The sequence below is a fragment of the Manacus vitellinus genome, unplaced genomic scaffold, assembly GCF_001715985.3.
Source record: "Manacus vitellinus isolate BGI_N305 unplaced genomic scaffold, ASM171598v3 scaffold_5_pilon, whole genome shotgun sequence".
Taxonomy (NCBI): Eukaryota; Metazoa; Chordata; class Aves; order Passeriformes; family Pipridae; genus Manacus; species Manacus vitellinus.
In genome coordinates, this window is record NW_021940682.1 from 29,775,530 (window position 1) to 29,905,760 (window position 130,231).

At 40.4% G+C, this 130,231-nt stretch overlaps 4 protein-coding genes across 6 annotated transcripts; 3 read left to right on the top strand and 1 right to left on the bottom strand.

Annotated features, from left to right (window-relative positions):
- The first annotated feature begins 40,536 nt into the window (after positions 1-40,536).
- KRR1 (KRR1 small subunit processome component homolog) lies at positions 40,537-46,639 on the top strand. Its single transcript, XM_029963617.1, is given in 11 exon segments — positions 40,537-40,611; positions 40,614-40,626; positions 41,314-41,489; positions 41,981-42,115; positions 42,367-42,492; positions 42,579-42,662; positions 43,247-43,303; positions 43,801-43,971; positions 44,142-44,219; positions 44,344-44,437; positions 45,989-46,639. Coding segments are annotated over 11 exon segments (1,152 nt in total). The 3' UTR covers positions 46,132-46,639.
- Positions 46,640-49,586: 2,947 nt separating this feature from the next.
- LOC103759159 (glioma pathogenesis-related protein 1) lies at positions 49,587-60,909 on the bottom strand. Its single transcript, XM_029963555.1, has 6 exons — positions 60,654-60,909; positions 55,747-55,992; positions 53,623-53,732; positions 51,778-51,860; positions 50,590-50,616; positions 49,587-50,506 (listed from the first exon to the last, which is right to left on the bottom strand). The coding sequence occupies exons 1-6, from the start codon at positions 60,879-60,881 to the stop codon at positions 50,355-50,357; spliced, it is 846 nt and encodes a 281-aa protein (XP_029819415.1). The 5' UTR covers positions 60,882-60,909; the 3' UTR covers positions 49,587-50,354.
- A 10,557-nt stretch (positions 60,910-71,466) lies between these two features.
- CCDC107 (coiled-coil domain containing 107) lies at positions 71,467-79,864 on the top strand. The gene is made up of 6 exons (XM_018080157.2): positions 71,467-71,678; positions 73,697-73,902; positions 75,078-75,144; positions 76,137-76,227; positions 77,348-77,457; positions 78,058-79,864. Exons 1-6 carry the CDS (start codon positions 71,510-71,512, stop codon positions 78,345-78,347), a joined length of 933 nt encoding a protein of 310 aa, XP_017935646.2. The 5' UTR covers positions 71,467-71,509; the 3' UTR covers positions 78,348-79,864.
- A 591-nt stretch (positions 79,865-80,455) lies between these two features.
- On the top strand, positions 80,456-111,824 carry CAPS2 (calcyphosine 2). Of its 3 annotated transcripts, XM_018080210.2 has the most exons (19): positions 80,456-80,649; positions 81,382-81,488; positions 83,826-83,872; positions 84,364-84,409; positions 84,534-84,644; positions 85,576-85,608; positions 88,315-88,470; positions 90,590-90,712; positions 94,290-94,357; positions 96,690-96,809; positions 97,894-97,968; positions 99,500-99,595; positions 99,703-99,796; positions 102,507-102,622; positions 105,411-105,481; positions 107,470-107,624; positions 108,177-108,296; positions 109,218-109,314; positions 110,596-111,824. In XM_018080210.2, exons 2-19 carry the CDS (start codon positions 81,411-81,413, stop codon positions 110,769-110,771), a joined length of 1,782 nt encoding a protein of 593 aa, XP_017935699.1. In that variant the 5' UTR covers positions 80,456-80,649; positions 81,382-81,410; the 3' UTR covers positions 110,772-111,824. The 3 variants fall into 3 exon arrangements, with proteins under 3 accessions (XP_017935699.1, XP_029819400.1, XP_029819401.1); XM_029963540.1 differs by lacking the exons at positions 84,364-84,409; positions 84,534-84,644; positions 85,576-85,608 and having other exon boundaries at positions 110,596-111,822; XM_029963541.1 differs by lacking the exons at positions 80,456-80,649; positions 81,382-81,488; positions 83,826-83,872; positions 85,576-85,608 and having other exon boundaries at positions 84,314-84,644; positions 110,596-111,822.
- The last annotated feature ends 18,407 nt before the right edge of the window (positions 111,825-130,231 follow it).

A 130,231-nucleotide genomic window follows, 5' to 3' on the forward strand; every position in this document is an offset into this window, starting at 1 on the left:
TTCATGACCATGGAATCACAAAAGGCTATAACTCTGGGTTTTCAGTTTCACAGATAGTGCAACTGGGAATTCATACCTGGTAGCAGCTTGGGAGAGTACAGACAGCTACATTTCAAGTCACTACTGAGACAGAATTATTTTAACATGGTAGAAACACAGCTTTAAAGTCCAACAGCAAATATTAATAGCTCCAGAGACAATACATGGATAAAATTAAACAGTGACACTGTGAGTACAGTTGTGCATCTGTTTTATTCCCCAGTTTATGTTTAGCCAAAGTGTGATAAAATATTTGAAAAATCTTGCCTTTGAAAATCAGAGTCCTTACATGATCTTCTCCAAGCCAAGCGGTATGAAATGGTCTTCACCACCCAGGCATGCAGCTTTGGTGGTGTTATTACTGAGTTCACAACACATATGGGCAGTCTCATTATGTAGAACAAGTGGGAATTGTCTTTATCAGAGTATTTAATTGTCCATCTCCAGATAATACAAGTTAGGGCAAGGCATGCTCCTCCATAATAAATATTGATGATGGAGAGTGATTGCCAAGTTTCCCAAGAGCTTCCCTTTTGTTTGATGACTGACTCCTCTTTGTGGAACATGTTCCACTTTCATCCTCTGCCTCTTCAAGGGAAGCATCTTCCCCTCCTCTCTCTTTGCCCTCGCAGGCTTTCATCTGTGTATTGACCACTAATTGTGCACAATGCTGAGTGCAGAAGCTGTCAGAATCGCAAATATGCTATGTGTCAGTACATCAAAGAAGGAAGAGCTTTTACCCAGTATCCCAGAACCCTGTTGTTTTATGACCCTTTCTTTCCTTATTTGCCTGAACTGGCATGAAGGAGCCCCCTGCTTCCAACCTGCCCATTGCTGAGCCCCCAGCACATGTTGTGCTCAGCCCCTGCTGTGTCCTGAGTCCCAGATCACTCCTTCCTTCAAAGGTGACCTGCTTTCACTGAGAGGACAAGAGTGCCCCATGCCTCCTCTGAGGGCAACATGGAGGTCCAGGCAGTCAGTTGGGAAGCAGGAGGAGATTTTGATGCTCCCAAGAGAGAGGAGGGAGTTCAACTCGCACAATTCAGGAGGAGGCTTGCTGCCCTGCATCATCCAAACCTGATGGTTCCCAGCACAGCAGTAGTTCCTTTTTAAAGAAAAAAAGCCAAGTGCTTGGAGGTGCTTGCACTGCCAGCACTAGGCAGCAGCTGAAATTTGGCATCACAAACTCCCTTGTAGCCCTCAGCTGAGTGCCATGACTGGGGTTTTCAGTTGCTTTCATAGAGCTGCACTCTCTGAGCAACTGGGGATTGTCCTTCCAGGTGTACCAGTACTTTGTTCTATGTGTCCTTGGCTGAAAGAGTATGCACAGGCACAAGGGAGGGCCACTGGCTCAGGGAGATACTGCTGCTTATAGCCTGCTACTGCTGAGTACTGGAGTGCAGCCCGGCAGAATTAACCTAAAAGATCACAAATTATGCACATTGCAGATAGAAGTATAATTGCACTGCTATTATGTACCCAATTTCTATAAAATACCATTATTTTACTGTTTAGAAATGTGTCTTTAGCAGCAGCTATAAATACACTTGCATTCCACAGCGGGTTAATTAAGCATCAATTAAAATATTTATTGAATAACTTATTAATTGACTATAACTACCATGTTACATGAAAAAGTTGTTTAGAGATGTGAAATTATTTCTTAGACTCGTGCAGTTGCAGCTGATGAAACTGTCATTTTGTATGGTACACTGAGAAGAAGTATTTGTACACTTTTCTTGAACCCTCTGATTTTTAAGCCCTCCTACTTTACAAAAGATGAAGATTTGTTAAGATAGCATTTTAAAATACAGATGACAAATTAAAATGTTGCACAATAATTTTCCAGGTTACTTTTTGAAGCAGCAGAGGTGAAGCAGGAGGTGCCGTAGCATTCAAGCACTTCATCTGCTTTTGTGTGGGAAGTGTTTGGTATGCACAATGCAGTGAGGGAACAAATTACACAGAGAAATCTCTAGCAGCCGGACTCATAAATTATGTTGCCAAACCCCTCCTCTCAGTGACAGCTTTGCAATCAAGCTGGCCCTGCTTTCATTGTGGAGGTGGGAAGCATCCTCAGGGTTACATGGCCTTTGGCTCCCAGTCTCCCCTTCCTCTCACCTCAGCATTACTCCAACCTGTCCTTCTCTACCCTCATCTCTCCCGATTTTCATCCTCTCTCTTTTTTTCCCTGCCATAGCAATCATAACCAAACTTAAGTCATCAATGGTGATAATAAAAATTTAAGCAGCAGAAAAACATATCACTGCCCCTGCCAAAACAGAGTGCAGAGTGAGGATAAGAGCTCAACAGAAGGAGTCAAGCTACTTCTACTTTTCCCCCTGCTTCGTTTGGCAGGACTGTATTTTCAGGTGTATAACCCATAGGCTATTTGTGAAAAGAAATACAAAGGCAATAAAATCAGTGAAAGCAGTGATCCAACAGCCATGTGAGTAATTACTTCTGGAGGATTAGACCTTTTCCTTTTCATCTTCAAGCACAGAATTGCTCTGCTCTTGGTACCAGTCCAGGTTTCTAGTGTTTCTTTTGAAAGCATTACTGGGACTTATCTTGTGTAAACGTCGCTGTTTATCAGCTGCCACACTTTTAATGGTGAGGGATGTCCACAGGAATTAACACCATTTGCACAGAAGCAGCGTGGGCACCGTGCTTGCAGTTTGCCAAGTTGCACCAGATTGCATGTGAGCAGTGATGTTCTCCAGACACACAAACACACACACAAGCTCTCCCTCCTGTAAAGGATGTCAGTATATCTCTGCAATACTCAAACCAGAGCATTTTGCTTGCCTCTGGCTTGGGATTCCCCTCCTGCCCCTCCCAATACCACCAGACAAACAACAAAATGACCTTTATAATGAGAAAAAAATGACAGGCAATTAGTATCCCAGAATGGAAAATATGATGCTACACTGTTTCTTTCTTGTTACACTTAATAGATTAACTATGTGTGTAATTTAGCAAAAGGCTTTTTGTGGAGGACATATGACAGAGAACAGATGCAGTGAATACTGTTTTTAAATTCTCTTCTTTATTCAGTTACTGAGACTGAGACTCTGAAAGAGATTTTCCCACAGACCTGATTATTGCATTCTGGTATTTTCACATACCTTAGGTTGTAGACATGCTGCTGGGCAGATTTTGGTGAAAATCACCCTTTTTATTAAACTTTTTCCGTTACTTCATGTATAGGTCCCTTTCCTGTAATGCTTTGTCACAAACTCAGGGCAGAGATAGATTTTCTCATGTTTGACTTGTACTACTTTGAGTGTCTCCAGAATATGTAGAAACTGAATACAGATAAGTGAGCATCAAAAAAATGAACTTTTATTGAAAACTTGGCACATTGGAGATCAATGGAAATCCCCTCTTTCAACAGGGCCAAGTCTTCATCCTTAGATCTTTCTGGCTATTGAAAAGTATGAGGCTGGTTGTCAGCAGCTCTGGGTTTTTCAATATTTTTTTGTTGTGTGTGTTATTTTGTGAAGGTTTGTGCCACTCTGATCTCATGGTACCCGTTTCCACTGCAGTAGAGCAACTCTCATCCAAGAAGCTCATCAAGAAGTTTCATCTCCTGCCTGGTTCCATCCAAATTTAAGGGAATGAAGGTATCAGCATGTCCCTGGCTAGATGTGAGAGCCATTCAGTGGGAAAGAAAATTCTGGTATGAAAAGTACTGAGAGTCCCTGATGAGTAACTTGATCTTCACACCAGAGCAGGAGAGGAGGAAGGGAATCGTTAGGACTGTGAATAAGTACTATTGGTTTAAGCAGTTATTACATGCTACTTGAGCCCTGTGAGAAGGAAAGTGTGTCTGCCTTCCATGCACATGTGCAGAATTGCTTGTGAGGGTCACAATGCAGCTGTGACTCTGCTTGAGCAGTGCCGTCATCAGTGAGCAGGAACTGGATATTCCATTGCTGGGATAAGCAGCACCCCTGGGAGCATCTGGGAAACAGAAAACTCATCCAAGTTACTTTCACCTGATCAGCTTTACTATCCATATATATGGTGGACAGTTTTCTGGAGCCTGGCAGCAGCATTGCAGCAGCTGTGACAAGCAATTTAGATAAATAAACAGTAACTCCTTTTCTCTTCAGATACTTTGGCAGACCAGTCCTAGTCTCCAAGGGTCCGTCTGCAATGGTCTCAGAGCACTGGGACCTTGAGGGGTGCCTGGGGGGACATGGAGGTCACAGACTACCCGCTTGCCACAAGCATGGCTACCATCCAGAGCTGGGATGAAGCCTTTGTGCCTATGGCTGGACTGACTTCCCCTGCCTGACCAGGGTACAAAAATCAGGATGTTGTTGAGTCCCTCTGTGTTTTGCAGGAAACAGAGATTTGTCTTTTTTAGCTCTTCCTGGCCATGGAGAGGAAATCAAGGGGCATGAAGAGCCTGAGAAACAAGCCCTTCAGCTGCACTGTAGGAACTGATAGCTTTTGGCATCCTCTTTATCCAAAGGATCAGTGAAACTGGAGACTCTCCGGTGTGGAAGCCAAGCAGCAATGGCACAGTACAACTGCTTCATTCCTGAGGAGTCTGTCCTTGTTGGGGAACTGGAAGGCTGTCTGTTTTCCAGCTCCAGCTTATGTTCCTCCTGGCTGTTGTCAGCTGGGGCTCTGATGGCAGGTGAGGAAGGCCAAGCACCTCACCAAACCAACCAGAATAGAGCTCATGCCTGCAAAAGGGTGAGCTGTAGGCTTCTTCTGTCACCCTTCTCCATTGTCTCCTGTCTTCCAGCACCATGTTTTCAGGCCCCCTTTCAGTAAGACTCACCAACATGGGCACACCTAGGGTGGTCATGGCTCAGCTCAATAATGGGCATATCTGGAGCCCTTCAGGAGTGAGTGCAATACACTGGTCCTTGAAGACCTCTGCCAAGCTATTCTTTTTACAGTACAGCTTTCCTGAGATGGACAACCTACTAACCTGGGATAGCCTACCTCTGGTTTGTGAGATCTATGACACTGTCTCATGGAGCACCGCTGTTCTCCCCTGACCAGAGCTTCTGCACTTGGTGCTTCTTCTGACATTTTCCTGCACTCAGCAGGTACTTGGTTCTCACAGTAAATGAGGAGAAAGGAAAAACAATTGCCTTTGCCTTCTCTTAAAGATGATGATCGACAGGACTGTGGTACAGCTGTCTGTCTCTCTCAAGAACTGGAAGAGGAACAGTCATTTGGGATCTCTTTTGCGCTTAGATCTTGCAGTAACCTCCTATTGTGCTGTGATTTTCTTCTGAAAATGAAGTTGATGGTTTAAGGTGGTGAAATTTACTAGTCTCAGAAAAGATCAGGTTGAGAAGTATCAAGGCTTAATATCAGGCAAAAAGGCAGGAAAGGATCAGAAGTATGTGGCATTTGCAGGGCATCTTATCCCTTTGTTTGCGCTTGATGTGGGACCGAGGGATGCAGTAAATAGCAAAGCTCTGTCTTTCAGTCCTAAATTGTATCACTCGAAGGATCATAAGATCAGGATCTGCAAGTCCCAAGGTGTGCACTTATCAGCAGAGTGCACCCTACACATATAAGTACCTCATTGTCTTGGACTCCGGCACAGAGGCCCCTAGAGAAATTCCAGGTGTAAAAGGAAGAGGCAGTAGGTGAAGTCAGGTTTGGGGAGGGGTAGGCAAGGAATGAGGGGACAGCAGTGGGAGTTTGGTAGTGCCAGGGCAAGGTGGAGAGGAGTAAGGAGGAGCCCAGAAGAACAAGGCTTTCCCTGTGCTTCAGCATGCTGAACTAAGCATGCCACAGTTTATGCTGGTGGGGCAATGCCAGTTCATTTATAAGATCTGCTGACTGGAGGATTCTGCATGTATATATATTTATCTACAGATATATATATATATAGCTTTTGGCTTCTGGGATGTTTTTCTCAAATAGCTGAACAGACAGAAAAGCCCTTAAAACAAAGGGGTATTTACACATTCAGACGTGCCCACTGATGGTTTCCTCATCATAATCTGGCTCTCCACACATTTGTGGGATATTTATGGACAGGAATCGGTTACATTTTGGGAAGAATAAGCACAAAAGGGGAAAACATGACAAGAGGGGGCAGAAATAAAAGGAAAATACTCACTGTATTACCACATGATGGTAAAAAGAGTTTACAATTCAAAGCAGCCCTACTGCCAGGGCAATACACATCCCTGGTTTGTCTTGGACAGGACTGGAATACAAGACTGAAAACAGCAAGAGGCTCTTTTGTTCCAGACCTCTGTCTTGTCCTCATATCAGGTCACGCTGCATCACCCTGCCATATCCTTCCTCCTTGGTTGCCCCTTCTTACACTTTCATCTGCATCACCTTTTTCAATGAGCAGGTAGTACTTGGTCTTACACTACAGGAATTAATTTCATTCTAGCTCAGAAAAAGAAGCATACACCCTTAAGTAAAGAGATAATGCACTTAAATAATATTGGTATGCTTTAAAAGAAAATTCCAGATGCCAGTCTTGCTCCTTCTGTCCATGTCTTATCTACATCCTGCATGAATCACACAGAGCACAAAAGGGTCCCTGTCTGATTTTCCTTGGCTATGTCATTATGGAAGGTTAATGACAGTGAAAAACATAAACCTAAAACTCCTGCTAGCTAATGTCATTTAAGTATTTAGCTCAGAAAAACAGCAATGTACCTTTCCAAGAAAATGCAAATAAGCTTGATTAAAAAATACTGCAAAAGGCTGGCACATTTGCTCAGGCCAATGAAATTTTAAGTATTGCCATAGTACCTGCCTTATAAAAATGCATGTATTTCTTCAGCTGTGTGTATTTAAACCTTTTAGCAGCTCTAATGAGCTTTCAGAATGAAGCTACTACAGCAATCAGCTTCTGTGTAACAAGCAACATTTAAATATTAAAAATGTAAATTAGCGAAGCTGGTTAATTACAATTTTCCAAATACTGCAGAAGTGCAAGTAAGACTATTAACTGCTTTGAAATTCAGATATCAGTTCCTCCCACTCAGGGAACATCTAGTTCAGTAGCAAAAACGAAGTTACAGAACAGTCTCCTGAGCTAGCCAAAACAGTATCTGCTTACCAGAATTAAAAGCCATGCATTTCAGATGCCATTCAGAGATGTTAAAACTACATAAAAGGTTCAGAGAAACCTTTTTTCTTTTTTCCAGATCACAGCATACCACTTTGTGAAAATAAATATGTAGCCAGGAAACATAGTTTCTGATGAAACACAGACTTTTGCCAGAAAACCTGTCTGGTTTCCTCCTTACTCCTTGTGCCCATGCCTGAGAATCCTCTGATGCTGAGCACTGTGGTCGACCATGCTGGAAGCTGGGCAGGCTGGGGCCCATCTACACAGCCTCCCATGCATGTGAGCACCTTTTCCTCACTAAGCACATGGAGAAGCATTTGTGTCAAGTTCATCCACTGCCAAAAAATGTGCAGGCAGTGTCTGAGCTACAGTTCCTTCTGTCCCAACCTCTTCATAAAAATTACCTTAGCAGCAAATGTAATATCAGCAGAGTATTTACAAAAACCAACTGATGAGGACATTATCTTAATTTTCTCTTAGAAAGCACAGGTGATCATACGCTGCACTCAGACCCATCCCATTGTTGCCGTGGGAGTTAGGTGCTGAAAAAATCTCCAGAGCAGTTAATTAGGGGTGAGATAAGAAAGGGTTTATTATGCCAAGGCAAAGATGTTACAAGACACACGCAGGCTGTGCCTGAGATGTTACATTTTATAATACCATCCATCCAATCCCAAATGTGTCCACCCTGTGGCCTTTACTCTGGACCGCCCCGGGTCCACCCCCTGAGAAATGGGTCTGGGGGCTTTTACTTCATCATCTTCACCATCTTCAGAGCACAAAGGGAACATAGTTACCTAATTCTTGACCATATTCTGTGGGTTAGGCCCTGATATGCTGTTCTGCCAAACAATCTGCACCTTGCCTTGACAAAAGACTAAACATTTCTGCTGTATTCAGGGGTAGGAGTGATATAGGGAGCATAGAATGGGGTAAGAGCGTTAAGGAATGTGTAAACTAAGGGTGCTAGAGGGAAAGGGACAAGGGAGGGAGTGAGGGATGCTGCTTTTAGAGTCTACTTCCACTACTTATAAAACTTACAAGTATTAGAAAAATAAAAACCCTTAGGGGCTTAAGGCATCACCATGAACACATTTCCTTTAGGGGGGGAAAAGTAGACAGAATCCTCTTTGAAGTCACCCACTAGGAATGTCCCCAAAGTCCCAGCCTGGCTCTTATATCCCCTCTGGTCTCCATAGCATTCAGCCACTGCACACACCTTCATTTACTGACGGGCGTGCAGGTCTACCAGAAAGATGACAAATGGATCCAAAATTATAAATGTGCATACCTCTTCAGCATATCATCTGCCTGTACAGCTTCATCCTGCAGAACAAAGAAGGGGCACAGAAAATTTCGTCTCTTCAGTCTTCCTTGGAACTGATTGAAAGCACAAGGATGTCATCCCTTTTAAATGAGCTCTGAATGTCTTTATATAAATGTTTTTTATAAAAAAAAAATTACTTTTCATTTTTTGCTTTATACATTGATGCAATTCGAAAGCTTATGAGATAATGTTTTGCAAAAGTGAAGAAAATGTTTGATTACACTTCACAGGTGACTCAACGGGTGGTTTTTGTTGCTTCTCAAGGAAATGGCATTTCATTCCTTTACCACTTGCTCTATAGAGGTTATGTGAGCATTTGTTTCTAAAGGATCTCAAAATTTTGCATGTTTATTTTGTTTCCTTTCAAGTAATCTGCAATTTTTCATCTGTGTCTGCCCCACTCTGCTTTTGCCTAAAATTCTGGCTGGCCTGTTCAGCTCCATCTAAGGTGGAAATGAAGTTCCAAGCTATTTCTGGAAGACATCGTATATTAGAAGCTATCAACACTTGGTGATGTCTTTTCACTTTTAAATCCAATCTTAATTTGGAGTTAACTTTGGGCAAACATCTCTCAAAAGTAAGTGAGAAAATGAAAAGGTTTATTCAACAGACTTTCAACTGCTTACTAAGAATTGAACTGCGTAACACTTGTGTCACTCAAGCATACTGTAGTCTAGGACAATTTAACATCTAAAAAAACCTCATAATACTTCAGACCAGCCAACAGAATAGCTGCCTTATACCAGCCTGAGTAATCTTTTATCTGAATTAATAGCAAATTAGTCATTGCAATTATAATTTCTTATTTATATTAGGTTAGTGTCTGCAGGTTCCCAGTCTTGGAATAACCCCTGGGTTCTTCCCAGGGGTGTAAGAGAGTGTCTTCCCAAAAAAGGTTATAAACTCTTTGGGACTGGGACTCCTATTCACAAATGGGAAAATAACACTTAACAGCAAAAGACTATTTTAAGCAGAAAGCCTGTATCACACCCGGAGGCAGCCCAGTTCTCTTGAATCTTAATGTCCTAGTCATCTCTCATCTCCATATGTCTGCTAGACTTTACCTTGATAATATATGAAAATGAACATACATGTGAAATTCCAAAGAATTTAATTTTATTTTTATTTTACCTTAACAATGCTTTTTTTGTGATTTTTTTTTGTTGTTCTTGGATTCTTGAGAAAAGAACATGCTGGTTGTAAAATACCACTGTTGAGACATCGGATCAGGTTTTATTTCACTGCATTTAGAATAAGGTAGTTCTAGCCAGTGGAAGGGAATTTAGTGTCTCTCAGCTGCATAGAAGTGATTTTTAAAGATTGTGGTTGCTTCAGACTATAAGGCAAGAAGGCCTCTTACAGAAGCACAGTTCAAAATGACTAGGATCAGAATGGAAATTATTGGGCTCAATAAAAGCAAAAGCTGCAACAATCATATTGATTTCTCTGCAGAACAGATTTTATCTAGTCTTCCCAGTCATTTCTCTTTAAAAGGCTAACTTCAAAGCTGTTCTCTGTGATGACATTGCTGCAGTGCCAAACTGCAGCAGCAAGGAGATATCAACAAGTTCTCTCAGTGAAGTCCTCTAAAAAAAGCCTACCACCTTATTTATGCTCAAATGTTAGCACCCTAATGGTGCTCTTTTTGCTGTAATTAGAAGCAGTCATCAAATTGACAGAAACTTACAGAAGCCCATCAGTGAGAGGGAGAAATGCAGAGACGGACACTCGATTCATTCTTTGAGGCATTTCACGAGCAAACTAACCTGCCAACCAGTGCTACTTTAAACTTCCTTTCTCTCAACCAGTTTCTTTTACGACTTGACTATGATTCTTTTTTCTAGGACAGGCAACTGAGTGGATCCAGTTACTTGCCGTACAATTCATGATTCTTGGCCAAGGCTGAAATTGTGGCTGCATCCAAAATATCTCTGGGTTTCTTTACAGATGTTTTAGGTCAGATTCTCTTTCTGATTTTGTGTTTTTGGAGGGATCACTGTGTGTAACTAATAACAGCTTCTTAAACAACAGGCCTGATGACCAGAGCACAAACACCTCAAACCCTATTTGTTTCCATTTCTTTCTCTGGTGGCAATTCCAGGCAGATATCTTCAAGAATCGAACTTAATTTTCCTGAACCTGACTGATGGCCTACTGTCAGTGGGCTAGGAGTGCTTATATTTTGTTTGATCTTTAGGTCTTTTGAGTCACAAAGAAAAGTACAGGCTTGTTCCAAAGCCCATCATCTGATGCTTTACTTAAGCCTATGCTTATGATACTTGTGTTATCTTTCTTCTCTTGGATGAAGGGAGGGTAGGACCAGTGTACAAACCCCTTGCTGCCTTAATAAGATATTTAAATGACTTCAAATGGGATCAAGCACAGTGTGTGTGATTCATCCCCCACACCCCAAGAGGAAGAAACCACCCAGTTCAGAGGCTGGGAAGAGATGTCCCCAGCATAAGGCTGGCAGAGGATGTAGCTTAGGGACCCTCTGAGAAAATTATTTCCTCTCTCTTTTAGCATCTTGGGAAGCCTGGAAGACCGCTGCAAGTCAGCTGCTTTATTCTCTTTGGGAGGAAGCCCAGAGGTTCCTATGTTGAAAGAAGAATGAAGGAGGAGCACTGGGGACATCCATCCTTACTGGCACCGTGGGGACCTCAGTGTCAGTGCCTGTGTGCCCCTTCCAATTCCATGGCAGGGGGTACAGCCACGCTGTACAGCTGAGCCAAAATCCACAGAAGGTGTCCAGTATCATGGTGCAGGTGCTGGCCAGCTCTACAGTGTGCACAAACTCTTGCATCCCTCCACTGGGATTCTGTCATTGTACAAAATGCTATCAGTAAAGGGATTAAATCCTGTCAGCAGTGCCTGACATCGCTTCTCAACCCACAGTAGCCCAGTGCTCTCGAAGCATGGAACAAAGGCAAAAACATCCACCTGAGTATTTAAATCTCTGTTCCATGCTGTTCAGCCAGGTTGGTGAATGCACTATGAAAATGGTGGGAAGAGAAACTTCAGAAAGGAAAAGGAGAGAAGAAGTTATGTTACAATTGTTTTGTTTGGGTTTTTTAGGACTCTACAGAGGAACTGAGATGTGTTATAGCAACTGGAACACTGAGGAAATATATAGGATGCTGTGAAAATATATCACGAGTACAGAGAAGAGGGGAATTGGACTTGTATGTTCTAGATAAATTTGAATAATGGGGTCACATACTGCAAGCTTTGTAGTCCACTTTCATTTCCTTCTCACATCATTCAGTTGTGTAAAACCTATTTATCTAGTTATCTCCTTCTAACTTTAAACTTCCTTGTACTCTGCTTCAGCCACTGATGGCTTTTATCTTGTTACCATATGCTTCTCTTCTTCTTTGTGGGCAAGATTACCCTGGTAACAAAACAAAACAGATGAGAAAGGAGAAAAATGTATCATTCAACATGGCACTGTCAAAGATAATGCTTGCTTTTAATTTTCTTTTTCCTGACAACAATTTTCATTTCTCTTTCTTCAGTGAAGAAAGAGAAGGTAGCTTGCAGTTCGGATTTGTTACATTGTAAAATTTCCAAATAAATATTCGCAGGGGAAAAAAAAGTGGATTTATTTAAGTAAGTTCAGGAAATGAAAGCTTGAGTTTGCTGATGATTTTTCCCTTCTCCCCATGCATCTCAGTATCAAAGGAATAATCAAAATAAAGATACTCCAGCACTAATTCCTGTAACTACATAAAACAGCAGGTTAATGTCACAATCTTTCTTTTCTTTTTTTTTTGGTAGTTCTAGTTTTTTCCACAGAAGACATGAGTTTGTTACTTTACAGTATGAGGAACGTTTATATTGGTTGCAGTTCTCCAGTGAAGGAAAAATACTAGTGCAGTTAGAGATCAGGTAATAAGTGAAATCTGAATATGATCCATGCTTGAATAAACATTAATCCCATAAAAAAAAATACCTTCAAATTTTAACACAGTAAATTTTAAAAATAAAAACAAAGGAACTGTCTTGACAGGGTCCTTTTAAACAGCCTTCAGAACTGGAAACACCATTTCTGAAAGTCTATTTAAATTCCTGTAAGCATCTAAATGACACAAGGAGAGCAGGCAGAGGGACAGATAATAAAAATCAATACAGGTTTTTAGTAAAGGACAGTGGGAAAGGAGAAAGAATGTAAATAATTATAAGAGCAGAAAATTACTGTAGCTCTAGTAATATTTCATTCCCTTTCATCTGGTTCAACCTCCTGTTCAGTTTCCCTTAATTTAGACAGGGGGTTGTTAGAGCTCTTTCTTGCCAAGGAATGGAAGAAAGCAGCCTGCTTTCTTCTGTGTGCTTTTTTAAAAGCTGAGAATAACTACATTAAAACACTTCCTGGCTCTTTCAGGTTTTGAACAGAGGCTTATTGGGAGTGTCTGTGACTCTTTTGCACGTGCAGGCCAGCTGTGCTAAAAACTACTGTGTATGTAGAGCAATGCATTCACCTTGTGAGGGCAAAAAATCACTAGTGGCTCCCTGACACCCTTCACGCTGTCATTAACTGCAGCAACCCTTCTTGTTCAGGACTCCCTGGACACTGATCTCAGAGCTCATGACAAAGAAGGCTTGTAGTATTGCACAGTATCAATTGAATAAGAATGAATATGCTTTATAATGCAGCTTCATGGCTACTTAATTGTTTTAAGCATTCTTAATTCGTGATTCACAGGGATAGCAAAAATTATGAGAAGTAGAACTGCATTAAAGTACATTAACTAGGATTGGCAAAAAGATCAGGAGAGCTTGTGCACTTATTAGCTCGGCTCTGAAGGGAATATGAAGTGTAAGAGGTGATGCTGGAAAGATCCAGATGGGCTTGGCTGACACACTGGTCTCCTCGATCGTCACCAGGGCTGTTCCCAGTAGCGTGTGCTCAAATGCTTTGTTTAGCCACATTTTTGTGTAATGGACTTCAGCCCTACTACACCCCACTCAATTAATTTTTCCTTCTTTTTTTCCCTTTCTTTTTTTTCATGGGATCTGATACATGCAGCTATGAATCCTGTATGGACACAGACCAACCAGGACCAGAAATATGAGAAAGGTGCAGATGTCTTGACTTCTGAAAGCCCCTGCAGGTGAACCTCTGAACCATTGGCTTCTGGAGCTTTACACTCCTGAAGCCCAGCCAAGCCCTGGCAGTGCCCAAGGAAAAGACTGTAAGTTGCATTCATGCTGTTCAGCTTCCTCCTCAACTTGGTATCAATGGAGATGGTCTTAATCTTGGTGCTGCCAGTGAAACAGACTGCCAGGCTGCCCAGATGTGACTGCTACAGAAGTGTGGTGCAATAGAGCTCCCCACAGAGCAGCCCTCCACACTGGGGTGGGACAAGGCCATGGGTAGGCTGTGCTGAGTCACATAGCCTGCCTAAATCTGCCTTCTGGCTTGAGATCAATTTCTGTTCCTTCTTCTCTTGCTGTGTTGGAACAATAGCCCAGCAGTTGCCTCCTGCTCTACTTACCCAGGCTGTGCAGGGGCAGAGCTGCTTCACTGCTGTGGCTGCAGAGCTTTGGGTCCACCTTTGGAGCCTCTTCCTACTCTGCAGCCCAGTCCTGCCCAAGGGGACCAGAACTTCCTATGAGCATCACCTCTGGGCACTGGGCTGGGCTGATTTCCACTGAAACTTGAAACTAAATGTGTTTTTTTCCCCCAAGAATCAGTTGTTTAAAAAACAGTATAAAATGATGGGGACATGGAGGAGCGGAGGGGGTGGAAAGAGGGGAGTAGGGCAGAGCAGGAGGGGTGGCCTCCAGGGATTTTGTCTACATGTGAAAAGAAGAAAAGCCTTTTGCTCCATTAGTCATCCTATAATGAAACGTCTGGCCTCCAGAGGCATCAAGGGTGTTGTGATCTCATCGCAGTTGCAAGGTGGGTTTCTCCAAAGACAGTTAATAGGATCAGTTAATGCTTTTAAACCAGCACCAGCTGGAAAAATCTTGCTGTACAGCAGCTTGCCTGAGTGATGTCAGGGACCGTGCATGTGTGCGCCCAGGGGATAGGAAGGGGAGGGCAAAGGTACCACAGGGATACAACACACCATGGCTGCCTAAATATATGATACAAATTGCCTTTAATATTAAACAGCCTGTCTGCTTACTGTCGGTCAGACAAACAGGAAAAGAAACAATTGAATCTGGGCACAGCTGCTCAGTGGGCTGATGGAGCTGACACTCTGCACTGCTGATGGCTGTGTGGAGTGAGGCTCCCTGGCATTTCTGATGTGGGTATTGGGAGCAACATCCTGCCAGCTTGTCACTCCTGCCCACGCTGCTGTGGGTGCTGTGTCCTACCTGTAAGCACCAGGCAAGTGAGGTGTGCTTTTCTTATCACTATTATTGAGTTACTTTCACTAACTGTACTGGGAGCCACAGTCCACCAGGTTCATCCCACTCCCTAAGACTTCTCTTGCCTCCAGATGGATGGGCAGCAGGCTGCCAGTCTCCAGGCATCCTAGCTTTGGGGAACACAGCAGAGGGCTCAGGTGGCAGCAGCAGAACTGCATGGTGGCACAGAGCGAGCCTGCTCTGGGTCCTGGCCAGAAGAGGCGAAATCCCCCTTTGGGTTTCAGCCATGCCTGTTGCATGGGGTCTGTGGCAGGAGTGCTGGGCAGTGCTGTGGTGGGCAGTATGTTAAGCACAGGCTGATACCAGGTTGACTGGGGGATCTCTAGTGGGATTTAGCAGATTACTGCAGTTTTGTACCAAAGTGGAGATATTTTGTAGGTTGGCAGTGAGCAGGCATACCTAAGCAGAATTACAGCATCTAGAAGCAAATGACAAGTTTTAAACTGCTCTTCGCAGTTTGGAAAGTCACACTTAAAAGCTCATAGAAAAGTGCCAGAGAGAAACAAGTAACCAGAAAAAAGTAATTATTAAAAAAACATATACAGTCTCATGCACTGCATTCAGACTGAAGGAACCGTAACAGTACTTCTCCATGAAATGGCAAGAGGTGGTCAACATCCCTTGAGAAGCAAAGCAGTGTGGTGGTTTTATGTTTTAATTTCCCAGCCAGTGATTGCTAGACACTTCTTTGTGATTAAGCATTCTCATTAACTAGAATTGGTCCTTTGCAGAACTAAACTCAAGCTGTACGTAACCTGATGCATTTGTTTATTGTCATTCGGTGACAGTATACAGTTTGGTGGCAATGGACTTGCAGTTACAGAGAAGAAAAATTGAGAGAGAAGAGATCCCTGAACAAAGAGCCTGTGCTTGTCCCCATAAAAGAAATATGTTCCCTTCATTTGAAAGAACATGAAATAGATCTTAAAGCTTTGTCATCTTCCTGAAGGTTGACACTGATGTACAGATAGAATAAATGAGGCACAGACAGGGCAGTGGCACACAATAGATTGCATGACCTGATAGTCTGGTTGCTGTTAAAAAACACGCACTTACTGCAGTCAAACTCAAATCCAGACACCCAAGGAGATGGGGTGCAGAGCATCCTTCTGGGGAAAAGGCAGTTCTTCCTTCCAGGAAACTATGACAGACTGGAAAAGAGCTGGAGACCATGCTGAATATGAGCTGCTAACCCATCCCTTCTGCCAAGTGATTAAAGACAGGGGAATATTGAGTAGGAGTAAGTAGGATATATTACCTCCATGTTTGGCAGCAGCACACTGGCCAAATGAGTTCATTTCTGGAGTCAGCAATTCAAAAAGGATATTGAAAAATTGGAGGGGATTCAAGTAAGCACTACCAGAATGTAAAAAAAAAATAAAAGGAAAACATGAGGAATTCTCAAGGACAGGAGTCTGTTTATCTTATCAAAAACAGGGCTAGTGCAGCCTCTGAATATCTACAGAGGAAACAAAACTTTATTAGCAGATAACTCTTCAGGCTACCAGATAAATATCCATCAAGAAGAGCCAAAGATAGAAACACTTTAAATTAATGCTAAGCTGTGTCTAATGAAAAGAGTAATTAACAATTAACCTAATTAATAACCACCATAGATTGCATTATTTCCTGTTGAAAGAGATGTTCTGGATCCAACAAGGGTTAACAGGGAAGTCTGAGGTTAATGTTCTGCAAAATCTCAAACCAAACGATCTCAGCCATCTCTTCTAGCTCTGCCTTTGAATCCTGTATTATATTCTGTTCCTAATTCAGTGCCTTCTAGTATTTTCTTTTTCCTGTAATGAGATTTTGGCTGATCTTTAGCTCTTGTGCATAAACATTGCTGGCAGATAATGGCTAAGGACTTGTTTCACAATTGGGCTCCAGTATCCAAAGCTTCATAGGAGCATTCCATAACATAGCATCCAATTATGAAAATAAATTATTAGATTCTGATTCCATTTTGAGGGAGCTTCAGCCAAAATCCCACTCTTTTTAAAAAAAATAACAGTCAGGGCTTTTACCAAGGGCTTACAAAGAGGACACTGAAAAAAACCCTATTTGACTCCCATGTATTTCCTTTAACCATATTTTCTTGTACTTGTGTATTGTAGATGAGTATTCAGGAGTACACAATTAAAAAAATAAGTCTTGCATTGCTAGTTTGTGTGAGGGCCTGCTGACATTTTTTGACATGATGTGACACCTTGTTCAAATGCAGTGCTTGCTGAAATGCATCTCTCTAACCTGGTTTTGCCTAGCTTTGTATGCTGTAAAATCCACACAAGGCGGATGTTAGAAGCTACTGAGCTACAGAATAAATATTTTACATTTGTTTTCTGGTGGGGGGAAAAAGAGTAGGGCAAGTATCTGAGCTCAGTTATTGTACTGTTTGCAACACCGTGTTTGTGCCTTGAGGTACAGATTTTTTGAGGGTTTTCTGGTTTAAATCATTCACTCTTTTAGCATATCATTGTCACAATTTTATTACGATGTATTTTCATAATTTTTATTGTCAGTATTACCCAAAGAGTTTACAAGGCTGTGTTACGTGGACACATCACACATAGCATTTGTATCACCATTCATTTATGAATTTGCTATGTGAAGTATGCATATGCTAAAAATAATAAAAAAGCACCTGTGTTTAAGGAGATAATGTTGCAAAATGCTGCATGTAAAATTTCAGGAAAGGAGATTATTAGGCCTAGTTCAATGTGATCTCTTGGTTTAAGATGTCTGTTTGAATGACTTGTACAACTCACTTTTCTGCTCCTGACACAGAGTAGTACAAAGCTCTTCCAGTTTCATTTTTAACTAGTCTGGCATGTGCAGACGCAGACTGATAACCAGTATCAGGTGGATTGATTGGGGCACTGAACTCAAATGACCACATTTTCTCCATGAATACAGATGGTCAAGCACATTTGTTTGATCAGCTAACTTTGTGGAGATTTTTTACCAAAATGGAGGAAGCAGAGGGGAAAAACCCATGCAAACAGCATGGATTACTGCCTGGACTCTGAGGGCAGCCACAAAGGAATTTGCTATTTACAGGGGTTTAGATTCAGTATTTCAGTGCTATCAATTTCATTGTTAAAGTCAAATTTTGTTTTCAGATTTACCATGGACAAACACGCAGTTAATATAAGCCCTCTGTGTATAAATAAGAATAATTTTAAGCATCAGTAAGCACATACAAATTCAGCTGAGAAACCTTCACACCCTGTTTCCATGCTTGCCTTAGAAATAACCCCAAAGACTTGGCTCATACCTCCATTTCTGTTCCTTTAAGAAGCTTAAAACCTCACATGTTCAAAACACTCATATCCTAAAGTCAGAATTTGAGGCAAATTTAGTCTACAGACATGTGGGGGCTGAGATTGAGTCTTTTGCCAGAAAAAGACACAAAATCAAATTTGTTTTGTTAGGGTAGCAGCCAGTCTGGCTTGGGTTCCTCAGTCCTGTCACAGGCAGGCAGATGTAGTTTCGATGATGCTTCCGTTTCCTTGTTTTTGTTTCTTTTTCTTCTTCCCTTTTCGTAAAAGGTGCCTCATGTCCTTGTTTGTATTTCAAAGCAACACTCCCCACTACAGGTCATCAGTGGGAAAGAGGCAAAAGCCACGGCTGCCCTGTGAGGAAGACAGATAAAGATCTGGAGTTTTTCATCAAATCTTCTTTCCTCTGATAAAAATGACCTACAGGGAACTTAAAATAAATATTGTTATTTTAAAAAATTAAATATAGATAAAAGATAAAAAATATAATTCTGTGCTCTTATCAATTCATAAGCAAGCCAATTTACTTAGTGAACTTTTTCTAGCCTAACCACTTAAATGTTTTTGAAATTTTAGACTAAATTAGTGCTAAGCAAGGGTATACTGTGGAATTAACAAGGCTAAGAGACAAAGTAAACAGCTGCCTGTGTGCATTCTGTAATTTACTAGCTTTTAAATTCTGAGCTCTGTACAAGAAGCTGTTCATATTTCTGAAAATGAAACTTATGGAGGTGTGATTTCATTCTCAGCCTGCCTCCCATCTGGCCTCCTTGCTTCTGGTCCTTTCAGGGTCCCTGTTACACCAACCGGCTTTATGTTGATCACTCATATATCCTTTGTAATGCAACGACAGTACCTGCTTTGAGTTTGAATGTGTATGAGTCATTAGTCCAAAGCAAACACGCATTAGGCCCCTTGTGTTCAGAAGAAGAAAATGCTGGGATGGGCATTTGTATGTTCCAGCCACTGAAATGTGAAAGCAAGAAGAATAGCAAAGGCAAACAAAAACAAAACCACCATCCCAATAAAGTCTATTCTGAGAAGCCCTTAGAGATAAAAAGAGAAGTAATAATGAATGTATTTTTGAGGTATGACTTTGCACAGGACACAGATCTGCACATTTGCAAGTCATTAAAGATTGTTCTCATCAAACTTTCTGCTGGAAATGTTTTCATGTACTGTGAGGGCATTTGCAGGAGATAAATATTTTAACTTCTTTTATTCATCTGTAACTTTCTAAGACTTGCTAATATTTCACTTGGAGTTAGATGCACACATGATGAAGGTGGGATTATTTCATCAGGACTACCATTCAATTAAATGTCCTCTAGGAATCATGGAAAATGCTTTTAATATTCCTTCATGCTTCACAAAAGAGTATAGGAGTGTAAGAAACAAAGTAAAGATGTAATTGAGCATCTGTGTCTGTAAAGACATGGCTAAGCTCTAAGAAGGTTATATTTGTTAAAAACAGAATTCAGAAACACGGCTTTGCTCTGTGTTCATGTTTGTGTTGAAGGAGGCTGAGGTAATTCACAAGGAGGCTTTATTTATCAAGTAATGACTCAAGACAAAAAAAGAGATCTTTTAATTACACCCCAGTGACAGAAAAGTATGAAAGCACTATTCATGGTACCCTGGAGACCACACGATTATCTTGGTGGCAGTTGTTTTGTCCAAACAAAATTGTATGAAAGAAACTATTTACATTTTGCATAAATACGATCCTTTGAGGATTAATATTTATAGGGGATGTGGGAAAAATTGGTTTCAAATCAACACAGATTATTTAAATAAGAAACTGGACATTACGTAAGGGATAAAGGATTCCAGAAGAATATAAGGCCAGTGGTTCTGTTTGCTAGGACAGAGAAATACATGTGCTGGGAATCAGTCTGTAAACCTGGCTCTCAGGAACTGCATTTTAACTGATGCTGGCCCCATTGAGGATGCAGATGTGGCATAAGCAAAGGTGGCTGGACCCCTGGGGAAAAAAGGGACCATGGCTACCAGCTGTAAGGGAGGACAATGTTGGGGTTTATGGAGTTGCCTCATTCCTTTGTTCGAGAGAAACAAAGACATTTTGAATGTATATACTTTAAATCCCACTGCTCAGCATTGCTAGCCTGGCTGGCAGAGAGATGCAGCAGCCCACAGAGATGGGCATTTGTTGTGTCACAGGCAGTTTTGGTAACAGACAAAACTGATTATCATAAGAAAAAGAGGGGGGAAATGATTGGTATTACCTTCTATGTTTCTTATTAGGTTTGCATCCTTCCCTCTGGGGAGTTTGCACCTTTTTTGGGATGGAGCTGGGACTGGTCCCTACTGCAGGCAGGGTGCTGCTCTGCAAGAAATACAGGTGTGAGCCATTTTGGTCATTCTCCATATTTAAAATGTATAGCTTTTCTGATGTGATTTTTTTGTAAAAGGGGGGGAGAGAGAGACAACCACAGCCTTTCAAGGAAGGAGGGAAGGCCAGTGGGGATTTTTGGTGTGCTCCCAAGTCATTAATTAATATTATCTGATGAGTCAGAAAAATGTGGCTGTCTGCTGACTTGTAACATGTCTGAGTAACAAAACAGGTTCTTGTAGTGGCAGTTCACCGTTACTAATTCAGAGACAAGCTCTCTGTCAGCGCCACATCCAAATAAAGGGCTTCCTTTTTCTTTCCATTTGCCTGTTGATCTCTTGGTCCCCACACTGAACACTGCAGGCAGCCTTATGGAAATAGGAATTCTACAAACCTATGTGTAAATATATATATTCAAATTTAATCAGTATGGATATAGATTGTTTAATATTTAATAAAACACTAATCTCCGTTTCTAAGACTGTTGCAACCGCAGGGTTTTTGCAAAGCAGTTTCAGGTCATGCTCATGATGAAGTGCTTGAGGCAGTAGCTCACGGCATGACGTATCCCCCCACCCCCCAGCAGCCTAGTGCTGCTTCTCTCTGCCCAGAGAAGGAAGCAGCAGCACCAGACAGGATACATCAATGCAGGGACCCAGCTGAGTCTGCTGCAAGACAATCTGCTCCTTAGGGTCAGCTGTGATGGAGTAGAACTAGGGAAAGGCAAAGGCAGATGGAAAATGGGCTGCTTCTGCTCTGAGTGGGAAGCAGGGCAACAACCACAACCTGCTGATGTCCCTTCCTGCCTGAGTCACCCTGTGATCCTCTAACCCACACCAGAAGCCCTTGCACTCACTTGCCTGACTCAAATATTTTGCTCTCTGGCCTGTTCACAGCCTTGGCTTTTGGCTACACATTTGTATCTATATTATCATTTTGTGACTTAAAAATCTGGCCCCTGTTCTACGTCTTCAAGATGTGCACAAAAAGAAAAAGGCAGAGCATTTTATGTTAGGGAAATTACGCAATCCTCTGTTTTCTAGTGGATTTTTATGGTTTGAGATGCAGACTATCTGTCTGTTACAAAAGCTGAGAGACTATTTTCCTAAGAAATCTTAGGAACCAGGACAAGAGTCATTCAGGGAGGCTGAGCTAGCACTGCTTGTCCTCTATGGCGTTGTGTGGCACATTTCACCTAAGACACAAACTGTTGTGGCCACCCTTTTCTGACTAGAATAAAGCTGTGGTAATGTTGCTGTGAGAGGTCAGATAAATTTGGGCTCACAGCAGAGCTCCCAGTCAGCCTGGAGTGCCACAGCATTACACCCTTCCCTCTGCAGTGGCTGGGAATCTGTGCTGCCTGTTTTGGCAAGATACACCATCTGTCTGATCCAAGCTCTTGCTGCCTGTCCTGCACAGTTTTGTCACATGCCATCATTCCTCTATAGATGCTAAAAGTAACACATGAAATCAGACAGATAAAACTAGGAGAGATCACACGAACAAGTTGGTGAAGGAACACAGCTCTCACAAAAAGGAAAGGAAAGGGGAGGTTGGCCCCTTCCCTTGCAGGGGTTGGGATCAGGGGAGCACCCAGCAGGACCGCTTCAGGTACAACTCAAATCCATCACTCATTCTCCCATGTTCAAGTAAAAAAAGCCAATGGTCTCTGCTTTGGTACTGCTCTCAGCGGTTAGATGTCAAAATCACATTAGTGTTTGGCTTTACTGCTGCAGGAAGAGTTGGCATTCCCATTCAATGGCTGTGGCACTGGGAGGAGGATCAAAAACTCCAATTTTCTTCTGGAGGTGACTTGTAGATATACCAGCATCAGGCAGTAATGCTGACCTTTAAAACTGTTTTTTGGGACAACCTCTGGAGGGCTCCCCGTGGTGTGGGCAAGCCGTGGATCTGCACTGATCACTGGCTGCTGTGGGAAAGACAAGGGGAAAGAGAACCACCACAGCCCGTGTCCAGAAGGCATCTGAGGCATCCCCTGTTCAGCCCTCATGGCTTAGACACATCCCCATCAGTGACAGGCTGCAGGCAGTTCAGTATCCATCACCCCCACTGTGCCTCCTCCCAGCTATGAGCTCACAGCAGACCAGTGGGTTTGTGTCGAGTGAGGAGGGCTTTGGCCAGTGGCTCATCTCAACCCATATGACCCATCTCCTCATGGAACTGGGCTGCAAAAGGAAACCACCTCGACCACAGCATGATGGGGGGAAAAAGGCATTTCTAAATGTTTGCCCACACAGCAAAAGACCAGCAGTCTACAACATCGGCATTTCCCTCTGTGATTTTGAACTGCAGTGTCCCTGGTCAAACAAAGGTGCTGTAAATCTCTTCACTCTGTCATACAGGGTAGAGACTGCATGTGAATTACCTAAATTAGTTAATAGCTCTGATCAAACATGGTTATCTGATAATATAGTAAATAATTGCTGGGCCATAGCACCATATAAGTGATCACTTAGCAAAGATAGCTGGGTTCCAGGTTCCTGCCAGTCATTGCTCACAGTGTTTTGAGACCTAATTGGCAAATAAATGTGAATTGCCTTTTTTTTCTTTCTTTTGTTTGTCTGATTAGTCTTATTTTCCTCCTGGTGAAGTTCTTGCTAGGTGAAAACCAGCTAAGCTAAAAATCAGCTTATAAGGCTGTTCTGTTTAGCTTCACGCTAACTGCATATTTTTAATCCCTTTGGTGGTAAGGACCTAGCTGCCATTATTCACGTTCAGTGGAAACACAGGCACATCTCAGTTTAATCAGGATCACTGAATCTAGTATTGAGGAAAAATGCTTCTCAGAACATGTACAGCATCATGATGTGTGCACTGTTTCCCATAAATCCGAAGTGAACTAAGGAACAGGGTAGCAGGGGCACAAATATTTTGACACAAATAGACAAAACAAGCATTTTTTCCTAGTAGATAATTTTTGAAATGTAAATGCTGTAAAATTTCAAAATAGAAATAACTTCTACATAATTAAATCTTTTGAGAGGTTCATCTGCATGCTTGTCCCTGCTGCGGGATCAATGTTTGGATTATGGATTGCAGGTCCATAATCAGGAACAGATGGTCCCTCCTGCAGTTTCCCGGCGAATCTGTGGTATGGTCAGCAGCTCCCAATGTGTTCGTGGGGCACGTGGCTGCAGTTCCAAGCCACCACGCACCTGGGAGAGGAAGGGCATTAGAGAGGCCCAGCTAAAGCAATGAGGGAAATTATCATAGCCCCCAAGGAGCCAGATTTTCAAAGATGAGCACACAAGGACTGTTTCCAGCAGCGTCGCACACGTAGCCAGTATTGTCTACCCAGTCTTTGCACTTGGAAATACGTTACCTGAATGTTAAGAAAATTGAAATGATGAGCTATAACAGACATTTATCCTCCCCTCTGCATGAACTCAAGGTGGGAAAAAACCCAGGTCTGCAAACATGAGTAGTACTCTACACTAAAAATAATTGGGTAGTTTTTGAGCAGAGTGCTTTTGCATGTGGGTGTTTCCTCTTCCTTTCTGTTTCTGTCATTAGGATTCACAGATTTCTCCGCACAGCAGAGAACAATGGTCTGTTATCTGTTGGAGTGTGTCCGTGTTTAAGACCTCAGCTGCAGGTATCTTGGGTATAAATTATCCCAAATGCATCATGCCCGAGTGTGCAGGAACAATACAAACACCCGTCAGCCAAGCAGCCAGCAGCATGGTGATGTGGGAAGTCGTTTGTTCCCATGGCGATTGCTGGCAGGCAGCCCTCACACCCCATGCAGGAGGGGGAATGGGAGAGATTCTTCTGAGGGGTGACAGGACCTGAGAAACATGTCCCGTGCACTTGGAGATAGATGAGTGCTCGCAGGGAGGCAAGAAGCAGTCCCCTTGCCCAGCATGCTCTCCTGAACCACCTCAGACTGGGGTGAGCTGCTGTAGTAAAAATAGTGGCTTTACGTACACGAAAATACACAAAGCTCTTTCTAGTGTGCTGGGCGTTGGACCCAGGCAGAGAAATAGAGCCCAGATGCCACCAAGGCACTGACTTTTGCAAGCATCAAACCACCTTCAGAGGTCTTTCCACCACTGCTTTCCGCAACGGGGATGCCTCACAACAGTCCTGGCACCCCAGGTGTCTTTCTCTGGAGTGACACCAGTGAGGCAAAGCGTCACCACTGTCACTACACACTGGCTTTGCCTGCTGCCCTTGAGGGTGGGAAAGAGATGCCTGAGTACCTCGTGTCGAGGAAGGGCTGATTTTCACTGGTGCCTTTTACATGCTCCAGGAACTCAAAGTTAACAGATGGCAGCATTTATTGCATTGCAGTGGCGTCCCCTGCCAGTTTTGCATTGATCCAAGTTTGGCAGTGCAGGACAATCCCTCCCATTCATAAAATCCTGGGACTTTTATTGTTTCCTTTGACGTTTGATTTCTGAATGATACTGATTTATGCTCATGAACAGCGTAGCAATTTGTGACAAATAATGTGGTGGCATGGGGTTAGGGGCAGGGAGGCAAAACCATTTTTCTTTTTCCTCCAGTTCTCTCCCAAGCTGGGTGTGAATTATGGTCAGCAGTTAATGATGAAGTGCTGAGACTGCTGGGACATTCTGCTTACCCAACAAAAGGAACAAAGCCCATCTTTTAGCAAAAAGCAATATTTTTTTGTATTTGAAAGATCAATGGTGCCTAGAAAGCACTGAGGCTTTGAAGCTGGTGTTTAGGGGGAGGTTAAGTGAACGTGGCAGTAAAGATAACCGATAGTTTTAAAAGGAGAGACACCTAAAAAACCTCCTCAGATAGAACACTGATGCATATAAACTGAGCTGGATGGGGCTTTTATCTTTTTATCTATTATTTTACTCTCGCATTTGGATTTGAAGCTTACAAGGAATTTCCATTTCCATTGCTTTTTATCAGAATTAAAGATTACACTAACAATGTGTACAAAATGTGGAGGCTCACTTCAAGAGTTTTCCCAGAGATTGCTTGAAAGAAAAACATCCTCTCCTGTAGTGTATAGGTCTAACTCCTGCTTGTAGCTGTGGTTACAGCTGAGAGTAAATGACTGTCAGAATAAAATGCTGTTACAGCTGCAGCACAGTTATAACCTGAAGTCCAGTGAAAGGGGACTGTAAATGTCAAGACCAAAAGGGTAATACAATATCATATAATTTCTCAGTACTAAAGCTGTGAGTCTATCCTGAATTTCATAAATATATGAATTGCTATCTTCTGGCATGGTGACTCAGAGAAACCCTGGGCCATAAGGCCTCTCAGTGGGTAGTAGTAGCCTTGGATGCAGCTAGCATCCCCTGAAGTGCCCCAGCACCTCACAGGAAGGGGAGATCATTGCCCTGAAATGCCTCACTCCCCCTGCAGAAGTGGGACAACTGGAAAAGCTGCTGCCCCCCATAATGTGATAAATATCCACATCCTACTCATTCAGCATCCTCCACATGGTCCCTACCATTATTATAACTGTGTGTTCAACCCTCTGCTAGCCAATCCCTGTCCTCCTTCATTCCCTGAGCACAGTGAATCATGGATCTCCTTACACAGCTTCAGGCAGATGCAGTGGAGCTACACAGCACTGTAATCCATACTGGGGATGGATAATAAATAAAATTAAATATTATTTATTATTTAAACAAATATAACATATTTCTTATCAAATATTATTAAATATAATTTTCAATGTACATATTGACCAACTCTCATACTATTTTTAACTTTACTTTTTTTTCCCCTTAAAATACGTATATATTCGAAATTTAATTCACGATCATGATGGTCTATTAAAGGTTACTGTAGGGTATTAAAATAACGTGAACTGGTAGATAATATTCAAAAAATATTTGTTTGGTCTCAAACCCTGAGACAGTTGGAACTCTAGAAGAAGGACACTCACAGCTGACCATCTTGAACCAGGGTTTCACCAAGGAGATGTATCAGCTTTCAGCAGCAGCAGTGTCTTCTCCAGATACAGAAGGAATATCCACTTTTTTTTGCTTCAGTTGCTTAAAATCCTTGACTATGAATTAAGTTTTCAGCAACTAAGCCATTAATTGCCAGTACAAAATGTAGTTTGAGAAGAGTAACTGATACATATAAAACCAATTTACCACAGATTTAATTTCTGCACTTTTATTAAATCTCATTTTCCATCCAGAAACAGAAGGATGCAAAAAAAGAGTTGGCTTTTGCAGTTTTCATTTGCTGTTCTCTGTTACATAGAATGAAGAACCTAAGTAGCGTATGTTAAGTTGTGTAATGGCTTAAATACGCTCACCACGTGTGCTCCTGGATAGCAAAACCAATTGCCAAATTCTTTGCAAAGACCATATGCCACTCCAAATCAACACATCTTTGTGGCTAGTAATCAGTAAGGTCTACCTCTCCCTTGCAAAAGGATCAAGGAGAAGAATCACAGAACCAGATTAAAATAAATTATTTAAAGGAAAGTGTCTTGCTGCTAATTTGTATTGTGGTTAAAGCAACTGTTTATAACCATTTTGGTTGAGATGAGTCTATTCATATGCAATACTCTCTGAAGATGCCTCTCACTGTCTCATACAACTAGAAGTCATCGATCTGAGTGGGCAGAAACTCTGAGGAAAAAAGAATTACCCTTTACCCCTCTGATGCAAGTGGAATAAGTATGAAGACCAAATCTGAAGCACAACTCACTGGCCAGGCAGGGCAGCCAAACTGGCTTTCATGAGATGAAATGTTCTTGCTGTAGGAGTGGGCAGGCATAGTCATGCTCTCTTCTCCGTGCTTAAAGAACTGGTATGATAATGTTCCTGAGCCAAGTCTTGTCCCATTGAATTGTATGCCCTGACTTTACTTCTTCAAGGCAGAGATAAGAGCTGTGGTCCCTGTGGAAGGGGTGATTGAAAGGATATGTGAAATGTTCTTGCTCCTCTTGTTTGTGTGCTATAGGAATTATTCATGAGGTGGTATCTGCTCTAAGATTCCTCACTCCCCAAAGAGATGTCACAGACTGCTTGTTACCAAACACAGTCTCATAAATTACAATGAGAGAAGTTTCCTCCTGGGTGAAAAGGAATAAATGATGCATTGCAATATTCAAAACATCTCAGGAGTCATTCTAACCAAGTAGAGCTCTGTCAAATGGGCAGGTGTTGCCTCGCTGAGATTTCATAAAATTCCTTTAGCAACTGGGTTCCCTTTTCTGTGTTACATTGCTGCATGCTAAAACCAGCCCCATCCTGCTTCTTTGTTCAACAAAGGCCAAGAGATCCTGAAGTACTCTGAAGACTTTGAGTGATTGCAGCATGCTGCTAGCTCTCAAGAGCACAATTTCATCTGAGCTGCCACTATTTCCCATGGTGTTTATTCTTCTTGATTTTGCAGTCTCAATGACTCCTGAGTCTCTGTGCATCACCCAGCATCTACTCTGAAACATGATGCTCTCCTGGAGTTTTACCTGGGGCACCAAGATCTTTGCAAACCTGTCTCCACTGTTGAACAGATCACATCTGAAATGAGGAGAATTTTGCCTTCGTTTGGGAAATAGCAGATGCTTGTGAATATTTTGGATAAGGCTGTCTGCAGAAAACCATGTTTCAACCAAGCTACAGAAGGAGAACTTTTAAAACTTAATTTTTCCTTTAGAAATGATGAGCTGAAATAACCATCACTTACAGTTCCTGATGTACTACCCCCCCTGAGGGAGCAGCAAGAGAGAAACTGCTGGTTTTTGTGACTTAATGGGAAATGTTGCTTGTTTACTAGGACTAAATAGGGAGATCCTCAAGATAATAGAGAGCATGAACCCCAAAGCAATACAGTACCTTTCTCTTCACTACTTTTTTCCTCCGTTATTATTCATTCAATTCTAAGGATTGTCTAATCTAAATAAACAGCTCAAACTCTTCCACATCTTTATCTCATTCCCATTTATTCTTTGGTTTAAGACATTTAATACATTTTAAGTATTTTTTATCAGGGATGTAGAGTTACTGCTTAGTCTGTCATCTTTTGACCATCATTCAATTCAATTATAGCGATTATTAGATTCCTGCAGGGTAGATTTAACTAAGTACATTTGACTTTTCTCATTTGAAAAACAATCCTCTTTACAATATTATCTTTTTTCCTCTCTCCCCCCTCCCTTTTTTTTTTTTGGTGATGAAGCAGTCTGTGGTGTCAATACAAACGCTGTGACATTTATAGCAGTTCAGCTGGGAACATGCTGCCCGCTTGTTCCTTTTATTCCTAATTTGCTGATGATTTCCAACAGTGTAAGAGCGCAAGCAAGCACTCTGATATCAGTGTGTGCTGGTGCCCTTTTTTTTGTAACCTTTATCTAATTTTGGCAGGACCATAGTTCCTGCTCTTAAACCTGATAACAGGATCAGCACACAGCCCAAACCGAGAGAACACTTAAGTAGGATGTCTCAGCCCAGCACACGCTGAAATGGGGCCATCTGACCCAAGAGACTGGTATTGTCCTTTGGTCCTGGTGAGCTTGCTGGGTGTCCATGACCCTAATAATCCGAGCACTTACTACTGCTATTGGCATGCCTTGTCTTTCTTACTGACTCCTTTTGTTTCCTTCCTCCTGATTTGAAAAATGTCTCAAATCCTAAATAAAAAGTGCTGCTTAACCACGGTAATTTACAATTTTTTATATCTTCTATTTTATTTGTAGTTTCCATGGTGCAATCCTTAATGTGCAGAGCAATGTGGGGAGAGGACTGGGAGGGTCATTGATCTTAAAGCAAGAAAGAACTATTAGATTTAGCACAATCACCTGCAAGTAATAGATCATTAAATTTTGAGTGTTCATATATTAAGCTAAATAACATGTGTTAGACTAAAGCATAATCACCCAGAAAGGCACCAAATATTCAGCTGGTGCCATCAAGAAGTGGAGAAACAATCATCCTTCTGTGTGAAAAAATGTATTTGTGTAAAAAAATGCATTTCTTATTACTGCTACATAAACCTGGTAATGACTATCTGTTGATAATGTGAATATTATCACTGAATCCTTTATCTGAATTACTGCCTTCTTAATACTAGGCATTTTGAGACCCAATAGAAGCTTTATCTACAGATTTTGACGAGCAAATGACATTTTTTCACAGAGCTTTTGGCAATTTTCCTGTGCTCCAATTCTTTGGTGGGTCTCTTCTGCAAGTTAAATTTATTTCGTAAGAAATGCAGTCACTAACTTGGCACAGGTGTCTAGCATCACCTCACCAGTGTTGCATTTAAGTATTTACATCCCTGCATGACTGTCATGTCATAGCATATTTCCTGGGCACATTCCATACATCAGCTTTGTGGTGTTCTGGAATTGCTTTCAGGTGCTAACTAAAACCACTGCCTGGGTTCCACAGAGAGTCAGAAACATGGTAGTTCATTTCATGACTGTTCCTCGCTGTTAATCACCGAGGGCTTAAGTCACTGGCTCTGACCTGTTTTATGTAGAGTGGAGTTTTTGTTGATATTGATGGAGTTTTTCTGAGATAACACCCAGCTAGCTTGTTACAACGAGTATGGATTAGCAGTCTGTCATGTGTCCACAATTGCCTTTTTTCAGCCAAACTTCTAAACTAGAAGAAATATGTTAAATAAAGCCAGTTTGTTCTTATGAAGAGTGGTGTCAGTGATTAAATGTACATCTTCTTGATCACGGAATTGCACATCAAGCTTCTCTATAGTTTTGCTCAGGATGAAAATCAGCCAGCCAGTCTATAGCTTTCAAACCAGTGATCTCCTACTTCTCCTGTTTAATTAGCATATCACAATCTTGCTTCAAATTTTCTGTAATTCTCCTGGTACTTAAGAAGCTACTGAAAAATCATTCCCTTCTCAGTCAACTCTTTTGCGTCATTTGGGATGCAGAATACATGTTCTGCTCCTGTTACAGGAGCGAGCATCTCACATCTTCCAAAAGTAGAGAAAAAGCACTTTACTGAACATTTCTGCCCTTTTTGTCTCATTTGAAACACACTTCATTATCCAGCTATTAGAAGTCCTCAGTCATTTTCAGGTCTTGTTTTGAATATATTTACATTGAATAATTTTCCTTGAACAAATGGTAGATTCCCACAGTAAGAAGATGCATCTATCTGGCATTGGCCATGAGACAGAGGCACTAGAGCTACCAGGATGCGTTGTCTTTCTCTGAGTTTCTGGAAAATCCTAGCACATAACTCATGCAGCTATGGAGTGATGGGACTAACATTGGGATGGGTGCAGCTGTGATGCTGTGCATGAGAAGTTGCATAATGTCCCCTCTTCCCTATAACCTAGTGATTGTGCTAAAGGAAGACTGGAGCCTGGCACTAGTCCCACGACTGACTGCTCACTCTACTTTTCACTTTTCCTTGGAATCTGCAACAGCAACTTTGTGCTTTATAAGTGTGAGTTCATTTGAGAGAATTCCAAAGCACCCTGCAGCTTTCCCAACCTGCTCAGACTTGGAGTCTCCTTGTATGACAGCCTTTTGAATGGGCCACAAATATGTTTTCTCGTTACCCATTCATGTATTAAATACTCATCTCAATGATGGAATGCTTGCCCGGGTCTCTCTTAATGAACAAGTGTCAGATGTTTAGCACCAGTAGACTTTATTGCTCAAAGGCACAGGCTTCTTGGACCTCCTCTTAGTCACTTTCAGCTCTGTCTGACTCAAAGTAATTGGGAGGAGGAAGAGGGAAAGGAAGAGGCTGTTCCTGTCAATGGGATTCCAGCTGGTTTGTATATAAAATCTTTCCAGGACACCCAAAATGCTTTATTCACTAGTTGGATGTCATATTCTAAATAAAACCAATTATTTGGTTGACATCTACAACCCTGCTGAGGTATGTGATAATGGTGCCCCTTGTCTGTTAAGACAAACACATGCATTCTCCCTGCAGTGAGCAGCCAAGCAGCCCTCGCCAGCCTCGGCTGTGGAAGAATGCGCCCCTATTCCCTGCCGCTTTCTCTCTCTGCCTGCCCGTCCTGGCGAGCCAAGCCTGTGAGAATACCCTGGCATAACTTCCTGGTAAGAGCCATCATTTTTATGTTGCTTTTGGGTAAACGTCAATGACTCATCTTGTATTCATGCTCATCTATAGTTGGCTTTTCAAAAAAATTTTTTCTTCTAATGTTCTGATCTGCCAAGCAGCGAGTAGTTTGCTTAACAATGTGCAATGCTTGGAGAACAGATGGGCTCTTTTCTTTCACCCGGTGGCATGCAAAAATGAAATTTTGTCAATCAAACTTTGGTCTATTACATTTTAATTGAAATGGCTGTTTTAACAGATACTTTGCCACCCACCAGCTCCATTGTATTTCCTTCCACATTGGAAGGACAACTTTATGACAAACTCAGCATTGAGCAGCCAGCAGTCTGTGTTGCAGTCGTACCTCACACAAGATCATCTCAAATTACCCTCCTGTACAAACACTTACTTAGTTTACACCCTCGAAAATTTACAGTGTAGGCAAGGAAAGTGGTTTTCCAAGCTTAGTAGCAACTCTGGAAATGGATACCCAGGTCCTCAAGATCACTGTAGAGCTGAATACACTGCTTGACTCTCTTTTGCCAGGACTGGTGCACACTCACTGTTATTCAACCTACAAACTCTACTTAAACCCAGATAAAGCATTTTTAGGAAGTAGCATTATGCTTTTCCATACACCATTTCATGAACAGCTAAGGAAAAAGATGAGAAGGAATGCTTCACACTCTGCTGCTTCAGTTGTTCAGAGACTGCCTTTCTAGAGGGTTAACTAGTATAATTTTTTTCACTGAAACTTTGCTTGCTACCATCAGGAGTCTAAGGGTACATTGCTCAAATGCACACTGCTCACCTCCATGAAATACTAACGGGAACAGCTAAAATCAGAGCTAGCCTAGGACATCATGACTATTGAGAAATTCAGATCTGGGACTGCTGCATTTCATACACTCAGTTCAAAGTGCTCTGGAAGCCTTTATGGCCACTGCACAAGAAAAAAGAGTTTGCTCCTTGGTTGACTGAAATACATATTTCCCTGTAGATAAAAGAAAATGCATGTAACAGCTTGGACATTCCCATACGTTGCTGGAAGAGCTTATCTTCTTGAAGGTGTTGATAACTGGCACAGTGGTTGCCTAGAGCAAGATCAGCACATGGACTTGATAGGTTTTTGCAAGCTTTAAAGATGGATTAAAGCAGAATATTCACAAAGGCAAATTAAGTGACAGCAGCTGCTCTTCACAGGTCTGTCTGCAGGCAGCGGAGGGAGGGAAGCTCCCCTGGAAGTGACTCAGAGCACATCCCTACATCAAACTCTTCTTCTGAATCACCTCCACAGGAGAGCCTCTGCCTCCCTCGGAGATGCCCGTCTCCACAACTTCACATCACTCGCCTTTCCAGCTGTGTCCCCTGGGCTCCTCTGCTGCCATGGGGGATACAGACCAGGGGAAATCGCTGTGAAGTGCGTTGCAGGTGGAAGGACATGCATGTTGTAAATGGCTTCACAGACTCAAATGGGGTTTGATCTTTCCAATTATGAAACACAGCTTACTGAATGCTGGGTTTTGAAACTCATTGCTAATATTTTAAAGTGAAAAACAATAACCATATGGGATTTAAGCAAAGTCACCTGCCAGGTTATGACGAACTGCTTGGTTTGTCAGTTCCCAGCTGCTACTTTGATAAATCACCAGGGGATTTCCTCACTGGCTGGCCTGCCAGCTATCCTGGGGTGAATAGAGGAAACAAGAAGTTTTGTATTAGATTTTATGGGCTGGAACCTTCAGCATGCCATGATCCCTCTGAGCCACACCAATGTGAACCAAGGACAAACTGATTGTGCTGAATCTCTGTGTTTATGGGGAAAGAGCTCCCTGTGGGCACAGAACTGGTGGAGGCAATGTTCCAGATCCATATTTCAGACAACACCCTGTGGCACAGAGAGGTAGGAGGGTGGGAGATACATGGGAATAGGGTTCCTCTGTGGCTTATCCCTTCTGTCTACTAGTTTCCTTTGAGCCTGAGTTACAGCTTCAGCAGAAGATGCAGGCTTATAGGCTCCTCTTACAGCTTCTAGGGCCAGCTGTCCTCTATCTACAGCTATGCATAAGCACATTTACTGATACATACATCTAACAAGGGCAAGAACTGAGGTCTTACGTGCTCTGTGGCGCAGAAAATGTGAGAGTGTCTCAGGGTGAGCCAGCTGATTGTTATCGTGCCTTTCACCCAAGAGAGCCTTATCAGACTTTGCCCCCTGGAGCATCTGGCACCGTCAGCAGCAGTGAGCTCACCCACACAGCCCAGACGGACTCAGTGCAAGAAGCAGCCGTGTGGCTGGCTGTAGAAAGCTCTGTATCTCAAAATTAATTTGCCTGTGGTTCTGCTGACACCTTCTGATTATGCTGCCCTCACAGTAAAAGAAAGGGTGTGCTGAAATCAATTTCCCACCCCCTACTCCACTGCAGATAGAAGACAAAAGATATATTGCTAATTAAAATGTTCTAATCTGCTGGAAAGCAGTTTTGTAGGATTGATTTGAATAAAACTGATGATGCAGCCCACTCAGATCACTGGGAAACGACCTCTTTATTATGAAGTCCCAGAATAACATAGCCAAGCAATCTTGATTTCCTAAAATCTGTCAAAGGAAGAACTTCTCAGTTAGTTACAGCATATAATATGGTTATTCCTGAAATGTCCTCTGCTTAATGAACAGCTGATATTGGCTAACCTCATAGAAATAAGAGAGAATTAGTACCAGCTGCAAAATGCATTCACTGGATAGTGAAACTGGCAGTTGATATTATGCCTGCTATAAATATTTTTAATTAAAAATTGTCTTCTGTCTCTTCAATTGGTATAATGGCGATAATGCTTACTGAGAGTTACTGAAGATGTAATAGGATTCCCCTTCGTGTATAGCAGAGCTATTTATTCTGCTGTAATATTGCTATAGTGGAAATCTGCATAATAACATCCAGATTCTAGTACAAGAGAAAAACAGACTGCATGAGTGGATTATCTGTGTGTTTCAGAATAAGGCACATGAGCATTGTTGCAAATTCCTAAATAAAAACCATGTTCAAACTCTGTTTGCTCAGGTGTGACTTTAAAATTATTTTAACAACCTTTTCTGGGAAATTTTCACCTTCAATCCAAGCCCCAGGGCATTTTATGTGTTTGAGAAATGGTCTGCTCTTTGCAAGGTTACAGGGAGCTGCACAGCAGATCCTCTTCTGCTCTTCTGGCCAGGCCTTGCCACAGGGCTCTGTCAGGGAGGATGGGGGCTTGGGTTCTTCTCCTGCCCTGATTCAGAGAGAAGCAGCCCCTTTCTGCATGGTTCCCCAGGCACCCACCGTGGCAGGGCTGGGAGAGGCAGTGGCAGAGGAGATTTTGCAGTGCTGCAGTAGACCTGAGCCTCTGGGCCTCTGGTCCCCACGTGGTGCTCTACTGCAACAGCTATCTGCAGGTGATGAGGGACACCTCTTCCTTTGGGGAGCCAAGAGCCATTAGGCCAGCTATGCCCTGGCAGGCACAGCCCATGTCAGGCATTACCCAAATAGGATGGATACTGCGATAGCTGGAGAAATCTCTGTTAGCTGGGCCTTTGGGAATTCGTGATTGCCCTCCACACTACGTGGGAGACTTTCTGATGCTGATGGGACCAATCACTTTCTCATCCCCACTTGACTCTTCTCCCCTCTGAGGCTTTGGACCAATATTGTGATTTAGGCACTTCTTCCCACTGCCTTCCTCAGCCCCCTGCCTTCATCCTCCCCAGCTTCCGATGCATCTACCCCTCAGGAGCACTTGCTTTAACTCTCCCATTTTTATTCTCCTGTATATATCTCAGAGGTCCTGGTGCAGCTTGCCTTGGCATGGTGTTTGTTTTCTAACAACTCCCAGAGGTTCAAGTCAAGACAAAATCCTCATTCTGTCAGTCACTGTATGAACACGTTAGGCACATTTCCTGCTCCAAAGACCTTTTGATCTAAACCTGCTGCTTTGATTTCATAATGATACTTAATTCCTTTCACAGTTTGGCTCTCACCCCTTTCTTGTCCTCACATTGACAGCAATTTTATTCAATCAAGACATTTCCCAGGCAAAGATACCATCTTTTTTACCCATAGATTCTTTCTCCTTACCCTGGGTTCTTCCTTCTGCCTTAAATTATCATTGTTTTGCTTTTCCAGCTAGCCCTTTCAGATGCTTTTATGATTTGCAGTCCTCTCATCTTCCAGCTCCTTATTATTCTTACGGTTCAGCATGTACTCTCCTCTCCCATCTCTTTCAAAGGGAAGCTCTTGCCCTCCCTTAGCTGAGCTGAATTTATGATGAACACTGTTCCCTCTTCTTTATCTTTTCATGCTTAATTTCACAAGGGTCTTTATGGTAATCACCTCTAAAAGTTTTACTATTGCATCGGTGATACTCCTCCCTATTTCTTGCAAAATTTTCTTCCTGTCTTTCCAATCTCAAAAATAAGAAACCTGACTGTGTGTTAGCTTTTTCCCTAGGTTTTAACCCCGCTAACAGTGAAGGTGAGTTGTTATTTGTCCATCATGTCCTTTTGGTAAGGTGCAAATTTGTTATCTGGTTAAAAGGCACCCCAAAGGGATGGGAATTAGCATATATTCCTGTGGCAATACAGTAAGTCTTTCTTTCTTTTGAAATTCATGTTTTTGACTCCCACTTACTTGTTTGTTCTCACCTCCGATGAATTCTGCCTGCTTGGCCATTTCCCCCTCTCCATGGAGAAGGCAGCAGCACCATTGCAGTGTGGTTCCTGCCTGACCAGGTTTGTGAGGGTCACTGATACCATCATCTATCAGCACCTCCACAGATCACTGGATTCGACAGCAAAGACAAGAACAAAACAAAACCAGAGAACTGACTCACACTAGTGCCCAGAAAGAGAAGGGGACAAGGGCAAGAGAAATGAAGACCACAACCCTATCCACCTGAGGGCACAGAGGTCACGTTAGACAGATAGGGAATGAAACAAAAGGGACTTTTCGGGGGGTGGCTGGGCAGGGGGAGCTTCTGTTTGATTATTTTCATTTTGCCAGGCTACCTCCCAGTGCCAGTCACTCAATGACCTAATTTTGTTCCGATAATGAAAGTACTCTATATTAACAGAAAAAGGACAACACGTGATTATTTTTTTCTCCATCCAATCTAATGAACTGGTTTTGGTGGCCAGTTTGAATGATACTTTGATCACTTGAGAGGTTTTATATGAAATAGTTGATAATTTAAGAGCCTGTTACACCAGGAGAAGCTCTTGCTTGCTTGTGTGTCTGTTCCTGCCCTGTCGTAAACTAAAAGAATTAAAAACACTGCAAGCCAAGATAAAGTTGAAATACAATTCTCTAGTTATTTCAATCAAAAGGCAGTATTGATTATTTAATTACATAGAAATGATCCAGATGCTGAGCATTTACTACAGATTGATGACTGTCCCAGAGTAGTTAATGGCCCTTCTTGCTGCCATCAACACAAGTTGCTTATTAATCCCTGGAATACGGCTTGCATAACAATCATAACCTGCTGTTAAAAGTTTATAAATAGATAAAAGTGTCACATGGATTTATGAGTGCTGAGGCTGAATGGGATCTGCGTGGCATTCCTAGTGAATGAATGCCATGTGCATGAGCTCATCTGGTTGCTTGAATTATCACAAAATCCGAAGTTGTTGTTTTGGATTGGAAAATGGCACATAAGAAAGTGCCAAGTGGTTGGAGTCCTATCTACTGACTAGGAAATAATTACTTCGCTGCATAATAAAGAGGTACCTTCATTCTAACAGCAGCGTGCTGCCCTTCTTATCCTATCGCCTGCAATGCATGTAAGGGAGGCTGTGTGGCTGTGCTGTTTCATTCCTTTGCCTTGTTTTCAAGAGGACAAAACTACACACACACAGAGCTGCTCCAGGTCCCCCCAAGCCCAGCAATTGTAGGGGTCTTGCTAGGCTGGGATCTGTATTATGCAGGAGCCCTTTGCACTTGTGTCTCTCCATCTCACACTGGGCTGTTAGAACACTGAACCTGGTATGTGCTGCCAGTGAAAGCTGCTTTTGGAAAACAGTGTCTCTTGTTACTGACACAGCTGGGAGGACATGCAGACCCTGGGGGATAGGGCAGTTGAGGGCAGGGAATCTCAGTGGCGCTGCATCCCAAATGCTGTGTGGTAACTGTGCCCACCACTGCACCAGCACTCACACTGTCCCTTCTGCCTGGGAGCTCAGCTTGCAGAGGACCCAGCATGCAGAGGACCCAGCTCCTGTAGAACTGCAGCATCCTCATCACAGTGCAGCTCAGCTGAAGTCACCTGAGCATCAGCTTCAGTCCCTGTCCTCTCATCAGCCACTGTCCCCCCAGCTAGCTCTATTCAGCTTCCTAACCCTGCCAGATGACCAGTGGCTGGTTATTGCATTTGAGCAGTGACTAATAAAACTTATATAAACATGCTGTTGTCTGGAGATTGAGAAGGCTGCCTGGAGGAGTGGAACAGGTCTGTGGGAGCACCCTGCTCCTAATCAAGAATTTAGGGAAGTGGTTTCCCTGTATCCAACCAGACCACAGATACTGAGGTAAGAGAAAAAGATGAGAAATCGCTCTCTCCTTCAAAGAATTAGAAAGGTGAGGACCTGAGACTCTTCCTGAATCACAACTTCGAGCCTGTTAGCATTACTGCCTCTATTTTCTGTTCTTTTCAGTGGACCTGTCTCAATTATGCAAAGACACACTTCAGTGCAGCGCTGAACCGGAGAGGGTTGTTCATCCTTTGAAAAGGAGAAGTTGGGTTCCACAAGGCCCCAGGCCCTTGTCCCCTTACACCATACACTGTGCACTTCTCCTCTAGCACAGAGGTTTGGGGGGCTCCCCGATCCCCATGTAGCAGCAGCTGGAGCAGGGGCTGGGATACAGGAGAGGAGTGGGTACATCAGTAGGCTGTCGTTGCCACTGCAGAAGTGTGAGATAGAGGGTGAGATATGAGAGGTGTACACGTGGAGCAAGCGTACTACCCAACAGGCTGACAGGTTGGAGGAAAAAAAAGATATATTTCACCAGAGTCCTTTCCTGTGACTTTCAAAACTGCTTGTTCAGAGAGCACACTGCCTCACCCACTGCTTTGGCTGTGCCACCTCCTCCCCTGCGCCTCTCCCTTGGGATCCCTCTTCTCTCTTGCTGCAGCCTGTAATTTTTCTTCACACTCTTGAAATTCCATGGACTGCAGTCTCTCTACCTCTCCCCTCTTGTCCTGTCAGGAGACTGATTCCCACTGCCAAACACTGCTGGTGCACCCCTTCCACAGTCCACTCCTGTGATTTTTAGAAGGAATCAGACACTAAACAAGTGTTGAACTAACCTAATTATCCTTCCTCAAATTCTTCCCAAATCTGCTCTGCTGCGCTTTCACAAAACGTGGCCACTGTTCAGGTGAGAAATGCAGCATGCACTTCATGCCTTTGTTGCATTCCCTCCAAGGAGAAATCCAAGGAGAAATGCCTCCCCAGGACCCCTAGTCCTTCCTTTGCATCGACCGGGTGCCTACACCCAGGCAGGCCCCCCGTCCTGTGCTCACGAGCTCTGCAGCACTGAGGGATACCAGCTAAGCAGGCAGGCCCAGAAGACTTCTGTATCCAAGAGCTGAGAGAAGCAAATTTGCCTCCCTGTGCTCGTCCAGAGGCACTGAATCTTTCTGTCAATAGTGTTCGGCATCCAAAGCTCGGTGTCGGGTGAGGCAGGAGCAGGACTCCACCCAGCGCAGTGCTGCGCGGGAGAGAGGGAGCACGTTCCCATCGCCTCCATCCCTCCCGTCGCCGCCCTCCAGAAGCCACTGGGCGGACGGCAGCTCCGTCTGGGATGCTCCACTTAGCGTGGCGGCCAGTGCCATCTAGCGGGATCGGGAACGAGGAACCAATCTCCCCAGAGGTCCGGAGGGACCCGGCAGCACCCTCTGCCGCGGGGTCCCCTCCCCGCTTTTTTCCCTTCTGTGGGAAAGCTCCCACAGCGGGCTCCCTGTTTGAAGGATACGGACAGACAGAAATTAAAATAAATAGCTAAAAACATGCATCAGCTGGATGCCAAGCGTCCACGCATAAGGGATCCTGGAGTTTTGTTTGCTGTGGGAGATGGGGTGGGCGAAAGGCTGGGAGTTGGAGCACGCTAGGAAAGACAGGTGACAGGTCCAAAGGAAAGTGTGTGGCCGGGTCAAAACTCATTTTTTTAATTAATATTTTCATTATGTATGGATTAGATGATATAAATATCTTTCTCATCATTATTAAACATCGTAGAGAGCAGGTTTTTATGGACAGGTCTGATAAACACCTGCCAAAGATAACACTGTGCTGCCTCACACAGTTCTTGCTCTTAAAGGTCTCCTCCAGTACTTCACTCCATTGGCTTTTTATGGTCTCCATAAAAGAGAAAGAAGGAGGCAACAGTCTTGCTTTTATTAAACAAAATTCTCAGTTACAGGTAGGGAGAGGGAAGAGGATGCAGAGCATTCCCCAGAGAATCTTAAATTACGTTATTCAACTGAAATATTAATCAGGAATTCCTTTTCGTTAAGTACGAGCACTTAAGTACTTCAGCTATTTATGTGTTTGTACTTCAGCATACATTTTGACGAGGCAAGGCGTTTTTCCCACTATGCTGCAGAGTAACGACAGAAAACTCAAAACTGAAAAATGTGGCTGGAAAAGATGTTTCACACGAAAGAAGAGGAAGGAAAGAAGACACCTGGTATATGCCTCTCACCTCAATCACGGCATTAATCTTGGGAGACCGTTCCTGTAATCAGAATAGAGGCACAGAGTCCAAAAGGGGCTGCCAAGCCACCCTGAGGAAGCGAGAGGTCTCCAGCAGGGAAACCACTCACCAAGCCCTGCTGGCGTGAGACAGACCGTGCTGCGATCGGGACAAAGTAACCAGATGGGAATCTGTGGGAACCCCCCGTGCGCACAGGCAGCAAGGCGCGGTTTCGGTCTGCACATTCCCACGCGACAGCTCCGAGGGGGCCCAGCACCCGGCCCCGCCCCGCCCTTCGTCTTGCATCGCTTCGCCCCCGCCTGCCGGCGCCGCCGGGCGGACATGGCGGCTGCCGCTGAGGAGGCGAGCCGAGCCGTTGGGCCGAGGCAGACAGAAAAACAAAAGAAGAAAAGAAAGGAAAAGCGGCGCCAGGTGGTGGAGTGGCGGTCCGGGTCCGTCGGGGCTGGCGGCTGGCAGCGTCGGGAAGCCCTAGGGCTGCAGGTCCTCTCCGTGCGGCACTGGGGAGGGTCGAGGCTGCTGTTGGGTGCTTGGGGCTTGTGGTGGTGCGCCCGCCCTCAAGGTACTCGGCTTCATTGCCTCAGTCTGTGCCTTGTGCTTGTGTAATATACTTGTATAGTAAAGCGTGCCTTGCAGAATATACCATCTAAGGAGTCTTTCTGATGTGCCTTTTGCAACCGGACATGTCTATTTCGTATTGGCCTTTTTAGCCACCAACGCGCCTGCAACAAACGTGGGTAGAGCCCTTCCCAAATCTTCGTTCGCGAAGCCTAGCCATGAACCTTATATATATATGTATATATAAATATATAAAATCTTTTATCAACAGCGCATATCTCAGCGGTGGATTTGTTTGTTTGTTTGTTTTAAGTATAAGTAGCTTAAAGCAGCAACTTCATTACGGCCAGTAGAGATGCAAACCAGATTCTAGAGAGGATTAAACCAAACTTCTTTGTCCCTCTGCTTTCAGATACCCTGTCTTTTGTAGTTAAACGGGGAGGAGATGTGTAATAGTCACTGATGCAATAGGAGGGAAAAAAACTCAACAGCTTTCTTTTTGTTGTTGTTGTTGTTGTTGTTTTTTTGTTACACCTATAACAGTTGATGAATCGGAACTTCTCACTGTGCCAGATGGATGGAAAGAGCCAGCCTTTACAAGAGAGGATAATCCCAAAGGGCTGCTGGAAGAAAGCAGTTTTGCAACATTATTCCCGAAGTATAGAGAAGCGTACTTGAAAGAGTGCTGGCCACTTGTCCAGAAAGCCTTGGGTGAACACGTATGAATTCTTAATAATTGTGATGCTGCACTTTATCTTTTGGGACACACATGTCTTAACTAAGCTTATTAAAATAGTGGAAGTTGCTTTTCTCATGTGTTTGTAAATTTCTACTGTGCTTGCATTTAGAATTAGCAGTGTCACTTTTTGTTGGCATCAAAATCACTGAAGAACTGTGTAGCTGACTTGCAGTCGTTTACAGATGCTGTTAGCAAAGCTCTCCGCTGATCTTCTCATCCAGACCCTGACAGCTTTGTTCAGCATTTAAATTCAGGGAGATGAGGGAGATGCTTTGGGCCTTGTGACATATATTCAGTCTGGGTTTTGTCCGTGTGTGTGAATTTCCTTAAGCTAAAAGTCGCTTAAGAAATTTTGGAAAATAGATCTGCATTCAGTATATGGCATTCTGATTGTTAACTGCTTATTGCAAAAGCTGAATTGTGAGGTTCCTATTTAGAGACTGATGCACTGTTTCTTTTCAAATACTGCAGTATGTGAATGCAGCGCTGGATCTAATTGAAGGAAGCATGACTGTCACTACCACTAAGAAGACTTTTGATCCATATGCAATCATCAGAGCTAGAGATTTAATAAAACTTCTGGCAAGAAGTGTTCCATTTGAGCAGGTCTGTAATAAATCCTGGAAGTTTGTATCTATTGTAATGCTTATATTCTATCTTAAATTCCATTATATATCCTACTCAAATTCTGTCCTGTAAAAGAGTACATTTTGAAAATCTGGGATTTTCAAGTGAGTCAAGTAAAATAAAATACATATTTAAAGTAAATATATCTGAAAGCAAAGTGAGAAGAATAAACTGAAGTATTCTCTTGACTCTTATGAATAATACACATTGACTGCATCTTTTCTTTTTAGGCAGTTCGTATCCTTCAGGATGATGTTGCGTGTGACATCATTAAGATAGGCTCTCTGGTGAGGAAGAGAGAGACTTTTATAAAAAGAAGAGCACGACTTCTTGGGCCAAAAGGATCTACTCTGAAGGTATTTCCTCTAAGTGTAGTAACCAGACAATTCTTACACCCAAATTTGTGTCAGGTCTTCATAATTAATTTTTTTTTTTGCTATAGGCCCTGGAACTGTTAACAAACTGTTATATTATGGTGCAAGGCAACACTGTTTCGGCTCTTGGACCCTTTAGTGGGCTAAAAGAGGTAAGGGGAGGTAGATGAGCTGTTTGTGTAGCAAATGCAAACTTCTGTGCGCAGCTCAAGGGCAGGCGTTAGGCAAAATCTGGCAACCTCAAGTATTTCACTGACTTTTCAGCTATGTGTTAGTAAGTTACAGGAATATCTGTAGTCTTATCGTTTTAGCTGCTGAATTTTTTTAGACTCTGAGGTCATTCTGTCTTGGAAGAAAAAATACTTGTATATGTTTTAATACCTATATAGAAGAATGCTTGTCAAAAGCAAATTCCTCATGACACCATAAGATCCATGGGACCATGACAGTAATATATTTTTTGGGACCTGCTGGAGTCTATTAGAAACATGGCAATATTATTTATATTTCTAAAGTGCTGTGCCTTCCAGTTAACCCTGTGCATTAGCTTTTTAAAGGCTGGAATCGATGATCTTGGAGGTCTTTTCCAACCTTAATGTTTCTATGATTTTATATCTCGCTACTTTGGGGAGACAGAGGCAGGGAGAGGAAGCAAGATAATGTAGCTGGTATTTTAAATTATTAGAATATGAAATACTTGCTGAGTTTTCTGTTCTTCATTTTGTATTAAATACAGGTCAGAAAAGTTGTTCTGGACACAATGAAGAATATACATCCCATATATAACATCAAGGTTAGCATAGTCCACTGTGTGGCTTTGTTTACAAGAAAATACTATTTCTTCCCACATAATTGTGTGTTAATAATTTACATGTTTTGTGTGGTAATCTATATTTGAGAATTTCTGCAGTGTGCTGCTTTAAAAAAACCCTGACTTTGACATCCTCCCTTTTATTAGGATTATTGCCATAATACCATTAACAGTATCTGAGAAAACACTAAAGGAAGTGTGTATAAACTTTCTGCCCTTCGACTGTTTGCTTAATACTTGCTTATTTACACTGAGGCACCTTCTCCAGTGCATTCTGTCTCCATTTTGAGATGTATGCATCTTTCTGGTTCTGCTGTTCATAATTAAGCCCCCCTGCTCTCACTGAAGTGAGAGATGAAGGTTTGGATGTAGCATATTCACCGCAAGACAGTCTAGTAAAATTTGTATTTTGAATCTCTTGACTGTTACTGTAATACTGTTTTTAATAACTTCTTTATGACATTCCGAAACTACTGAAGACTTTGATGATCAAAAGGGAATTAGCAAAAGATCCTGAACTGAGGACACAAAGCTGGGAAAGATTTTTGCCTAAGTTTAAGCGGAAGAACTTGAAAAAACGCAAGGAGCCTAAGAAGAAAAATACTAAGAAGGAATACACACCATTCCCACCTCCACAGCCAGAAAGCCAGGTCAGTTGAAACTTTATTTGGTTATGCAGGAATATAGCATGACTTGAAATCGTGTTCTTTGTAAAAAGTGGTTGGGAGGCTTTTACTGTCAAGATCTTGATTTCCTGATACTAAACATCTGGCTTATAATCCATAATTATTTAAGGCTTCTTGGTAATTGTCGTACATAGATTGATAAAGAATTGGCAAGTGGTGAATACTTCTTGAAAGAAAGACAGAAGAAACGCAAGAAAATGGAAGAGATAAAGGTAAAGCTGTACTGGTCCACTGTCCAGTTAAAAAGCATTTGACTTCTGACCTGGAATTTGATTTTTTTTTCGGTCCTTTTTGCCCTGCTCTACTGCTACTTGACCTTTTTATTGGTAACTTTAGGCAAAGCAAGCAGATGCAATCAAGAAAAGACAAGAAGAAAGAAATAAAGCTTTTATCCCACCAAAGGAAAAACCAGCTGTAAAAACAAAGAAAGGTAACCTTTTTTTTCCTGTTCTAAAACCTTCTATTGTCAATTCCTAGGCTAAGTGACTTTGCAGATACAGCCTAGGAAAAAAAAAAGGTCACGCAAAAAAATCCTATGGTCAGAGCCATGCCTAGAGTTGCCAGACACAGTAGAAAGATCATGCAGCCAATAATTCTATACCTGTAAAATTACAATTTTCTGTAGAATGCCCAGTCTTGATTTGCTGTCCTGGCTACATCAATTTCTGGCTTTCAGTCTTATAGTGAAGCTGTTATAACTTTTACCTTCAAGTGGCTTTTTTAAAAAGAAACTCAAAAGCAGTATTTACTTGGAAACTTTTGCCACAAGTAAGTATGGTACAAGATAGGGTAAATAGCTATTTTTAAAAGTTAAAGCAAAAACCACTATATGCAGAGTAAGAGCTTATGTTCTCAGATGATTTTCTTAATGCACTAGAGAAACAAGTCTTCAGTTTTCTGGATTCATTGATTATGCTGCATATTCATGGTATTAGATATACTATGTAGGCTTTGTATTGGCTATACTACCTATATATTATTACACTATATATTACACAATTTCTTATGAGCTTAAAAGTCTGTGTTTCTTGAAAAGCATGTGTTCTGCAGCATTGATACAGTACTATTCTTTTTGCGGCGGCAGTAAATTTCCAATGAGCCTGTTGTTGACTGCACTGTCTCTCAAATATGATGCTTTTCTAGTTGATGCATGTTTTGAGCTAAAATCCTTCAGTCTTCCAAGAATAGATGACAGCACAGTTTGTATGAAGAGAACTGAGATCCAAAGAAGACATATGGTACCTACTGTTAGATGTAGGAATTAACTGTATGAGATAGGAGAGTTAGATCCAAATTCATGACTCATGCTCAAAAGAGAAAATACCGTCACTTAGGTGAACGTAAGAGTAGGTTATTCATGTTGCTCAGCATTAAGTGTTTCACTTCAGTAATCTGTAGCAGTCTCATAAAGGTCTGCATGCAGGGGTCAAAGATCTGTACCATATGCCCCCAGCCCACCCTTCCCCATCCTTTTTCCAACAGTGGTCAATAATGGATTGCCACGGACAGGCATGTTTGGGATCTTACCACTTTAGTTACTTGCAGAAAGACAAAATACCATGAAAGATCTTCTAGATATAAGCACTCGGTTATTTTCTTCTCTTATGTGAGATCAATCATGCCAATAGACCTATGTCTAAGACTGTGTGTCTGTATTAATTTCAGAGGAGTACAGTAGTGTTCTGAGGAGTGGGGGATAATAGTTTGTATTGTGGCATCTGTGTCCAAATGCAGTTGTATGGGATTTTTTATATGACTGTTCTCCTTTGTATTCTGCCGAATAATATTTGTAGATAATATGAGTTTCAACAAAAATGATTAGATGAACAATCTATAAAAACAGTAGTAAACATAAAATGAGTCCTAACCAATGCCACAGGATGCAGTTTACTATGTTTATATATGAAGTCATCTCATAGACTGTTAAAATTTTTAAGAAGTAAAATTCATGTCTGTTACCTTTATATTTCTTACTATGTAGCCTCCACTGAGAAAAAAATTGATATCGAAGCCATCAAGGAAAAGGTAAAGAATGCAAAGAAAAAGAAATTAGGAGCGCTTCCTGAGGAAGAAGTAAAGTTAAAAATGGCAGCAGATGAAAAGAAAAAAAAGAAAAAGAAGTAATTCACCATCCAAGATGGCTCACTTTTCTCCTCCAATAATGAACATTTTCACCCTTGGAAGATTGGAGACTTTTTGCTGTCAGTATTATCTGGACAAGCAAAGATTAGGTAGAAAGATCATTCTGTTTTCACAAGTACAGTTTAACTAGTGGACCTAAAGCAGCTGTGTAGACTTGCCAAGGTTGGTGAAGAAAATCTGTGCCACTATAGTGTTTGAGAAAGTAAGAGAGCTGGATAATATCCCATCTGCCTAAAGGGAAGGTTTCATAATAGAAACATTTAGGAGTTTGATGGGGAGTGTTAAACTTTAGGGTCAGAGAACTCTAAAAAGGTGAAAGTTCAAGGTAATTCTTCTGTGAAAGACTACTAGACAGCCTCAGTTGTGGTGATAGCTTTTGCTAAACAGGCAAGATTTTTTACTGTATTATGCTTTTGTTTCTGTAAAAGCTGATTATTTGTGTGTGTCTTGTCTTGATGTTAATAAACTATTTTAATACGTTGTTCTTAAATCCTTTAATTAATAGTCTACTGCCCAACCTACATGTTGTTTTCCAGGAAACAAACTCACAGCTTCATATGAGAATTAGACAAACCATAACCTTCATTGATTACCATTAATACCATTAATAAACTGTCATTTATTAGCATTACCTTATGGTATCTTAGACAGAATGTGGTACAAAGTGTCTTTACACAGGGCGTGTGCTGCAGGGAAAGCATAAAATCATTTTATCTACCTTTAAATATATTTTTAATTTATTTCTTGCTTGCAAGAATGTCTTTAAAAACTGTGTTCCTCCTTTTTTTTTTTTTTTGAGGTCCTTCCCCTATTTTAAAGGAAATTTAGAGGTTTTTCAGTTTCCTGAAAACGCAAAATGTGATGAAATAAAGTGGACCGGCAGAGCAGCTGTTGCTTATTTCATATGTTTGAGATTAAAGAAAGAAATGTAATGAGGTAGAGCCACACTAATTTCCTGACTCTGTTAGAGTGTTTTTGCTAGGTTTTAGAATATTGATCACCTGCACGTGCAGTGGAAATGATTATGCTAGAACGGTGCCACTCACTGCTTTTAGGTGGGTGACCTTTTATTTGAAACTAGTAGGTGAAAACATAGCCATGAAAACATTTTTTTTTCTTACACATTTTGAATATATGTGGTTAGGTAGCTTTTTCAGAAACCCCAACTGGCGTTTGGCAGTTGACAGTGCAAAGGGGAGACTGATGTTCAGAGTTTGTCAGGTAGTTCAGACCTTTCACAGAGTGCAAGGACTAATTTCAACAAGACACACTGCAGTATGTTTAAATGGCAGTTCTGAGAGCGTGCCCCCACGAATGTGCTTCAGCAGAGGAGTCTGCAGAGAACCCAGTAAGGGGGAGGCTGACTGTACTCAGCGAAGGACCGTGAGTGTCTTAGGGAAGGGAGAGTCCTTGGCTCTAATCTGAACTGCATGAGGCCCCTCTCATGATGGAGTGGCACGAGTGTTCTTGTTTGTTGTTTAAAAAGTTAAAAACAAGTTGTAGGGCTGGTTGTCCCATAGTAGTCTTGCAGGCTGGCATATCATTTCAGGAACCTGATCTGGCTGTGAAAGTATCCTACAAAAAAGTGTTTTCCAGCTGCATCAGCTAAATGCTTGGTTGCCTGAGTTGCAGTGCAGGAAAACAGCCCACCTTGGTGGCAGCCTGGATTTAAATTATACTTTCTGTGGAAGTGCACTTTTTTAATTTAGGACTCACAACTGAGTCCTAAATTTTTAGCTTTTATATCAAATGTAGCTTTTATATCAAATCCCTCTCTGTAGTAGAATTCTTAGCAGTCTTCAGGCAGTCTTGTCCTGTTGTTATGGGGTGGAAGGGCGTAAGATTTTGTTTCATATTTTTTGTTTATTGTGGATTTCAAGGATTGTTGGTTGGACATTTATTTGTTTAGACTGGAAAATCAAGAAAGTTTACTCATTCCTGTAGGAAAGTTAAACCAAAGGATTTGTCTGCCCAGGAGTCCACATCTGAATAGTAACTGGCTGCACGGTATCACTGTTGGTGTTTTTTGCACCTGTTTTCTGAGAGTATGGGTATTCAGTTGTAAAACTTGTATAAAAAGCAAACAGAAAATGTAGTGGATTTGGAAGGGTAAAAAAGGTTTTTTTGTATTTTCAGAACAGCTTGAACTATTGCGAATTATCTCCATAAACTGATTTATATATCAGTGTTTTGCATTTATCATATGGAATTCATGGGCATATGCCATAAGTGTGGACAGTTCAAAGTGGTTTGATCATCCAGAGCTAAATACCTGGATTTTTGGATGTCCTTAAGATGACAAAGCTACTTGTTCACCTTTGACTTCTTGACCTTCAGGCTTTTTTTTGAATGAAAGATGCCACATTGTAAAGTTTGGGGTTCTAATTACCCTAAGCCCCTGTGATTTCCTGTTTTTTTAAGGAAGCTTTTTCTATAGTATTTCCTAAGAGCTGCTGAAGTATATAGTTAAATGTCAGTCCTGTGAATGTTTTGAACTGTAAGGTCTCTGCCTTGTTTCTTCTCCTGGAGACTGAGCAGAGATTAAACTAAGCAGGGGAGAATTCCTGCTGACCTCATTTTAAGCTCCCTGGACACAGCAGTGCATGCACTTCCCTTTCCTGCATTCCTGGTAGTAGGATCTAAGCGCACAGGGCTTCATAGGAGCAGACACTGTGGTGGGCTCCATGCTGCTGTAGGAACCCTGTGCAAGATAGCATACAGAGAGTAAATCCTCCTGCCCATGTGCCACTTGCTGGCCCGTTTTTGATGGGACATTGTAGTACATGGAGCTTGAGGCTTGGGTTTTACACGAGTGCGCAGACTGCATGAGTGATTTATTCAGGGAATGCTGTGATGCCAAAATGACTCTAGTGCAAGCAGGTAGTAGCATGAGAAATGTTGAGTTCCAATTCCAGTGTTTTCAGTAAAAATCCATGCCAATAGTGGGATCAGGAGGAGGTATGCAGAAACACTGAAAGGTACTGTGGTGACAGTATCCCAGAAATAAAGAGGTGAAAGGGAACTTCCTTTACAGCACTGTGAGTCAGTGCCCTGCAGAGGGACATGGTGCAGAGGCTTCCAAATGTATAGATACAAATCACTGCAGTCTAGCTGTGAGTTTGGGTAGCTCTGCTCCTTCAAGGCTTTGCTTGAGCTGAGCAACTGCAGGTGGCAGAGGTCACACCCAGCTGAACATAGCAGTTGTTTCCGCAGCTTTGTGCCTGCTTCAGATGTGCAAATTCCAGGAGACTCATTCTTTAGTAGCTGTTGAACCAAAGTCTTAACTATGGGTACAGTGTGATTTTATCTGGAGTTCTATCTTTCCCAGCATTTTGTTTCTCAGTGTTGTGTAAGCTGGAGATGATTGTGGTGTTATTTTGTGCACCAGCAGTTAAACTTTAGCTCGTGTTGCAAAGTCACAGTTGCCACACACAGGAAGAAGGAAATAACAATTTATTGTTTGAAACAGCACTAAAACCCCTAAGCTCAGAAAAAAAAACCAACCAGGTAAGATTGCAGTGATACATAAACACGTAAACACAGCTGAAACTGTCTTGGCATAGATGATGTGTGTTTAAAAACAAATTCTAAGCAAAGAGAAGTACCAATGGCTCAAGTGCACTGAGAGACTGGGAAACACACTGCCTGCCACAGGATACAAATGCCAGAGCTCACAGGGATCCAAAAATTCTTTTAAAAAAGATTTAAATGATACAGGGTACTCTGCACCTTGCTGGAGGAGCATCCAAGGAAAGAGTGCAATAGGAATGAGAGAGGTGAGTGCTCTCCCTGGACCTTGGCTGGGGGTTGGGGCCAGGCTCCTGGGCTAGACACCCTCCAGCCCTTCCTAAAGAAAGTGTGTTGGGCAGCTGCCTGGACCTTAGTGTGCTGCCCGGACAGCATGCTCCCTTACCCACCAGATCCCACACACACTGCTCCACTTCAAAAAACTTTTAACTTTTTAACTTTTAAAGCCATTTTAACATCTAAAGCCATTTTAACTTTTTAACTGGTTCTGAGCAATGAGAAAGCTGTTTATCAGCTCTCGTAGCTGCTGCCTGCAACGAAGATGGTATTGCTGTATTTCTAAATCAGTCGTGGATGCAAACAGTGTCTCTACCAGTCTTTATGCTACCAGTAACTTATGTGAAGGGAAGGGATAAGTTGAGCCAAGCCAAGCGCTCATGTGATCTTCTACATGTGTGTCACCCACTACCAGGTGCTAGAGACCAGTATTTGGGTATGAGCCAGGTGGCCAGAATTGTCAGTATAAGGAGTATTGACCTTAGAGCAATAACAGAGATGCAGAACTCGTCACATGCAGGTCTGTCCCAGTCTGGACGCCATGTGGGATCACCTGTGAACAGTACAATTCACTTGTTTTCAAGTATTACTGCACCAAGGGCAACAAATGGAAGCAGTAATTCTAGCGGTACTTACCAATGACTTTGTCGCGCTCTGCATTTTCTGGAGAGAGAAAACAAGTGAATGTAAGCAGACTTTTAAGTTAGAAACTATTTGGCTCTAACCAAAAGGGAATGAAGCGTGAGCCTCACAATGGCCTCACAAATACAGGTATGGGAAATGCATTGCTTTCCAGGAAGAAGCAAAGACCCACTGAATCTGGGAGAACCCTGCAGTGACTCTCTGGAGAGTCCCTACAGAGGCTTTGCTGAGAAGTGCTTGATCACACCGTGTTGACTTCTCCTCCTACCAGTGGTTGATGCAGAGACAACTCACTCCCCTAGGTGTGCTTCCCAAGATTACTTTGGCTTCTGCCCCGTACTTTAAGATCCTCAGCCTGCAGCTAACATTAAACAGCCTTGTGAATCCGGGACTCCCTCATGTTCCTGCGGTGCTGGTGTTTTAACACTACCTTCCCACTCCTTTAGTTCATCAAAGATTGAGTGCTGGGGAAAAGCATGACCATACTCTCAGCAACCCCCAAGCAGATGTCCATAAAACAGTGCCTTGTCCTTACAGGAATTTCAGGTGGTCTCCTTCCCACCTGACACCATGCAGCCATTAAAAAGCCAAGTGCAGGTGAATCAGGTAGGCTGTCAGCCTCAGGCTGAGCATCATATCCCCATGAAGGGCTCTTGCATGTCAGCCTTGTTCTGTCCCAGTGCTTAGGGGAAAGTAGATGGCCTGGCTGATGTTCACTAGAGAGAACAGCTTTGGCAGTGCTGTGGATGCTCTCCCCCCCTGCAGCAGCATGGCAGGGGAAAGGCTTGCTTGGACCTGCACCAGCTCAAGCCACAGCTCATGCATCAGATAATAACCCAGAGCCCCCAGGACAGGACACGTGTCCCATTATCTGCTTCCTAGTTCTGCAAGCAGTAACTTTGGTGCGAGTGGAGGTGATAACACCTTAAACTGCAGCCCCCATATCTTCTGTATTATAGTCTGTAGCACATGGAAAGCAGACCCCACCCTGTCACTCACCAGGGTAGAAAACAGGCTCTTTCCACCCTCCTCCCTCCTCTCTGAGCATCATTGCCCACTTGGCTTCTGACTGCAGTTTTTCAGTCTATATTTAAGAACAGGAGAGTGCCGTGCCTGCTTCCTGTCGGTATCTTTTGTGTGCTCTTTCTGCTTAGGGAGAAGGACTGGTTGTCCTCTACTTACGACAGAGATGGTTGGTACACTGATCACCACCGCAGTCACTGCACGCTGCTCCGGTCTTGTACGGCTGCGTTGGGTAATTCCCACTGTGAAGCAAAGTAACACTGCTCTCAAACAGCCCTTGGGAGCAGAACCTACCACTAATTAGATTTTAACCTGATTTTTCCTTCACTTGTGTTGATAGAGTTTTTGGACAGTCCTGTCTGAGTGCCCTGTGCCTAAGACAGGCAGTGAAGTAGAAGAGGTTAAATGTAATGGGGCACCCTGTTGCTCAGGAACCTGGAGATAGTATTGCAAGCCTGGGAATTAAGCAGGCTCAAACGTGGGTAACTAGTGTGCATGGAAACTGTGGGGTCTCAAAGCTGGCTCTAGCTATAGAAACAAGAGCACCTTCAGTTACTGTGTGTGTACGTGTGTATTCAGTGTAGAAGACGAAATCTCTGGTGTCAGAGAATCTCCCATAGGTAGTGATTTCCTCCACTTGTTTGTAAATACTTCAGGAGTGATATGGGTCTCCCTCCTGCTCCCTCCCTCTGCCACTGGCATGACTGGCACCAACAATCTCTGCCCAGTCTCTTGGCTCGATTTTACTTGCCCATATGTCTGATACTGCACCAAACACAGCTCAATGCTTTCCTTTGCTTGGAGCATGGCCAAAACAAGATTTACAGCATGCCTCAAACTTCCCATAAACACAGGCAGAAAAAATTTTTAAGCATGCAATCTCAGCAGTGCTAAACTTCATGGTAAGACCTCAATTACTTTCAACAAGGTGAGGCTTTCGTTGCATTTTAGGAACTGAAATTGTTTATGCATCTTGCTTGGGCCCTTGGCAGAGTTGAAAAGAGTTCAGGATCACATAAAGAAAGAACTGAACCTGCTGCTTCTCAAAAGCAAGAGCTGGATGTGACATTACTCCACTTGCTAGCATACAACGGCCCGTTTGCAGTGTCCCCACTCAGCAGGGAAGGGCCCAGCTTTAAAGCCCTCTCTAGAGCCCCTTGTCTTCCCAGAGAGCACCCTGCCTGCTTTGCTGGGTGCTGGTGAGGGCATCACTCTTCTTCCCCACAGGGTCCCTCTCAACACAGGGCAAACAATCCAGCCTGATTTTGGTCCTCTGCACAACACATTTGGGTGTGGGGCTTCTGGAAAAGCAGTTGCTATGTCACTTCAAGGGATCTGGTCAGCAGTATATATTCTTCCAAGGATGAAGCAAAGGCAAAAGGAATGCCAAAGTTTGAGATCAAGGGCTGGCCTGGTCTTGGCCCAACACTCTATGCATGTAAAGCTTTTAAAGCTGTATTTAGACTGTGGTGGCATTATTTAGCTGGAGAAGGGTAAAATACATCCGTCCTAGCTAGATATCCTACTGACTGTGTATGAAGGACCTCTAGACCAAATTTTGAGCAGCTCAAGCCTCATGAGCAGCCCTGAGTTGCTAAGATCACAGCTGCAAGCATTGAAAACTTCAAAATTTATCAGACCATCAACCTAGAGGCTTAATTATGCAGGCATGTGTGGGAGTATCTTCAGACTTTGGGCTTGCACCTTGGCAACCATCTGTGGCTATCTTGGGACTCAGGAGAAAGGGACTGATTTTCAGATGATCACTCAGTATTTTCATGTCAGCAGCTAATATTTTACCCTTTTTACCAGTTCCCCTGCTTTTCTGGCTTCAATACATCCAGCAAATAAAAAAAGGTGGTTGGACGGAGATGTAGCTCTCTCCATTTTGGGAACCATTTCTTTCCATGAAAGACATGAATAGATAGACTAATCTAATAAAGTTGCAGGTTGTGGGATGGAAGGGGTAGGACCCTGTGAAATATTCATAGCGAAAAAGCTTACGGCGGCCCATAGTTGCAGATGAAGTGTCCAGCGTTGGTTATGGAGCTGTATGCCACCCTGGGACAGAAATGGACGGCACAGCCAACCTTGTAGCTTGTAGCCCAAACAACCTGCAAAGATAGACAGGTACACTGGTGACAAAGGCTTTGATTCAGCGTCTGAAGCATTAGGAGAAGACCTGCTCTCTGCTTTACAACATCCAAATGGGCTGAGGAGCACTCCTTGGGCAGGCTTCATGGGGAAAAGCAGCAGTGATGGATCTCAAACCCATGGTTTGGTCTGAAAAATGACTGATTGTTTTTACACTCAATTTGCCACATATTTGTTAAAACAATGCTGAAAACAGGAATAACTGGCTGTAACAGGTTGTTTTCCTTTCTTGCAAAGGAGAAGGTGAAGTTCACCTCACTGGCTTCAAGCTAATCCATTAGCTTTCTGCCTTTTCTGCCGAGAGAGAACAGTTCGAACCTGTGCAGAAAAGGCTGCATGATCTGCTACAGCTTCTATGAGGGCTGATTGCTGCTGTACTAAATCCTGCAAGGACATATAGGCAAATTGCCAGAAGGTACTGGTGTTACAGGAGGAGCAGGGAAAAGGATTGTGTCCAGACTGCAGTCCTGCCTTTTAGCATCACAGCCATGACTGAGATAATATAGAGGCAAAGGCATTACATCATTTAGTGATCCTCTGTCTATCAGAAGCCCTTTTGTGCAATCCAGCATCCTACATCCAGCTCTGAGATTAGAGTACAGTCGAATGCTGCAGTTCTGGAAAAATAAATCCCACGACAGCAGCAGAGTGGAGACAAGGGTACAGTGGTACCTGAGGGTGATACAACAGCAGCAATGACTGACGAAGTCAAAGACCCTAACAGCATAGGAGATAAACACATTCATGCCCCTGCCTCGAAGAGGAGGCATGACTCTTTCTGCTTGTGCCTCTTTGGTGGGGACAATGCTCATGCTCTTGAGGATGTTCTCAGTGCAGTGGCAGACCAGAGGCTGCTCCTGACACCAGCCATAGACAACTGCATCCCCAAGAACTGTGAAGGACTGAATCACACAACCTTCCCCATCCCAGGCAGCCACTGGCTGAGGCATATGCTGGAGATGTAGTTGTGGTAACTGCAATAATTGTGCCCAGGGAAAATTCTCTTCTCCATAGCTGGGAAGGAGGAAGAGGAATGAGGAGTTCCCTAAAAAGTAGAGATCCAAGGATACCTCCCAAAGCTGGTAGACACACACATCTTCTAGCTACAGTCACTATCACCACTGACTTCAAGTGGGAATAATCTTATTTTTTCATTCTCCCCCATGAAACTGCCTGGACTGCTTCTCTACAAACAACACTGTGCCTTACTGCCAGATAAAGTGCATTTCACTGCAGTTTCGAGATGCTGACTCTTGCCATGTCCTTGTGAGCAAGGTCAAAAAGCAATATGCTGTCACCTCTCACAGGTTCTGCATCTAAATATCTTCTCTGCATACAAGTACCTGCGTGTATCGTTCAGACAGCCCGACAGCTTCACTTCATCTATTCAAGTCCTAAATGCAGATGTGTATCCTTGTAGAAAATATTAAATAGCCTCAGGTGAAAATCTAACTCTAGAGCCGCTGCTGTCCTGCTCTCACATAGCTGTGGGTAGTGATTGCAGGGTTGCATGCAGTGGCACTCCTCTCCCTCACTCTGCCTTCTTTCTTTGGTAATAGTGGTTGAGCAAAATGTGCATATGATACTTGCAGAACTGCAGACATCTCTTTTTGTGATGGTATTTCCCCAGCCCTTGGCAAGTGGAGGCTGCCTGCCAGAGCTGGGACCTCATCCCACCAAGCACTGAAGTCCATAGCCACTGCCTGTTTTTTGGCCACTGCTTGGCTAAATCTGACTGGTTGATGGCTGTATTGTTTTCTTCCTGAAAAAAACCCAACAACTTCCATATTTAAAATAATAATACAGTGACTCTTCTTCTCTCATATATGGGAACATAAGAACATCTTGTGCACACAAACATAAAGTAAGACTACAGCTTGAAGAAGTTCATTGAATCTTGAACAGAAATGCAGAGTTTCTGTGTCAAAATGGCAAAGCTGGTGCACGGTTTAGATGGAGAAATGCAATGCCTACCTGTGTATAGTGGCCGCATTCTCTGCTGCACTTATTGGTGTTATAAGTGTAAAATCTGACCTCGCTGTGCCATGAGGTGATGGCTCCTTTCACAGTAAAGGCAGGAAGTGAGCCAGTCCAGAGGTTTTCTCCAGCACGGGGAAATCTGGGGTGAACTTTCCCTGGCTCTTTGAGGTATATATTATGTTTAAATAAGCATTTCTTTGCCCAACCTTTCGCAGTCTTTGCCAAATCTGGATCCCAACTCTGCAAAATAAAGAGATTTAAAAATCTTGGTTATATTAGCACTTTATTTGCAATGCAGTAATTCAGAGCAACTTCCAGGAAAAGCTATGTCTTAGCATACGTGCTTTTGGTTCATTTGTTCTTTGCTTCTGCTGAGACTTACAGACCTACATGGTAAATTGGCTTTTAGGTTCATTTTGGATTTGCACTTAGTTACTCATTAAACTTGAGGAAGTTTTTGGGGTGGTGTGTAATCTTGGCTGACTGGTTTGTTGGACACTAAGAGCTGTATGTCAGTCAAATACAGTGTTAGTGGCACAATGTGCATTTCAGGGCTGTGCCAGCCATGAGAGAACATTAATGTAAATTAAAGAGTGAATTTATATGAAATTTGGAGAGTGAGGGTTATGCTTACCATACTAATCAGGCAGGAGTCTTGTGTAGCCTCATGTATTAAGGCCACTGCTTGCAGGTCACTTCACAAGCACACTGGGATTTTGGGGACAGTTTAAACTCAACCCCTTGGTTAGCATCTTTGTGTTTGGCAGCTTCAAATGTTAGTGCTGAATTCATATTTGTGGAATGACTCATTCACTTGCTATTCAATCCTACAGAAAATGATTATTTAGGCAATTGAGTCACATAAATGTCTTTTGTTTGCACTGGAGGTGGTGTCTGCTCTTGCTGAGTTTTCTTGGGCAAACAACTTGGTTAAGTGATTACAGCATTGTACCTCCTGGAAGATACAGTACCACAAGTGCGTGCCTGTAGTTCTAGATATACTTTGTGTTTCAAAAATAAAGTTGTCCAGCACTGCTGAACTATTTTGAAGGTTTTTTTAAATAACATTCTTTTTATTTGTCCTTTTCTGAATTACTTAAAATATCTCACTTGCTTCTGCAAATGATGGAATTGTAATTGTTTTGAATTGATCAGTAGCCATGACAAGGGAAAAGGTAGACTGTAAATTTGTAATTGGTAGATCTTTTTTTTGTAGAAATCTAACAAAGGTAGGTTGTTAGATTTTATGGCTATGTTTTACATAAATAACTTTCTTTGTACCATAGATAAGTCTGAAACAACGTGTATTGTTTGTGCTACCAATCAGTATTTAAAAATCACAGGATCACAACAAAATGCATCTACAGAGATTTGAAAATATTCTGTAACCTATGTCTTCTACTTCTTCCAATGGCTAACATTTCGGGGGGGGTGTATTTTCCCACTGTGTTGGGTTGACCCTGGCTGGATGTCAAGTGCCCACCAATGTCACTCTGTCAATGCCCTCCTCAGCTGGGCAGGGGAGGGAAAATACAACAAAAGGCTCATAGTTCAAAGTAAGAACAGGGAGAGATCGCTCACCAGTTACCACCATGGGCAAAACAGATCCAACTTGGGGAAATGAAATGAACTTATTATAAATCAAATCAGAGTAGGGTAATGAGAAATAAAACCAAATCTTGAAACACCTTCTCCCTACCCCTCCCTTCTTCCAGGGCTTCACTTCACTTCTGACTTTCCTCTCCCTCCTCCCCCCCAGCAGCACAGGGGGACAGGGAATGGGCATTGCAATCTGCTCGTTGCATGTTGTCTCTCCCACTCCTTCCTCCTCAGGGGAAGGACTCCTCACACTCTTCCCCTGCTACAGCATGGGGTCTCTCCCACAGAAAACAGCTCTCCACAAACTTCTCCAATGTGAATCCTTCCCATGGGCTGCAATTCTTCATGAACTGCCCCGGTGTGGTCCCTCCCACAGGCTGCAGTCCTTCAGAAACAGACTGCTCCAGTGTAGGTCCCCTGTGGGGTCACAAGTCCTGCCAGCAAAGCTGCTCCAGTGCAGGCTCTTGTCTCCATGGGGCCACAGGCCTTGCCAGGACTCTGTTCTAGGGTGGGCTTCCCACTGGGTCACTGGCTCCAGACATCCACCTGCTCCAGTGTGGGGTCCTCCAGGGGCTGCAGATGGATCTGTGCTCCACTGTGGACCTCCATGGGCTGCAGGGGCACAGCTGTCTCACCATGGTCTGCACCATGGACTGCGGGGGAATCTCTGCTCTCGCATCTGGAGGATTTCCTTCCCCTCCTTCTCCACCGACCTTAGTGTCTGTAGGGTTGTTGTTCTCCTCACATATTCTCACTCCTCTCTTCTCTGGCTGCAATTGCTTGTGCACAACAGTTTTCCCCTTCTTAAATGTATTATCTCAGAGGCACAACCACAGTGGCTGATGGGCTTGGCCTTGGCCAGTGGCAGGTCATTCTTGGAGCTGGCTGGCATTGGCTCTGTTGGACAAGGGTGAAGCTTCTGGCAGCTTTCCACAGACGCCACCCTGTAGCCTCCTTGCTACCAAAACCTTGCCATGCAAACCAAATACTAACCACAAAACTAACACATAAATAATTTGCCTAGGAAATCAGTATATCAAATATTAAAAGTAAACTTGGGGCAGGGGCTTTTATTTCAAGTGAGCAGTTGGTGTTTCCTTAGATGATAACTTTCAAGATCCTGATGAAAGGTGTATGATAGTGTTGGATGCACCTTAGTGCTTCATGGTCTTTTTTTTTCACATTCTATTTTTTAAGAGCCTACACATCTCTTTTCCCCTTCATCCTATAAAAAGTTTAAAGTTCCATAAAGGTATACGTATATAAACGTAAGTTAATAAGTTTAAATATACTTTCCATTTTTGTGTGAATGCTTAACTTGGCTGACAGTTGAAAAGCAGTGTACAGAAACTGATAGTTCAGAATGATCTTCAGTTTAACTGTAGTTATACTCCTTATTTGCTTATAATACTGCACTTATGCAAAAAGATTGGACTAAACAGCATGGGGAAAAACGCACAGGACAAGAATGTCTCACTGCTGTTTACTTACAATGTACTTACAATTATTTTCACTCACAAACTGCTTCTCAGTTTTGGTTTTGTAATGAGGTGCTTGCTGATTTAGGGAGGAAAAATTGAATGTATAACATATGATAAGTGGTGCAAGGCAGCAGTAAGTCAAAGGAAACTGTCGTCAAGTCCTGATGAAACTGGTGAGACTCTTTGTACTAATTTTGAGGAGCCTCAGAACAGACCTAAGCTGTGCTTTGGGTACATGAGAAAGGACTCACATTTGTCAGGTAAAAAAATTTTCAGATCAACATTCTCATTTTATAATACATGTATTACAAATATTGATGGTTGGGCTTTGTTACTTGCAGTTAAAGGAATTTCTGTCTTGTATTTTCTTTTAAAAACTAGTTTTCCAAAACATGGAAATGCCCTGAATTCATGGTCTTAGTTTTTACATATCTAGGTGGGCACTTATCTACAGCAAACAGAAGTTCCCCGTGACATAAAGGAGCCATCTCCTTTTCCTCCTTTTTGAAGTGCTAAAGGCCACTAAAAGTGAAGAAATATGCTGTTTTCTATTCCAATGCTTTTACTTTCATTATAGATTTTATCATGTCTCGTACTGCTTTCTTCACATTAAATTGTTCCTGGGAGAGGTCATATTAAAGACTAGTGGTTTTGCCGTGTTTTAAAAGAAACTTACCATGATTTAGTTTTTGGTTTAGATGTAATTTATTTATTTGTTTCTTAAGCTGCTTTCCCCCCCCCCAGATTTCAGTTCTTTACTTTTTCAAAAGGAGAAAGTAAGCCCAATTTAAAAAGATGAATACTGCTCTTCTAACACATCCTAGCAACAGTTTGTTGGTGTAGGGCCAGTGAAGAAATGCAAAAAATAAAAGAGTCCGAAGCAACATGTACTGGAAGTTCAGCATGCCCAGCTGAAGAAAGCTGAAGTAAAAGATGCATCTAGAAGAGAAACTAAATTATTTCCTGTCAGGTATGAAATCCAAGCTTGACCGCTGCTCACTTACCTCTCCCTAGTGGGCACTTGTCTTTTAGTGTTTGACAACCAGAAATGGAAAATGAACTTTTTTTTTTTTAATGTCAGTTGGGGTGTTGTTAATTACAGTTGTGGTTATGTCCTATTCTGGTGGTGATCATGTGAGATGGTATGGAAAAGGAACAAAACAAAAGGCTGGAATTAGGATAATGGCTATGGTCCACTTGAGAGATTTGTGGAGCTTATCCCAAAAAGAAACACTATCTTTTGCATGGTAGCTGCAGATATCACTCCCTTATGTGTCCAGGGAGCAAGGAGGGGGCAGAGCAACCTGGAACCTGATGCCCCTAGCGCTTACTCCTGTTGCTTTTGGGCTTTTCCTGCAGCCCCAGCACCAAGGAACAGCTCTGTTGGCTCAGCAGGTAAGAGCCTTGCACAGAAAGCCTTGTTTGGCAACACAGTCTCTGTCCTTGCCGACTGAAGCATGAAAGGGTGTGCTTAGGTCTGCACATAAATCACACCTCGGGCTGTTGAGCTGCGTGAGGTGTCTCGGAATGAGGAGGCTTTTCACAGCACAAAACAACGTTAGGGGGAGAGCTGAAATCCTGGGTTTCGAATGAGGAATTTAAGTCATGGCAAAACCATACACACACCCGATCACATAAAGCCACCTGATAATTAGAGCTTTTTTCCTCTGCTTTAAAAAGTAGTCACTCATGTCCCTAGGAGGTTGGCTTTTTTCCTTTTATTTTCTTATTTTTTGCATTTGATCAGAAAATAATCTTTGAGAATCATAAACACCATCACAATGCTACACACTTGGACATAAGTTATGAAGATCCCCTTACCATGTAGAGCATGTTGCTGGCTGGTGGATCCACTCCAGACCGGAATCTGTTATGGGTTTGCACACATTCCTCAATAAACTTTGGATCTTCAATATCAGGCAACGTCGATGGTTCATAGGAGTCAGAGAAATGACAGAAGAGCAGTAAAGCCAGAACACAAGCAGAAAATCTGCTTGTCATTGAGAGAGAGGGAGAAGATAGACGGTGCAAGCAGTAAGTCACTGCCATGGATTCAGCATCACCCCTCTGCCTCGGCCTTCTAAGCGGTGGCAAAACGGCGCGTCCTCTCCCTAAGTATCTTTTATCCCGTCCCTCATTAGCATGGGAGGGGAGGGGAGGTGTGGTTTCAGTGCCTCAGTATCACGAGCTGCGAGAGTGGGGGGGTTTGGGCAGTACACACGGTCGGGTCCCAATTCGGGCGTTGTCGAGAGCCTACTCTGGGAGTCGTACGAGGCAAGTACCCCTAAACCAAGTGTCCTGTGCGTGACCCCACTTCTTGTGCTTGTGCAGTCGTTCACTGGGCCGTATAACACACCGCAATGGAACGCTGCAGTGAGGAGTATCTGTGTCGAGCCTGCCCCCGCAGGGCCAGAACTGAGACTTAAGTTCCTTTTTGCGGTTTGGGCACAGGCGCCCGTGAAGTTTTCTGCGAGCTCCACCACCGAGCGCTTATTACGGCATATACTGCAAATGTGATTAACCCTGTCCTTACAGTCATGCCTTTCAGCATCTGGTCTTCCAGCTTTGAGGCAGAGTGTTGCAGCTGTACGAGGTGGTTTTAGCTCCACCAGCAGCGTTTTGCTTTGGAGGCTTATGGGCTGGACTTATCTTAGGCATGGTAATTGAATATGGCATTAGTCAGAGGAAACGAATCATTTCGAGAACGTTGCTATGAGAATAAGGAAATTAAGCTACAAGTTCACTTCAAAGCTGTGGCAGCCGTGCCTCTGTCTTGTTTTCTTTTTTCTTTAATTGTGGTGGGCAAGCTTCTCTCATGTCCTTCGGGCTTTCTTGTTATGGTTTGTTTGGCCCCAGTCATCCCTTTTTGTAGCAATAACTACGGATTGCAGAAGAGTTTTGGTTAAATTTTTGCTTTTGATGAAAATAAATGCTGTTAAGGCTGTTGCTGTTTCTTTCTTTCTTTTTCTTGCATATTTTCTTGGTGATGTTTTTATACTTTTATATTGTTTTATTTCTACAGATAACCCAAACAGCTACCTACCTCCTTTCCATTGCAACCAAATTGTTCTAAAATAAGGCTGCCGCTTCTTTTTCTTTCTTTTTCTTCCTTTCCTTTCCTTCTTTCTTTCCTCCTCCCTTTCTCCCTCTTTCCTTCTTTCTTTCCTCCCTTCTTTACATCAGTCATTCAGTGTTGTTTCAATCTAATACATCCGAAGGGATATATTAACAAGAACCTCAGCTGGGGCTCATTTTTATTGTGGGATATCATGAGTGTTCAGAGCTGCAATGTGGCTTAGAATTTCAGTCACTGTGTTCTTAAAACATTAGGACAAAGATAAAGGAGGAGAAACAGCTTTAAATATTGATAGCACAATTATGCATTGCTAATATTGGTTAGTATCTCTAAGATTGAAAGATAGGTTTGTTTCCCTTACTAACAAATGTATATTGGAACAGTAGGGGTCGAGGGCTAAATAGCTCTTAAACTGAATCCATCAAAGGTTTGGGCTTTTAAAATGAGGCTGAGATCTTCCATTTCTAAATCACAATCTGTCCTGGACCCATTTCATCTTCTGTTTCCTGTTTTCCTCCCTGCTCCCCCCATCTTCCCCTTTGTGAAAGGTCAAGATTTTGTCACCATCTCACATCCTAAAATTAAGCTCTCCTCATTGACACCCCACCTTAATCCTTGCTCCATCAACTTCCCCTGGTATTCTTCTAGCTATGGAGAACAAAGCTTAACTCTGAGAGGAGAAGAACAGAACAGTACAACTGACAATAGAGTAACTTTAATGGACACTGACACACGTAGGCTAAATATAGTAAAGGACAAGCTTTTCTTCTGCTCATAAAAAGTAATATATACAGTTAAATCTCTGTTATCTGGGGAAAATTGTGTCTGAGATAACTGAAGGTTAATGGAGATGAGTTATTACCTTTTTTGGATACAGTGTGCCACTTCAGACATGTCTTTGTGATGGCCAGGTTTCCGGGAGGCTTGTTAGCACATATAGTAATAGATAGTGTATGTGGTCCCTCTAGCAGTGAGCTAGCCTGGAGCCAGAGCTAAGAGGCTCGTACAGACATGGGAACGTGTTGCAGCTATTGCCAATAAATTAATAATATTAACTTTATGACTAGCCACTTATATCTTGCCTTGAATAAGGAAGCAGCCTTTCCTACGCTGGATAAACATCACAGGGATAATGGAGAGATGATCAAGTGTTTTTTTTAAATGTGTGCAATTGTCTAACAGTAATACAGCAGTAGGATCGCTATCAGTATCTTAATTGACCATTACTAATAAAAAAATGTGTGTGGAAATCGCTTTTGTACTAAAAGAACAGCACTAGCACTCAGTACTAGAAACAGTGGCCTTAAAATTAAAACACTAAATATTGGTCGCAAGAGGGACATGGATGCTCAGCAGGTGGAACGTATTTTGGCACAGGAGGACTGGGGATGCAGGGCCACAGTGGCTGGGGCTGGGGCTGTGTATCCCAGTCTAGATACCAGTTGGCATAATCTAAAAGTCAGTGAAGAAACAGGTGTTAAGACCCATCAAACTTAGACATACTTATAGAAAAGCAATTAAGAACAATTTGATACATACTTATCAGCTTCTCTTGGTCTGTATTTTCTGGAAAGAGATCAGAAGAGGAAAGAAATGTGAGTATCATTCAGTGGTAGGTCGTAATGTCCTATTGTATCTGACTTGTTAAAATATTTAGAGCTGGACTGCAGTCCAAAAAAATCCATTAAGAGCTTTTAACTATCATGGAACACCTTTGATTCAAGAGGTTTCTCTGTATTTGTTCTGCTGTTATTCCAGGTGTGCTGGATCTTTGGTCTAAGCAAGTAAGTTTGTTCTTGTGTGGTAGCTTTTTTAATTAAACATTGTTTTTAAAATGGCAAGACATTAAAACACTGGTAGTCTGAATTTTACCCCTTTACTGTGAACTTCCATTCATAGAAATGATTCATATTGTGCATGTGGTCCTTTCCAGCTATGCAGCACTGCTGGAGGGAGTGGAGAAATGACATGAACTGACTGGGGTTACATCCCTCAGCTAACTATACAGCCTTTTACCTTATGTATTCCACTGAACAAGCTGAGACCTACCCCATAGCTTGTTCTGATATCCACTATATTTGCAGGAAGCTCTGCTTTCCAGCCCAGATATTACTATTCCTACTCTTCAAACCCTGCTATAGCAAATGAAGATCAGATATCTAAATGGATGTCTTGGCAAATCCCTTTATTCAACACGTTCTAGATTGGAAGAAACAACAGGAGATGATAGATTTCCAACAAATCCTGTTCTGCAGATTGGCTGCTCTGGCACTTTTTAATACCAAACAGCTTCCCTGTATGAAACCTGACCTGACATAAAACAGATTACTCTCTCTCTTACAAAGAGGTAGATAAAGCTGAACTGAACCGAACACTGTTTTTTGCAATACAGCCCTTTGCTCTGGCTGAAGTTGAGAGTAGCAATCTTTTGCTAAATAAGAATTTCCCTTCACATTATTAAAACTGAACAATACTGGAAAAATGTTTTTTCTATTTCCTGCAAAGAAGAGCACATATAGTACAGAAATCATTAACTGAAAGGAAAGAATAGCACAATGCAAATGAAGAATGAGCTAAATCAGCAGCCCAATCTATAGTAATTTCAAGCAGATCACAATCACCATCTCATCATGTGAAACATATGGCTGCTGGATTCACTTTAGATTGAAATGTGTTGTGAACTCTCACACAGTCTCTAATGAACTTTGCATCCTCTGTGTCAGGCAAGGAATATTGTAGATAAGCATGAAAGCAAGTGAAGAAATCCAATAAAAACAATGCTGCAAATAAAAACATTATTTTCATAATTCTTCAATTTTTTAATAAGTTTTTATATGGAAAATCTCTTAGGTGGAGATGATACCAGCAAGCAGTTCTTCAGAGGTTGTCCTCTGGGTGTGGAAGCACTTGAAAGTGTCAAAATAGCAGGAAGTGAATATAAATTGCTTCATCAAGTACAGCTCTGACATCATAGCTGGCTGCCAAAGGGTAAAGCATGAAACAGGCATCTGCCATGCATATTAGCATGGAGCAACACTCCAAGTATACTTCTGCCTTTTCTTTGTGTGCCCCATCCTGGTTGACTGCCAAACCATCATGTGATTGTAGGTCTTATCTGAAGAGATGCTGCAGAACAGCTTTCTTAAAACCTGCATTAACCATAAAATTGTAGCTTTGACAAAATACAAATCTGCTGTTCAGCTGATTTTCCAATAGTATTGCGTAGTCATATCAGCCTAGTTAAAATTACATTGCAGGACATTGCTTCCATGTCAAAATTACTCAAGGAATAAGCAGAATTAGAAAATCTGCATTCCAGCAGGAGAAAAAAGAAGGTTCCTGAACAGCAGCTTGCTGCAGAACAGACCTTCTGACCTGGTTTGGTGTGTAACAAAAGTACAATTTGGAAATCCTAAGCTTGAGTATGTGTTGATACTGTCCTTCCTTAGCTATTTGCCATTACCTGCTAACCTGAAATCACTAGAGGAGCTTTCTGTGCTCCTGGAGAGCAGCTAGCATTCCTAGTATAACATTCCAAGACTGATTGGGGCTGTAGGATGGTATGTGTTGGAATTTGTATTGTCTCACCGACTGTTCTACGAGCTGGTTGGTTTTTTTTTTTATTTCAAACCTAAACCAAATTGTACAAACATACAAGAGCATAGGTTAAGGTCTTGTAACATGGTTTTAGGTAGGTTTACAGAGAAAATTCCTTGCAAACAGATTGTAAAATATGTTAATGGGTCTCATTCCCTGCTCAGTTTTGCAGGTCAAGCCTTATCCTGCTGAACACTTGTGGAAAGTATCATTCTGGTCTTGCCTTCCCTATTTGCACGATGGCTTTTCCGTCTTAAATAATACCCTTGATTTGCTTCAGAGAGTCTTGTCACAATCCATACACCTAATTCAGATAGGCTGAGGGAGCTGTAGTCCTCAACCACCATCACAGCTATACCTATTTAGGCTATTAATAGCAGGCATATAATTAAATATTTCTCTGTTTATGGATGTCCATGCATTACTAACTCTCCACACTCTCCTCTTAGTCCTGTCATGATTTGTTGACCTATTTCATTACGATAGGAGGCAAAAAAGTGGGTGTGTGGCCTTCTGGTGTTTTTGGATCCTCTGGGAGAGAAATAAAAAGGTTGCCTACAATTATTCTTGCTGGACAGGCTTAATACAGCCCTTACTTATGAATAGCCCTCAGAGGCACAAGAGAGCTGGACAGAGAGGAAACTGAACATATACTAGCATCTGCTTTTCATTTACAATACTTTCCTATGCTTTAAAATTCTTCCAATAAGATCACCGTAATTTTCTAAACTGCTTCAAAAAGAGCAAGCCAAAGTGGTCAGTGGGAGTAGACTGGCCACTCTACCTTTCTCCATGGGCACAGCAAGCTGTGTGCAAGGTGCTTTTGGTCCTGTCATGTCCTTGATGAAAAGATGCATGAGGCCTTAAGAAGCACCTCAAACTCATCTCCCTTGGCAATTAAAGAGAAGCAGGAGGTGAAGCACACACCCTGTCACAACCCCAGCCCAAGGTGGTCATCACACTTGCAGCGCAGAGAGCTCTGATCACTTGACCTGTTTCTCTGTACCAGAAACTGCTTGTGAGCATTTCTCCTACTGAAAATTACCTTGAAATTACGTTTACTAGAAATTATGTTTTCTCTCCCTCCCCCTCTCCCTTCCTCTCTTCTCTCTTTTCTCTTTTCTAATAATACCCATGCAGTCTGTGAGAATCTAGCCTTTGGTCAGCTAGACTTAATGTAAACCCATGACTATATTACAACTACATGCAATTTACACAAAAAATATCACACTAAAACTGAACCATTAATTTAACAGTTCAGTGATCTTGTAGTTACATATACATGTGTTTGAAAATTTGTGCTTGAAAAATGAACTGAGATCCTCATGCAGTAGGAAATTTTGACGTGTCCAGGGTACTCCAGGTTATAAAATGCTTTCCTGCAGCGCTGACTCTGGCTCCATCTAGTGATTCTATCTATAATTAAAGCAGAAGTCCAGCCTGCCCTTGAGCATCTATGATGTTTTCCAAAAGAGAGTAATTATCTCTTGCCAGCATTAAGCAGTGGATCTTGAAAATTAGGTTTTGGGATTTGGATATCACAATACATTTGTCTGGACAATACAAGCATCGCTTGTCCTTGCATAGATTTCAAGTGAAATTTAGCACAATGAGCTGCGTATGGACAGGAAGCTGTATAGCCCCATGATTTTGAAAAATGCCCCATGTTTACATCCCACTTTCTCACCTCTCACCTGCTTTCAGTTTAAAATGCCTGGAAAAATAAAATGTCAGATTCTTAATTTTTCCCTAATGTACTATTCAGACAGAGGATTAAAAGCTGGTGGATTACAGTCTATTACAGATATCCAAGCTGCCTGGGAATCTATAAAATTACACTTAATTTTGTCCTCAAATCATCAACTTCCCCACAGAGTATTGTTACTTGTGCTGGGGAGAGAATGTTTGACCTTGACTTATACTAGGTTCAGCTGAACAAATGGGATGGATCTGCTGGGTTTTTTTATTCTGTGCACAGGATTAGGCAGCTGCAAGATCACTTGGCCTTCCAGACCTGTCAATAAACTAATACTCTGACATGCATTGCTGCTTCTATTACACAATGTCACCTCAAGGCAGAAAACAGATTATGTAAAAGGACGGAGGTGGTATTGGATTTCCACAAAAATTATTTAGTAATAAACTACTTTGTAATTATTAAAAGCTAAAAAATCTTACCATTATTTTGTAATAACGAGGCTGTAAACAGCCTCACAGTTAACAGAGGAGGTATGTGACTGGACCGGAGATACTTTTACTGTAACTTTGAAGTGATCTGGCTGAGTACTCCTATAAACTCAAGTCTGAAAGCTTTGGCACTGCATATTTTTAGACTAACAAGTGTTATCTGCCAGACTTAAAAGAAGATGGTTTATTATTACTTACAGTTTGGGCATCTGCTTTTTCTTGAGAGATTCTTCTTGTACCTTCTGCACGTGACTAACCAAACTGTACTGAATTCAGGTAAAAAGTGTTTAATTGTATACTAGAAGATCTGGATAATAATACATTCCACTTCCAGAAAACATACAGATATAGTGTCTTTACTCAATATCTCAGTATCTCTCCAATACAAAGGGTACAGGCCTCAGATGCACAAACTGACTCGAACATCCCCAGAAGTTCCAATTCTTCAATTATAACTGCAAGAAGCGGTTGTGTTCTTCAAACATAACCTTTTTTTTTTGGAAAGGATCTTAATGTTTCATGTGGTGTTATCTGACTCCTGGATTAAGGACTAAGCATTTCAGAGGCCTTCACATACATTTTTGAGATTTCCACCATTTTGAGATGACAGTGTTGTGGCTCTTTTAACAGGTCTGCACTGCCTATCCATTTGATTCACAAATGTTACCCATTTTCAATTTTGTGTCTGAGCCTTCAAGAACATAATAGCTCCTGGATCTTTATCAATTCTAATGACATGGGTACTTTTAAACTTTCATTGTTTAACGCGTACTCTGCTTGTTTTTTCAGTGATTAGTTTGCTTTGTAATTTTCCCTGAAATATTGCCTGAAATGCATGAACTTTTTGATATGACTTAACTACATATAACAAGAAAGGAGCAAGCAATATTAAAAAGAGGAAAGAAACTTTAGAAGTGAACATCACTCCAAGAGAAATGAGCAAACCCCTCCAGAATTCTATACAGACAAGGTTGAATTGCAATTATTAAAATTTAAAAAATACCTTGCTAAGTAATTTTTATAGGTTATTGTGTCACAGAAAAAAAAGAGAAATACTGTCCTAAGATGCTGTCTAGTTCTAGTCTTCTAAAGATTAACTGCCCAATAAACAGCAAAACTTAAACCCTTCAGTATTGCTTTTGAGTTTGTTACAGGCAGAACAAGGGGCAGAGAAACACTTGCAGAGAAAAAAGTGAGAAAAGATATAAAAAGAGCTGCAAAGAAAATGCTCTGTAAATGATTCTGGTAACTTTAAGTATTTTCATTTCACAGTCCAAAGTCTACTAAAAAAGAATCTCACAGCTACCATTGTGTCTGGTAACAGTTTCTCTCTAAGTACACTGTGCAGTATTTTCATCTGTCATTTACACAGAGAGCAGTCTAAGCATCTTTGAACACTGAGATAAGAAATTTAGGAGTTGCTTTTACTAGACAAGATCTACTTGACATTGAAATTATTATCTGTTTTAGATCAGTGAAATATTATGTGTTTGCTCATAGATGAAACTAATTCTACTGCAAAGCTTATTTTTTGAGCATGGGAATGAATACTTAAATTTAAAATAGTAAGTGTTCAAAGGAAAGCTTTAAAGTCTCAGCAGAATTAAGTGTCTCAGAATTACCACTGAAAAATCAGAAATAATAAATTTTGTTGCCGATGTACTTTTTTTTCTTTTTCTTTATTGTGAGATTTGTAAAGAATACAATTTACTTTGGCTGGATTTTCTCTTCTGCCAACATTTCTACTGAGGAATACCCACAGACATTCTGCAATGACTCTGATTACTTTCAACAGCATCTCCAGACTTAAAGAATTCTGAACTGTGTGGCTTGGCGACTAGAGAACTGGAAAATATTATTTTATAAAGTTCATGTAGTACTGATACAATAAAATGAGGAATGAGGCTTTCATTGAGGTCAATTATTGTGGACAAGAAGAGCAGATTATTATACAAGATACTGAGGTGAACCAGTGCAGGGGTAACACAGTACAGTAATTTTTTGAGCTTACAAAAGATAGTAAGCTGTTATTTGCTGCTGATCACATATGCAACTCTGTATTATTTACAGCTGCTGCTGATTTATCTGGCAGGCACTATACAGGGCATTTTACCAAAGGTAACCCTTACCTGAATGTAATGACCACAAACCTTAGTACAGTTCTGCACTGTGAAAATTTAGAATCTGAGCGCATCATACCACAGTTTAATGGCATCAGCAACATTTTATGCTTCATGACTTCTAACCCAAATATTCTCTCCAACAGGTGTGAAATTAGGATGGCATTGATATTTCTTACTTAAGCATACGTTATGTTCAAAAATGCATTTATTTGTCTGTGCCCTTGCAGTATGTGCCAAAGCTCCATCCCAAGTCTGCAAAAACATGAAAGGTGAAATAGTTGCGCAATGTTAAGTTACAACCAGGTCTTAAACAATCAGATAAAACCAGTCAGCAGTAAAGCACATACACTGCAGTTTCATAGGGAAATGCTTTCCCTTGTTTAGGCAAGTACCTATTTTATTTTAATTGACTTTTCCTGTTGCAGCACAAAAATATGAACTTATTTCATTAGACAAGTTTTTCCTCCTTTCACTGTTTAAAATTAACTTCATACGAGCACTTGCTAGCAACTGAAAATATGTTTGAATTGCACTTTTATCTTCAGGTAAGGAATTACTGTCACGTTAATTGAACATGAGACTTTGGTTTTGTTTTTTTGTTGTTGTTGGACAGGTCATTAAGGATTTCTATTTGATTAATAGAGATTAATTCAAAGTACAAATACACAGATACTATAAATTTGACTGTATAAATATTTTAAGTATTTTTAAGTGAGCCTCTGGAAACTAATAAATATTTGGTCCTCCTATGATAAAGCTTTAAATACACATCACAACATTTTACAAAGATGCTTCATGAGGTAAACATGCCAATACTTGGGCAGTAACTCATTCTGCTGCCTCCTCCTTCTTTGCAGCTTCTGATTCTGGAATGTGAATGCTTTTTGGTGTTTGTCTTCCAGTCATGACTGTTTTTCAGCAAGTTTCTTCTACCATTAAAGTACTTAATTTGATGTCTTAATAAAAGATGCTTTGGTTTATTGCCTATGTTTACAAGTGTTCGTGCTTCAGTTTGCTCTTAGTTTCTTTGTGGATCTTACAGTCCACTGGCTGCTGATAATCTTTTCTCCCCAAGGCCTTTAGTTTTTGCTCACCATATTTCTACATGCATACTTGTAGTCATAACTTTTTTCTGGTTTTCCTATCCCTGATTATTAAAACTGGGTGTGGTGTTTTTCACCAACTTCTTCACTTAAATCATACCTCCGTATCTGCCAATCCAGCTTAAACCCCACCAAAGCCATCAGTGTCCGAGTACACGCATGTTCCCAAGCGTGTTCAGGGTGCTCATCCTTTGGCTGCCCATTGCTGACAACACGTTCCTCTTGTGGTGCAAAGAGGACTAAACGTCAAATATCTGCATTTTCTGCATCTTCTTCACTTCTGTTTAACCCTTTCCAGCAAAAAAATTTTCTAGAGCAATTTCTTTCAGCTACCACAAGCAAAGATTCATCCTCGCCACCAGAAATCCCCTCAGTCTCAATACTGCAGTTCATATCCTTGCTTTAGTTGGAGAGCCTGACTCTTCGGAGCAGTGCTGCTGCTGGACGTCGGCCTGTTCCGAAGGAGGAATTCCTTGGGTGAATGCGGACCTGTTCGGCCGGAGCGCCCCGGGGAGCCGCCGGGGGTCGCTGTGCGCGGCTGTCCCGGGCGCGGGGAGCGGCTCGGCCGCAGGAAGGCGGCAGGAGGCGGCCATGGTGCTGTCGGCCGTGCAGCAGGTGGTGGTCTCGGCCGTGCTGGTGCTCTGCGTCTTCGTCGTCATGCCCAGGATATTCGGGGGAGGAGGCGGCGGGCGGCCGGGCCGGTCTCCGCGGGGCGGCAGGGCCGCTCCGGGCCACTACGATCCCCGGCAGCACGGCAGAGGTAGGAGCCGCGGCCGTGCCCGGGGCCGCGCCGCCGTCGGGGCTCCGTGCAGGAGCCGCCCCGGTCTCGGGCGGCTGGAAGGGAACTCCGGGAACCGAGGGGGCTGTGCCCTCGTCTGGCGGGAGGCGCCGGGGGTTGTACACGGCCTATGGAGGGGGAGGCCTGGTCAGACAGCTCCGAGCTGGCCTGTGTGCGCCTTAAACATCCCCCACCCCCTCCTGTGGTCTGCTTTTCTGGTTCATCAATGCTTGGATTTTCGTCTGTGCTGTCTTAAGAAAACTGCTTTTAAATGCAGTGTGACGAGAAGCGCCCACAGGGGCACAGTCGGACCGATGGGGAGCTGGGAGGTGTCACAGGGAAAAACTCCTTGCCCGTGTTAGAGGTGCAGTAAGGAAGCCAAGTCTTACTGTTAGTAAAATATATGCACAGTCACAAAAAATCTGTCCGGCTATGATTGAAAACCATCCTTAAAATAAAGCAACACTTCACATGCCTGTGATTCTGCTGGTGTACTGGCCCAGCACTGAGTAAAATAAATTTGAGACAGATCTCCTATTCTCACCTGTCTGGGCTCTTCTCCTGTTTGGCTAGTAACTCACTTTGCTGTTTCTTCTGTGGAATAAACTTGGTGCAAGGCACTGGATTCCGTTAAGATTCAACATTCTTCCTCGGTGCCCACAAGGTGTTTCCCTTGCCACGTTCATTTGTATGACTTATAGAAATTTTTTTCATCTGTTATATTAGGTATTTTAGTAATGCTTCTCCTTTACATTAAAAACAAACAGAACTTAGGGAAAAAAAATGAGTGAAAATTTATAACTTTCCTGGCTAACTCATTTTAGGCAATTCTAAACACTGTTCGAGTTCTCTTATCACAAAGTACCAGCTTAGGTTATCAGAATTAGATTACTTTTTTTTCTCTCATAGTTGGCAGAAGCTGTAGCCAAATAGTTGTTTCACTGGCAGGTGTAAGTTAATTTTTTTCTCTACCTGATTGTGGCTGTATCTTGCACACTTGAATTCTGTTATTGTGAGTTCTTCAAATGCCACTGTTACAATATTAATTGACAAGTGATTTGTACAATGGTCTTTACTTTGTGAATTTTTATAGAATGTGAATCTTGTTAAACCCATATTCAGTTAAATTTGAAAGTGTAAGTCTAGGCAGTCAGTTGAGACATTAGTGTAAAACTTCATAGTCTCTCAAACACCTGCTGTCTGCCTCTGCAAGCATCTGCATTCTTTAGCTGATAGTACTGTTTCTTATGTGCATGTCCCATGAACCCCTGATTTAACTACCAAATAACCTAATGCCTAAGTTGAACAATGATGCTAGCTGTGCTTTCATCTGCTCCTTGTTCTGGCAGACAAGTTACATGCAATAATACTGCAGACTTCCAAGGTTGCATGTCTTTACTATTGTGTAATCTTTTCATGCTAAATATTTGATTTGCAGAGGTACAGTACTTCTAAGCCTGTGGGAATATCCACATAACACTGAATTTACTGTCAAAATAGTGAAAGCAGCAACACACCATGTGTATTTCAACAAAACTTTTTTTTTCTGCAACCAGAAAAAAATTTACAAACAATTCAGTTTGTAAATAACTCCTTTCTTTTGTTAGAGGAAAAATGTTCATTTGTAGCTGTTTTCAGCGTTATCAGTAGTTTCTCTGAATTTGCTTTACTTTCAAGACTTAAATTGTTTCTTTTTTTACATCTACCTTTCTGTGGTTTGCGGAAGGTTTGCCAACATTGCTTTGAAGGAAAAAGCTTAAAACTTGTATATTATAGAAACCAAGCTTGGTTTGAGAGTCTTTGCTACCTAGATTCAACTGTGCATCCTGTTAATGTAAGAGTGATTTTTAATTTTTTTATTTGGATGCAGGGCTGCCCACACTATCTTAAAAGAGTGATGAACAAAGATGATTACACAAGAGGAAAACAATTTAATGGCATTTGTGGACTCCTAATTTCCTTTCTTACTTTGTTGTTTTTCTCTCAATTTAATTTTTAAGGTAGTCCTCAGACAGTTTTTCAAGTCCATCGGAATCCAGGAAATTCTGACAGTAATACTTACCAGAGTATTCAACAGATGAGAAATGCAATGGAAAAAGAGATAAAAAGTGAGACAACAAGAGGAAATGGTAGAGAGTTGGCATTCACCCTCATGCCGTTGTATGCTCTTGGAGTGGGAATGTTTGCAGCATACAAACTTCTTAAGGTAAGCCATAGGAAAAGCATTAAATTATTGAAATTAGAAGCAAATGTAACTGCTTGGCTTGCTTGTTTTTTCCAATTCTGAGACCATGTATGTGGGTGTCAGAAAGCCATTTCTTGCTCTCTTTGACTTTGAATGTGAAGTCCAAAGTTAAAATTTTAGTGTGTCTCATTCTTACTTGTGAAGGCTTCTGACTTACCTGTTTTTAGACACTTGAAGAAGTGAGAATCTTACCCACCCTGCAGTCTCAAATAAGAATCTGAGAACCTTAACAGTGCTGCTATCTGAGGCTGTAACTTAAGCCTCATCAGTACTTCATTTTTTTTTCATTCTTCATTATGAGATTGAGTATGGGCAGGAAGTGGACAATTCCTGCAGAGCAATTGTCTTTGATTAGCAGTTAGATAGAATAGCAACTAGACCGAACCTTTTATTTGGACTTCTCATTTGATCGTGCATCTGCAACCTACGTTTTATTCATGTAATGGGATGCCTTTTCTACCATTTGTAAATTAAAAAAGAACACATGATGAGTTGTTTTTTAAAAAAATCAGCCTTGATATGTATTATTTATAGGAAGAGATACTACAGCACTTGCAATACTGAGAGTGCACCTGCAATATTGTTGCTTGCCTTCAGGGGAAATAAAAATGAACAGGAATAGGACTGGAGATGGCATCTTCATTTCCGTAGTCAGTGTCTTATTTCACATATGAGAAAAATACCACAGCTTAGCAAAATGAGTGTAGAGGATGCCAGTTTAATATTTAAAAATTATGAAAATCTTATTTTGGGTGGTTACAACTCTTTACACTTGGGCTTGTTGGATTAAAACATAAATATTTTTATAATAACGTGTTTATACTGTAAGAAAGAAGTTTATCTCCTAGTTAACGGTAAGAGAATGGATGCAGTAACCTAGAAGATTTCTTCTGTTCCTTTGGGAAAATCGAAGTTGAAATAGCAACTGCTTTCTTTTAAAGCTTTTGTTAGTCATGTTGTCATTGCATAAAATCAGAAGTGTTAGTTTAAGACAGGAAGCAGGCATCACAGAAGAAAAGTTTTATTACTGTAGTACATTTTTGTGGTTGCTGTTTACTTTCAGTAAATTTTTAAATGCATTTTTGTTCTTAATACACAAATAATTATGAAGTTTTTTAACACTGTATTTATTAAAGATGAAATCACATGAAGAAAGTCATTCCAAAAAGGAAAAAAGTACAGAAGACAAGGCAAAGGAAACGGGTAAGATACCCTTTCAGAATGCATATTTTCATACACTTACTGCCTGCTGGACCAAAGCTACATGTTTTTGTTGATGCAGTCCAACTGAATAAGAACAATCTTTTAAGTTACTTAAGAGCAGTTAGCAACCTACAAAAAACCCACTTTGTTATTCTATATATTTGAAACGTTTGAGATTTGTTTAAATACTGCAGATGGTAATACTCTTTAAAACAGCTATAGTAATATAGTATGATTCTCTGTCTTTTAATGTCTGATTTTTTTTCACTTAAGATCTGTTGGGTTTTCTTCAGTTTAAATATAATTATTTGATGGTACATCAAAGTTGAGCTATTTTCGTATGTTTGCCCCCCTTGTACAGACCCATTTTTAGTGAATTAAACAACTGTCAGCCTCTTTCGGTGTCTCCATTCACCAGGTCTGTAATCAGGTTCAGAAGTGATTTGTTACACTGCCTAGTCACCATCTTTGTGTGTTGGATTCTTCTTTCTTCAAAGTTCAGTACAGCTTTAGGAAGAATCACTCTTCTTGATTCTAGTGCATTCAGCGTTAAATATATTTGTGAGGTGTGAGTGGAGAAATTCATGACTGTATATTAAGTATAAATACAGTACTTACACCTCAGGAAGTCTTGGAACTACATAGTTTTTGTGACTGGGAAGGTGAGCTTCACATTCTCATTCAGTTTCTATAAAGGTGTCCTCTGTTTGGGGACTACTGGAGATAGGTTATTGGGTGGGAAGGATTTTGCTCACACATAGTAAGGCTTCTGTTCTTACCCCCATCACTCCTTTTTCACATTCTATAATTTTACAAATAAAAGAAACTTCCTGTTTTTGAATCTGCCCAACCAAAATGTAAATTAATATCCTTCTGGTATTGTAAAGACATTTCTAACAAAGTTCTCTCTCCTACCCCCTCTTTCCCTTTTTTCTCCTCTCCCCACCTCCCTTCTGTTTTTAAAATTTTTTTTCCTTTTTTTTTTTTATTAGAGCATCAGCTTTTAGAACTGGAGCGGCATCTAGCACAGACAGAGAAAATGTTAAATTCTTTATTGACTCAGTTGGATCCACTTTCAAACTGGTGAGTGTTTCTGAAACTTCTCAGTGTAGTTTTCTGTACATTGAAATTTGCCAAAATGTTAACAAAATTCTTAAAATGATCCATATATATATATGGTAAGGAACAGTTTTTAGGAACCTTCTTTAATTAATTACTGCTTCTGTAGCCTTTTGCAGGTAATACCTCTTCTGCAGTTTGCAATCTTTTTCTACAGATACCTCCCATCTCTTGTTCACCAAACATTAATGCAAAAGTTCAGACTTACGATTGTGTTACTGTGGCTTAATGAGTTAAACTTTAATATTGACCACGGAGACTAATACTGGAAATATACTTAATCTCAGTAGCATTTGAAAGCCATTGCGAGAATTACATTTCTGGTAGCAGAAAGAGTTTCTTCCTTTAGATGCAAGTACAAGAAAAAATTAGTTACCAAGGTATAGCTGCTTACTTTTGTGTTTTGAAATGAACCTGTAAAGTGTGTGTGTATTTCAGTGAAATATAACTTCTCTGTTGTAGTGTGACAAGGGAATCAGTAATATATACTCCTTGTAGTTTTAGAGAAGTTCCTTTCTTGAGAAGCTATAGCCTTACTCATTTACTAGAAATAAAAATATCCATGCAGTCCATTTTGTGGACTGACATCCTTCATGAAACTCAGGTTAAAACATGCAGAATTTTATGATTGTTCCTTTAGTGTACTTCCGAATTCAATATGTGCTGAAACTGTTAAACAGCAAATCCACTGACCAATTTGCCTAACAAGTTCCTAGTAGTGATGGCCAGGAGAGTAAAGAAAGTCTGAATTAAATGAGAAGAGCCTCTAAACTGAAAAGTTCTGTATTAGGCATTCTTGTACTAAAAATAACTTTGGTTAATTGTTTCTTTCAGTAGTCATTACTCAGCCTTGGCCATTGGGGCTCCAATGTTAGAATTCAGTGACTAGATTATTCAGTAGGTGTACGTGATGGGCTCCCCACTTCTCAAGAGACAGTTCTTCAAGGAAAGCTTGACCTAAATGTGTCATGAAGTTAACTATGGTATTTATCCATGGAAGGAAGTATTTCAGTCTTGTGCATTTTTATCAAGCACTCACTTCCAAGATAATCTTTCAGCTGTTAACATTTGTCTTTTTTTCCAGTGTTAATGCTTTAGCTTGTGAGCAGAAAGATGAAATAATGACACAGCTCCAATCAATTAGACGACTGATGAAAGAAAGTGGTTTGGATAAATCAGAAAACAAGATGAAAGGTACTTTAATTTTCAGATGGGCAGATAACTAAGTATTTTATATTTTAAAAGAATAAATGGATCTTACTATAATAATATTCAGCTCCTGCACCTTAGGTAATTTGTGTGGAATTAGTTTTATTCTGGAGGAGTACCATTCTTCCTGTTTCAGGTATATCCAATTTCAAATTTTTGATACATTATGTTTTTTTAAGAATAGGTGCTAAAAGACATTGAACTGGGATGGACCACACAGTCGCATTCTCCTTTGTTAAAACAGGCTTTTTGAATGTCAGTTCCTAAGCAGTCTGTTAGTGTTGGACTAACTTTAGTCTGAGGATTCCCAAATGAGGGCCTCTGAGGCTGTGGGTTATGCTTGCATAAAACACTAAACAGCAAACTGTAGTTTCAACTGAAGACTTCCAAGAGCTGCATAGTAGTAGCCCAAGTAAAAAAAATGTTAAGAATGGTTCACTAGAAATTTGGGGAATTTTTGCATTATTTGAGTCTTAATAAAAGAGAAAAAAACAAACAGAAAAAATATTCTACTTCTAAACTGACCCTGAAATTTAGAGCCTTTCCAGTAAAGATTCATTTTGATTATTTTTTGTGTATTCCAAGATCTTGGCCACATCTGTAATGAGAAACTTGAAGATCTCATTCAGTCATTTGCTGAACATTCTCAAGAGAAAGAAATGGACAACAGAGAAGATGATTGTTATGAAGATTTGCTTGAAGATTATAGTAATGATTACAAAATAGAAGAGCATGAATTACACGATGAATGTGAAATACATCAGTTGGAGCCAGATGTCCTAGAAGACCAAGAAATGATAAACAAAGATGCCACTAAATCAGAAGTGATGGGACCGAGGAGACGCAATAGATATGAATGGAATCTGCATATGTAAAACTTTAAAAGCTTTTGCATTTTTTTTATAACATTGTATGCACTTTAAACTGTTTTAAATCAACTTAACATGCACTGCTATATGCTTTAAAAAGAGCAGTGAAATACTGCCTGTGCTCATATCTACAACAATTCTGTAACTGACTTCAGTGGCAGCAGAATTTTACTCAGGATGTTTACATACTTTATTTATTTTTCCCTATCAGAATATTTCTGTAATCTGTATATAATGCACTGTAATTACATCTGATGCTTCACTGAAATATTAGAATGTCTTCTAATTGAGACTATAAAGTAGAGATGTTTCATTAATGTTTTATAACTAGTAAGCATGATGCCACTTGAACTGTGACTTTCTTGAGTTCATTAAAGAGCATGCACTGGTGAATTTAGCTCTTTGTGGAAAACATTTCTCTAGGGTGGTACGGAAAGCAGTATGGATTAAGTCTTTGAGATCAATTTATAGTTAAGTTTATTTGGAGAGAGAAATTTAGCTATGGACACTATGTAAAAATAATTATATCTGAGTTTGCAGTCTCCTAAGTAATTATGTGTAGTTTTGTATGTCAGTTTAAACCCTAATGAATTATACTGGATCACTTAATTCCTTCCGTACCTGTCACTGGTTAAACTCAGCAGCTGTCTAGTAACTGATTAACCCATTAGTACTACATCACCATTTCATGTTTAACACAATAGAATCTCACCTTTTGATTCATTTTAATACATTTTCCTTACATCGGAATTAACAGATGTATTGCTACGTATCATTGAAGAACTGTGGGTATGGGGGGTTCTTTTTTCAATACATTATGCCAGCTCGATAGTGGCCTTTTTAGGTCATCGTTAAGAAAAACGTTTGTTTTCCTTTGCCAGAATAATTTTTGTCCGTACCTTCATTTTTTACTATTTTTTTGTTCACTTAACACACATGCCTGTGGTACTGCCAGCCTTTAATGACAGGCATTGCCTTAGAGGTACGTTTGACAGTACAAAGCTATTAAATTTTCTGTGTTATAATTGCATAGCTTTTAAGTAGGCCAGTTATAATGCCTGAACTCTTTTGCCATCCGTATTCTTACAGGAAAATAGCATGTGGATTTGTTTTTCTGGAGGAAATGTACTGTACTTAAAGGGACTAAATCCATTACTGTGTCACTCACTGGAATGGAATTAATTGTTCATTCTGGTGTATAAACATGGTATGTCTTTGGTCCTAAAACTGAATCACACAGGCTTGGAAATAGCAGCAGCCAGAAATACATCCTTAGCGTCAGTGTACTAGTAGTTTTGCAGTAAGTGAGATTTTGCCTAACTTTGGAAAACTATGGAGTACAAAGCCAGGGTTTCTTAAAGACAGAACGGACGAATCAGAAGTAGTACTTGGACACAATTGAATTTTTAAAAATACCTGATGTTAGTCTGGTCATTCAGGACAACTGGAACTGTTTGAAAAAGTCATTGCTGCATACAGGCTTTTTCTCTGAGATGCTTAATAAAGTGAACTGAATGAAGTGATCAAAGCCATTGATCAAGGGGAATGAGGGAATGGGAGCCAGGCGTGCTGTGCTGCCGAAGTGTTTGCAGAATGCAGGTCAGTCCTGCTGCCTTCCAGGCGCTGTGCTGGTGTCGTTTCCCGCAGGATTTCCCTGCCCGCGGCAGTGACTGAATCATCGCTGTGGTGGCTTTCATGTCCCCTAGTCTTCGGATGCTGCTGATACTTGGAGCCCTTATCCGAAGAGGTTTGGGCTACTTTGGGGTAATCGCTGCATTTCGGACCCAGGGCACCGTGAGCCCTTTCGCTGCAATTTTGAAGTCTCCGATGCCGGCTGCCGGGGTCTGTGAAGGACTCGACTCCGTGCGGTGTGTACGCGCCCGGCTTTCCCGGCGAGGCTGCGGGGGCCGCCGGGGCAGGCCGGGCAGGGAGAGCCGGGCACGCAGCCGTGCCCCGGGCAGGGCGTAGGAACAGCCGGGAATTCCGCTTCCCCACTGCGGCGATGTGCACCCGAAGCGTGGCTGGGATCGGCCCCCGCCCTGGCGGCGGGTGGGGCGCGGGCACCCTGGAGACGCGGGGCCGGGCCCGCTCCGCCGGCCGTGCGCCGTGGGACGGCTTCCGGTGAGACGCGGCCCGGCGGGAGCCGCCTGCTGCCCCGCGCCTCTCCTGGGAAAACGCATCGTTTCCTTGGAGCTGCCGAGCCCATGGTGTTTATTTCGCCTCTTACAGCGTTCTTGTTCGTGATAAAAGTTATTTCGGCGTGTGAACCTTTAAGTACAACAGTGCTCTCTCCCCTCTGTGCCTTCAGGTGGGAGGATACTCCATTTCAGGAGAGGCTGGAGGCCGTGCGAGGGCGTTCCGCATGCCCTGAGGGGGAATGGCTGGAAGCCTGTGCGGGGAGCGAGCGGCTGTGCCCATCCGAGGAGGCCTGGCAGCCGTGCCGCCGCTCGGTAAAGGAGCGGGCGCTGGGGGATTGAAACACTGCGTGTGGTTAGAAATGCGGTCACCTTCCGTGGGGGATGGTTTGGAAATGGGGCGTCCGATTGCTGGGAACTAAATGGTGGGCTTTAGGTTCAAAATGGGCTGAGTGGAAGGAGAAGCCAGCAGAGCAGGAGATGGCATGAAGATGAATGTCTTTCTGGAGCTCTCGGAGGTTTGCGGTGTGTCGGGAGGGCCCTTTTGTCTTCCTGAAATTACCTGTTCCCAGGGCATGATGCGAAGGAGAGCCAGCAGTTGTAAGTGAAGAGTACAAAAGGTTTGATGTTACGAAGGGGTAGCAAATTAGTAATGCTTGTATGAGAAGCTATCAAGAAGTGTAAGGGAAAGAGGGAGTTAAGATTGAGACGAAGACGTACATTTGAACAGGAATCTGGTTAAGCATTAGTAAGGAAAGACTGAAATTAAGAAGTGGTGAAAAAGGGAAGCCAGCAACATTTCATAGCTTGCTGAAGACAATAGCCAAATTCTTTCTAATGCAATAACGTGGGGTTTTTTTCCAGAAGTACTTATATAAAAAATAGTAGTCTTTCCTGTTTTTCAGTTTGTTCTGAAAGCTGTCATTGAACTTGCATGGATTTGGAAGTGAAAGGAGTTGCTGCATCCCCTCGAAGGCAGGCTGAGCTGTCATTGAGGGGAAAGAAATGTCAGGTATGTGAATGGAAGGCTTGTGGTTGTTTTCCTTCCTTACTTTGACATTTTAGCAAATATTTTAATCATACTTCAGAAGATTCTTAGTTTGAGGTTATAATCCATTCTATAGCAAAGAAAACTTTTAAAGAAGTTTTTGTCAGAAAGGGATAGTTAAGTATGACAATTCTCAAATGGAGGTGAGAAATTCCAATAAAAGCAGTTGTCCTAAAATAGTTGATACTCTAAGTACTTAATTGGGATGTGGAGATTTTAAGAATGAACTAGTACTTGCAATTAAAAGCAACAGAGGCTTGAATCCGTACTGTGTGCTGTCTCAGGCTATTGGTGAAACTGGTAACAGGTGTGTCTGGTTTTGATTTGCAAGACGTCAGTAAAGGAACCCCAAAAATATAATTTGAAAAGGCATGATTTTAGATTGATGGGTAAAATGAATGAGTGCTCTGCATTCAGAATGAAGGGGCATTTTGTTTTCCTGGTGTTCCTAATATGCTTTGAGATAAGGCAGGTATGCAATCCCTGCAAGATCAGTATATCAGAAACTTTCAGGCTAACTTTTGAAAGTCAGTACAAATAGGATCTTGGATTCTGAAGGCCATTGCTTTTCTCATAGCTGAGGTAAATATTAATATTGTTATTAACAGTTGATTTTTCTCACAGATACTGTGTACTTTATGTCTGTGAACTAAAGTTAATTGCTAATCCTCTCTCAGCCCCCAAGCACCCATTTAACTTCCTTATTTGTTGCATGACCCCATCAGGAATTCTTGGAGTTTGACTGCCAAGTTGCTATTTTTTCTTTTCGCTTTCATTTGGAATGAAAAAGGACCTTTTGTAAATGTTATCAATTTTATAATGTTAACTTTTAACCAGGTTTTTGAAATCTAAATGCCTGTGTACAACAAGAACATTTGAGGCATTTAGTGTAGGTTGTAAAAGAAAAGAAATGTCAATTTTTCTCTAAATCTCTCATCCCTTTCTTTCTTCTTTCTTGCGCATCTAAGTTTCCAAATTTAGACTCCCTAGTCCATGTGATTCTTGGTAGTTTGAAAAAATAAATCTTAAATGAAAGTTAGATTGAAACCACGTGCTTCACCCCAGTCTCCAGGATGATTTTTGTTTGCTTTCTTCCTGATTTGATGACTTCTGGAAAAGGAATTACATTAAGGCTGTAACATTTAGAATGCGGTCTGTTCTTTAACTCAACACAGTTGTGATGGTACAGAAAAAAATACGAACTTGAGATTTAATGCATTGTATCTAGTCGTAAGGATGAAGATGAAATTGTGTTTGACCCCTTAACGGTTTTATGTCCGTGACCACACGGTGGCGGTGTCATTTCGTGCGACCGTACTGCATAGAAAACTGTCTTTTAAACCTGAATATGCTGAATAATGTTTTGAAGGCACTAGAGTAGTGTTGCTGAACTTCTTTTTTGGGAGCAGGCCACAAGGGTGTATGGAAGGAATGGAGTTACAGTTTTGTGAGTTATGTGGCTGCTCTCAAATCGTGAAAGATGTTTGGGCACTGCTGGAAATAGTTCTGGTCAGTTCAGGCTGTGATGCTGAGATCTCAGAGCTCAAAGGTTTGAAAAGAGATTTTGGCCCTGGTTCTGAACATTCCCGACCCACATTTTTTTTCAGACTAGGAGGCCAGTTTGGGGAGTTGTTACTATGTGCTTGCCACTGTCAAGCTGCCTTCCCTGGGGATTTGCTGTGAGCTGTTTTCAGAAAGTCATAGGGGGAGAGATAGGTGAAGCTTTGGCTCGAGTCTTTTTTTCTTGCCATGTTCTTGCTCAGTTGAGTTTGGAGATCTGTGAGGTACACAGCAAAATAGCTGTGAGCTGCCTAGTCATCATCATGTACTTCTACACTAAAGCTGAGATGAAACAGTTACAACAAATATCAGAGGTTCTTGGGTGTCTGAGCTAGCTCCTTGTGAGCCAGCTTGTTGTTGGTATTGTGGTTTTGGTTTAAGGGTAGGTTCCCAGGCAACAAGGACAATGTGACCTAAAGCCCTGTGAGCTGTGATGGTACAAAGCCTCAGGAACATGGATTATTTTTAATGTATTATTAATAGCTGATGTGGATGCTATCTGGATTCTTAATGGCTGGGAATCTTTCTGTCATGATGATGAATACTCAGTCATTCAGTCTGATGATCTGTAAGAATCAGCTTTCAATGAGTTCTTTTCTTCCTGTTTGTAGCAACTTCATCAAGTATGTCAGACAGATAGTTAGAGCCATTGGTTTTAAATATTTAAGGGGAAATTGAAAAAGAGAACTATATATTTTAATCCTTATCCCCTAGGTATGTAGTCATGTGTCATTCTTCTAGGGCTGGAGACCAGATACACGGACTAGTCACAGTCCCCGCCCACCAGAGTAAGTCTGCTTCTGTTTCTGATCCTTTTATTTAATTGTGCATTATTAACACAATGCATTTGCATTTGTATTGATGTGCAACTCACTGTTCCATGAAATTTGTTATCATAGGTTTGTTTTCTGTGATTTGTTTTTGGAGTAGAATATTTGATGCATTCTTTACATTGGAATTAAGTTGATTTACGTTTGGTTGAGCTTAACAGTGGAGTTGTAATCACAGAATCACTGAATGGGTAAGGTTGGAAGGGACCACAGTGGATCCAGCCCACTGGTCCATCTGGTCCAACCTCCCTGCTCAAGCAGGGTCATCCTGGAGCACATGGCACAGAATTATGTCCAGATGGTTCTGGAATATCTCCAGTGAGGGAGACTCCACAACCTCTCTGGACAATCTGTTCCAGTGTGTGGTCACCTGCACAGTAAAGACATTCTTCCTCATTATTAAAAATAAGAGATCGTATTGCTGTTAAAATCGTTTTAACTTCCTGCAGGGTACCATGCCTAGATCTAGGGACACTGGGAGATTCTGATGAAGAGGTAATTATAAGTTAATTCTGTGCTGAATAGTTTTTAGAATTCATGTGTTGCAGGAGTTGGTAAAAATACCACTCTGAATGTAAAACAATTATGATTGCTTGTTGGTTTTTTCCTGTAATTTTAGGATGGGGACTCTTACATACCGTACAGTGGAAGCTGTCCTCATACATGCCAGCTAGATTCATCTTCAGATTGGAGAACGTCATTACAAACGCCATGTGCACAGCATCAACATGTCAGTCTGTCACTACAAATATCTTTATAAATATGCCCCTTTAGTAGTAATTTAGAAAAACATGCATACCTTTTTTTTTTTATACAAGTTCTCTCTGTTTTCCTTCTGGTTAAACTCATTTCTCCAGCTACTGTTGGTCAAAAATATTTTTGTCAGAGTACTTTTTAATGAGAAGCCTCTAGGATATTTCAACAAACCTATTTTCTTACATACCTTAGCTGTTCCTTGTTGGTTGATACACTTATCCTTTTGTTGTAATTATTTTTAAGATATGTATTAATAGCTAGTTTTATTAACAATTTGTCAAAGGAACTGAAAAATATAATACTTTTGAGATAGTAGGTAGCTTTGGTTTGTCTCTTCAAACAAAGTGGAACTTCAGAAAAAATTAAGATAAGATTGGTAGCAGTCAGTAAGTGTGTGATTGAAGACAGACACCATGTTTACAAGCACTGAGTATTGCTTCTATGGAAGAATTGTTGCTTCTGGTGAAAAGAAAACTTTTGGAGTTACTTGCAGACATTTCATAGGATTTTTCTTAAGGCTGTTGTCTAGACCAGAACTGTGACATAAACTTTGGAATTATGTTCAGTTTGTCATAGCTCTTTTATTTGTTAAAATTTCCTGATCACATGTTAGCATTTTTTCCCGTTGGATGACTAAGAAACTTAATCACCACTAATATTAGATTCTTTAAAAGGAAAATCAGTAGCTCAGATGCTAACATTTTGGTTTATAGTGCAGTAAAGCATTGTTCAGGATCAATCTCTGCTGTAAAAATTTGAAGAATTAATCTGGTTATTCAGTTATTGCAGTTCCCTGAATGAAGGAAAAATTTTCATTTAAACTCTTATATTTAAATTAAATTTGAAAAAATACGACGGGTTTTTGTTTGATCATGATACATATTAATTTGTTTTCATTTAAACAGGTGTCTAGACAATTTGGTCATAACAACATGGAGGTAAAGTAGCTGAAAAAATATAGACTGATAGAAAACATTAGCAGTTCAATACTATGGTATATGTCTTTTATGTGACAGGAACTAGCTTATTGGAGAAACTTTTTAATCTGCAGTCAGTCCATCAGTATTTTGAGTGTTTCATATGTGATAATTAAAGGGAAAATGCCGAAGTACAAACATTATTCTGTTTATATATATTTTCTGTTATTGTATATTCAAGAGATTTGATACATAGAACTTTAATTCAGAAAGAATGCTACCTACATGGTTATTTTTTGTTATAATCATGCACCATATATAATCATGGCAAAAGTCTCACAAGTAGTAATATATTTTTGATTCGAGTGTGTCATGGTTTAATCCCAGCCAGCAACTAAGTACAACTCGCTCACTGCCCCACCAGTGGGACTGAGGAGAGATTGGAAGAGTAAAAGTGAAAAAACACTCCTGGGTTAAGATAAAGACAGTTGAATATGGAACGCAAAAGCACAAAACGAGAGCACAACAAGGAATTAATTCACTGCTTCCCATGGGCAGGCAGGTGTTCAGCCATCTCCAGGAGAGCAGGGCCCCATCACGTGTGACAGTTACTTGGGAAGACAAACAGCATCACTGCAAACATCCCCCCCTTCCTCCTTCTACCTATTTTATATGCTGAACATGATGTCATATAGTATGAATATCCCTTTGGTCAGGTGGGGTCAGCTGTCCCATCTGTGTCCACTCCCAATTTCCCATGCACCCCCAGCCTCCTCACTGGTGTGGTGGTACAAGAAGCAGAGAGGGCCTTGGCTCCATGTAAGCACTGCTTAGCAATAACAAAAACATGTCTGCATTATCGTCAGTGTTCAGCATAAATCCAAAACATAGTTCCATACTAGCCACTGTGAAGACGATTAACTCCCTCTCAGCCAAAACCAGCACAAGATGCAGGAAATAACAATTTTCTCTCTTTTTGGAAGAACTAAAAAATAAACCTGTTAAAAATCCATAATTTTAAAAATATTTAACATATGTAAACCTAAGACATATTCTAATGAGTGTTTAAAAAAAAACCCCTGGAAATGTAACTAGAGGGAAAACCGATTTTGAATAAATTTGTACATAACCTGCACCCCTTCAAACAAATAATATAGTTACTTGCAGGGCAGGACTCCAAATTGGCTGGAGTTCAATGTGAATCTGCCAAGATCACAATTTTGTGTGTTTCCCTGTAAAGCCAAATAGTTTCTCAACTTGAAAAAAAAATTGGCTAAGTGTTTTTTGGCCCTTTTTAAATAAGGGACTAAAAATGTGTTACTTTCTAGAATGTGTGCCCAAATAGGTGTTTTTGCATGTCTTATGGAACTACGTATAGATTGTTTTTCTCTGTACTGCATTGTAAATGTGAAGTGCAAACATACTTGAGTTGCTATAGCCTTTTTAGGTCTGGATACTTAAAATTTCACTGCTTGCTTTACCATTTTTTTAAAAACAAAGTTCATACATACAGTTCTGTCTAGCTGCAGGAGTGCTAATGGAAGATTGGCATGGCTTTGTCTGTTTCTCGGGGTCTTTCTCCTTCTCTGCTTTCCTTTATCTCTTTTTACTTTCTTTCTACCTTCATTTTGTCTTAAATACCGAGTGCTCAATGTGCTGGAATGTACCTTCTGTTCGCTTACCCTTTTTTGCTCTCTGTCTCTCTTTTTTTGCCTAACTTTCTCCCCACTTCTGTTTTGTTGAGAAGATTTTCAAGCTGTTCTGGAATACTTTAATATATTCCTCTGAGCAGCCTTTATTTCTGCATTGCTTGCTTCTGGGGCACTGACTGAGGTTTCCTTTAGCAAGATACATTCCAGCTTCTTCAATAACTGTGTAAGTAATCTTCCCAAAATAGGTCGCTTTTGGAAGAATAATTTAAACATAATCTTATCATTTAGGAATTAACCAGTTAAATGATGTGAATCCTCTCTTGAAAAGCGAAAGTTGGCCTTTCAAAAACATAACTCTTTTTGGGTTTTGAGAAATGGCTTTCTAGAGCAGGACTGTTACACTGCTGTTGCAAGATGAATTGTGTCTAGTAGAGATGCTAGATGTGGTCACCTTAGTTTTGTTGGCACTGAAGGAATATAACTTAAACATTGAAAGTGTTAATTATTGAGGGAGAGAAAAAAGAATGGTGTCTTGGCCTTCTGACACTGCTGCTGTTTCTACTGATCCCAGCCTCCATTGTGTGGAGCCCTAAATGGTCGTAAATGTACTTAGCCTTTTCAGCTGCTCTTGTTCTAGGGAACAAAGTCCCAGTGCTCATACTCATCTGCCATACAAGAATATTAGAACTTCTGACTGAAAAATATCCATTTGCCCATTTTCAGCCATCCACAAACAAATGTTAGACTTTCAATTTCAGTGATTACTGTAGCATCATGTTATAGGGTGGAACCACTGAATTTGGCTTCTTTCTTTAAAGAAAAAACTAAGTAAAACTACTTGACTGTGTATTATTTATATTTAAAAATGGTAGAATTTGAAAAACTCAATGAAAATTAAGCTTGAATATGCAGTCATACAGTGATGTTTGCATTTCTTCCTAATTTGAAGCATCATGTCAAGAAGTTTCTGAAGTTATATTGGATAGGAATTAAAATAATGCCGTTCTCATTCAATAGATCAATAAGAGACTTCTGTATTGATTACTCTTTGCTTTGATGTTCTGTTTTGGAGCAGAAGACAAGACCAGAAAATCTGCCATCCCCAACAGATGGATACAAACTGAAGCATTATCAGTGTGAACCAGATATGAAGGAAGAATATGAGCAATATCCTCAGAGAATTGCAGAAAAGAGAAAGGACCACCTCCAGTGTTCAGATGCTTCAATAAAGGTAGCTGGCAAAGTAGTAATTGCATTTTTAAACAGCAAATGCACATTAGTATTTAATTACACTTTTGAAGAAGTTTGCATGTGTGCATAATTAACTTCTTCCATGTTTTTACTGTAAAGAAATAGAAACGTGTAATTTCAGTATTTAATGTTGAAGAGGAAATAAAACATAGGAAGCTCGTTTCAGTTGTTCCAGAGCAAGAAACTGAGGTGCTCTCAATTTAAGTATGTTTGTATTCTCTGGTAAGAAAAGTAACACATTGCCTTCATAGTGCACCTCTAGCCTAAGCATGAGGATTAGCATGACTGTAAGGAAGAATTTATAGCCTAAGAAGGTGAGAGACAGCAGGAAGATCTTGGTAAAATTAATTCAAGCTTTTTTATTTTTTAAATATAGGATTATTATAATTATTATTCTATTAAATTGTGACTGTATATAGCACTTAAAAAAGGACAAATGAAAGATGTAATCTGTCCCTGAGGGAACTATTAACATTGAAAGTGGAAAGGAATATGGGGTTAAAATAATGAAAGATATTATCTATACTTTTTGCTTTGATGTTGTATAAGATGTGCTACAGTTGGACTGCAAACTGTATTAATTCTGCCAGATTTGTTTTGTGTTTTTAAATTAAAACTAAGATGCAAAGAAGGGAAGATCAGTGGAGAGAAACTGGAAAACAAAGGGGTGAAAAAAAAGCAACTTTCCTCTTGTTCAGGAAGATATAGCAGAGAAGGGTGGTTGAACAGGGAAAGATACATCACTGTAGGTGTAAGGAAGCAGGAAAGATAAATAAGCAACAGCTGTGAGGACTGGCCAAATGCTAAACTCTGCTGTGAGGGTAGATGACCATTTAAGAATCTTAATGAGAAGTTAAGTATGCAGATGCTCAGGGAACATATTGTGCTCATTGCTTTTCAGAGAAAAGGTTTGTGGTGAATAACAATGAGTTTACTGATTTTATTTGCTTAACGTTCAGTGGAATGAAAAGGGAAGGTCTTACATAGGACAAAGATTATGTTTCACATATCGTTGTTATCATTTTACACATATTGTTGATAGCTTTAAAAGAGCTTTGTCCTCTCAGAGTCAGGCTTCTAGTGTTCAGAAAAAATTGGAGAACCTGCAAAACCCTGTAAATATTCCATGAATAAGAAGTGAATGAAAAAAGGATCTGTTATTTTGTGGTTTAGTTTTATGTTTGGTGGCAGATGAGAGCAGCCGAGTTAATCTGAAAATGAAGAAATGGATGGCAAGTGTATACTGGGAGAGAAAAAGCAGGACTGGCTTTTTCTGGTGATTTTAGGTTCCAGAAAGATTCTTGCTAAGCACTAAAAGTATGTGTACCAGTTCTTATCACAGATTTTAATATAATATCTGTCAGAACAATTTTTTTGTGTTAGACATTATCATTACTTGGTTAGATTAATGAATCAAAACCTCTTTAGATTTCAATACACTTAATTGATTAGTGGAAGTTGTAATAATTTTTCTTTTCCGGAAAGAAGCTGCTTTTTGAGGAGCACTGCTAACAAACCTACTCTTTCGATTTCATTCCCTTGTTACCTCCTTCCTGACTTCTGTAAACAGTCTCCTTTGTCCATTTTCTTCATATCCTTCCTGTAGGAGATATTTCTATAATACCCTGGGACTGATTTACAAGTCTCTTAGAACCATTCAGCAGCATGCTTTGGCTTTTCCCTGTGTAGACTATATATAACTTCTTTGCTGGTCACAAAGCAGCCTCACTGCAGTGGTGAACTTTGAACTATATGCCTAACAGCATATAGTTGGCTGTTCTTGAACAGAACAGAAAAAGGATGAGCTATTGTCTTCTCAGAGGTACTACAATCTGCTTTCTCTGACTTGTTGCTGTTTTTTCATAAAGCTTGTAGGAATACACTCCTTTTGAGCAAGATTTATAAGTTCAGTTTCTGTTGAAAGCTATGCTTAAAAAATTCTTTTTTAATTAGCATGAAGTAGAAGTAGTAGAGACTTTAAAGAAGAAAGAGAAGGACTTTTAAATGAATTGTTGAGGAAAAGGTGTGTGGGGTTTTTTGTTTGTTTTTCTTATAATTCGTTAAATTTGATTTATGAAAATATTGTATTTTTTGTGTAGAGTAAACAGCTTGAAGATGGACATAATGATGATCTTATAGCTCTTGATGAGAAAGCTCTCCTGCAACAATGCTACACAAACAAGCCCTATAATATGCAGCACAGTATAAGGAAATTGGAAGCTGTAAGTATTTTGACTGGTATTATGCTGTTAACAATCTGGATATGGAGAATGACTTCCCAGATATTCAACAGAAGTTATACCTTTGATGATTTGGTTCTAATATGTAATTGCACCCATTGAAATAATTTCTTTCAATGGGAGCTGAGCTGAGCAACCCAGTGAACATTTTTTAAATCTTATCTGCAATGCTTTTGTTTTATGCAGTAATGTATATAACTGAGAATGAAAATTATGAATAATAAATACAGATATATTCATACAACTAAGAATAACTGAGTGATTTGGCTGAACCTGAACATAGTGTTACATTCCGTGCCAGGAGCTGGACTTTGATGATCCTTGTGGGTCTCTTCCAGCTCAGGATATTCTATGATTGCCTCTGATCTGTAGCTTTTAGCTGAGCCTGTGTTCCATGATCCATGGATTCCATGATTCCATCAGCTCTGCTGCTAATATTAGATTAAGTCAGCAATGACTTTGACCAAGTCTTCAAGCTCCAGGGATGGAGCTGCTGCAGCATCCCTAGCCAACGTCATCTTCATGTCATACCCTGCTGAGAAGTTCTTCCTATTTCCTGTACCAAGCCTCCCAAGGCTCAGTGTTTAACCTTCACTTCCTGTTATACCGTTGGCTACTGTCAAAAAAAGTTTGGTTATGTCTTCTTTGTAACTTCTGTTTTGTCGCAGGATGTTTTCAGAATGCCTCAGAGCTGCTGTTTTTGGGAACTAAACAAACCCAAGCTCCGTTAGACTCTCCTTTCAATTGCTTTGGCTCTGATCCTCTGTCAGATCCTTTCCAGGTTTCTCTCATCCCTGTTGATCTTGGGAAGGGGGGAGCTCTGAAAAATGGAACAAGTATGGCCTCACTAGCATGCATAGAAGGGAATTAAAACTTTTCTTATATAGATGTAACCAATATGTTTCTTTAATTCCTTACATAGACATACATTCTACTCTTTTTAGGACTGAGCCATTAGGATTTCTTGCCCATCTAAGGTTAGCTCTTGAATTTAGGATCATTTACAATGATGAAGAACCTTGATTTGATCTTGCATGATTCAGTATTTGCATATGCAAAGTGATAGCTTTCATAGCTGTTTTTTGAAAGTATTGTTGAGCAGAGTTACCCATTCTAACTTTCTCGTGGAATATTAATCCATGAGAAATTTTATGATGTTTTAAAGTAAATAATAATTTTAATTTATTTTGTTTGCTCATGACTATGCACTGAAATTTGCATCATTGCAAGCCTTTATTTGATTTCTGGTCTTGTCAAAGTGAATGCAGATGTTTCACTACTGGGGTCACTATTCATTTTCATGATAAGAAAATCTTTTGAAAAAGTACTTTTATGGAGAACTTGAAGAAGCTCTTATTTTTAAAATAAATTTGAGAATCTATACTATAGGCTGAAGATAATGGAAAAAATCTTGAAGTTCACTAGAGTAACTACTTAGTATCAAATCAAATAAGTTGAAAATACTGAGAAAGGGAGCAGTGCAGGACCACAAAATAGCAGGTACTCTGCAGCTGGTATGCTCTAAAAGGAAGTCAGGAGGTGTCTGAGCAAGGTGTTAATGGGACCTTCAGAAGCCTTTTTGTTATTGATTAGCAGACATGGTTACATAGGTTGACTCACTTTTTCTAGGAGCATCTCTTAGGTTCTCCCAAGTTCATGCTTCTGATAGCGGTAAGAATAATGGAAAAAATCAGCAGAAGTGACTGCCTTTATATTAATTCCATTGTGTAAATGTTGCTTCAATTGCTGCCATTTGATTTTAAAGTGCTTTAAAATTTTGCTTAAGCATACACGATGTTAACATGTCCTTTTACTGTAACCATTACCAAAAAATCAAATGTTAAAGTAGAATTTCTCCTAATTTTTCTATAGTTTGAGATGAAAGTTTATAGTACATGTGTAATTGCCAATAGATGGCAATTACTTTTGAAAATAAGTAATTCAATAACCTTTGAAAAAGGATGGTTTTCTCTGAATTGTCATATTTAGGGAACAACAGTTACTACTTTCTAAACAGTGAGAGCTGCTCAAGTTCAGTGTTTGCCTTCTACAGTTTTGTAAATTCATAGTAGAGCTTTTGTCTAAGAGCTGAATGGAGGATGTCCCATGGAAAAGTACGTTTAGTGACGTAGTATTCATTGAAATTCAAGGTGTAAGCTTTCTTTTTTTTTTCCTTTTTTTAAAAATCACATTCTTTTCAGCGTGCTAACTGGTTTGGGCCTATAAGCCAAGGTCCATGGAATATGTTCTGTTTAAACAAACACTGCTCTTTATTATCCCTATGTCCTCCTTTACATCATGCCTTTTAATACATCTGTTGTGACAGTTAATGGGCAGAATCAATAACTCAGAATAAAGCACCTTGTAGTTCTGAGAGCTACAAAAATGAAATACGAAAACAAACTAAAAAGCCCCCTATTGCCTATAATTCAGAAATCTTTTAAGGCCTAAAATCAGTTTGGGATAACCAACAGCTGGTCTGGTGTTACATTAGTTATTTGGGTTTTTTAGATTTGGCTTTTTTTTTGACTAGTGCCAAGCAGTATTTATTTTGAATGATGTGAATTTTACCCATAACATCTCTGTGGAATTGGGAATTATCTGTTATGGTTACCTGGTGTCTGGGAACCACCTCTCAGATCTTCTTCATCTGTGGAAAGACTTGATCTCTCTGGAATTTGGTTTGCGCACAAAAATCGTGCAGAAAAAATTACCAGTTGGAAAAACATCTTAATTCTTTAGTTTCAGAATACCTAAAAAAAAATATCAGAAAGGTTGCATAAACCCCCTAAGTAACAATAATCTCTGTTTTCTTATATATAAAAATTGTCTTTTGGAAAAAAAAGGCAAATTTAAGTTCAGTGAAAAAGTTTAGAAATCTGGAAGATAAAACAAAGAGATGCTGGTGGCCTCTATACTGTTCTGGGGCATCCTCTTGTGCTTCGGTTTCTTTCTGTGTAAGGGGTGTTGATCAACATCTGCACACTTTACAGTGAGCAGCACAAGGTTATGATTCAGTATTACTTTAATAAAAATAATAGGTTCATGTTAAATCCCCTTCCCCCTTAGGATGATATTTCCTGAAAGGCTTTTCAGATTGGCCTGTCTCAGCAGAAAATTATTGTGGCATGCAGGAGAGAAAAATCTTGCACTGAGACTAAAAGAATTTTTTTGACTAAATATTGCTGGAGGTAAAGTTTCATTCTCAGAGTTGGAATCTGTGTCAACCATGAAACCTGGAATAGTGTGATTTTCCTCAGGCTCTGTTGTACTTACATAATGTCTCAGAAACAATACAGAAATAAGGATGCTGCCTGTCAGTTGAAATGGTAGAATTCTCATATTTATTGACAACTAATATGCATAGACAAATTTAGTGTGTAGCAGAGAATATTAATGCATATTTGTTATGCTAATAGAACTCTATTTAAAAAAGATGGAAAAAATATTAATTGGGACATTGGTAAGATTGTGACCTCTGATGGTTAAAGAGTAATTCATTATTTGAAGTGTCTGATGTTATATATTTCATTTGCACTCAGTCAGTTTTTCATCGCAGGAGGATGTTGCTGCAGAGAGGAGAAAACAGGCTGTAGTAGAACAAGTGATGGTGGATCAGTTATGTAGGTAAGTGAATTTATGATGTAAAATTGCATTTTTCCCTATACAAGAATTTAGATCTGTGTGTGGCTTTTCTTGCTTAAGAGGTGTTTTGGTCATCTTGTTCCAAGTCTTATGCAGTCATATGTAGTAGTATTGCTTGCAAAAATTCTTTAAATTAAAAGTCTTTTTAATACAACTTAAGAGATCACTATAAAGTGCTATGTGCATGTTAATCTTTTTTCTGAGAATAATTTTTAATTTTATACTTGAACCTATTTTAAGGGATTTAATAACACTAGCTCACAGAAATAACTCTCCTGTACCGCAACAAAATATATGGATGCCTGATGTTACAAATTACACTTCTTCAGTATTTATTGTCTTTTCTTAGAATCTTAGCTTTATTAATACTCCTTTAATAATACTGACACAACATCTTTCAGGCATAAAGGAGTATTACACCAGTGTTGGGCAGCTAGGAAAAAAAGACACAATGATAAATCAAGTTGATCAAAATTGTACAGTAAGGCTCTCCTAAATTCATTGCTATCCCTTTAGATACAAGAAAGCATTGCTTCTATATGGAAGGATCCCCCTATTTTAAGCATGGTTTAATAATTCAGGGCTTTATGCAAGCTGTCTAGTTATGACAATATAGGAAGATGCAAGCTAGTTTAATATAGTTTCATTTTAGTTTATTCTTGCTAAGAATTATCTGTGGGTACATCTACAGTATGTCGCATTCTGTGCCTATTTTACAGTCTCTGTAGTCATCTGCACTGGTATTTTAGCCCATCAGATCTTAAGACTTTGAGGTTGAAATGTTGTCGCACTCACCATTTTATTTTTTCTTTGTTTTTGTTACGATGGCTGTTAAATTACCTATATTGTTTAAAAGTCTGCTAATGCTTTTATGCTACTTAAAAGCTGAGATAAAAGGAAGGTTGCCTGAGGGAAACAAGATTGTCATGAAACATAATGATAAATTACAAGTGTCATTGTAGCAGGATTAAAATTAGGGCAGTGTAGAAATTATTCAGTGTAGAAATCCCCAGTTTTTAAATAAATGCTTGGCCTGTGTCATACCTCTTTAAAGATTATTACAGAGATGATCTGGTTATGTTGAAGTGTTTCAGTACGACTATGTGTAGCATTAAATGTACAACTTTGTGCATCTTAGGTCAAGAATGCTCATTCTGTGTTTAACTTATTTCAGCTGCTTTGCCTTATTTTTCCCATGTATTCTTTCTACTCTGAACCCTTCTACCGATAATGTCAAACCAATATTCAGTAGTGCTACAGTTGCATCAAGATGAAGTTTTAATTTAAAAAATCTCTCTGTTTATGTTACAAGTATAACTGTGCCAGTACTGCCAAACAAATTGGTATCAGATAATTGGAGAAGAGTAGTTCAAAACTGTTGAATAAAAAAAAACCTATTAAAGGAAACACAAGGGTGTTTTGAATATATTTTTTTTTAGTAGAACCAATTTTGCACTGAAATCAGTGTAACTGATGTGTGCAAAGATGGATCTGTATAGATCAGAGAGCAGGTTTAGAAAACCATAATAGCTGTGCAGAATTATTTTTTTTCTTTCTGATAACCATTTCAATAACAACAAGCATCTCATTTATTTTTAAAAGGTCTTTTGTTTAACTACTGAACAGATAGAGAGAATATCAAAATGTTCAAAAACCAGTTAATCTATTTCTTTTCTACTTGATGGGACTTTGAGATCCTATCAGCTCTGTAGTCAACACTTTGAGGAAGGAAAGGAAGTGCCAATGTTTTTGTTAGATGATGGATTGGATGGGGCTCTGAGCAACCTTGTCTAGTGAAAGGTGTCCTTGCCCACAGCAGGGGAGTTGGAACTAAATGGTCTTTAAGGTCCCTTCCAACCCAAGCCATTCTATGATTCTTTGATGATGTCACTGGCCACTATTAGAAACTGCTGTCACTGGTCTTGGTGGGAGCCATGTATGAAGAATATCACTGGTGGAATATTTACCAAAACAGTGGAAATCATGAAAAAACCCACAAACCTTCATAATACTAAGATTTATTTTATATCAAAATATATAAAATATACTTTAAATAATACATATATGCATGTAAAATTACTAGATAGTAAGGCACTGCCAGAATATTATTGCATATATTTGAAGTAATAAACTTAAAAATTTGTAAAAACAAACAAAAAATGAAGTCCAGAAATTTATGCAAACTTAATGGATAACTTCAAGATTTTATTGCTGTGTTAGTCTTTGGTGTCTTCTTTCCTGAGTAAAAATATGTAAGACCTGAAACTGAAACATACTAATAGTCAGAGGGCTTCTCCCTGCTTTTTGTGGTCAGAGCTGTTATAAGCGACCCAGAGCAGTCTACGCGTTCTGATGTTTGCAAGGAAACTCAAGGACTTCTGGGACTTGGGACAGCACCGGTGCATTTTAGAAAAAGAATACTGCATGAAACGAAGTAAGTTTATAGAAATGCATTTTCTGCTGGTTTGGGGTTTTTTTTGTCTCTGTGAAGTTTGTTTGCCTTTCCAGATGTTTTATTTCTGGCTAGGATCCACCAGCTTCATGTGAGGCCTTTTTTATAGCCTTCTTGTGCTTATTATTGCCTAGTGGGACCTTTTTATGTGGATTATTTGTGTATAATGATTGATTCATAGAATTTATAAAACCTGGGAGAACATTTTTAAGCTTATATTGGTATTATTCATCACAAGGTTTTGCCAACCTTTTCCAAACAAGTTTGATGCTTGCAATCCTGTCATATCCTGAGGTGCATAAATTGCATAAATATGCATCTGTAAATGCTAATGTAGATTGACACAATATAATCTTACTTTTCTTTCATGTTTTGATTTCTACTGCAATAATTAACCCTAACTGGCATTTAAATTACATTCCAGGACTGTGAGCATTGAAACAGTAGCTGCAAGGACTTAAGAAAAAATGAAAAAACACTATGATCTGTAAAATGCAATGAATCTGCAGGTCTGAGTTTTGTTCTGTTAATTTTTTTCAACATTCAGGCAAGCATCTCTGCTTTGTGCATTTTAACATCATACTCTAAAGTCTTTCTTATCAAATGCCATCTTTGTAATCTTAAACAAAGAAGAAAGACAACGAAACCAGTCTCTCAATCTCTTACACCCATCACATGGACAAATCTTCGTTTCTGGAACTAGTAATAGGTCCAATATAAAACATTTAGGTGGGTAAAGAAGCCTCAGTCTGGATATTTTTGCAAGACAACATTGATTCATGCAAGTATGGTGAGTGGCAGAGGCTTAATTCTTATAAAAGTGTATGTAAACAAAATATCCCATTCATATTTATGCCTTCTGTGAATATACTCTCATATTATATAATAACAGAACATATTACAACGCTGAGTTGCTTTCTAATTCAACTACAAGGGATCGTCTCCTCGACCAGTTGCCAAGGATACCGTATTTCATGTTTTTTTGCTGTTTTGAAATGGTTGATTTTTATGTAACATTTATCTGTGAGCCCATAGGTATTGTTAACATGCTGCATTATTTTCACAGAATAAGGACCAAATCAGGATTAACTGAAAATATGCTCTCTAACAAGCTACGCTTTGATAGTAGGATTATATCGAGGTAATCACAAATTTTGTGAAGCTTTTCAATTCTGTGAATTTATAAATGATGATATTTACTCTCTTGAACTAATTACTTGCACTGAATGTTTCTGTTGCCTATACTGAGGAAAAAAGTATGTGCTGTGTGGTTGCAGATATATGCATACGTGTATAATACAAATTTTGACATAGCTGATGAATAATGGCTTTACAATCCCACTGTAGTGTTGAGATCTGTAAGTCATGTTATGTTACCATCATGCCTGTAGCTCTGTTGAGGACAGTTAGCACAGGGACTGTTTAAAATAGTGCTTTTAGCTATAGCATCCCAGTTGATTAAAACTTATTTTTGTAACTGTCACAATTGTAGATGTGGTTTTGCAACTTATTTGTAGCTCCTTATGTATTAAACTTTAGGACACCTTTGAAAGTGTTCTGATTTGAGTAGCTGTGGCATAAACATATTTTTCAGCTTTGAAAGTGATGCTTTTCTGAAGCTGTGAGCTGTATACTCACTAGAAAGAGCTGAGGATTCAGCTACAAAGCTTCATATACCACAATGAATGGTGTACATAATCCTTTAGTTAATGAGTGAAAATTATATTGTATACTAAAACATGAAGCCTTGAAAGGTGTTTTTAACATTATAGAAATGGAATATTGCATTAAAATATGTGATTGAATCCACAAGTTGAATTCCACGGTGAGTTAGAGAAAATAGTCAAATACCTCTTTAAAAAAAATTGTGCAATACTCAACATTGGAAATAAAATGGGTATTGAGAGCAGCCTTGAGGAGAAGAACTTGGGGGTGCTGGTGGATGAGAAGCTACAGAACTCGTAGTGTTCTTGCAGCTCAGAAAGGCAACCATGTCCTGGGTTGCATCAAAAGCAGTGTGGCCAGCAAGTCAAGGGAGATGATTCTCCCCCCTACTCCTCTTTCATGAGACCCCACCTCTAGTACTGCATGCAGCTCTGGGGTCCCCACCACAGGAAGGATGTGTACCTGTTGGAGCAAGTCCAGAGGAAGGTCATGAAGATGAGCAGAGGGCTGGAGCACCTCTATTATCAGAACAGGTTGAGAGAGTTGGGATTGTTCAGTCTGGAGAAGGGAAGGCACCAGGGAGACCCTATTGCAGCCTTCCAGTGCATAAAGGAAGGCTGCAAGAAAGCTGGAGAGGGCCTTTTTAGAAGTGCATGTATTGGTAGGACAAGGGGAAATGGTTTTAAACTAAAAGAAGCCAGGTTTAGATTAGATGTTAGGAAGAAATTCTTTACCGTGAGAGTGATGAGGCACTGGAACAGGTTGCCCAGAGAAGTGATGAATGCCTGATCCCTGAAAGTGTCCAAGGCCAGGTTGGATGGGGCTCTGAGCAACCTGGTGTAGTGGAAGGTGTCCCTACCCAAGGCAGGAGGATTAGAACTAGATGATCTTTAAGATCCCACCCAACCCAAACCATTCTGATTCCAAAATAAGTGTTATTTATGTTTGGGATGAATTGGATTTATATAGACGAAAAACATAAAGGTGCTTTTTAATTTCCCTTCTAGAAATGGCCGCGATGCTTGTAGAGAGTTGATTGGATTTTTTTTTGCATGTGACAGATCCCTCACTGTGTATGAATTTCGACAATTTGGAAGAAACAGGTAGGATAAATTACTTTTTAAAAAGGTTTTAGGAAACATCTTTCACTGTATCTAAGAAACCTAAATAAATTTAATTGTTTGAATACCAGTTTTGAATTATTTCACAGAACAAGCGCCTTACCTTTCATTCAGAAGGGAGTTTATCGGCATCAGCGTGGGCAAAGGAAGGGAAAAGCTTATGATCTTGGTGACCTCTATGTTGTAAGTATTCTTCTACTGAATGTAAGGCAATTTTGTTGGTGACTTGGAAGTAATATTTAGGTATTCGAATTGAAAAATGTGATCTAGCCTTCTGGGAAGACCAAAAGTCTTCCCTTCAATAACATTTTTGAATTAAAGACTTCTAGGAGTCTGGATTATTTTGCTGTCCCGTGTTTTATTGAATCCAATTTAGGCTTCAGATTAAGGTGTAGTTTGTGATTTTCCCCCTAGAGGGCACAAGACTGCAGGGAGTGTGGACCTTTTGTGGGCAAAATTATCTGCTTGGAGAGTCCTGAAGAGAAAGTACACTAAAGTATTTGTTAAAAATAAATAATCTTTGCAAGGTCTACTGGCATTTTTAACTCGAGGCAATGATTAATTATTTTTTATACATGAAGAAGTTGCAGATTAATTTTTTTTAACCTACAGTTTCAAATGTACACTGCCAGCTGTTTAGAGCAAGCATTTTAAACAATGGTAAACTTCATCTGCCAGCTGATCTGATGACTGACCACAAATCATATTGCATCTTCTGTACTGCTGTACTTCTGTACTGAGTTAAATGTTCGTGGTTTATAAATACTTGAGCCAGTTTTCAAGTACAGACTGTTTTCACTGAGTTCTTTACATTCTCCTGCAAATCTGAAGTTCAGAGCAAAAACCATGTTTGTATAAAGTATTGAAAGTAAAAGAAGATGACATTAGTTTTTAGTATGCTTTGTCTCATCATATGACTTATCCTAACTGCTTGCATGTAGTGGCAGTCTAAGAATTTCCAAAATGAAATAGACAAATTTGTGATATGGAGATTGAAGCTACTTGTTAGAGATTTTCTTTTTTATTGTCATTTATATTTTTGTAATCTGCAGATGGAAATGGGTTCTGAATAAAGATGTATCATTGGAATGATGCTATATCTGTGAATCTCCATATCTACAATCTTGCTTTCTGAACTGATATTAAAGATATACAGACCTTTCATAAAGTCCAAATAGTTTAAACACTTGCACAATAACAGTGTCTCTGTCTCCTCCTTCTGAATTCTTGAGTTCTGAAATTATTACAGTTATTACACTTAAAACTACTGTTATTTTTTTTATTATTCTCAGCATTCTTTGCATTTAGTTTACTGCTTTTCTTTCTCTCCCCTCCCCTCTTCTTCCAAACCAAAAAGCATCTTTAACTTTGAAGAATATGTCAAGTGTGTCCTCTGTCCCCAAATTGGAAGGAAGGGGAATTAGTAATACTTAGAGGAGACTGTATAGGATAGTAGAACTCTATGCTACTAATAACATATTTTTATTCCATATTTCTTAGAGAATTTTTAAAGCATAACTTTATTGTTAAACAATAAAACAACTGAAGAGTTTCTCCTAGTCTGAGAGAACTTTACTCTCATGGAATCAGTGTTGCACCTTCTGTGACTCTCTTCTCTGGTCCAGTGAGTTTTGGATCTTATAAGGCTGAAAGGAGAAGAAAAACTGAAAAGCAGAGCCTGTCTGAGGGAACAACAATCTGTAGCCTCAAATTTTTCAGCTGTAGGTTAGGCAACAGTATGCCCTCTTACTAGACAAACCTGCATGTAGAGGATAATGTGTCATCTTGGAACCTGAAGCTCAGCTGTTTTTATTTAGTATTAGAAGGGCTCTGTTTAGAAGGTTAACTCACCCCAGTTACACTTTGTCATCATTTCATAAATGCTTATAACAAATGCTTGAAAGTCTTGGATGATGTACTTTACGAAATTCACAGATTCACAGAATATGCTGAGTTGGAAGGGACCCACGAGGATCATCAAGTCCAAATCCTGGCCCTGCACAGGACCAAGTGTCACACCATGTGACAGAGAGTATCATCCAAATGCTTCTTGAACTCTGTCAGGCTTGCTGCTGTGACCACTTCCCCAGGGAACCTGTTCCAGCACCCAACCACCCTCTGGGTGAAGAACCTCTTTCTAATATTCAACTTAAACCTCCCTTGACACAATTTCAGGCCATTTCCACAGGTCCTGTTACTGGTCACCACAGAGAAGAGATCAGTGCCTGCCTTTCCTCTTCCCCTCATGAGGAAGCTGTAGACTGCAGTGAGGTCTCCCCTGAGTCTCCTCCAGGCTGAACAAAGTGACCTCAGTCGCTTCTCATACAGCTTCCTCTCAAGGCCCTTCACCATCTTCATTGCCCTTCTTTGGACACTCTCTAATACCTTAATATCTTTCTTATATTGAGGTGCCCAAAACCGCACACAATATTCAAGGTGAGGCTGCACCAGTGCAGAGCAGAGGGGGACAATCCCCTCCCTTGACTGGCTGACGGATGCTTTGCCTGATGCCCCCCCGAACATGGTTGGCCCTCCTGGCTGCCAGAGCACTGCTGTCTACCAGGACCCTCAGGTTCCTTTCCATGGCACTACTTTCCAGCATCTCATTCCCCAGTCTGTACAAACATCCGAGGTTGCCTCTTCCCAGGTGCAGAATCCAGCACTTACCCTTGTTGAACTTCATACAGTTGGTGACTGCCCAGTCCTCTGATTTGTTGAGGTCTCTCTGCAGGGCCTCCCTGCCTTCAAGGGAGTCAGCAGCTCCTCCCAGTTTTGTGTTGTCTGCAAACTTGCTTAGTATCCCTTCCAGTCATGTGTCCAAGTGATTTATGAAGATGTTGAAGTGCACAGGACCTATGACCTATTTTTGAATCACTGTATGCTTTACCAACAGGGAGCTAATCTAACTTTCCGAAGTGTTGATCATAACCTTCCAGAAAGCATTAAGCAGAACCCTGTCTTCACCCTTCGTGTGATAAGTATTGATGAAGCAGCTATGGATTTTCTAAAGTAAGTGCTGGTAACTGTTTTTCAAATTACCTTCCATTCCTTAAGCAAAAAGGATTTTTTTTAATAAGAGCTTCTAATACCGTATTACTTACACTGCTAAAAACAGAATCTGTATTTAGACTGTTTAAATTAGTAATAGATGTTAGTGAACTTTGCATAGTTCAGTAACTTTCTAGAATGATAAGGATAAAAGAATTAATTAAATTTTGAATCTGTCCTATATGCAGTGTTTGAAGTTACATGTTTTTATATACTAATCATATACTGAAAATTTTCTTATGTGATGAACTAAAATACTACATTTGGGCAAAAATACTTTTTTTATGATCAACATTATTATTGAATCTTTTGTGACATGTATGTTAAAAGTTTATATCAGTCGTGATAATATAAGTGTTTGAACACACACAGGAGAAGAATTGGAGGTTTATCTCTCTGGTTTTTCATTTTCTTTTTCATTCCTCTCCTAATTCTTCCAGGCATTGTTACATGTTGAAGACTGCAAGTTTTCTGCACTTATTCTTTCAAAATAGTTTTTACTAACTTATGTTGTTTCAGAGTCTGAAAGATGAGAATGTTTTTAGAATTTTTTCAAATGGTTAGGTAAATGGTTAATTTTGACTATGTGTCTTATACCAATACCTATACAGAAGTCATCTGTCTAGAGAATTAAGTATCTTTCTCTGCAGTTTCTGGCTTTTATTGTGAGTATACTGCTTCTTAGTACAAATAACATCTTGGTATAAAATTTATCACACTGCTGTGCCTGCCTGATCACGGAAGTTGTTCAACAGTGTTTGAAATACAGTCAGGGTTTGATTACTCAGATTTTGGTGAGGAGTGTCAGCTGATAGCAGATGTTACAGGGTAGAAATTTTCATAAAATCATGGAATCATAGAAAGGGGCCTCAAGAGGGTCTCTAGTCCATCCCTACTGTTCAGAGCATGGTTTACTGCAGCAGATTGCTCAAGGCTGCATCCAGTTGGGTTTTTAAATACCTCCAAGGATGGAGACTTTGCAGCCTCTGTGGGCAACCTGTTCAGTGTTCAGTCACCCTCATGGTACAAAAGTGTTTCCTGATTGTTCAGAGGGAACCTCTTGTGTTTCAGTTTGTGCCCATTGTCTCTTGTCCTGTCATCGGGCACCACTGAGCAGAGCCTGTCTCAGTCTTCTGTACTCCCTCCTGTCAGGTGTTTATGCACACTGATAAGATCCCTCAAGCCTTCTCTTCTCCAGGCTAAACAGTTTCATCTCTCCCAGCCTCTCTTCATATATCAAATGCTTTGATCCCTGCTTGATTAGGAAGAGCAATAACAAAATCTCAATTAAATATGTTCCGTATCTAAAGACTACTTTTGTTAGCACAACTACACTATTATGTAAGTGTTTAGACACATGAAGCTTATTCTCAGTTACGGTAATATTCATTTTAATGTCCCTTTATACTGAAAGCTTTGCAAAGGAGCCATAGTGAGCTAACAGTGCATAGAACAGTAAATTCAAATTCAGTTGGTTATAGAAATATATAGTTGTATGATGCTTAGTGCTAATTGTTCCCTCCATGAGGTAAAACACCATATAGTTTAATTTAAGATAGTTTATGTAAGAAATTTACATCTCAGAAGCCTATCATTCAGGTAAACAGCTTTTTCTTTCATTTGTTGCTAATCTTATGCTTGTGAAATTTAGGGTTGATCCAGTGTTATCTCTGAAGGTTCCAGAAAGACGACCTGCTCACTGGGCTATAATTTTGGCTTTTTTTGCTACCTGTGGTGGAATAGCTTGTTTCTTTTTTTATGCTCTCTCTGTGTTCTTTCCATTAGTGACTAAATTTCAGACAGTGAAGTCTGTCTTTTTCTTCTGTATGCGGGTGTTATTGAACGCTCTTGTATTGGGTCTGGCTGAGCTGGAGTTCATTTCCCCATAGCAGCCCTCACAGTGCTGTGCTTCGCACTGGTAGCCAGAAGGGTGTTGATAACACACTGGTGTTGTGGCTGCTGCTGAGCACAGCACCAGCACTGTAACATTCCTTTCTCAATCGAGAGCAAGATCCTGGGAGGGGACCCAAGTAGACCTAGACTGACCAAAGGGATATGATATCAGATATGATGTCATACCAGACCATATGACATCAGCTCAGATATAAAAGCTAAGGCAAGGAGCAGGAAGGCAGGCATTCATTGTCTCCAATGGCTGCCTGCTGAGGAACTGTTATGCGTGCTGAAGCCCTGCTTCTCGGGAGTGGCCGACCATCACTGCTCATGGGAAGTAGAGAATAAACGCTGCTGTCTTTCGCTTCGCTTTTGCACATGCAAGCTTTTACCTAGCTTCTGCTTTAATAAACTACCATATCCATACCCACAAGTTGTTTTCCATCTTATTCTCTCCCCTGTCCGGTTGGAAAGGGAAGTGATAGAGCAGCTGGGTGGGCACTTGGTGTCCAGCCAAGGTCAACCCACCATAGCTCTATTCTCTGGTGCAAAACTCTTGAATTGAGTGCTCTAACCTTCATTACTGTACTGAAAGAGAGTCCTGCTCAGCTACAGTCCAAAAGATCTGTTGCAGGTTTCCAAGAGCACCTGTGTCCTGCTATCACAAAGCATGAATCTTTTGATTTACACATGTGTTTTAGAGAATACATTGTCCTCTGTAGGTGGTTGTTGACTTTCCAGTTTAGGTGATTTGAATTAAAGTTCAATATGTTTTTGTTTTTTTTAATACAGCTGTTTTGAATATAGTAATATTATGTGTAATTTCACCAATCAACATTAATTTTGATTTCTTTAGAGCTTCTTCTGTGGAATTCAAGCAACAATGTTCCAAGCAAGCAGACAGCAAAGTTTTCAAGAAGATTCAAGGTTTGTGTTTACCAGAACCCATTTTATTTTAATTTCTGTATCTCTGTGTCTTTACAGCTCAGGGCAATGAACAATAGTGATGTTATAAAGATTTTATTTGTATAAATGAAATTAAACAAAAGTTAAATATTTATCAGAATATTACTGGAAGCTGATACTAGCACAAATTAGTCATAAGAATGTTTTCTGCTGTCTCTTTGAATAAACAGTCTGGGTAAAGATTGTTTAGAAGGTAGAGAATAATTGTGAATGTTTGCTGTCATTTGCTAAACCTCTTTTATGTAGGCACTCTTTGGTCACTAGAATGTGCTTGGACATTTACTTTCACAAAAAATTTTTGGAATAAAAATTAGGGTTATTTTTTAATCTTCTAGTTATTCCATTTTTTCTCCTTGCATAATAGACACAAATTGATTTCTCAATTTTCTGACTACCTCAAAGGTTTCCTAGTGTGGCCTGGAAGGTTACATGTGTATACTTTAAGGCACCTTTTAACATCCATCTGAGTATCATCTTCACTGGAAAAAACTTTCTTTCACCTTATGTCACAGGTGGGAGTGGGAGCTTCAGACAAAGTTTGTTAGAGAAGCCCTCCCGTTATGAAAGGAGGTGAAGAAAGGAACCCCTTGCTTTCTAAACTGCTTCTCAGAGAGGAGCCTGGGTGTGGCTGGATCCAATCTCAGCCCCAGACTTTGTCAATGGTTCTAAGTCTAGGGAATTACAGAGGTGTGACTGAACCTTTGTACAACTTTGTCCTGCAGGATTAAAGACGGCAAACTGAGTATAGTTATATAAAATGAATTATTTATTATAAGAAATTATTAGACAAAAGATCTTAATCAGAATTATTTGATACACAGTGTAGAAACTAAAACTACTAGGATAGGATAGTGCACTATATCAAAGCGATTATATTAAAGCTAGCAAAATAGAAAGAAACTATTATTGAGATTGATGTAACTCACCCATAAAAATGACCATGGGCAGATCTCTTTCACTCAGCCTTGAGGGTAACCTTGAGGAGTGTCCCCATCCAAGGGAGGAATCTCCACACACACTCCAAGAAGGGTCATGTTAGAAGAACCTACTGTATGCAAATGGACTGGACTTTTATAGTATAAAGTGATTGACTGCCAGTAATGTGTCTCCAGGTCAGCTTAGCAGCTTATCTGCCAAATCTTTGCCTTATTATCAGGATGTTAGTTTGGGGTTGATGTGTCGGACTGGTTTTAACATAATTCAACACCAAAAGCTGCAAGACATATCCTCTCTCAGTCCACCACTGATAGCTTTGCAAATAGGGAATTGTTCAGGTTGCTTGTCCACATTCCAGAGCAGAGCATCCTGATACACCATGCCCCTATGTTGCTTTATAATTGTAGATACAAGTAATTTGAAGGTAAAAGCAGGTGACTTCTGTTAACAGAATAGGCTGAGAAACTTGGGCATCCCTAAAGTAAACCTCCTACCTGAAGATTTTGATAAGGCAGTTGTTTTTATCCTAGAAATAGTTCTCTGCATATAATTCTGGAACGATTTTGCATAATTACTCGTATTTGTCCCTGTTTCCACATGTTTTTAACATGTTTGCACAATAAAGAAGCAACTCTGTTTCATAATGGAGTGTTTGTATTGTTCCAGAGTTGCTTTGTATGTTGAATCATGGTATGTAATCTGTTCTAGCAGAAGTAAACAGCTTTATAATCTGAGCATGTAGAGGGCAATAGCCATTATTCCTTTCCTTCTGTGGTCTCTTTAAAAGTTCGTGCTGCTGCTTTATGTGGTTTCCATTCAAATGTTAAGTAACTGATAGTTTCATTTTGGACTGGTATTCTTTCATCAAAGATCAGGGAACCTGGATGCATAGATATGTCATTTTAACCAGCACTATCATAAGTAGATGTGATGTTCTTTACTTCTATATTACCTCCATAGCAAGGGGCCAACTTTGGGTAAACATTGTGTCCCTTATTTCTCTAAATCCTCAGGTATATTCAGAGGGACACTAAGTAAAAGAGGAGTTCGGGTTATAACTGGCTTAGGAAAGTATTTCCGACAAGTAGACAAGAGCAGAAATGGTTTTCTCTCTCAGGCAACCTTTAAAGAAGCTCTAAGAGTATTCCATTTGGAAATGCCTGAAGGGGTAAGTCTAGCTGAAACTGTAATCGTGGGTGTTATTGTTCTTAATTTATGGAATTGCTTTCTTTGCTTTAATCTGTAGTTTAATAGCTGATTTTTGCACATTTTCTTTTGGTGGTGTTTTTGATTTGGCTTTTTTTTTTCCCCCTTGTGCTATATTGGCATTTGTGCATTCAGTTTTGTGTGAAATTCTTAAAAATAAAAAAATAATATATTTAAAAGCATGCAATCTTCTTACATCATGACATGAAGAAGCAAGTGTGATTGCAATCCATTTTTTCTCCTTTGGCTTTAAAAAATAGTTTATGCTATTTTCTTATGTTTTTCCTTTGTTTTATATGTTAGGTTTTGCAAATAGCCCACAGCTATCAGAACTGCAAATAATGTGAATTATGGTCCTCAGTGACTGATATGCATTATTTTTACAAAACTTTAAAGGAGTTTGGATTTAGAAGTTTGGGGTTTGTGTGGTGACAATATTGTAATTTTCCATTATAGCGAATGTTTTATTTTAGGACATTCTGAAGAACTTTGGCAAAATATTTTTAAATTGCAGGACTTCGAATCTTTATGGCTTATTCTTGATGATAGCAAGAGTGATAAGGTCGACTATGGAGAATTTACTCGTGCCATATTTGGAGAAATGAATGAATATAGGAAAGCCTTTGTAAGAAAAGTAAGTTTTATTACAGGTATTCTAAATGCAAAGATTTTGCAGTCTAACTTTGGAGTTAGTTACTTATCATGTCCTGGTTGTTGAGTTCCGTTGTTTTTCTGAGTTGTGTTTTTGGAAATTGACTTTTTAAAGTTTCAGATCAGTTTGTCAAAATAAAAGTAAATTAGAGGACTGCATGCTGTTCCATCGTTGAATTAGTTAATTTTAAACTCTAGAATTAATTTCTTTATTATTTTGATTTTATGTATATGTGTGCTTTTCTTATAGTTCAGTCCAGTGTATAAAGCATCTGACACCCTAAAACAATCTCTTCCAGAAGTCTGTTTCCTTATTTTGGCAGATGACTATATCAGTGTAGACTTTTTTCCCACATTGCCTGAAATAGGAGGCAATAATACTTGTCTCCTTTGAGACCTACAATTAGAGTAATTTGTGAGACTTGTTGTATTTGAAGTACCACTTGTTATGTGTCTATAATGCAATGTGGAGCTGTTTGCAGTATCAAACACTGATTACAAACCAGCCAAGTAGTAGTGACTGGATATCAAGATCAAGAAAAATGACATATACTTTCATACTTTCAATCATGGAGAGATCCGACTCTTCTAGCCTTTTATATTGAGCATGTGTATTTGAGTAAACTGAAATGAAAATGAAGCTGCTGTTAGCAGTGCTGAAGAGGCTCTGTCAGAATGATGCAGGAATCTTAGTAATTGGAGGAGGCAGAAGGGAAGCAGCTTAACTTCTGATTCTAAGGATGAGCTAAAAATTATGGAGAGAAAAATTTTTTGACTTGTTGAGGGGGCTACATTTGATGTGAAAGCTGTTGAGATAAAATAATCATGAAACTGCATCTTTCTTTTCATCTTTCCACTTTTTTTTCCTTATATGCTCATGCTTTAACTCTTTTTTCCCCTATAGGCTTATATGAAACTAGATTTCAACAAAACTGGGAGTGTGCCTATGGTGGATATCAGGAAATGTTACTGTGCAAAGAAACATCCTCTAGTATTGGCAGGTAATTCACATGAACAAACAAAAAAAATCTGTAACTACTGAAGTCATTAGCAGAAGTACCAGATGCAGAAACTGGTTGGAAATACAGACTGTTTTCATATTGGCTTAGACTTGAACTGTTAAGGAGAACTTTTTTTGTCTGATGACTTACAGTGTATCCAGAACATGACTATAAATAGTAATGGAGTTCATATATACAATTTTAATACTGCTCTTTATCAAGCTGCACACACTGCATATATGCAGAGTAATTGTTTTCCATGTCAGTGTAGGACTACATGTAAGCAGTTATTTCTCAGCTTTCATCTGTAAGTTACCAGTGACAAATATGATATAAATAATTTTCACTTAGGAGGATACTCTTATTTTCACATGACTGTTTTCCATCAAAATACACAAGGATTCCAACTGACACAGAGTGTACTCTACACTTGAATAATTTATTCAGAAGGAACTTCATTTATTTCTGGGACAGGTTTGTCATCCTTTACAGAGGAAGTGCTGGTTTCTTCATTATTCATTCATTATTCATTATTTTTTCAGGATTCTCAAAAATGTTTAAAATCTACCATTGAAAAAATAGGAATTTAAGTATTTGTATGGCAGTTTCTAAAATAATATGTACCAAACTAGTCACTATGAAAGTCTACATAGTGTCGTGACCCTTTTGGTTTTACCTGTAGAAAACAGGATGGTTTTTTGTATTGCCAGTGATTTTAATGGTAACATATGAAGACACATGCTGGTATAGGGATACAACATGTGAATTTTTCCAATGCTATAGTGGCATATCTTTTGCATTTTTTTCTCAATGACACAAAATCATTTTGAGTATTATCTTTATAAAGTCACTAGGACACATATAAATTGCAGAGCACTTTTCAAATGCTAATTTGCATCCTAAAGTTTTCCTAGAACTTTGAACTTGTGTTACATGTTCTTACAAGATAACTTCTGAAATACCAAAATTTTAGTTTACAAATGCATTACTCAACTTTTGCATTCCCTTGAAGAAAAAAATTTTCCTGATGTCATTAATTCATTGCAATTGACTGACCATGTTTCTGTTGATATTTAATGCTATCATGCTGTCAAAGTAAGGTGATTTCTACAGCTTATATTAAGTGAGCCAATAACTTAATTCTGAAATCAGAATCTTGACTTGGCTCATGAAAAAAATATTTGAAAGCTAAATTTTGAAAGTTTCTTGCCTGAAGTATATTAAATGCTACATATTAACAGTTCTTTAAAATGTATTTAATGGAAAAATATACTTTCATAGGCAAAGCTGCAGAAGAAGAAATTAAATCGTCATTTCTAGAAACATTAGGAGAGACCTGCAGCAACCCCATCGAAGTGTCCTATTCTGAGTTTGAAGATTACTATGAAGGATTAAGTTTTGGAATCGTGTGTGATGATGATTTTGTTAATATCCTAAGGAACTCTTGGGGTGTTTAGAGTGGAAGATGACAAAAATGAAGAAGAAACATTTTCTAAACAAGGAGTAACTAAATAAGGGAGGATTTAATCTTGATGTGCATTGCTTTATAATTAGTGTGTTAAACTGATGTCAGGAACTGAAAACTTTAGATACTTTAAGAATAATATATGGCAAATTTCTTGGAGTGTCTGTTCAGCTATGCTAACCACTCTGCTAATACAAATACTGTTTGTTTCATTTCACTGGAAATAATAAAGGCTGTTTCTTATACCAAAAACCATCTTTTTGATATTAGAATAAAGTGGCATATTTTAAAATAACTGGGAATTTGAATACTAAAATGCATGAAGGTGTATATGCAAGAGAAGATTTTGTTTTATGATGCATTGTTAAAAGTTTTAGGTTTGACTGTATATCAATGGTAACTTTTCTTCAGAAAGTTTCTTATAACATTCTTTGTCTTGTTTCTTGTTTCTTATGGTAGCACTTAGCTTGAAAGAGAGCAGGTCATACTTTTCCAGTTTTGAGGGTGTTTGCAGTACTGAAAATGCAGAGACGTTCACAGCAACTAGCCCCTTGGCCTACGGACCATCTTGACTGATCTTACTTTGTCATTTTGGTCACAAATCCAAAGCTGAGCATTGAATCCCAAAGGTTTTATAAAGCACACATGAATTTTATAATGCATATCTTCCTTTCCTACATTTTGCTAAGTGGTTTTCTAAACAAATAAGTTTTCTTTATATCCCTAGGATTTTTTTTAACTAATACTTAGCAATTATATATTTTGTCAAATGGACATATAGCATTTCATATCTACTCTGAAAGTATAAAACAGAAAAGTATTTAAAAAACCCCAAAACAACCACCTGTGTCACCACAAAAATTAAATCATAAAATATTCCTTGCTACTTCAAATATTCAGGCAGATGCTTTTTTCAATGTAATACATCTTGTTAATTCTGTAAAATTATTAGTGTTAAGAAATAAAAAAGTATTGTTAATTACACAGTGAGAGAGAGATAGCCTTTGGTTTCAATAGACCTGTCACTAAAATTAACTGTATGTTGAACTGCATTTCTTAAGCCTATACGATTAAAATATATTAGTTTCCTTAGAGCTTGTCTGCCTGGTTTTGAATTTATAGTCTATGGTTAACACAACCTTCCTCTGAGACAGAATTTGTATTTCATAGGAATTAAGGGGCAGTGCTGGAATGGATGCCGAAATGAGGGACTTTGGTCCCTCTGTCGATGATGGGTATATTCTAGATATAGTGCTTCCTTGGTCTAATAACTTGTGTGTTTTTATTTTTTGGTTGTTTGTACCCTCAGTTGTAACAAGAATTTCAGTTTCTGCTCTGAATCTTCAGATGAGAGATTTTGGAGGATTCTTTTGGGGCTGCAAAAGTCTGTGTGTATTAGTTTACAGGGAAAGGCAGATTTTATCAATGGTTATTCTAAGCAGGAATTCTGATGTGGCTCATTACAATTTTCTTGTTCACAATTCCTGCCAGACTTTCTCTTGATGGAAAGATTTTTTTAATTAGTGTTTCTGGAACTGGTGATTCTGAGAAGGGCAGCTTCATCTGGTTGTACAGGGATCTGCTTGTTAATGTGTCAGTTCAAATAACTTAAAAATAACAAGTGATTTTTAATAATTGTTTTAAGAATCACTTGCTCTATTTAGACTTGGTAACTTAGAAGAATTGTACCAACAAATAAAACTGTAGCTCAATTTAATGAATGAAAGTGATGGTGAAGTGAGGTATTTTCCTTTTGCAATGCTTAATTTTATTGTGAAGCTTTTAGGAAGATTATTCCACATTTTCCTATGGAATGGAAAAATTCATGACAAGTGCACATATCCTAAGTGGGCCTGCTTATCAGCCAAAGCTGTGTAGGTCACATCTGCTGTGAATTACTTGCTCTTTATTTTGTTCTTATCACAGAAATGAGGTGCTGTTATAACAATATTGTTGATGTAGCTTTGGTAGTCATGCATAATTTTTTTTAATCTGAAGACAGATCCCTAACAGGGTAATCTAAGATAAATTCTAAAGGTCAGAAATTGCCTGGAAATACAAGCAGGTACTCTGTAATTATGTGAAACCTGCTAAGTATATAATTTCTTTTAACTACAGGGTCGGTTATGCGGGTCCCGCTTGACCAACCTGATTTCCTTTTATGACCAGGAACCTGCCTGGTTTATGCAGTAAAGGCTGTAGATGCTGTCTACCTATACTTCAGTAAAGCTTTCAATACTGCCTCCCACAGCATGCTCATGGGGAAGCTGGCAGCCTATGGCTTGGATGGGTACCCTCTTTGCTGGGTTAAAAACCAGCTGTATTGCTGGGCCCAGAGAGTGGTGGTGAATGGAGTTACATCCAGCTGCTGGCCAGTCATGAGTGGTGTTCCCCTGGGCTTGGTGTTGGGGCCTGTCCTGTTTAATATCTTTTGATTATCAATGACCTGAATGAAGGGGTTGAATGCCCCCTAAGTAAGGTTGCAAACTGTACAGGAGTGTTGATCTGCTGGAGGGTAGGAAGGCTCTGGAGAGGGATCTGGACAGGCTGGATCCATGGGGCAAGGCCATTGGTATGAGGTTCGGTAAGGCCAAGTGCTGAGTCCCGCACCTGGGTTACAACAACCCCATGCAGAGCTGCAGGCTAGGGGTAGACTGGCTGGAAAGGACCTGGAGGTGCTGCTCAACACCTAGCTGAACATGATCCAGCAGTGTGCCCAGGTGGCCAAGAAGGCCAACGGCATCCTGGCCTGTATCAGAAATAGTGTGGCCACCAGGACTAGGGAAATGATTGTCCCTCTGTACTCGGCACTGGTGAGGCCACGTCTCAAATCCTGTGTTCAGTTTTGGGCCCCTCACTTCAAGAAAGATGTTGAGGTATTGGAGCATGTCTAGAGAGCAGTGAAGCTCGTGAAGGGTCTGTCGAGTAAGTCATATGATTAGCAGCTCAGGGAGCGGGGGTCATTTAGCCTGGAGAAAGGGAGGCTCAGAGGAGACCTTATCCCTCTCTACAACTACCTGAAAGGAGATTGTAGCAAGGTGGGGGTTGGTCTGTTCTCCCAGGCAATCAGCAACAAGACAAGTGGAAACAACCTCAGGCTGTGCCACAGGAGGTTCAGGTTGGACATCAGGAAAAAAATATTCACTGAAAGGGTGATTAAGCATTGGAATGGGCTGCCCAGGGAGATGGTGGAGTCACCATCCCTGGAAGTGTTTGAGAAATGACTGGACATGGCATTTAATGCTATGGTTTAGTTGGCATGGTGATGCTTGGTCAAAGGTTGGACTCAATGATCTTGAAGGTATTTTCCAGCCTTAATAATTCTATGATCAGCTGCCTCAAAACATCAGATATGGTGACTATGGTGAATTTTTAACAGCTTTCACAAAAGTCACTTTTATCCACCCACTGCTTTTCATTGTCTAAATTTCAGATGGCAGCAAACAATTCAAAGCAGCTTCTACCTAAGGCTTGCCCACCATGCTTACAGTCAGTAAAATAACACATGAAGTGTATTCAGACAAGGGTCTGTGATGTCTGACTTGTCAGTAAAAGTGATCTCAATGCCCTGATTATTTGCATTCTGACTTGCTCTTATTTACTTTTGAACATTTTATGAACCTGAATTCTGTTCTGGCATCAATACTTTGTAGCTTTAAAACTTTCTGGAGATGTCTGCTGGAGTTTACTGCCTTTGTGTTTCAAACAAAACTTTTTCTACATTTGCTACCTTTCTCAGAATTGCCCACATTTTCCAAATTAGAATGTGCTCTTAGTTAAAGTGGGATTCTCAAAGAAGCTGGCTGGCTTCTTCCCTGAAACTCACTGCTTAATAGAACTAATAGTCTTCATGCTACCATGATTTACACTTCTGCTAAAAAGTTTTAGCAACTTGCTGCAGTTGAGAACATCAGAAGTGCATTATGCTGTGAACATATTTTGTCCTATTAGATGTGCAGGCTCCCAGAAGACAAGTAGAAATTAAGTGAAGTGATATAACTCCTTATTCTCAGTGTCTGTAAGTACTTCATAAAATGAATATGCACTGACACTGTAAGCTGGAATGTGTAAGAGAACTTGGAAAAAGCAGAACACAGGCACACAGAGCAGAACCTTCAGTAGCTTCACTCTGTTTGCTAATGGAAGTACAGTGTCGTCACCTGGGATAGCTTTGTTGCTGAGAGGAGGTGTTCTTACTGATTCACACTCAAAAACTCATTTGTCTTCCGTAAGAGTTACTGCCAGCTGATCAAATTGTGTGGGTCTTTGTGACCAGAACAATAAAAAGATTAAAAATATATCTACCGATGTGTGTTTGTAAGGGAGGTGCTGTTACTTTTGGATGTGGGTTGCTTTGGTGTTTGGGTTTTTTTCCTGTTTTGGGTGGGTTTTTTTTGCTTGTGGGATGGTTTTTTGGTTTTGGCTTTTTTGGAGGTTTGTGGTTTGCTTTGGTTTTGAGCATGCTAGCACTAGAGAGTAAAAAAAGAAAGCCTAGAATTGACTTCTGACATGTTGAACAAAACAGGTAAGTTTCTGTGGCAGAAAAAGGAAAGGTGGAAATCACATGCATTTTTTTTTTCTGGATATTACTCTAATTTATCCTTCTTCGTACTCAGAAATTTAGAGACTGAGATAGTTCAGTGCTTCATCTTCTTAACCATCTTGTCTTTGAGAAGCTGAGTCAGAACTACTCTCGTAAGCCTAAGACATTTCCAGTGATGAAAGAGACGAGTAGTATTTCCTTCCAGGTCTACTTAGGCTATTTTTTCCACAGGGAACATTTCTAAACATAAAACAAACTGGAAGCTACTTAGGAAAGAAATGTGGTAAGACATTACTTGCATGATGACCTTATGAAATATTTTGTTTTGTGGCTCCTATACTTTTTTGGCACTCATTTTTGATTGTGAGGAACTCAAGGCTTAAAGATGATAAAGCACCTTTGAGGGAAAAAAATTAAATCTGTTTATCACAGATTTCTTAATGTGTATTAGAGCATTTGTTCTGTTTACCTGGAATTTATAGAATCTGACTACTTGTTTTCTGGCTATTTTTTTTCCTCCTCACTCGTGTTATATTTTGGATGGAATTAATTGGAGTTGTGCACAGAAACTTCTGTGTTTGTTGCCACTGGCAGAATTTTGTGTGTCCAGCATCCCCGGAGAAGCAGCTTCAAGATAAGAAAAGTAACAGCCATTTCTTTGTGCTTTGGTTTTTTTGCAGGCTGCATTCTTATGAAAGATGTTTAATATTTTAACATCTTTTGCTGGCTGGTGTATTTTTTTTTTCAGCTCTTCTGACCTTTTGCTGTTATTTCCTCTCCCAATTTTAGGAGAAAATAGGAACCTGACAGACTCTGAAAAATGTAGGAAAAATGGTATTTAGAGGGTGTGCTGTCTAGGTATTTAGCAAATGAGGATTCTCCCTGTGGAAGCCTGACACTACTTTTGAACTGCCCTTTCGAGTAGTCTCAAAGGACCTCTTTGGTGGACTCCTTCCAAGTAGACAGAGACCTGAAAGGTTCTCCTCATGGACAGTGGAGGTCAGGAGGCATAAGCACTGATGAGAAGGTCTAACCTCGTGGTTGGCAGAGGCAAAGTTGCCTGCTTTGGTCCCAGCAGTGATGTCTGCTTGCCTTGCTGCTGGGCGCTTTGGTAACTGCTGAGATGGTGGACTCCTTTTGTAGCCCTTGTTGTGAGAGGATTGTGGGAAGAAGACTCCTTGCATACATTATAGCTACTTACCAGTGTGCCAAGGTAGAAGACAAGGACTGTCCTTCTCATGGAAAAGCTGCTCTTTATAACAACTTTATAACAAAAGACTGGCAGAAGACTTAAAATGGAGATGAAACAGCAGGGGATTGCGAAGACCTCCTTTGTACCAGGGATTTGTGGGGCTTTGAATCATAGAATGGTTAGGGTTGGATTGGACCTTAAAGATCACCTGGTTCCAATACCCCTGCCATGGGCAGAGACACCTTCCAGTAGACCAGGTTGCTCAAAACCCCATTCAACCTGGCCTTGAACACTTCAGCCTCTTCCCCATATTTCTGTTTTATGCCACATCTCACATTTGGTTGTAAATCAGGAATTAAACTTGGCAAGATCTGATTAATTAAGGTTCAAAAGGGCTCTATTCCAAAGATAACTGCTGATATTCTGGTGTCCTGTTTTTATCTATCTCATTTCTAGGGTGGTTGTCGGCAGATACAGAATGGGTAAGGGTGGAAGGGACCACATTGTGTCATCTGGTCCAACTTCTCTGTTCAGTCAGGGTCATCCCAGAGCACATTGCACAGGATTGTGTCCAGACTGTTCTTGAATATCTCCAGTGAGAGAGAGTCCACAACCTCTCTGGACAATCTGTTCCAGTGCAGTCAACTGCAGCCTACCCTAGTACTAGTGGCATCTTGAAGTTGAGGCTGAGGACCCCTGCAACATGAGTGGCCCAGATTAGAAAGGTATACAGGGAAAAATGTTGGTGTAGTTCTTTGCTCTCTTTGACATGTCTTTTGAAGCTCCAGTGTCCCTGGAGCTGTAGACTTTGTGACCCTCTGAACCCTAACCCTAATGATTGCTTGAGACTAAGGCTGAGGTCCTCAGCACCCTGGGTTGCCCAGATTAGGGGTCACAAAACTTGATTTAGGAGGAGCATCCCATGGACATTACCTGCTTTACACAGTTTTATACTTCACATGGGGAAAGGATTCTGCTATAGGAAAGCATAGGTTAATATCAGTGGAAGCTGAATAGCAGCTTCACAGACGTATCTTAGAACAGTATTCCTTTTTCTTACAACTGGTGTTGAGTAAGTGAACACTTAATGACTCCTATGTCTAATTATGGGATCCTATGATTTGTCTTGGCATGAATTAAATCCTGCACTCACACTGGTAAAATTATTCCCCTGAAGTAATTTCTTTTGACAATAGCATTTGCCTTGCAGATGCTAGTGATTAACCACAAGTTTCAGTTGTGAATACTGCAGTTGCTTTCATCCACTAGACATTCTTGACTTCTTGTCCTTTCTCAGTGTTTCATGACTAAGGGGAACAGACAAAAGTCAAAACAATGTTTTTGTTTTTCCTTTAGAATCATCATTTTGGAAGTCCCTGATATAACAAAACAGTTTCAACCAAATTATACTCTGTTTCTTAAAGGTTTAATATGCTTTCGAAAAATATCTGTTCTAGATACTGTTGTTGCATAGATCCAAGTAACCATGGGGAAATAAGCACTCAGAAAAGTTAGTTTGTTTATTTATTTATTAAAACCAGCACAGTGAGAAGGGAATCAGTTGTCACTGCCAGATAATTAACTTTCCATGTTACTTGTGTTTCTTTTCTGATTCCTTGTCCATTATTTGAGACTGTGTGATTTCTAAGTTCTCCTTCCAGTTTTATCTTGATATACCTCCAAAATCTTTTCTTTTGGGAGCATCCTTCTTGGAAATGAGCTTCTTTAGTAACAGCCATAATGGTAAAGAATGTTCTGAAATAAATCAAAATATGATGTAACATCCAACAAGACAATCTCTGGGGAAAGGATAGGAGACAGGGCAGATAAAAGCAAATAGTAGGTGGTATGACATTCCTAGTAATTAATATTTTGTGTTCCTTCATATCTTCTGACTCTTCCCTCTTCCTTCTGGAATGCCAGCCATGAAGCAAAGCCTACCCTGTACTGGGTAGGTGTATTGTTCAGTATAAATACTCTTGCTTCACATAAAGTCAGAAGAAACCAGTCTGGAAGAGAATTCACAAGGTTATCTACTCCATTATCCTATATTATCTGGAAAAAAAAGAGTGTGTGCTGCTTTCTCATCTGTAATAGAGACTTCAGCACATTCCTAGCTAATCTGTTCTCTTGCTTCACTGTGCTTCATATTAGGAGAAGTTGTCTACTGATTGACCTGAATATCTCTCTATGGTTTAAGCTGATTACTGTTTCTGCTATCCCATGCTTTCCTTATGTAACAGCTTTGAAAATTATTACTACATTCCCTTTGATCTGAAGTTTGCTAAGTATGCCTGTTACAAAAATTACATTAGGTGGACAGATTGAAGACCATTCTCATTTTTGTCCCCTAACTGCCAGTTGGTGCCTTTCTTGTGTTGAACGCAATGCCCTACACTAGGCACAATGCTCTGGTTAAGGTCTTACCCATGAGGTATTTACATTATAGATCTTATTTTTGTATCAGTGTGTCTTTCATCTCTTCCTTCTTTCCTCTATTATCTCTTTCCTCTCCTCTCTCTTTCCTCTCTCTTTCCTTTCACAACAATCTGATTTTATTAAATATTGCTGACGTTGTGATTAATTTTAACTCACAGATTTTCTTCTCAAGAACTGATTTTTCTTGCATCATTTCACTTGAAGTGAAACAGGGAAGTTCTGCCACACTTCGAGGTATGGGGATATGGTCCTACTGGAAAACCTGGCCTTGAGTGTCTCAGTTGTGTGGGATTCTTGTGCTTATGGTTTTTTTGGGTAGCTATCAGGCTTGTGTCAGCTTTACCTGAGACTAGAAGTATTATTATAACTATCCTTCCTAGTTTTACTTCGTAGGATATATGTCAGTGAAATTCACATCATCAACATGGAGTCTTAAAATGGAAAATAAAGAAGAATCAAACAATTATTATTTTTTAATTATTATTTTTTAAGGGAACTGAACCAAAAAGTAAGGTATTTAACAGCAGTTTTTTTCAGACACTGTATGTAAATGGTCTGTTATGCATTTAAGAAATGTAATGTAATGTAATGTAATTATGTATACATGTATTTATTAGAATAGGTTTTATCATTGCTTATTTTTTATATCATATGGAAAATCTTTTGTCTAAGCTGAAGCATATATTTAAGATGTGTAGTAATCCCTGCTGCTGTGTGATGCGTAGAAATGCAGGTAAACCACCTTCAGTCTACAGTTTACTGTAATTCCAAAGCAAAACCTTGCTTCTCTTCCATATTGAAGGTGTAGCATGTCTATTTTTTCCTGCTCCTCTGTTTTTAATTCTTTTCCTTAACTTAGCCTGTGTCTAGCCTGGTGAACTGAAAGGTTTTGTTCAGTAAACATAGTGGAAGACTGCAGTTACCAGGTGAGATTTTTCCTCAGCCCCCTTGTCAACTTACTACTGTATTAATGTCTGAAGTGCCTTCTTTCTTCTCCCCAGTGAATTAACTACCATAAATAATACATAAAACTATGAACTGCCTTTCACCTTGAACAAACAGTCCACAAGGTTGCTTTAGACACTAGTCAGGATTATGTCAAGATCACTAACTTGTTACTATTCTTTTGGGCTTAATTGCATTTTTCTCTCACTAAAATGAAAGGAATAGTAAAAACTGTAGTTGTATTAATTCCAAATAATCATGGACTTCAAAACTATTCCTTTGCACTTTGACTTCGAAGACAGTATTTTTTTATAGCTTGTTAGATTGACTTGTGCTCCTGAGCTGTAGAGACTATTTTACAGCAGCAGTGAATGTAGGCTGTTAATTTATAACTCGTATCTATGAGTAGTTTAAAGGTGGAAAAAGATGGTTCTGATACTTAAAAAAACAACTCAGAATGATGACAATACAGCAATACTCAGTTTAGACAGAGTTTTAATTGCTGATTTCTAATATTTGTCCTGGTAAAAAAAGTGTTCAGAAGCATCAAACAAAAATTGGCATGGTAGGTGTCAGTTTAGTGGTGTAATAAAATTTAAGTGGGGGCTGGTGTCATATCTTTGTGCTGCTGGAAGGGCCTTATGTCATCTCTGTACCATAAAGCTGATTGTCCTGTTGCCAAAACAGGACACGGTGGTGCTCTTCCTTTAGGAGAAATGATTGACAATTGGCCTTCTTGCCCATCTTTATTCTTGAATGCATTTTGCCTAAGGGAGGGGCTGGATGGCTGTAGGACAGGAGCTGACATGTGGAACCTCCTGAGCAATTTTCAAAATTAATATTAAAAGCCTAAGCCAAGAAGTTATTAAAAAATGTAAATTAACCTGATAAGCAGTGGTCTTTTTTTTCTCTCAAGATTAGCATAATATTCACATTAATTATGATACTGCTAGATTTTAAATTGGTGGAGGAGTAGCCATCTTTAAGTCACAGTAACGGGAGAAGCTTAAATGTACACTTAAGATGGCAGCTCTACTTTCACAGCATCTCTTTTAGCATTCTGTCTTCCACTGTGCCTCTCCTTTTGATGCTGAAACTTTTTGAGCTGGGACATGTCAGTTACTGTTTCATTAATGTGCTTTCTAGTTTTGAAGAGCCTAAAAGATGTGTCATGGGCTGAGTCGAGCACAATGCAACCTATTATATTTGGATACAATCCTTGCCTCAGAAAATGTAAAATATGAGTTGGAAAAGGTATGAGGGAGGGAAGAGGTGAAGATGGGAGACAGGGAATATTATGTTAATGATACAAACAGCTAACATTTAATGTAACAGCAAACAGCTCAGATTGCATCTTGCTCAACAAATATCTATGATAACAATTTGTAGAATGAGAAGATTATTGAGAAGTCAGAGAAAATCTTCATCTCTTCACAGGTTAGCTGGAACGCTAAGGTAGGTCCCTAGGTAGGTAGGAGTTTAAAATATTATGAGGATTTCCTTTGTTTAGGTGATTCTTAAGCAGATCTTTAGAATCCCTTCTTTTTTAGAAAAGGTCCTTTGAATCTCCCATGTGATACTTTCCAGCTGCCTAAAATTTTATAAAAAATGATTGTTACATTATATGGTAATGCTTCTTCCATTTTGACAGTCAACATTTGTGAAAAAACATTTGTGAAAAAGGAGGAAAGATTTTGTTGGTTTTGTGTGCGTGGTGTTGTTAACCTCAGTCTTGAGAAAAGCACATGAGATCCTGCAGAACACAGTGACATTAAGGGACTTACCTGTGCATGCCTTGCCGGCAGCTGTCTTACATACTGAAATGGTGTTGCATGCTTAAATACAGTGATGGGAGATCGACTTCTGTCTCTCTGCCTGTCCTGTTAACTGCCAAATTGCAAGCTAAGTAGAAGGGTGAAAGTTACAAAACTGACACCTTGAATTCCTGCAGGAAGTTGATAGGAAGCTTGTACCCATGCTGTGGCATATGTAGTGTGATTTTGAAGTAAAAAGGTCTTCTTAAAAGGGGTATTAAACTCTCAAGTCATTTTAGCCTGCATGCTTTCAAATTGTAAGGGGATGAAGGTGTTACAGCAACCCATTATCAAGAAACATTGTTGTAAGTGGTTGTGGCAGGGTCTTGGTTAGTGCCAGGCAGGAGTGTGCTGCTTAGCTTTAGGCAGCTGCTTTAGGTACCTCTGTTGTGCTGACCTTTAGGTATCTCTGTTGTCACATTCTTTAGGCTGCATGCTTATTCTCTGCAGAAAAAAATAGAGCCTTCCAGACCTTTAAGGCATGTGTCATTCCCATTCTGGATATGTAAAAGCTTAGGGAAATCACCATAGCCAAAGTGACTAAGAAGAGTGAGGAGAGTATTCACTTTTCCTGTGGGACATAGATGTTACAGATTAATCCTCAATGCAGTTTCTATTGTTGGGCAGATCAGATCAGGTCAGGACCTAACACTTGTCTCTGTTCTGAGTTCCTACTACAAGAGGTATGCAAGGCCTCAGACAAGACTGCTGATGCCTCAGTGGCCCCATTCCTCCAGTCCAAACACATCTCTCTACATCTCCATTTACACCCACATGCACAGGACAGTAGGTGTCTGGGGCTGGTGTTTTGTTGGCTGTGTTGTACCTCCTGTCCCCGACTCAGGTAGTGTGCTCAACACCATCTGCTTCAACAGTAGTCCCTAAGCCCACACCTTCCCCCTTGCTCCAGACCAGTCCTTTTTTTATTTTCTTTAGGGAAGACTTAGAGCTACTAGAGCACTGCAGTTTAAAACAGATTGGGAAAAGATCTCAAGGGTATCAAATGTTGCTGAGATGTCCATGATCAGCATGGACATGGCACGTTCTTTGACAACTAAGTGTAACAGTCAATGTGACCAATGTGGTTTTACTCTGTGACTAAGTATATGAGCCGACTTATTCAAAAACATGAAGAAACCGGCAGTTTTACAACCTTGTATTATTTTCTGAGAAGGGCTTCGAACTGAGAGTTAGTTAGGCTGTTTCTTCAGACTTTTCTACCTCAGCACGACCTTGCACAGCTCTTTAAGGCTTGCTGGCCCCTTCTCTCTGAAGAGCAAATGCTGATGATGCTACCTGCGATGGATCTGATATTTCCTGTCTGGCTGTCCCCTGCCAGGTAGGGTAATGGTCCAGTTTACAGGTCATAGCAGAAATCTGTGCCAGCACCTCTAACTTTGGCAAGCAAGACTGAAGCACAAGCAGAGGAGATGCAGTGTTTATCTCTTGAGAATACTGTTCTGTTTCCATGGCAGTAGACAGCTCAGTCCAGATTTGGGCAATCTTGTCTGCAAAGTAGCATGAAAAAAATTCAGAGAGGAAAAATTTGACTGCAGCTGAATGGAGGCAGTCAAAATTAATCAAGCTTGCATACACTGAGATTGGGTCTGCTATGTGAGACTGCAGACACTGTGAAGAAACCTCTTTGCTTCCTGCATAGCTCAGTCATCTGATTTCAAATCTGCCTGCCTCAGTCAGTGAGACTCTGTGGGAGACTTCTGCACCTTGAGCTCTTGGAGTTGCCCTTCTGACAGGTGAACTATAGCTCCTCACAGTGGGAAGACAAAACCATTGCAAAAAATGATTATTAAACTTTGAATGAACAGTAGAAATTTAACTGTTGTTACAAAGTATCTTCTGTACACTGATAATCAATTAAATTGCTGTTGCTTCAGGGATGCCTTGAAGATCATCAGTGTAAACATCTTCCAAAGATAATCTTTTAAAGCATATCCTTGCCTTCTTGGGGTATGTGTATTATGGTCTCTTCCTAAAAATTAATGAATTAAGAGTGGAATTTGCTAAGGAGGAAAATGATAGATGAGGTAGTTTTCCAGTTAAACTTGGGTGAAACATAGAAGCTAGGTGTAATAATACCAGTCGTCTGAAAACCGCTGTAGTCCTTTTAGTGTGTTTCCAATGATTTTGATGGCGTTTGAGGGAGGATTTCCTGACTTCCTCAGATAAATCACCATCATATGTGGATTATGTATCAGATTTGAACTGATTCTAGGAGAAGATTAGTAAAAGGTACTGAAAAGACCTAATCTTTTAAAAACACAAACTAGCTATTCAATAACAGTTTGAATATCAATTGAGGTTGTAGATTGAGTGTGTGCTGAATGATAGATAACGTAATTTACCAAAGTAAAAGTGTAAAGGTCTCTTTAATTTTTTTCCCCCTGGGAGTCAAATTATATCCAAATCAGTTTGATCACTTTAGAGACTTAGAAACTAAATATTGCTCTAAATTTCTTTGCAAGGTAGCTTATTGGTATATGTACAGTCCCCCTGTAAATTGGGTGTTTCTTAACACAGTCTTTGGCAATGAAATGAAAATGGCAGATGTTCCAGAGCAAACTGTGTTGTAGATGTTTTTGTTTTGTTTAGGAGTTTTTTGTTGTTGATTTGTTTTGGGTTTCTTTCTTTTCTGAAGAGACTGCTAAAGTAAATAATAAGGCACTTCTGTTTGGACAGGTTTAGTTCTTTCAGGGCATGCTCTTTTGTAGCTGAAGAAATTGTCCTGCATCTTCTAGGTGACTGTTGATTATCTGTATTATGGGAGTGCTTAAGACTTGCAACCAGATGAGGCCCTCATTATACTGACACTGAAGTTTTATTATTAATGTGTTGTCCAAAAACTTCAGTCAAATGAATGAGATGGATAAAAAATAAAAAAATCACAGAAATTTTAGGAACAGCATTTCCCAAAATTTTCGTGAGACTGCCAGGAAGCAGAAGCCAAGTCAGTAAAGGCTAGCTCAGCTCTGCTGTAAAACAAGACATGTGGCTTGGGCATTTCCCCATTTTCCATCTCTCTGCACTTTTTGAATACAAATTGAAAGTTTTGTCCCTTTTGAATGAGGGAAGCTTGAACCCAAGAGCTGTTTGGAGGTACTGCATTCATTTCCCTGTCTCTTGGGACTCTGTATGCTTGACTAGGACATTCCAAGACTTTTTTTTCCAGTCTCTGTAAGTAAAAAGAGCACCTGGAAGAAGCTCAGTCCATATATTTACATTCTACTTGAACTACAGAGTAAACGTCTGTTGAGGAGCTCAGTACGGTTCTCACGGTTTAATGAGTCTTCTTTACAAAGACACTGTCTTGCTGGGAGGTGACAAACCCTCAGAAGCGGCATCATGTGCTGGCAAGTTGTGAATGAGAAAAACACATCACTGACTTTTACCTGGAATTGAAGCAAGTTTTTCAGGATAGATCAAAAATGCAACTATTTCAGCATTGGGGACTAAAAATGTAAGCACAGACACAGCCTGAGGCAATACCTCCTTTTATAAGCAGAATATAAAATCCTAAAGCTCTTGAGAAAATCTGCATCCCACAAACGTGAATCAGCACTGACAAAGCTACTTGAATTACAGCAGAAACTGGTGAATAATCCTTCTTTCCACCATCTTGCATTGCTAACACCTCTGGCATTGGTAATTTGTGGGAGCCAACAGGCACCTCAGGGTCATGAAGGAAAAAGGCAGTGCCTGGAAGATTATGGTGTGGTTGACATTTAGGCAAAGGCCATGTGCGATCTAATCCTGATTTAGAGGAACATTGGAATCAAACATGAAGGGTGAACTGGAACAGTTTCTAAGGGAAAAGCAGGTGAGAGCACGTACTTCGGAGAGCAGGTACCTATAAGAGCAGGTACTTTGGATCTGAAAGTTTATGAAGCTGGTTGGAGGAGGTGATCCATTGGAAGGGCTCCACTTGCATTGTGTATGTGTGTTCTTGCAGCATCACGGGCAAAACTGTCCTGAGCTGGGGGATTTTCACCCTCAAGCACACCAACCTTTCCTCTTCTTTCGAAGAGAGAAATCCAAAGCCTATTTTAATGTACATACACTTTACAATTCCATCCCCACCACCAGGGAAGGCAAAGACTTAACCATGTAGCATGGGTTGTACTGGGGATTACTAATTAGGCAATGTAATTAGCACTCACCTGTTTTTTCTACCATGTCTTCTCAAGAGACCCCAGTCTTGCGTTCTCTTTTTTTAGTTTTCTTGATAAATAAAACACAAGGATCTTTTCCAGTTTTTTAATGAGAGATACCATATTTGGCTGAATTTCACAAGGACCTGAAATCTGGGGTGGGGGAAGACAGATGAAGCACATCTGTCTATATACAGTCTCTCATATGGGGACTCCTGCCTGCTACTGTGGGACTAAGAGTATGCTGATTTCATGGCACCTTTCACATTTTGTACATCTGTTTTGTCCAATCTTAGTTTTATTTATATTTCTCTACAATAAGACCTTTTTTCAACAATTCTGTGTTATTGATCAAACCAAGCTTGTATCTCAACTGCATTAACTAAAAATACAATCGTGCATTGGAATTTAAAAATAATTACAACTTTCTGCTGGCTTTGTTTTGAGCCTCATCCAAATGAACACCATGGCTCCTTACAGTTGTACTTCAGAGACATTTACTTACTCTATTAATTTGGGGGTTTTTTGCAATTTAAGATTAGGATTATAGTTAACCATTAATGTACTTCAGTATAATGTGTCTGTCATGTTCTGCAAGATCTGTAATGAAATAGTATATGTAATTTTTAATAGTAGAGATGATTATAAATAATAAGGGAAAATAGAAAAGTAAATGAAGGAAGTAGAAGCTTAAAAAATATTGATGACAGTGGATATTTAAAATAATTGATTAATTTAATAATCAATTACATTGATGTAAATAGGCAATATTTTGTCTGTGTTGCACTATGTTCAATTATAATTTTCCATTATAAAATTGATTATTTTTTGTTTCCAATTACAACATCATATGAAAAATATGAAATGGTGATCTGCAGTAGAAAACTTGGTGGCTTCAGCCTCTCATGCCCTCCTCAGGAAGGCAGATGTTATCTGGCTAGGATCACCTTCCCAGGGACTCATTAGTTAACAGGGACAGAGCTCCTCCAGAAGGTGATTGAGAGCATGACTTTAACAGGGGTGCACTGCATTTGGTTTTCTTTTGCACAAGTCCTTTCTTCCATTTACTCCTCTTGTTAGACAGCTGTTAGCTCAATGACTTTGCATTGCAGTATTCAAGCCTACAAGAAGAATGATTGCTGCTAGTAAAATGCTCATTTGGCTTGGGTTTCTCATAGTGATCTTCATATTTAATTTTATTTCTTCGTTGGTTACAATGACATGGGACCTTTCCCTTTGTAAAGGACTTCTTATCCAGCAGGGAAAATTGGTTGTGCATTGTTCAAAGAAAGTCAAAGTCCCAAATCCTGAGCTACAGAAATATTTCCATTTGCCTTTTAAATGAATTTGTTTGAAAGTATGTCTAAATAGATTTTGGTTTTGTTGTGTTTTTTTTTTTCATTTGCAGACATATTTCATGGTAAAATTCATTCAGCAGGCACATTTCTCTCTCTTACATATATCTCATACTTTCACTCATACTGGAAGCACTGAGGAGTGCAAAAATTCAGGTCAGGCTCTTGTAGGGAGAAAATTAATTCATAAATGTCATTATGTGTGTGTAGAATATTGTCATTCAAGAAAATTTCAGCTCTGGAAAGTTAACATCTAACATAATTTCATCCTTTACTGAAAAGTCTGCCACATGCTGAAACTACAAGGAAGAATGACACACAGAGAAATTAATAGCATTATATTTAGTAACAGACAAGTTATAGAATATGAAAATTTGGTATGACTGAAGGACTATTATATTCTGGAAGAGACCATTCCTTTTCTTACCAAGTGGAAAAATTATTTCTGTGGCTTACTCTTATCCATGCAATAAACCCCCTGTGTGCTTCACAAGTCCAAAATATAAACTGTTTGCTCATAATACATGCCTCTTTCATGGCAAAGGCATTACAGTATGACTGTAATGATTTTGTTTATGAGATGACATCCTTGTTAAGTCTTAGGTTTCTTAGGATGTTGAGTGGGTTGTGTTTTGTGGTTTTTTTTTTGGAGGGCGTCTGGGTTTTGTTGTTGACTTTGTTATTGTTTTATTTTGTGGTGGTTTATGTGGCTTTTTTCTGGAGGGCGGTGCTTGTCTTGTAACTTGAGCACAGCTGTGGGACTTGAGCAGGCAGTGACAGTTCTGCAGGAAGTCCTGGTATTCTGTGATGATACAGTTTGAGTAGTGTTTTGGCAGCTACTGCCACCCCATGGTTTTCCATATTGGATGAATGGTGCAGAGCTTTAATATGTTACATTTCTCCAGAAACCTCTTTTAGGTCGGAGAGAAGACAATGAATATTGACTTTGTCTTACTCCTTCTCTATGTCCCTTTCGAGAAAAATCCCGTCTGCAGAGAAAATCTAGTATGGCATGAGTGGCCATAGGTGGCATTAGGATGGCAGAGTCCTTTGCACTGTATTCACAACTATGTAATTGAATATTAATTTTGGTTCCCTGGGTTTTCACTAATTGATTATATCTGTTTTGGCAGGGTATATTTTGTCCTTTTTTTAAGGAACTTCAGAATGTACATCTGGAGAAAGCTTCTGAAACCCATTTCTTAAAGTTGCTTCTGCTTTGGGAATCTGTGTTTACATCATAGATGCTACATATAGACAGATCTGGGTTAAAGCAATCTGGTCTAAACAGAGTGTCCTTTGAGCATTGCTTTCAGCAGAGCTTTGCCCTCCAGACGCCAGCAAGAGCCCAGCTGAAGGCTCTGATGCGTAAAGTTTCAGACACCATTATTCCACACATTTCCCTGTGTCAGCCAGGGAATACCCTTGGTGGGGAAGAAGATTTTTTTTTCTCCTTTTGAGGAAGTGGCAAGAGGGATTACCTCTCATGTTGTATATCTTCTCTTTGAGGCTGGAAGCTTCTTTCCCTTTTACCAACCCAACTGAAACCAGGCATCAGTGTAGGCAGTAGAAATTAATTCAGCTGGCTTGTGGGCAGACACATTGGACTCACTCATGTATTATAGTGCATAGGCTTTGGTTTCCCTGATACATTACTGGGGACTCTCAACTTCCATTCCCCCTCCTCCGCTCCCAGCCTCAGACCTATGCAGTTTAAGAAGCATGAGAGAGCACCCACTGCTCTTTATCTGTTTTTCCCAGCTGATATGAAAGTTGGATCCCCTCTCCTTGAGCCGGACCCCCAGCCCCCCCGCTGCCGGCTCGCCCCGGAGCTGGCTCTGGGGGCGCCCCCAAGCCGGACGCTCCCCGTTGTAGCGGTCAGCCTCCCTCTCTTGGGGGCCGAGCAGCTCCTCTCCGCAGTCACCTGTAGCTAGCGCTGCTTTTTCTGCATTCCTCCGAAAAATAGCTATTCTCAGCCCCGATCCCTTCCCGCATGTTTTACTTAAGCGAACCAAATGTCCATGTTCCAGGAGCGGAGGTGGTGTTGCCTCTCTGGGAAAGATGCGGTCTTCGCTTTCCCTGTCGCTTCCCTGCGCCCCACAGGGCTGGAAGCAGGGGGCCGGGAGGTGTGGAGGGCTGGCTGCGCTGCCCCTGCCCCCGCCCCGGGGAGGAGCTTCGGCCCCAAATGAGGTGCGATTTCACCTTTAGGTTCGTCTTCCTGGAGCGGTGCTGGAATTACGGCCGTCCCGGTCCCCGAGGCGCCCCGGCTCGCTGCTCATGACTCTGCGCTCCGCCGGCGGTCCCCTCTCTCAGACTCGACGTGGAACGGCCGCATTCCCCCCTGTAAAATGAGGGGAGCGGGATCTCCGCGCGGGCAGCGGGAACTGCTGTTGCGCCTGTCGGAGTTGAGCATGGAGGGAGATAAAACAGCCACCTGAACGCGGAGAAACACCCGAACCACAACAAGTAGTCTCGCCTGGCAGGGCGGCACGGAGAGCGACTGGGGCCGGAGTCCACCCGGGAAGAGAAGCCGCCGTCGCTCCTCCGGCGAAGGTAACGGCGGGGCGGCGGGAGGGACCCGCGGGGCTGGCGGCGCTGATCCCACCTGCCATTCCCCGAGATGCGCGCTCGGCTGCGTGATTTGTCTGAGAAAGTAGCGAGCCGAGCTCCGCACAGACAGCCTCTCCCGGGGTTTGCTTGCTGCCTGCGCTTATGGAGTGCTTGGTATTTCTTCCCAAAAAGCAGCCCCTTCCTCCCTTCTGCGGTGGGGGCGGGGGAAGAGGAAAATAGCTAAGCCTTCCTTTTTTTCCCCCTCGTTAAGCTGTTAGGACAATAAAAGATAGATGCCCATTAAATAATTAACCGCACACTTTCTGTTCCATCAGCTCGGTTCACGCAGCCCCGCGAGGGAGAAGGGGGTGGTGACGGTGGCGGATCCGTACGCGGGAGAAGCAGCAGCAGTGCCATTTCGGTAGCCTGCTTCCAGGGGAAGCGGGAG

Excerpts from the sequence above, each read along its gene's own strand:
- LOC103759159 (XM_029963555.1), bottom strand. The coding sequence starts at position 60,881 with ATGGCAGTGACTTACTGCTTGCACCGTCTATCTTCTCCCTCTCTCTCA. Across the intron at positions 51,861-53,622 it reads ATCTGCAACTATGGGCCGCC|TGGGAATTACCCAACGCAGC; the intron begins GTAAGCTTTTTC and ends TTTGCTTCACAG. Across the intron at positions 50,617-51,777 it reads GTGTACCAACCATCTCTGTC|AAAATGCAGAGCGCGACAAA; the intron begins GTAAGTAGAGGA and ends TTCTCTCTCCAG.
- CAPS2 (XM_018080210.2), top strand. The coding sequence starts at position 81,411 with ATGGATTTGGAAGTGAAAGGAGTTGCTGCATCCCCTCGAAGGCAGGCT. Across the intron at positions 96,810-97,893 it reads AGAATACTGCATGAAACGAA|AATAAGGACCAAATCAGGAT; the intron begins GTAAGTTTATAG and ends TTATTTTCACAG. Across the intron at positions 99,596-99,702 it reads CGACAATTTGGAAGAAACAG|AACAAGCGCCTTACCTTTCA; the intron begins GTAGGATAAATT and ends ATTATTTCACAG.
- CCDC107 (XM_018080157.2), top strand. The coding sequence starts at position 71,510 with ATGGTGCTGTCGGCCGTGCAGCAGGTGGTGGTCTCGGCCGTGCTGGTG. Across the intron at positions 71,679-73,696 it reads TCCCCGGCAGCACGGCAGAG|GTAGTCCTCAGACAGTTTTT; the intron begins GTAGGAGCCGCG and ends TTAATTTTTAAG. Across the intron at positions 77,458-78,057 it reads ATCAGAAAACAAGATGAAAG|ATCTTGGCCACATCTGTAAT; the intron begins GTACTTTAATTT and ends GTGTATTCCAAG.